General features: G+C 37.9%; 7 protein-coding genes, 1 long non-coding RNA gene, 1 other non-coding gene and 2 pseudogenes across 10 annotated transcripts; 4 read left to right on the top strand and 7 right to left on the bottom strand.

Annotated features, from left to right (window-relative positions):
• Window positions 1-13319: 13319 nt before the first annotated feature.
• On the bottom strand, window positions 13320-17074 carry LOC143542994 (cullin-1-like). The gene is made up of 18 exons (XM_077035432.1): window positions 16932-17074; window positions 16556-16841; window positions 16433-16480; window positions 16162-16365; window positions 16013-16090; window positions 15836-15922; window positions 15681-15761; window positions 15534-15596; window positions 15401-15436; window positions 15235-15319; window positions 14986-15137; window positions 14861-14916; window positions 14667-14787; window positions 14347-14508; window positions 14135-14278; window positions 13808-14026; window positions 13554-13721; window positions 13320-13466 (listed from the first exon to the last, which is right to left on the bottom strand). The coding sequence occupies exons 1-18, from the start codon at window positions 17069-17071 to the stop codon at window positions 13365-13367; spliced, it is 2232 nt and encodes a 743-aa protein (XP_076891547.1). The 5' UTR covers window positions 17072-17074; the 3' UTR covers window positions 13320-13364.
• Window positions 17075-48614: 31540 nt separating this feature from the next.
• On the bottom strand, window positions 48615-55073 carry LOC143542986 (cullin-1-like; annotated as a pseudogene).
• A 1979-nt stretch (window positions 55074-57052) lies between these two features.
• LOC143542985 (uncharacterized) lies at window positions 57053-58821 on the bottom strand. The gene is made up of 3 exons (XM_077035425.1): window positions 58617-58821; window positions 57761-57885; window positions 57053-57579 (listed from the first exon to the last, which is right to left on the bottom strand). Exons 1-3 carry the CDS (start codon window positions 58819-58821, stop codon window positions 57292-57294), a joined length of 618 nt encoding a protein of 205 aa, XP_076891540.1. The 3' UTR covers window positions 57053-57291.
• A 1894-nt stretch (window positions 58822-60715) lies between these two features.
• On the bottom strand, window positions 60716-64006 carry LOC143542973 (uncharacterized). The gene is made up of 2 exons (XM_077035417.1): window positions 63308-64006; window positions 60716-62258 (listed from the first exon to the last, which is right to left on the bottom strand). Exons 1-2 carry the CDS (start codon window positions 63887-63889, stop codon window positions 60768-60770), a joined length of 2073 nt encoding a protein of 690 aa, XP_076891532.1. The 5' UTR covers window positions 63890-64006; the 3' UTR covers window positions 60716-60767.
• Window positions 64007-67713: 3707 nt separating this feature from the next.
• LOC143542984 (uncharacterized) lies at window positions 67714-68340 on the bottom strand. Its single transcript, XM_077035424.1, has one exon. It carries the CDS (start codon window positions 68338-68340, stop codon window positions 67714-67716), a length of 627 nt encoding a protein of 208 aa, XP_076891539.1.
• A 15097-nt stretch (window positions 68341-83437) lies between these two features.
• Window positions 83438-85264, top strand: LOC143542993 (putative protein phosphatase 2C 21). Its single transcript, XM_077035431.1, has 10 exons — window positions 83438-83555; window positions 83627-83690; window positions 83775-83883; window positions 83953-84103; window positions 84180-84305; window positions 84391-84514; window positions 84595-84671; window positions 84744-84796; window positions 84895-84949; window positions 85019-85264. The coding sequence occupies exons 1-10, from the start codon at window positions 83439-83441 to the stop codon at window positions 85175-85177; spliced, it is 1035 nt and encodes a 344-aa protein (XP_076891546.1). The 5' UTR covers window position 83438; the 3' UTR covers window positions 85178-85264.
• Window positions 85265-87534: 2270 nt separating this feature from the next.
• LOC143542992 (putative serine/threonine-protein kinase At1g54610) lies at window positions 87535-90150 on the top strand. Its single transcript, XM_077035430.1, has 7 exons — window positions 87535-88004; window positions 88108-88392; window positions 88469-88783; window positions 88862-89089; window positions 89179-89279; window positions 89379-89496; window positions 89598-90150. Exons 1-7 carry the CDS (start codon window positions 87630-87632, stop codon window positions 89856-89858), a joined length of 1683 nt encoding a protein of 560 aa, XP_076891545.1. The 5' UTR covers window positions 87535-87629; the 3' UTR covers window positions 89859-90150.
• A 61-nt stretch (window positions 90151-90211) lies between these two features.
• LOC143542983 (inactive beta-amylase 9 pseudogene) lies at window positions 90212-92682 on the bottom strand (annotated as a pseudogene). The gene is made up of 3 exons (XR_013136994.1): window positions 92449-92682; window positions 91752-92234; window positions 90212-91148 (listed from the first exon to the last, which is right to left on the bottom strand). The product of XR_013136994.1 is annotated as an inactive beta-amylase 9 pseudogene (transcript).
• A 6303-nt stretch (window positions 92683-98985) lies between these two features.
• Window positions 98986-99481, bottom strand: LOC143542971 (uncharacterized). Its single transcript, XR_013136990.1, has 4 exons — window positions 99388-99481; window positions 99259-99305; window positions 99126-99183; window positions 98986-99061 (listed from the first exon to the last, which is right to left on the bottom strand). It is a non-coding gene; the product is annotated as an uncharacterized LOC143542971 (long non-coding RNA).
• Window positions 99482-105206: 5725 nt separating this feature from the next.
• Window positions 105207-108608, top strand: LOC143542982 (uncharacterized). Its single transcript, XM_077035423.1, has 3 exons — window positions 105207-105650; window positions 105732-106127; window positions 108603-108608. Exons 1-3 carry the CDS (start codon window positions 105207-105209, stop codon window positions 108606-108608), a joined length of 846 nt encoding a protein of 281 aa, XP_076891538.1.
• Window positions 108609-128998: 20390 nt separating this feature from the next.
• LOC143542998 (small nucleolar RNA R71) lies at window positions 128999-129105 on the top strand. The gene has a single exon (XR_013136995.1). It is a non-coding gene; the product is annotated as a small nucleolar RNA R71 (small nucleolar RNA).
• The last annotated feature ends 15074 nt before the right edge of the window (window positions 129106-144179 follow it).

The raw sequence follows: 144179 nt of genomic DNA, 5'->3' as shown, positions 1-144179 counted from the left end.
TTTAACGCGGGTAACCCTCCAAAGTTCACAGGTCTTGGAGGAGCCACCGTGATGCTCCAATGGCTCGAGAAGATAGAAAACACTTTCCTCCACACCCAATGCCCCTCAGACAGACGAACCCTATATGCTTCCAGTGTCCTGGAATCTAGAGCGCTTACATGGTGGAATGGAGTAGCTCATGCGCGTGGCGCAGAAGCTGCTTCCAGCATGCTCTGGGAGGAATTTAAGGAAATTCTGACGCGAGAATTCTGCCCTCCCAACGAAGTTAAGCGCCTGGAGGAAGAATTTTGGAATCTTAAGCAGTACAGTGGTGAAGCGCGCGAGTACGCGACGCGCTTCCATGAACTAAGTTTGCTGGTCCCTCACCTTGTTACCCCTTCCCGCCGAGCCATAGAGAAATTCCTTGGGGGTCTCCCCATGGAAATTCAAGATTCTGTATGGGCTAGAAACCCAGTTACCCTCTCTGACGCCATTGAGTTGGCCGCTGTGCTCAGCGACAACCATGTCAGAGCAGGAACCCTGTTCCTGCGGGGAACAGAAAAGACCAAACTCACCAAGACTGCCCCTGAACCAACAGAAACCAAACCTGAACCCTCAAACCATAACCAGAAACGTAGGCGCAGACAAGCTTACGCGCTTACCAACCCGCCCATTGCCCAGCAACCCATCTACCAACCCCCAGTTTACGCGCCTCAACCCCTGTCAGCCTACCCAACACCTCCTGTAGCCCACAACTATGCCTTAACCAATCCAGCACTCCCTGCCCCGCCACTTAAGAAACCTTACACAGGAAACCAACCCTTTTGCCCAACCTGTAGACTTCACCACCCAACCCAAACCCCGTGTCGACAATGTAACCGATGTGGCCGCGTTGGTCACTCTGCTGAGTACTGTAGAGTCCCTCCCGCCAATCCAATTGCGCCAATACCACCAGTCTACCCGCAGAATCCACAACCAACCTACCAAAACTCACGACCCAGATCGTGCTTTAACTGCGGTGATCCCAGTCATTTCCGGAACGCGTGCCCGAGACTACAAGTTCAGATTACACAAGCGAATCCGGTGAACCAGATTTCAAACCAAGTAACGCGTGGACGAGCTTTTAACATAACCGCGCACCAAGCGCAAGCGAATAATGACGTAGTTAATGGTACATTTTTGCTTAACGGATTTTATGCTTCTGTACTTTTTGATACTGGCGCCGATCGAAGTTTTATCTCTCGCGCCTTCGAGCAGAAGCTTGCGCGACCGCGCAACGATTTAAAAGAAGATTTTTCAGTTGAATTGGCTAATGGTGAAACTATTTTAATTAACTCTGTGATTAAAGATTGCACGCTTAACCTTAACGAAAACGATTTTCTGATTGATCTCATCCCCATGCCTCTTGGAAGCTTTGATGTTATCATTGGTATGGACTGGCTCTCGAATAATCGCGCCGAAGTTATTTGCGCCAAGAAGTTGATTCGCATTCCTCGAGAAAATGGTGATCTTCACATCTACGGCGAAAAACCCTCCAGTGGTCTTAAGCTTATGTCTTGCGCCGAAGCCCAAAGACTCATGCGGAAGAAGTGTGTTGCATTTTTAGCCCATGTGGTCAAACCTGCTGAAGAAAAGAAGCTTCGCGATATCCCTGTTGTGCGTGATTTCCCTGAAGTTTTTCCTGATGATCTTCCTGGTATCCCTCCCGCTCGTGAAGTCGAGTTCCGTATTGATCTTATCCCTGGTGCTTCCCCCGTAGCTAAATCTCCTTACCGTCTTGCGCCCGCTGAGATGCAAGAATTGGCAAGCCAACTTCAAGAGTTGACTGCTAAAGGATTCATTCGCCCTAGCTCTTCGCCCTGGGGTGCTCCGGTGTTGTTCGTTAAAAAGAAAGATGGTTCGTTTCGCATGTGTATTGATTACCGCGAGTTGAACAAACTCACCATTAAGAACCGGTATCCCTTACCGCGCATTGACGACCTCTTTGATCAACTCCAAGGTGCCTCTTGTTTCTCGAAGATTGATCTCCGCTCTGGCTATCACCAGTTGCGCATCCGCGATGAGGATGTTCCGAAGACTGCTTTTCGAACTCGTTATGGCCATTTTGAATTCTTGGTCATGTCCTTTGGTTTAACCAACGCACCCGCCGTTTTCATGGATCTAATGAATCGGGTGTGTAGGCCTTTCTTGGATAAATTCGTGATTGTGTTTATCGATGACGTTCTGATTTATTCTAAGACCAAGGCCGAGCATGAGCAACATCTCCGATTGGTATTGCAAAAGCTTAGAGCCGAGCAGCTCTATGCTAAGCTTTCCAAGTGTGAATTCTGGTCTGATGAAGTACAGTTTCTTGGCCATGTTGTAAACAAGATGGGTATCCATGTCGACCCATCCAAAATTGAAGCAATCAAGAACTGGATTACGCCGACCACTCCTTCTGAGATCCGTTCCTTTCTGGGCTTAGCTGGTTATTACCGGCGCTTCATTTCGAACTTCTCAAAGATCGCATTGCCTTTAACAGCTCTAACGCACAAGGGTAAACCATATATTTGGGGCTCGAAGCAAGAAGAAGCCTTTCTAACGCTCAAGCGTTTGTTGTGTGAAGCTCCTGTTCTTGCGCTACCTGAGGGTAATGATGATTTTGTCGTGTATTGCGATGCATCCAACCAAGGTCTCGGTTGTGTTCTTATGCAACGAGGCAAGGTTATCGCTTACGCATCAAGGCAACTTAAGGTTCATGAAAAGAATTATACAACTCACGACCTCGAACTTGGTGCAGTTGTTTTTGCCTTGAAGATCTGGAGACACTACCTTTATGGCACTAAGTGTATCCTCTACACTGACCATAAAAGCCTTCAACATATCTTTGATCAAAAGGAACTCAACATGAGGCAACGCCGATGGAACGAACTCATCAGCGATTACGATTGTGAGATCCGGTATCATCCTGGTAAGGCTAATGTGGTAGCCGATGCGCTCAGCCGAAAACCCTGCCATCTTAACTGTATCTTGCCGCGCACCCAGCTTCACTTTGCGCCGATCCAAAGTAACCTTGAATCGCGTATTCGTGACGCGCAGCGCGCATCCATCAGTAATGGTAACCTTCGCACCGAGTTAGCGTGTGGCGCGGAAGCGCATTTTGTCCCTAATCTGAGTGGAATTCTCTGCTATCTTAATCGCATCTGGATTCCCTTTGATGAGAATCTTCGCGCTGATATCCTGAGTGAAGCGCACAAATCTCGGTATTCTATTCATCCTGGCGCCGATAAGATGTACAAGGATTTGCGCATTTCTTATTGGTGGCCCGGTATGAAGAAGGATATTGCTGTGTTCGTAGCTAAATGTCTGACTTGTTCTAAAGTGAAAGCTGAACACCAACGCCCATCTGGTTTGCTCGAACAACCAGAAATTCCTACGTGGAAATGGGAATGTGTAGCGATGGACTTTATTACCAAGTTACCTTTGACAGCAAGCAAACATGATAGCATTTGGGTAATAGTGGATCGATTGACTAAGTCTGCTCACTTCCTGCCCATTCGTGAAAACTACCGTGTTGAGCAACTCGCGCAGCTTTATGTCAAGGAAATTGTCTGCCGCCATGGTACTCCTTTGAGCATCATATCCGATCGCGATGGCCGTTTTATATCTCGCTTTTGGAAATCTCTCCAATCTGCGCTAGGAACTCGCTTGGACATGAGTACGGCATATCATCCTCAGACTGACGGTCAGTCTGAGCGAACTATTCAAACTCTTGAGGATATTCTCCGATCTTGTGTTCTTGATTTTGGAGGTAATTGGGATTCGCACCTACCTTTGATCGAGTTCTCTTATAATAACAGCTATCATTCCAGTATTGGTATGGCCCCATTTGAAGCACTTTACGGTCGTAAGTGCCGCTCCCCGATTTGTTGGAGCGAGGTGGGAGAAGCTCAAATCACATGACCCGAACTTGTTCAAGAGACAACCGATAAAATCGCCAAGATCCGTGATCATCTGCTGACTGCTAGAAGCCGACAGAAGAGTTACGCAGATCGTAGGCGGAAGCCTCTCGAATTTCAAATTGGTGATCTTGTTCTCCTCAAAGTGTCGCCTTGGAAAGGTGTTGTCCGCTTTGGGAAGAAAGGTAAGCTTGCTCCTCGTTATGTTGGACCATTCAAGATTCTCGCGCGTGTGGGAAATGTTGCCTACAGACTTGACCTGCCGCCCGCGCTCTGTAATGTGCATCCAACGTTCCATGTATCCAATCTAAAGAAGTGTCTAGCTGACGAGAACCTTCACATTCCACTTGATGAAGTTCAAGTTGATGAATCTATGCATTTCGTTGAGAAGCCTGTTGAGATTATGGATCGCGAGGTTAAGCAAACCAAGCGCAGTCGTATCCCTATCGTGAAAGTTCGCTGGGAGTCCAAGCGCGGAGCCGAGTTTACATGGGAAAGGGAAGATCAAATGAAGATCAAGTACCCGCACCTGTTCTCTGCGCAACCTACTTCGAGATAAATTTCGGGACGAAATTTCTTAAAGTAGTGAGACTGTGACATCTGCCCCGATCCGACCCGACCCAGGTACCCGTTTCTCTGACCCGATCTCTTTCTTTTATGATTTAATATTTATTTATACTTATATTTTACTTTTAATAATAATAATGTTTTCCTTCCCGCCTCTTTCTCTCTCTTTCTTTCCGCCGTCCCGTCCCTCTCCTCCTCTCTTTCCGCCTTCTTTTCCCTCTTGTCGCCGTCCCGCCCTTACGCCTTGTTTCCCTCTTTTTCTTCTAACTCTTTGCTTGTCCTTTGTTCCTTCCCGCCTAAGGTTGTCTGCGCAGCTCCACGCGCCAGACTCCCTTACAAGGAATCCTGCGTGAAGACCACCTGTTTCAGCGATACGCGAGACGAACTCTTCTCGCAGCGCGCTAAGAATTGTAATTCTTCTCGCAGCGCGCGAAGGACGGTAGTTCTTCCCGCGACGCGCTAAGGATTTGTAGTTCTTCTCGCAGCACGCTAAGAATCGTAGTTCATCCCTCGACGCGCGCTAGGAATTTTAGTTCCTCCCGCGGCGCGCTAAGAAATGTGATTCTTCCCGCGACGAGTTAAGGTTGGTTCTGTCTGCCTTCGCGCTCGCGCTCTCTTGACCTTCTATGTCTGCCTTCGCGCTCGAGCTTTCTCGCGCTAAACCCTTTGAGTTTTCTTCTGTTTAATCTAGCCGTTTGCTTTTGTGTTGTCTTATCTTTTGAGCTGTTGACCTAATCTGCTTTATGTCTGAAAAGTTACTTTCGGCGCAGCATGCGCACCAACCCCATTGGTTGGCAGATAAAGTGACTGACATAATCTTTGGAGATCTGCTTTTTCCATGCCTGACCTGTACCTTTATCTGAACCGCCCATGCTTTTTTTACTGTTCCCTGACAGCTTTATCTTGCCCCCTGCAGCTGCCATATCTTTTGATATCTTTTGCTTTTGGAATCTTTTGCTTTTTGAGATCTTTTCCCCTTTTCTAGGGATTGTGTTCCCTAGGGTTTCTTTATAAATAATAATGTTATTTTTTCCTAACACTACACACACAAAGCACTTAAACTCTCCTATTCTCTGTTCCTCCTTGCTCCCTCTGCCGTCTTCCTCTCTGCCTCCGTCTTCCTCCCTGTTCTGCCCTGCTTTTCCGGTAATATATATTATATATAATAATTTACTTATTAATTATGCTAACTTATAATCAAGACTTAAAACAAATCATTAAAACAATAATCTTATTTATAGGTTAACTTGTGCTTGTTTAAAGTTGGTTCTTGCTTTATCTTACACCGCATCGTTTATCAAGTGAGTAATCTCGTACCTAATCCCTTTTTGCTTTTAATGTTTTGGGATGTTCATGTGTTCATACAAACTTAGAGTCTTAAACTTGTTTATGAGCTTTAGTCGCGCAGTATCCCATGTGTTGAGGACGTTTACTTGGCTGTTTATTTGTATGTGTGTATCATTAACCGCTTTGTTCGGCCTATTCCGAAGTTTTCATGGATCCATTAGATGAACACGGGAGACCTATCGTTTACGGTTTTCTTTGTTTACACTTGCACAGATGTTTTCTCGTTTTTGTGCTCAATTGGGAGCACGGATTGAACTATGAACTATGAGCTATGATCTATCTAGGCTTGATCACAATCTGATTGCACCCTTGTTAAACACCAGACATACACGTGTTGCGCGCAGATTTATTGTTATCTATGTATTGTATTAAACTTGATTTCTCACCAACACGCAAGTGTTTGACGTTTATTTTAACACATGTTCAGGTTTGCAGTAGCTGTTTTGGAGCTTGTGGACACGTAGGAAGTTTTCTTTATTTTGGACCTAGATTAAAATGTATCAAGACAAGTTATTGCTGTTCGAATATTATGATTTATAATATATTGATTTATGTTGGTTTATTTATATCTTGTGTTTACGTTGCGCGTGCGCGAATGAATGTATTTATTAAATATTGACACCCAATAGTGTCATGAGTAATGAAACAATATGTGGCGCCCCGATGCATAATCCGCCTTTGGTCGGGGTGTTACACGTAGCGTGAACCTGCTCCGTCTTGAATTGTGTGCTAGGCTACTTCGCGTCGTGCGAAGTGTGTTTTCTTAATTTCTTCGCGTCGCGCGAAGAATGAAGATTTTAGAAATTTTCATTTTAAATTCTTGCACTTTGATTATTGACATCTTTGGCAAAAACTTAAGTCGGAAATTTTCATGGTGTTACATCCTCCCCACCTCTTGAATAATCTTGTCCTCAAGATTTATTGAAATAATTACGGGTATTTTCTTTTCATTTTCGATTCAAGTTCCCATGTATATCCTAAATCTACCTATCACTTTCCTTGTTTTGTAATAAATTTTTTTCTTTTGATAAAAATATATTTTTTTTTCTAACTTTAATTTAATATATGTTTTATTCTTCTTTAATAACCATGTATTAATTAGTATTTATAACTAAGTTATATAAATTTATACTAAATCATGATAAGAAATAATTTTTATTAGATAGCGTTACAAGTTATTTGAATAATATCAAATTATATCTACTTATACTATTAAAAAAATACATCTTTCTATTAATAACATAAATTCTCATAATTTTTTACTAATAAAATAATTTAGAATTAAATTAAAGAGAAAATTACTTTTTGCGTCCATGTGGTTTTAAGGCGGAGGCATAATGAGTTCCTGAAAATTTTTTTGAACTAGTTGAGTCCCTGTGGTTTCAAAAATGAACCATTTTAGTCCATGCCGCTACTTAACTTTCAGGGTAAACTTTCATTTTACTGAAACCATAGGGACTCAAATTGTTCGTTTCTGAAACCACATGGATTCAAATTGTTCGCTTCTGAAACCCCAGGGACTCAACCAGTTCAAAAAATTTTTTGGGGACTCATTGTGTCTCCGCTCTAAAATCATAGGGACGCAAACAGTAATTTTCTCTATACTAAATTACATTCAACTTCTAACATTTCTATTTCTACTATACTATTAAAACAATACATTTTTCTATAAATAACATAAATTCTCATAATTTCTTGCAAATAAAATAATTCAAAATTAAATTAAATTACATTCAACTTCTAACATTTTCCTTAATATAATAAATCAAAATTGAATTAAAACAATCAACCTTATCGATTCGATCGGTTCCGCATATACTTCACACAAATTTGTTTATATCTTATTATTTGTGTTTTTAAACTGTTTTTATTAGTTGTAATATTTTTATCCCAACAGATTTATATAAAATAATCCGTTAAATTGGTGATTATAATATAAATCAATAAGGTATGTTAATAAATTATTATTATATTTATTATTTTTGTTGTATTTATTAACCACCCGTGTGATACACGGGTTCTAACCTAGTATTGAATAAAATAAAGAAATAAAACTTGTTATTTTGAATGTAACTTGGTTTACGGAATGATTCGTTATTAATTGCAAAAGAATATCATTTATTTCTTTTACTCTTTTAAACATTCTTTGTTTGGTTGAAAACATATACATTTTTTAAGAAAGCATTTATGTCCGGGTGATAATCTTCACGTAGTATGAGTAATAAATATATGTCATCCTCCTGGTTATAAAAACCCCGGATGGAATAGATTTTAATCCATAGAAGTCCATCAAATAACAAGGGACACAGAATTTGAACAATACAAAACTTTGTGCAAGTACTATGTTGTCTGGGTATCTAAGATGGAGGAGTTGGTCTGGCAGGCGTATGCAGCTGAAAGAAAAAGAAAACAGCGACGCCGATTGAAAATGTTGAAGAAGAAGTCTAGTTAAGCTTTAATCCCTCTAAAAGCTTACATGTTGATGAGACGTAAGATGTGTTACATGTAGGCTATTGTGTTATGTACATGATATTAAACTTGTAACATATGAAATCTTGATAACCATAATAATGTTTTATTATGTCGGGTTTCGGGAACTTGTTGTCGTAAAATGGATTAAAATGCAATTAACTAGAAAAAAAAAAGTAAATGTTTTACTTCATGTTATTTAATTAAATAGATATACAGCCAAAGTGTAAAAGTTGCACAAACTTGGCTGACCAAAGTGTAAATCGTCTTAAACATAGATTATCTAGAAAAATGCGTAGCAAAATAATTTGCAATGAGACTTATAGGTACGACCTAAATCTGTTGCAAAACGGGTATTTACTACTCGCACTTTGTGTGGAAAGGGGCTTAATAGATTTATGTAACTTCTTTCGTAATGTAATTATACGGTTCAATATAGTCATTTGATTTCAACTATACATCTTCTATCTTTCGTGTTTGTATGATTTCACTTCACATATCTGTCTCCGTCTAGAATGAAGAACGACTTGAGATTATTTGATCCTTACAACAAGTTTTTTAATAGTGTTTAGAAAGGTGTACGCAATGACACTTTGTATTCAAAATTTAAATGGCATATTTTACGTTCCCCAATAGAATAACGTAAAAAAATCTAAACAAAAACAAAAGATTGGCATTGCACAATCACGTTCCGCAAAGTGATCCAATAACATGATTGCGGCATCAAGCCATCACTATTTATCTATAGTACTAGGTTTGAAACCCGCCGCGTTGCGGCGGTGGTTTGACGCTAATTCAGTTGGTATCGGTTAAGTTCCTCACGACGCCTACACTAAATCAAAAAAATATATGTAAACGCTCAAAATAGTGTCAGCACACATAACATGTACAACTTATGACGAAAGCGCTACATATACAGTCGATATCTGATAGAAAAATAAATTAGTAAACATATAGCTTCTTAAACAAAAAATAATATAAGTAAAACGACGTTTATTCGGTTGGCAAATTACAAACGTTGTGACGAAATTCGATCGATATATATAGGTTCGCCACAACACTGGAGCTTAACCCAAAAAAATAATTTCAAAAAACTGACATATTTAAAACAAAAGAAAAAACAAAACAAACGCGGGCGTTGCAGCGTCGAGTCGACATACATTTGGTCGGTAACGATTAGGTTTGTTATCGTATCAGAAGTAAACATAAAAAATAATTTCGTTATTGGCTAGGTTTGCTACGGTACCGAAACTAAATAAACAATAACACGGGTGTTGCGGCGACGAGACGTTGCGTTTTTAGTTGGCTTCGCTTAAATTCCTTACAATACCGAAACTAAATCTAAAATTCAATTTCCTCAAATTATTATACTTAAAAAAAAACCTTTAAAAAGGAATCTAAATTGAAAGACCTTTAAAAAACGTGATCACAACCCACCAAATATAACACAATAAATCGGAAAAAAAACCAATGTTCCGAAAACCGGTTTTTTACTCATACCGGATTGGGTTACAAAATGGTACAACCGGTTGAACCGGGTTGTACATGAAGGTTCAACCGGGTTAAGTAGTTTACCTTGTAATTTGATATAACTGCAACTTCAACTCAAAAAAAAATCCAACAACATATGATTCCATAACAATATATAATCCAAAAATTAATCCATAATTAAAAAATAATACAACACTATTCGTTTTTTAAAAAATATTCCAAAAGTATACTCGTTTCAATGTAAACCGTTAGGTTAAAAGTAATTTTTAAAAAATGTAGGTCACAAAATATCAAAATTCTCTAACCGGTATTTTATAAAAAATATCGCAGGTTTGATGTTCTAGCAAACTGTCCAAAAATACCGGCCTCAAAATACCGACATGATATGCGAAACCAGGTGTTACCAGTTCAACCGGCCGATATGAACCAGTATTTAAAACACTGAAAATAAAACACCAGAATTAAAACAATAAATGGATAAAAAAAATATGTTAAACAAGAACAGCCAAGCCAAGGAATCGAACCCTGGCACTTAAAGACAAAGAAGTTATGCAAACACACTTTAGCCAACATGAAATCAACAACAAACTTGTCTTAATGCTGAAACTAAAAGCATAAATAATAAAACAGTAGGTTTCAAAAAAGTTGTTGCGGCACCAACATTTGATCTTTATCTATACTAGGTATAAACCTCGCCGTGTTGCGGCGGCGACGAGTCGACGTGAATCGGACGGTACCAGTTACGCTTATTACGGTACTGAAACTAAAATTCGTTAATGCCAAAATACATCAAATTAACATATTTAAAATCGAAAAAAAAACATGTCGAAAACAAAACCGTGGCTAACTAATTGATACACAAATACAATGAGAAAAACTAAGAAAAATTATGTGTAGCGTAATTGCGTAAACAAAATTGCTGGACTTGGTGGTCCATGTTGCCACACAAATATACAGAAAACTTAACTTAAAAATCGATAGAGCAAAGGTTCGAGCATGCGTTAAGAAAACCCAAAGCCTTTTAAATTATTATAACATCCATTGGACTATAATAGTCAAACTAGGTAAACAAACCGCCGCGTTGCGGCGATGCAACAACTCGAATTCGGTCGGTATCAGTTAATTTCGTAACGACATCGGCTGTAAATTAGAAAAAAAAACGTTAAAATTGTATTGGCACACGTACAACTTATGATCAAATCAAACGAACTTGATTACGATGTAGCTTACGATACAAATAACATATTTAAAATGATGTTTACTCGATCGTTAAAATCCGAGCGTGAGTCGATATGAGTTCGGCCGATATCGTATTTGTTTATTATGGTTCCGGAAATAAATCCAAATAATAAATTCTTCAAGTTAAAATATTTAAAACAAATAGAATAATAAAAAAATGCATAAGCAAACATACACAAAAAAATAAAATGAGAAAGTAGGGAGGAAAATAAAATAGCTGTTTACTGAAGGTCTCAAACCAACGACATAAATGCATATACAAAGCCTTAGCCAAAGACTAACCAAAAGTTCAAAAGCCACTAGGCTACTCAATCGTAGTTGTTTAACTAACAAAAATGATTTGAATAAATATCATAACTAAACTAATATAATATTCAAAAAAGAACTTGTGGCACCGACATTTCACTCTTTATCTATACTAGGTGATTACTCGTCGCATTGCGGCGATGCAGCAATGAATGGCCCGACACGAAACCCAAATAATAAATCTGTGAGTTTGGTCAGGTGTGGTTAAGCATTACGGCGATGCAGCAATGAATGGCCCGACACGAAACCCAAATAATAAATCTGTGAGTTTGGTCAGGTGTGGTTAAGCATGTTACGGTCCCGACACTAAACCCAAAAATAAATCTGTGAACGCCCAAAATCGTATCGGCACATGCACAACTTATGATCAAAGTGGCGCGAATTCAATCGGTTAGGTTCATTTCGATACCGACATTAACGTAAAAAAATATATTTAAAACAAAAGGATAACAAAAAAAGGCATCTTAAAAATAAAAATAGGTAAAACTCAGTCGTTGGTAAAAAGCGGCCGTTACTGTGGCAAGTCAACGCAAATTCGGTCGTTTTACATTTGTTTCGGTACCGTAGCTAAAAAAAAGTTCATATATTCAGAAGAAAATAAATAACACAAACAGTAAAACTCGGATGTTGCCGCCGAGAATTGACTCCTTGGTTTGCTTCGGACTGTTGAGATTTAAATTCCAACATATGTGAAACAAAAAAACATGCAAAAAGCAAAAACCTTCTAACACGTGTAAGAAATGGTTGCAAAAAACAAAAAAAAAAGGAAAAGAAACAATTCAACAAACAAACAGGACATAATGCAAGCCAAGCATTCAAAAGTTTCAAGAAACCCCAGACCAACCTTCCAAACATACCAATTCCCCGAAATTATTTCTTTAAAACAATCTGGCAAAGCAATATGTGGCACCAACATTTTCTTTTTATCTTAATTATAATATATATATAATTGTTTTACGGGTAAGTATCCTAAGAGAACCGTTGGCAAATTGAAAACTTTGAGAACCATTTTGGACCACTAAAAAAACCTCTAAAAAATATTTAAAAAATTATAAAACAAAAAAAAACGAAAATTTTAAAAGAGTAAAAAAAACAAAATTCTTATATTTCATTCCGGTTTCATTAAAAAAAACCGAATTTTTTTTTTCTTTTTAATTCGTATTATACCTATACACATATGTATACTTTCATTTAATCTCTAGTTACGTAATATACACATATGCACATTATCATTTACCTTAAATTATACATATGTGTAAAGGAAAAAAACATGTGTGTACATATTATACATATATGTATAATAAAAAAAACCGATTTTTTTTTCTTTTTAATTCGTATTATACCTATACACATATGTATACTTTCATTTAATCTCTAGTTACGTAATATACACATATGCACATTATCATTTACCTTAAATTATACATATGTGTAAAGGAAAAAAACATGTGGGTACATATATGTACATATTATACATATATGTATAATTTAGCTAAACCGAGAAAAATTTTTTTAACGTTTTTTTTTTAAAACTGGGATGATAAATAAAAATTTTGGTTTTTTTATTTTTGTGTTTTTTTTTTGTTTTATGATTTTTTTTTAGGTTTTTTTATGGTCCAAAATAGTTTTCATAGTTCTCAATTCCCAAAAAGTACTCATATGATCCTCATCCATTGTTTTACAACCCAAACATTTTAAATATAAACATAGACAATTAGCTTTCAATTTCTTTCGTTGACACCAACAAAGTGATTTTTATCTATAGTATAACATATAATATATAATTAGATAGTGTTGTGCTTTACATTCTTTCTTTTTCAACAGATTCGCATCTCAAATCTTTAGTACAAGCAATAAAAACAGGTCTAGTAAAACCGAGATGCAAGAAAACATGGATTTTACAATTTATGAAGTATAATGTAAATAGCATAACCGAGAATATATATTATAATATCCGCAATAAGGTAAGGATCATCAGCAATCCAAAACATTGGCAAGATCAATAGATTTCTAGCTAATTAACCAGAATCATGCCAAGTACCGGAACAAGTTCGGGTTCTCTTTGTCTCTTTCAAGATATTCACGAGTTATCAGATCTTCAATCCTCTTCTTTATTGCTTTTACCTCAGGCTGCATAATTAATATATTTATGCTTATCACTTAGATTAATGTATTTGTGAAAATTGATAAAAATGTTTAAGAAAGAATGTTTGTTACCTTAAACATGTGGCCTAGCTGTTCAACACACTCCATAACCAACTGCTGGTATCCCAGCGCTTTCCTGCTTTTCATGATTCGCACAATCGAAGCATCAATTGCATACCGCCTATCCTTATTAACATCCTCGATTACTTTCTTCTTCTCGTCCACAGGAGGTAGAGAAATCTATTTTTTTACAAAATTTAAGTAAATTATAGTTTAAACGTATAATCTTCATAAAATATTTTAAAAGTAACAACACACATAAATACCTTGATCCTTCTCATTTTATCTGTAAACTTTGAGTTGAATTCAAAGGTATCCGTTCGAGAGATTGTTTTAGTGTTTGGCTCCTTGATAAGAATTTTATACTTGGCACATGACAAAGAATGGAGCAGCCTAGCAACATCATCATCTGACAGGTTCAACTCACTCATAATTTCTTGGTAACTCAGTCGATCTGATGAGTTGAACAGTAGTAGGACGGAAGCCTGCATCAGTAAAATTCAATATCCAAGTCAAAGGGTTGGTCAGCTTTACACCAAAGTCAATTATTCATCAGCTTAAGTTAACAAAAATAACATTTTAATAGAAGAAACCTGGTAGGTTGTGACAATGAGCTCCACAGTTTTAGGATCAAATTTCCCGTTTATGTTGCAGGTACCCAACGAATATATCCATGTAAGTTTCCTGTGCTTTGTTTTTGTTTCATAAAATTCTCTGAAAACTTCAACACATTTCACCTAAACAAAAAATAAGAACAATATAAACACTAATATTTCATCTTTGTTTCTCACAAAAATGAAGTTACCATTTCGGCTGGTAGATTTAAGTCAAAAGATTTGTAACTTGGCCAAAAGCCTGTAGTCAACACAGTTACAATCAAGTCAATCCCGGGGCTGACATTCGAATTATTGGTCAAGTACTCCTCAAAGTGGGATTTGTTTTCTTTTGCCAATGCTAAATCCGTAACCTGAAACACATCCACAAAAGCTAGATTACAATTCTTTATTCAAACACTTTAAAAATATGAATTTTCTATGCATAAAAAGTTAAAACTTTGATCGAAAACCTGGTTATTTGCCACGTCAATAAAATACGAAAATGACTATTTTGTGCATACATGCATACCATTCCCTCTATCTTTGATGTGAACTGCCCACCAAATTGCTGCTTCAGCTTTGACACAATACTTCTCTCATGTTCATCACTCGCACTCTTGTCAAACAAAAGCCGCCAAGCAAGTTTTTTCCTGCTAGTATATAACATTATCATACCAGGAACCACACGAAGGTTAAAGCTCATGACAATCTAAACGCACTTACCTGTAAAAATTAGCAAATACATCTCTATCACTGATGTAGGCAAGCCGCTTCACAACCTGAAAATTAATTTTAAAACTTAAATGCCACTTTTATAAATAGGGTGGCATCCATAACATTAAAAATACCTTCTCAAATGTATCTTCAACGTCTTCATCACTCAATTTCTCACTTCCACCCTTCTTAAGAATATTATCACAAAGTGTAGCTAGTAACTCTGCACTTGAACTTCCGGAAACACCCTTATTGCAGAACATTTCAAATGCTTCTTCAAGTACCTACAGATGAATTTAGAAACAGTAAAAAAAATGAAAGAAAAAAAAACATAATGGTTTATCAATGAACTACTACTAAACAATATGCATAGTTACATATCATGTGAAAGATTTTATGGTTATTAAAACAATCATTTACATATGTCAAGTACTTATCATGGAGCTCAATCACTTTTCTAACAAAAACCTGAGCACACACACAAACACATAAGTTTCTGCTCATACACATGATTCCTAATTTATGAAAATTTCATATTATCATGAACACCTGTTCTTGCAAGCCAACCACGTCTCTCTTTCCAGCCTGCAAAGAACCACACAACATTGTACTTTATTAAATTAAATGCTTATAACAAGCATATGCTTTCAAAAGATTATAAATTAACATGTTAAGTACAAACCTTCTTGTTACTTGCAGCATCCTCTGCTTGCTTAGCCAATGTCGTAGTTTCAGCGATGACATGCTGTACAACATAGGGATACATACGAAACAAAAAGATTGAAAATTAACATAACATAGAAACAAATTTGTGTGCAGTTTTACAAACCTGCTTAAATATACTAGATAACTGATCTAGAGCCCGCGGTAACTTAGAAAAGAATCTGTACATCCTTGTCAAATCAGCAACCTAGACAAAAAGTTAATGGTCAAAACAACGATAAACATATAAATAGTATTCTGGAATCATTAATAAGTGCATACCTTGTCATCCCTGAGCAATGCAAGAAAACTTGAGTGTTCATCCTCAAGCAATTGAGTTGCATAAACAGACAACTCATGTTGAACTTTCTACACACAGCCAATTAGAGATATACACATTACAAAACCAACACAATTATATGAAGTAAAACTTAAAAAAGATTAAAAAAAAAATTAAACCTCAAGCAGCTTTGGCTCACTGCTGGCATGAAGATAAACTAAAGCTCTGTTCTTTTCCCTGTTTAAACACTCCTCTGCCTAAAATTCCAATTTAGAAAATAAGATCTTGAAATTATATGTTTCATTTTCAAAAAAAAAAAGACGTTTACTTTGAGCATATAATCGTAACAAGAATAATCTAAGATCCAGTTTGAAGCCTTGCGTGAATAATATGCGGATGTATCTTTCAACATAGATGATTCAAAATCATTCTCATAGTACTTCATTTGTCCCTTTCCTATCTCAACAAAAACATCTAGAACATTCTTAAGTAAAGCTCGATCAATCTGCTCGCCTTCACGCTCTTGATCAATCTGGTTACTTACAAAATCACCATTAAATAATATCCCCATCGGTAACTAACACAACCAGGATACATACCAGAGATATTACAGCATCCCTTACTTTCCCTTTCACCTCTTCGTACACCTGACACAAAAAAAAATTAGCGATTCGAATCACACAAATAATATTTTTTTTCTTGGAGAACTCTTGCTAGAATACCAGATCACGGAAACAAGCAATTCCAACTTCATTTAGTGGCAGAAGAGATTTGTGGGGGATAAAGTAGCGATCAAGGTAGTGGAAGAATCGTAAAAGCCAACGAACCATGACTTTATGATTTGACCACCTTCTCACAAACTCCCTAAGCATGAAAGCATCATGCTTCTCTCTTAAACAAGGTAACACCATCGAAGTAATATACTCTTCAAACGTCTCACGGTACTTAACGTACAACTGCTGTGAGTGATCATTTGGCGGTTTTTGTAAGCACATGTTGTAGATGGTACTAAAACAAAATTGAACAAATCATTATTATTATAACTTAAACAGGAAATCAAATGAAGAAAAAGAGGTAGCTATAGCTGTATGTATATACTTGTAGTGCATCATGTAGTCATCTGAGCTGAAGTGTGTGTCGGAATGGCCTTCTAGAATGTTCTTGAGCTTTGTTATGCCTTTTTGCATCAATTCCCATCCTTGTTCTAAGCTTATTATTGTTGGTGTTCTCACCTCCATACTCACTAGGCGTTAGTCGGGCGGTGACTAGCAATTAATTGGGATTAATCAGATTGGTGTGTGTGTGTATAATTTTTGAAATATGCATATCATATTTTATATAAAAAAAATTTCAATTTTGTTTGATTTGGAGCAAATAGGGGTTGATCGCTGAAGAAACACTAACCGGACCCCGGGCAAATTACGGGTAACCTGGGGGTTAGATAGATGTTTCCCACGAGGGGTTAGACCCGGAGAAGATGGTTCTTCTGATAACCTGCAAAACAGACACCGTGAGCTTGTCACTGAGAAGGGGGGGGGGGGTTCCTCCTTGTGACCACCCTCCGGCATGAGAATCAGACTAGATTGCTCTTTAAATATAAATGTATATTAAGAGATTGCTAGAGCAGATATCAGGTATAATATGATAAGATATGTTAAGATAAGATAATCATACCATTTGTGGTATTTATAGCCGGAGGTAGGTTTCCAAGGAGGTGTGGCCTGCTGAATAGTATTCCTGTTCAACCAACAGTGGCCTACGCACGTGCCCTGCTGGTAGTTGGTGAGTAGGCAGCGGCTGATAGTGACCAGGCCTGCTGTGTACTATTCCTTTTTCACCAACTACAGGCTAGGCACGTGGTATGTCAGGAGTTGGTGAGTAGGTAGCGGCTAATAGTGACATACAGTACAAGAGCATGCTGCTCGCCATACTGTTGTCAATGAGCTGTCGTATCTTTGGACAGATCTTTTGCCCATACCTCGTCAGGTACAGTAAAAGATCCTCAGTATCGTACGGACTGGCTCATTTGGGCGGGAGTATTCCCCCTCCCGCCTTTGTGCGGGAATGTTCCCGGCTTGCTCATTCCTTCTTCAGGTGACTGCTGAATTATTATGAGAGTTAAGCCTTGTGCGTGTAGCCATGCTGCGCGGGTGGCCTTCCCTGATGGCCGGTATCCGTAACTGCGGGAACATGCGGAGTACCTGAAAACCATTGGTAGGCGTTTCCTGCGGGGACAGCTTGCGTACCGCACGTGAGGACGTCACGTCTCTGAGCGTGGTGGGTCCTGCTGATCCAGTTGGTTTCTGCGCAGACGTTCCTTTAGTTTAGTCTTGCGGGTTCAACCGCGCAGACGTCCGTTAAGGAGTCTTGCGGGTTGAACTGCGCAGACGTCCCTTTTCAAGGTGAGTCTGTGGGTCCAACTGGGCTCTGCTGGGGCCTACCTCTTCAAGTCCCCCCAGTCCAATGTTCTTCTCATGAATGTTTAATAAAGTGAGGTGAACTTTTGGACTTAAGCAAAGGGTTTTTGAAAAGGGTTGTTTTAAGGTTTTCCATGGGGATTCTTCCCACGGAAATCCTAATGTCACGCAGAATTTCCCACTGTTCTGCTTGATCTTTGGGTATGATGCGGGTAGGTCTGTAACCTCCTCGCAAGTCAGGAGCGTTGAGTACCTCTTGTGTAGATTCTCCATGAGGTTTTGGTAGTTTTGAACATAGTGATCAATTATGTTAAAACCACCAATTCCATCTTGAAGTTTCAAACAATCTAGTTCTCGACGTTCCCGCTATGCGGGGATGTTATTCCCGTTTGCGCAAGCATGGCCCAGAAGATCCTTCTTGGTTTCATTTCCCTGCGGAGTGCTAGGTATGTGAAGGGTTTCGCCTTGACACTGTACCCGCACCCGTCTTATAGTTACTTTACTCCCAAGGTATTCCTGGCGTCAATTCCCTGCAGGTGCTAGGTATGTGAAGGGTTTTGCCTTAACACTGTACCCGCACCCGTCTTATAGTTACTTGGTTGCCGAGGTATTCCTGGCGTCAATTCCCTGCAGGTGCTAGGTATGTGAAGGGTTTTGCCTTAACACTGTACCCGCACCCGTCTTATAGTTACTTGGTTGCCGAGGTATTTTTGGCTTCAATTCCCTGCGGGTGCTAAGTATGTGAAGGGTTTTGCCTTGACACTGTACCCGCACCCGTCTTATAGTTACTTGGTTGCCAAGGTAAGGGGTATATTCCCGCTTACTTTTGAATCTTTGAGACTTGCGTTATAAACGTTATATGAATTGCGCATGCATATTTTAGTTTATTTTAGCAATTTTCCCAGTGTTTTGGATAAGTTAACCTTTGAACGTGACAGAATAGGTGTGAAGTTTTGCTTCCTTTCGTGATTGTGAGGGTAGGACCGTCACTTGAACTTAGTAGGATGGCTAAACTTTACCTATACCTGACCTGCGTGTAGGTTTTCCTCATCCTTTTTTGAAATTTCTAAGTGTTTAGGATAAGTTAACCTTTGAACGTGGTAGATAATAGGTGTGAAGTTTTTCTTCCTCTTTCGTGATTGTGCGGGTAGGACCGTCACTTGAACTTAGTAGGATGGCTAAACTTTACCTATACCTGACCTGCGTGTAGGTTTTCCTCATCCTTTTGTTGAGATTCTCTGTTTTGAATAATTTAACCGTTCGACGCGCGGTTGTCAATAGGTTAGTGTTCAGTTTCCTTTATCATGATTCATGCGGATAGACTGGCACTTTCATTTAGTGGGATGACTGAACTTTTCCCCTTCAACTGACCTGCGTGAAGGTTTGCCGTTTTTTGGGTTTATGCGGGTTTTGCCGCCTTCCCCACGCAACGACTTTCCTCGTAATTATGCGGTGAAGACCGGCATATCCGTGTGGAAAGTTTACAAGTATAAAATCATCAGCGTCAATGTTCTAAAGAGAATCATTTCCATTAAAAGTGGATCTGGGCCTTTTACAAATTTGGAATTGATCTACATGTAACACTTGCGTAATTGAGCTCCGTTCCATGTTCTTGGGACGGGAGTGCCATCGAGCCTTTCGAGCCGGTATGCGCCCTTTCCCAGCACTTGTTTGATAACGTACGGACCTTCCCAGACAGGAGTCAGCTTTCCTGGGCGATCTTGGTTCGAAGCCTCGTTGTTACGCAATATGTAGTCTCCTTCATTGAAGTTGCAGAGTTTTACCCGCGTGTTGTAGTACTTTTGCATTTGTCGTTTGTAGTTCTCTTCACGCATTGCGGCTAAGTCTCTGCGTTCCTCGGTTAGCATGAGGTCTAACCGTCTTTCCGCATTATTGTCCTCTGGTTGAATCATGACCCTTGGTGAGGGTAAACCAATTTCGACCGGGACCATGGCTTCAGTGCCATAAGTGAGGCTGAACGGGGTTTCTCCCGTACTTGCCTTTTTCATCGTTCTGTGTGCCCAAAGTACGTGTGGAACTTCGTCCACCCAGCCGGATCTGTGTTTCAATAGTCTTCTCTTTATGCCATCGACGATGCTCCTATTTGCTCTTTCCACCTCACCATTACCCTGCGGGTGCGCCACCGAGGTAAAGGTGTGGGTGATTTGAAGTTCTTTAAGCCACTGTTGTAGCTTCTTGTCAGCAAAGTTGGTGCCGTTATCGCTCACCAAATTCTGTGGGAGCCCGAAACGACAAATGATAAATTCCCAAATGAATTTCTTGATATGTTTTGCGGTCGTTTGGGCTAAGGGTTTTGCTTCTATCCACTTGGTGAAGTAGTCGATGGCGACCACTAGAAACTGGACGTTCCCTGCTGCTGTGGGAAATGGGCCAGTCACGTCGATGGCCCACTTCTGAAATGGCCATGCAGAGGTGACTGGAACAAGTTCATTCTTCGGGCGATGCGTGTTGGGTGCGTAGAGCTGACAAGACCTGCATTTTCTGATGTACGCCAGCGCATCCGTATGCATCCCCGGCCAAAAGTATCCCGCGTTGTTTAGCTTAGCTACAACTGCGCGTGGACCTGCATGTATCCCACAGATGCCTTCGTGTACTTCCCTTAGGAGGTAGTTGGCATCTTGGTCGTCAACGCATCTGAGGAGGGGGCCAAGAAAGTTACGTCTGTAAAGGACGTCATCAATGAGTTGATAGTTCAGTGCTTTACAGCGTAGTTTTCTTGCCTGTGTTTTTGACTCTGGTAGTATGCCCGCCGCAAGGTAATTTATTATTGGTGTCATCCACGTTTCTGTGCCGGTTTGTATGACACAGATTTCCTTGTGTGGGACTGATGGTGCTCCCAGGAGTTCAATGCGGATGTCCTTTCCCAAGTGAGTGAAAGCTAATGACGCAAGCTTGCTTAACGCATCCGCAGATTTGTTTTCGCTACGCTTGACGTGTATGACTTTACAATCATTAAAATCGCGCATGAGGGTTTTTGCTTGAGCGAGGTACAGGGCCATTGTGTCGTTCACGGCCGTGTACGTCCCGTTTATCTGATTGGCAACTAACATGGAATCCACATGGGCTTCCAAGTTCTTTACTCCCATTTTACGCGCAATCCTTAACCCGGCCAAGAATGCTTCATACTCAGCTTCGTTATTCGTACTTGGAAAGTCCAGTCGAATAGCGTAAGTGTATTCTTGGCCTGTTGGGTTGGTAAGTTTTAACCCTGTGCCTGAGCCCTCGCTGTTGGCCGCTCCATCGGTGTAAAGTCGCCAGACTTCATCGATGTCTAGTGCTGGAGAGGGCTGAGCCTCGTCCTGGCACTCTTTCTCCCGCGATGCGGGGACTTCGGCAATAAAGTCGGCCAAGACCTGGCCTTTTATAGTTGGCCTTGGCTTGTATTTTATCGCATATTCTCCCAATTCTATTGCCCATTTGGCTAGGCGTCCCGAAAGTTCGGGTTTGCCTAAAACGTTTGCGAGTTTGAAGTTGGTGAGAATAGTAATTGGGTGACCTTGGAAATATCGTCTTAGCCTGCGTGAAGCCTGTACAAGTGCTAAGACTAATTTTTCCAGGGTAGAGTACCGAGTTTCGACGTCTGTTAGGAGACGGCTAACATAGTAGATTGGCATCTGGATGCCTTTTCGCTCGACTAACAGGACGGCCCCGGTCGCTCTATCTGTGGCGGAGAGGTATAGGATTAATTCCTCTCCCGCTTCTGGTGCTGTGAGCGTTGGGAGTTCGATCAAACGTGATCGAATTTCCTGAAAAGCTGCTTCCGCTTCTGGTGTCCAGCGGAAGTGCGTTTTCTTTAGACAGTTTCTCAGCGTCGACACGAATGGGAACGACCTATCCGCATGATTTGCCAAGAAGCGGTTAAGTGCAACTAGGCGTCCGTTCAGTGTCTGAGCTTGTTTGATGGTGGTAGGTGATTCCATTTTAATAATGGCTTCGACCTTTTCAGGGTTCGCTCTGAAGCCATCTTTTGTAACGATGACTCCTAAGAACTTCCCTTCTTCCATCCCAAAGGAACACTTGCTCGGGTTGAGCTTCATGTTTATCCTTCTGAGTGTGTTGAATGTTTCTTCGATGTCTTTCAACATCGCTTCTGGGTTAAGGCTTTTAATGACCAGGTCATCCATGTATACTTCCAAGTTTCTCCCAATTTGGGCATGAAACTCTTTGTCCATCAGGCGCTGGTATGTGGACCCGGCATTCTTAAGTCCGAATGGCATCATTTGATAACAGAATGTGCCATCGGGCGTCCGAAATGCGGTTTTGTCCTGATCGTCAACGGCCATGTGGATTTGATGGTATCCTTTATACGCATCAAGGAAGCATTTAAGGCGAAACGGTGATAACGAATCTACCTTAAGATCAATTTCGGGTAACGGGTAACAATCTTTGGGGCATGCTTTGTTCAAGTCTTTGAAATCTATGCACATGCGCCATTGCTTGTTAGACTTTGGTACCATAACGGGATTTGCAACCCAAGTTTGATATCTGCTAACGCGTACGATGCCCGCGTCAAGGAGTTCCTTGACTTGGGTTCTACACGCGTTAGCTTGTTCCGCCCCCATTACTCTACGCTTTTGTATGACCGGCGTAAAAGCCTGGTCACACTTGAGCTTATGCTCTGCTTTACTTCGAGGTACACCAGTCATGTCTGCTGGTTTCCATGCGAAGATGTCAGCGTTTTTTTGTAATAAGCGTTTGAGTAATGTGCGCGTAGGATCAGTTATTGTTGGGCCAATGGTAACCGCCTGGTCGGGGTATTTTCCATTAAAAGCCCATTCTTCTGGTTCGGTGATGGTGGGTTTAGCCATCTTTGGTTTGGGTGTTGATGAGACAGATGCGATGCATACCTGGGGAATACCGGTGACCATCGCCACGCCCTCTGCTGTTGGCCATCCCATCATGCCGTGGACTGAAGATACTACGGCGTTGAATCTTGCCATCCCGTCTCTCCCGAAGAGAATGTCGTACGTGTGGTGTGGCTTCCTCATTACGACAAAGTCTACATCCTCTGTGCGGGAGAGTTTTCCGTCTGTGAGAGTGACGGGGAAAGATAGGATGCCCAGAGGGGTGTTTGTGCTGCCGTCGAACCCTTCCATCGAGGCGTAGACCGTTTCCAAGCGTTCCTTGTCTTCATCATCTAACTTGTCGAAGAACTGCCTGTACATAACTGTTGATGAGGCACCGTTGTCAACAAGAGTGCGGGAAGTGATGTAGTGTCCCAGCTGGCTTTTGATGACGATAGGGCCCTCTTTGCTGGGTCCTCCTGGCACTCGCGGGAAGCGCACCTCAGCTTCTTTCCATGCGCATGGTTCTGTCGTCTGTCTTTTTCTTCCTCTGATGTTACCACGAACCATGTGAATGCTGATGTCAACGGGCTTTCTTCCGTTGCTTTTGTATCGGTTGTCATTCTGCCCTCTATTCCTGATTGATGCCACCAGGTGTGTAAGTTTGCATATCATATTTTATATAAAAAAAATTTCAATTTTGTTTGATTTGGAGCAAATAGGGGTTGATCGCCTAGGCACGGTTTTTACAAGTATGGATGTGCCCGAAATGAAATGAAATTGACATCTTGGTTGCAATGATAAGAATTAGCAAATAAAGTATAAATGTAAATGGATACTTAATTAAATAAATATCCAATAGGCATAAACCCTAAAAACCCAAATCAAATGAAAAAACAAATAAGTAGTGAAATGAACCCAAAAGCAGCAGCAGCAGCAATGATTATTATTAGTTTTGGGATAAAGCCACCCAGATAGATAGATTGATTGATACCTGTATGAAGTATGCAATTGGAGATCAATCAATTTATTGCATTGGATCATCATTCATGACTGTCTCCCATCGTGGTTTGGCTTATCTTCCTTCCACTGCTGCTTTTGCTTTGGGGGGTTTTATTCTTTTTCTTTTCATTATAGTTTTCAATTATAGTTTTCAATTGCTTTTGCTTTTGCTTTGGGGGGCTTCTGCTTTTTCAATTATAGTTTCCACTGCTTTTGCTTTGGGGGGGCTTCTCTTCTCTTCTCTTCTCTACCAATAAGATTTCTTTTCATTATAGTTTTCAATTCTATTACTATACTTTCAAATAAAATGTTGACACGTGTTCTTAAATTCTTGGCATTATATATTTAACTAGAAGGATAAAGTTTAAACACAAATGAGATATATATATCATAGTCCCGAACAAAATATACAAAAGATACAATATATCGCAGAATATAACACAATGCCGAACAAAATATTACACAATGTTGATTAATATAACACAGTATCAAGAAAAAAAAGGCATAATGCCAAGGAGAAAAGACACGATCAATGATGAAAATAAGCACACAACACAATGATAAACAAAAAGATACAATATTTTTTTACTCAACATTGTGTGTTTTCTTTAGAACGAGAAAGACGGTAGAAACATTTTTGTGTTTTTAGTTTTTTAGTTTTTTTATTAAATTTTGAGTTATTATTTTTTTATTAATTTTTATTTAGGTTTTTTTGTGTGGCTAAAAATCCTTCTTATTTTTGTCCCCATTTGTAGAATAACATATATTTCGTTAATCAAACTTCTCACACGTTAGACCTTGCATATTGGGTGTGACATCTGACCCGATCCGACCCGACCCAGGTACCCGTTTCTCTGACCCGATCTCTTTCTTTTATGATTTAATATTTATTTATACTTATATTTTACTTTTAATAATAATATATATATTTTCCTTCCCGCCTCTTTCTCTCTCTTTCTTTCCGCCGTCCCGTCCCTCTCCTTCTCTCTTTCCGCCTTCTTTTCCCTCTTGTCGCCGTCCCGCCCTTACGCCTTGTTTCCCTCTTTCTTCTAACTCTTTGCTTGTCCTTTGTTCCTTCCCGCCTAAGGTTGTCTGCGCAGCTCCACGCGCCAGACCCCTTACAAGGAATCCTGCGTGAAGACCACCTGTTTCAGCGATACGCGAGACGAACTCTTCTCGCAGCGCGCTAAGAATTGTAATTCTTCTCGCAGCGCGCGAAGGACGGTAGTTCTTCCCGCGACGCGCTAAGGATTTGTAGTTCTTCTCGCAGCGCGCTAAGGATCGTAGTTCATCCCTCGACGCGCGAAGAATTATAGTTCTTCCCGCGGCGCGCTAGGAATTTTAGTTCCTCCCGCGGCGCGCTAAGAAATGTGATTCTTCCCGCGGCGCGCTTAGAAATGTAGTTCTTTCCGCGATGAGTTAAGGTTGGTTCTGTCTGCCTTCGCGCTCGCGCTCTCTTGACCTTCTGTGTCAGCCTTCTCGCGCTAAACCCTTTGAGTTTTCTTCTGTTTAATCTAGCCGTTTGCTTTTGTGTTGTCTTATCTTTTGTGCTGTTGACCTAATCTGCTTTATGTCTGAAAAGTTACTTTCGGCGCAGCATGCGCACCAACCCCATTGGTTGGCAGAAAAAGTGACTGACATTATCTTTGGAGATCTGCTTTTTCCATGCCTGACCTGTACCTTTATCTGAACCGCCCATGCCTTTTTTTTACTGTTCCCTGTCAGCTTTATCTTGCCTCTGCAGCTGCCATATCTTTCCATATCTTTTGCTTTTGGATTCTTATGCTTTTTGATATCTTTTGCTTGATCCTGTTAAAGATCTTTTCCCCTTTTCTAGGGATTATGTCTCCTAGGGTTTTCCTATAAATAATAATAATGTTTTAACACTACACACACAAAACACTTAATCTCTCATGTTCTCTTGCTCCTTGCTCTCTCTGCCGTCTTCCTCTCTGCCTCCGTCTTCCTCCCTGTTCTGCCCTGCTTTTCCGGTAATATATATATATATATTATATATAATAATTTACTTATTAATTATGCTAACTTATAATCATGACTTAAAACAAATCATTAAAACAATAATCTTAATTATAGGTTAACTTGTGCTTGTTTGGTTCTTGCTTTACCTATCTTCACATCGTTTATCAAGTGAGTAATCTCGTACCTAATCCCTTTTTATTTTTAATGTTTTGGGATGTTCATGTGTTCATACAAACTTAGAGTCTTAAACTGTTTATGAACTTTAGTCGCGCAGTATCCCATGTGTTGAGGACGTAGACTTGGCTGTTTATTTGTATGTGTGGATCATTAACCGTCTTGTCGGTCTATTCCGCAGTTCTCATGGTACCATTAGATGAACACGGGAGAACTATCGTTTATGATTTTCTCTTTTGTTTACACATGCACAGTTTGTCTTGTTTGTGAGCTCAATTGTGAGCACTGGCAGTCTTATGAATCTTAGAGTTGATCCCGATCAGATTACACCCTTGTTGAAAACCAGACATACACATGTTGCGCGCAGATTTATGGTTATCTATGTATTGTATTAAACTTGATTTCTCACCAACACGCAAGTGTTTGACGTTTTATTTTAACACATGTTCAGGTTTGCAGTAGCTGTTTTGGAGCTTGTGGACACATAGGAAGTTTTCTTTATTTTGGACCTAGATTAAAATGTATCAAGACAAGTTATTGCTGTTCGAATATTATGATTTATAATATATTGATTTATGATGATTTATGTTATCTTACTTTTACTCTGCGCGTGCGCGAATGAATGTATTTATTAAATATTGACACCCAATAGTGTCACGAGTAATGAAACAATATGTGGCGCCCCGATGTATAATCCGCCTTTGGTTGGGGTGTACCAGATTGGTATCAGAGCTCGTTGACTTTAGGATAGGTGGTTAGACGTAACGGCCTAGAATACCTAAGAGTCCCTTCTCGCGCATGAGAGAAATCTCATGTTTGCGCGCTTGTTGTTAATTACTCGTTATTTATGAATATGCTCGCGCTTGCGCAGTATATGATTTTATGTTTTATTTCGCGATATTTCGATTTTTGTTGAATTTCGATTTTTATTGATTTTTCTTACATATTCGTTTATTGGGTTTGAAAATCCGAAAATTCATGGTGATACATGAATAGTTGATTTTCAATTTCCATTTACGATTATGTTCTGAGGTTGGAGACTTGAAAAGTCATGGTGATACATGAATTGTCAACCTCCAATACTCATTTTCTTGTATATTTTATATTGAGGATTGAAAAGTCATGGTGATACATGAATCGTCAATCTCCAATACCCGTTTGCTCGTACATTTTAAATTGAGAATTTGGAAGGTCATGGTGATACATGAATTGTCGAGTCTCGATTCGGATTTGTTACCTTTATTAAGTCTGCATTAAAGTCATTTCTTTTACTTTAACTTTTGATAGTATCTAACTCTGCAAAACCAAGCTTTATAAAGTTATACTTTGCGATAAAACCAAGATATTAACTAAAATTAAAACTTTTATAGAATGCCTCCGCTATCTCGCCGATTTCAGAGAAGAGAAGCCTCGCGCATGCGTAGACAGCAACGTTCCCAGGAAATGGCCGCCGCAATAGCCCAAGCCTTGAGCCAAAACAATACCTCCAGTTATAACATTAAATCCTTTAACGCGGGTAACCCTCCAAAGTTCATAGGTCTTGAAGGAGCCACCGTGATGCTCCAGTGGCTTGAGAAAATAGAAAACACTTTCCTCCATACCCAATGCCCCTCAGACAGACGAACCCTGTATGCTTCCAGTGTCCTGGAATCTAGAGCGCTTACATGGTGGAATGGAGTAGCTCATGCGCGTGGCGCAGAAGCTGCTTCCAGCATGCTCTGGGAGGAATTTAAGGAAATTCTGACGCGAGAATTCTGCCCTCCCAACGAAGTTAAGCGCCTGGAGGAAGAATTCTGGAACTTGAAGCAATACAGCGGTGAAGCGCGCGAGTACGCGACGCGTTTCCATGAACTAAGTTTGCTTGTCCCTCACCTTGTTACCCCTTCCCGCCGAGCCATAGAGAAATTCCTTGGGGGTCTCCCCATGGAAATTCAAGATTTTGTATGGGCCAGAAACCCAGTTACCCTCTCTGACGCCATCGAGTTGGCCGCTGTGCTCAGCGACAACCATGTCAGAGCAGGAACCCTGTTCCTGCGGGGAACTGAGAAGACCAAACCCACCAAAACTGTCCATGAACCCGCAGAAACCAAACCTGAACCCTCAAACCATAACCAGAAACGTAGGCGCAGACAAGCTTACGCGCTTACCAACCCGCCCATAGTCCAGCAACCCGCTTACCAACCTCTAGCATACGCCCCTCAACCCCTGTCAGCCTACCCAACACCTCCTGTAGTCCACAACTATGCCTTAACCAATCCAGCACTCCCTGCCCCGCCAACTAAGAAACCTTACACAGGAAACCATCCCTTTTGCCCAACCTGTAGATTTCACCACCCAACCCAAACCCCGTGTCGACTTTGTAACCGATGTGGCCGTACCGGTCACACTGCTGAGAACTGTAGAGTCCTTCCCGCCAATCCAATTGCGCCAACACCACCAGTCTACCCGCAGAACCCACAACCAACCTACCAAAACCCACGACCCAGATCGTGCTTTAACTGCGGTGATCCCAGTCATTTCCGGAACGCGTGCCCAAGACTACAAGTTCAGATTACGCAAGCGAATCCGGTGAACCAGATTTCAAACCAAGTAACGCGCGGACGAGCTTTTAACATAACCGCGCACCAAGCGCAAGCGAATAATGACGTAGTTAATGGTACATTTTTGCTTAACGGATTTTATGCTTCTATACTTTTTGATACTGGCGCCGATCGAAGTTTTATCTCTCGTGCCTTCGAGCAGAAGCTTGCGCGACCGCGCAGCGATTTAAAAGAAGATTTTTCAGTTGAATTGGCTAATGGCGAAACTGTTTTAATTAACTCGGTGATTAAAGATTGCACACTTAACCTTAACGAAAACGATTTTCTGATCGACCTCATCCCCATGCCTCTTGGGAGCTTTGATGTTATCATTGGTATGGACTGGCTCTCGAAGAATCGCGCCGAAGTTATTTGCGCCAAGAAGTTGATTCGCATACCTCGAGAAAATGGTGATCTTCACATCTACGGCGAAAAACCCTCCCGCGGTCTTAAACTTATGTCTTGCGCCGAAGCCCGAAGACTCATGAGGAAAATGTGTATTGCATTCTTAGCTCATGTGGTTAAACCTGCTGAAGAGAAGAAGCTTCGCGATATCCCTGTTGTGCGTGATTTTCCTGAAGTTTTTCCTGATGATCTTCCTGGTATCCCTCCCGCTCGTGAAGTCGAGTTTCGTGTTGATCTTGTCCCTGGTGCTTCCCCCGTAGCTAAATCTCCTTATCGTCTTGCACCCGCTGAGATGCAAGAATTGGCAAGCCAACTTCAAGAGTTGACCGCTAAAGGATTCATTCGCCCTAGCTCTTCGCCCTGGGGTGCTCCGGTGTTGTTCGTTAAAAAGAAAGATGGATCGTTTCGCATGTGTATTGATTACCGCGAGTTGAACAAACTCACCATTAAGAACCGGTATCCCTTACCACGTATTGACGACCTCTTTGATCAACTCCAAGGTGCCTCTTGTTTTTCCAAGATCGATCTCCGCTCTGGCTATCACCAGTTGCGCATCCGCGATGAAGATGTTCCGAAGACTGCTTTTCGAACTCGTTATGGCCATTTTGAATTCTTGGTCATGTCCTTCGGTTTAACCAACGCACCCGCCGTTTTCATGGATCTAATGAATCGGGTGTGTAGGCCTTTCTTGGATAAATTCGTGATTGTGTTTATCGATGATGTTCTGGTGTATTCTAAGACCAAGGCCGAGCATGAGCAACATCTCCGATTGGTATTGCAAAAGCTTAGAGCCGAGCAGCTCTTTGCCAAGCTCTCCAAGTGTGAATTTTGGTCGGATGAAGTACAGTTTCTTGGTCATGTTGTAAACAAGATGGGTATTCATGTCGACCCATCCAAGATTGAAGCAATCAAGAACTGGATCACGCCATCCACTCCTACCGAAATCCGTTCCTTCTTGGGCTTAGCTGGTTATTACCGGCGCTTCATTTCGAACTTCTCGAAGATCGCTTTGCCTTTAACAGCTCTAACGCACAAAGGTAAACCGTATATTTGGGGCTCGAAGCAAGAAGAAGCCTTTCTAACGCTCAAGCGTTTGTTGTGTGAAGCTCCTGTCCTTGCGTTACCTGAGGGTAATGAAGATTTTGTCGTGTATTGCGATGCCTCCAACCAAGGTCTCGGTTGTGTTCTTATGCAACGAGGCAAGGTTATCGCTTACGCATCAAGGCAACTTAAGGTTCACGAAAAGAATTATACAACTCACGACCTCGAGCTAGGCGCAGTTGTTTTTGCCTTGAAGATCTGGAGACACTACCTTTATGGTACTAAGTGTATCCTTTACACTGACCATAAAAGCCTTCAGCATATCTTTGATCAAAAGGAACTCAACATGAGGCAACGCCGATGGAACGAACTCATCAGCGATTACGATTGTGAGATCCGGTATCATCCTGGTAAGGCTAATGTGGTAGCCGATGCGCTCAGCCGAAAACCCTGCCAACTTAACTGTATCTTGCCGCGCACCCAGCTTCACTTCGCGCCGATTCAAAGCAACCTTGAATCGCGTATTCGTGACGCGTAGCGCGCATCCATCAGTAATGGTAACCTTCGCGCCGAGTTAGCGTGTGGCGCGGAAGCGCACTTTGTCCCTAATCTGAGTGGAATTCTCTGCTATCTCAATCGCATCTGGATTCCCTTTGATGAGAATCTTCGCGCTGATATCCTGAGTGAAGCGCACAAATCTCGGTATTCTATTCATCCTGGCGCTGATAAGATGTACAAGGATTTGCGCATTACTTATTGGTGGCCCGGTATGAAAAAGGATATTGCTGTGTTCGTAGCTAAATGTCTGACTTGTTCTAAAGTGAAAGCTGAACACCAACGCCCATCTGGTTTGCTCGAACAACCAGAAATTCCTACGTGGAAATGGGAATGTGTAGCGATGGACTTTATTACCAAGTTACCTTTGACAGCAAGCAAACATGATAGCATTTGGGTAATAGTGGATCGTTTGACTAAGTCTGCTCACTTCCTGCCCATTCGTGAAAACTACCGTGTTGAGCAACTCGCGCAGCTTTATGTCAAGGAAATTGTCTGCCGCCATGGTACTCCTTTGAGCATCATATCCGATCGCGATGGCCGTTTTATATCTCGCTTTTGGAAATCTCTCCAATCTGCGCTAGGAACTCGCTTGGACATGAGTACGGCATATCATCCTCAGACTGACGGTCAGTCTGAGCGAACTATTCAAACTCTTGAGGATATGCTCCGATCTTGTGTTCTTGATTTTGGAGGTAATTGGGATTCACACCTGCCTTTGATTGAGTTCTCTTATAATAACAGCTATCATTCCAGTATCGGTATGGCCCCATTTGAAGCACTTTACGGTCGTAAGTGCCGCTCCCCGATTTGTTGGAGCGAAGTGGGAGAAGCTCAAATCACAGGACCCGAACTTGTTCAAGAGACAACCGATAAAATCGCCAAGATCCGTGATCATCTGCTGACTACTAGAAGCCGACAGAAGAGTTACGCAGATCGCAGACGAAAGCCTCTCGAATTTCAAGTTGGTGATCTTGTTCTCCTCAAAGTGTCGCCCTGGAAGGGTGTTGTCCGCTTTGGGAAGAAAGGTAAGCTTGCTCCTCGTTATGTTGGTCCATTCAAGATTCTCGCGCGTGTGGGAAAAGTTGCCTACAGACTTGACCTGCCGCCCGCGCTCAGTAATGTGCATCCAACGTTCCATGTATCCAATCTCAAGAAGTGTTTAGCTGACGAGAACCTTCACATTCCACTTGATGAAGTTCAAATTGATGAAACTATGCATTTCGTTGAGAAGCCTGTTGAGATTATGGATCGCGAGGTTAAGCAAACCAAGCGCAGTCGCATCCCTATCGTGAAAGTTCGCTGGGAATCCAAGCGCGGAGCCGAGTTTACATGGGAAAGGGAAGATCAAATGAAGATCAAGTACCCGCACCTGTTCTCTGCGCAACCTACTTCGAGATAAATTTCGGGACGAAATTTCTTAAAGTAGGGGAGACTGTGACATCTGACCCGATCCGACCCGACCCAGGTACCCGTTTCTCTGACCCGATCTCTTTCTTTTATGATTTAATATTTATTTATACTTATATTTTACTTTTAATAATAATATATATATTTTCCTTCCCGCCTCTTTCTCTCTCTTTCTTTCCGCCGTCCCGTCCCTCTCCTTCTCTCTTTCCGCCTTCTTTTCCCTCTTGTCGCCGTCCCGCCCTTACGCCTTGTTTCCCTCTTTCTTCTAACTCTTTGCTTGTCCTTTGTTCCTTCCCGCCTAAGGTTGTCTGCGCAGCTCCACGCGCCAGACCCCTTACAAGGAATCCTGCGTGAAGACCACCTGTTTCAGCGATACGCGAGACGAACTCTTCTCGCAGCGCGCTAAGAATTGTAATTCTTCTCGCAGCGCGCGAAGGACGGTAGTTCTTCCCGCGACGCGCTAAGGATTTGTAGTTCTTCTCGCAGCGCGCTAAGGATCGTAGTTCATCCCTCGACGCGCGAAGAATTATAGTTCTTCCCGCGGCGCGCTAGGAATTTTAGTTCCTCCCGCGGCGCGCTAAGAAATGTGATTCTTCCCGCGGCGCGCTTAGAAATGTAGTTCTTTCCGCGACGAGTTAAGGTTGGTTCTGTCTGCCTTCGCGCTCGCGCTCTCTTGACCTTCTGTGTCAGCCTTCACGCGCTAAACCCTTTGAGTTTTCTTCTGTTTAATCTAGCCGTTTGCTTTTGTGTTGTCTTATCTTTTGTGCTGTTGACCTAATCTGCTTTATGTCTGAAAAGTTACTTTCGGCGCAGCATGCGCACCAACCCCATTGGTTGTCAGAAAAAGTGACTGACATTATCTTTGGAGATCTGCTTTTTCCATGCCTGACCTGTACCTTTATCTGAACCGCCCATGCCTTTTTTTTACTGTTCCCTGTCAGCTTTATCTTGCCTCTGCAGCTGCCATATCTTTCCATATCTTTTGCTTTTGGATTCTTATGCTTTTTGATATCTTTTGCTTGATCCTGTTAAAGATCTTTTCCCCTTTTCTAGGGATTATGTCTCCTAGGGTTTTCCTATAAATAATAATAATGTTTTAACACTACACACACAAAACACTTAATCTCTCCTGTTCTCTTGCTCCTTGCTCTCTCTGCCGTCTTCCTCTCTGCCTCCGTCTTCCTCCCTGTTCTGCCCTGCTTTTCCGGTAATATATATATATATATTATATATAATAATTTACTTATTAATTATGCTAACTTATAATCATGACTTAAAACAAATCATTAAAACAATAATCTTAATTATAGGTTAACTTGTGCTTGTTTGGTTCTTGCTTTACCTATCTTCACATCGTTTATCAAGTGAGTAATCTCGTACCTAATCCCTTTTTATTTTTAATGTTTTGGGATGTTCATGTGTTCATACAAACTTAGAGTCTTAAACTGTTTATGAACTTTAGTCGCGCAGTATCCCATGTGTTGAGGACGTAGACTTGGCTGTTTATTTGTATGTGTGGATCATTAACCGTCTTGTCGGTCTATTCCGCAGTTCTCATGGTACCATTAGATGAACACGGGAGAACTATCGTTTATGATTTTCTCTTTTGTTTACACATGCACAGTTTGTCTTGTTTGTGAGCTCAATTGTGAGCACTGGCAGTCTTATGAATCTTAGAGTTGGTCCCGATCAGATTACACCCTTGTTGAAAACCAGACATACACATGTTGCGCGCAGATTTATGGTTATCTATGTATTGTATTAAACTTGATTTCTCACCAACACGCAAGTGTTTGACGTTTTATTTTAACACATGTTCAGGTTTGCAGTAGCTGTTTTGGAGCTTGTGGACACATAGGAAGTTTTCTTTATTTTGGACCTAGATTAAAATGTATCAAGACAAGTTATTGCTGTTCGAATATTATGATTTATAATATATTGATTTATGATGATTTATGTTATCTTGTTTACTTTGCGCGTGCGCGAATGAATGTATTTATTAAATATTGACACCCAATAGTGTCACGAGTAATGAAACAATATGTGGCGCCCCGATGTATAATCCGCCTTTGGTCGGGGTGTTACATTGGGCGCCTTCCCTCCCTGAAAGCATCGGGGAAAACCGTCCCCCTTGGTTGCTTTGGGCCTTTTTTTGTGACGCTTTCTACAAAACGCGGGGTGAAAGTGTGATTTGGTCAAACTAGTCGTTTGACAACAACTATATTTTGAAAAAAATAATAATAATTAATTAAATCTATACCCTATAAAACATGACTAATCAAAATGTTTTAAACACAAGTACACAACTCCTCTTTCTCTCATTCTCTACCAAAAATATTTACCAAACACAACAAATTTCTCTAATTCTCTACCCAATCGATTCAACCATTCGATGTTCAGTTTTGGACAATTTGCAACCAATCAACACACGAACACCACCCAAGCGAGTCAAGTAACCCCAACTTCCCAGTCGTGTTAATTTCGACCCGCACATGACAGCGTACATGCAATATTTAGGAATGCGCAACTTACAAGCCAGTGTTATGGGTGTTGGCTCGTCTATGAACATGCCGGTTACACAAGACGAGACGGTGCCAAAGATGCAACCAAATCCGGTGATACAACTGAGCCGGTGGCACAGCCCGGTTCAAGCAAAGCCAAAAAAGTCAGTTTGAGCAAAGCCAGAAAAGCCGGACGAGGACGTTCACGCAAAAAGAAAGATGTGAGTGAACCTCAAACTATAAACAACTTTGGCGTGGACACAAGACGAGTATTACACGCTTGCACGGTCATGTACTGCGATCTCGGAAGATCCCGAATGTGGTAAGTGTTCAATATTATTATTTTTTTTAATTTATTGATTTTTCCTTTAAAAATAATATTAAATGTTACTAATATGATTTCTAACTTTTTTATAGCCAACTATCAAGAATTAGGCATATGTTGGAACAAAGTTCATAACTTTTTTCCAACTAATGGGCAAAAAGCATGAATACTGAAAGAAAGATTTTATATCAGGAAAATGGTCCGATATAAACGTCGAATGCCAACTCTTTCAGGGGGTTTACTAACGAGTTTTGAACGGGTGGGCTAGTGGTGCAAACGATGTGGACATCATTTCGATGGTGTTGGTAGAGAACCAAAATACTCCCGGGCGGGGGGGGGGGGGGGGGTTAATTACATGAAGTGTTGGTATCATATTTGTGATCATCCTAAGTGAGGCGTCGTATCCCTCATCGGGTCCGGAAGCAGGTGACGACCAAAAGGGTTTAAACCCCATGCTCGGTTGATCCAGAAACACCATAGTCCAATGCTTGAAACGTCGCAGTCTGGTGAACGAGGATGAGTATGTGAAGATACCTCGACCAAGCGGTCGAAGTAGTCTTGGTAAGGGGCAGGGTCGTCGTCGATGGGTGTGAATGCCCAAATGAAAGAAGAATTCAACGAAATGAATCGTCAACTCGCCGATATACACAACCTTGGGAATCAACGTTTTCAACTAATGCAACAAAATTCTCAATCCAATAAGGACTTCACCGACATATTGAAAGAGAGACAAATGGACAAAGATCTTGCTTTTTTGCAAAAACCGATCGACTACCTCACCAAACATACTCGGGCTCTAGCCAAAATAAAAGAGATAAATTTATTAAAAAATATAGGCTAGATAAGTAATGTTTGTTTTAAGTACTAGTTATGTGTTTTTTTTAATGTATAATTTTAATTTAATGTATTGTTTTAATTTTAATGTATTTTTTTTTATTTAATGAAATGTTATTTGCTTTAATTTTATTTAAAAAAATTAATACTGAGGTAATGATTGAAAGTGCTCTATCTATTACATCCTTTTTACCCATATATGCCGCCATAACGTCCTCATATAAACTCCATCCACCACACATGGATCTTACATGAGCTTTTTACTCGTTCCCATGTGTATATCTTACCTCAAAGTTGCCATCCAAATTTTCTCACATTTTGTTTATTATTTCCACGTCACCATTAGTTTTACGTTTTAATTTAATTAAACAGCGAAATAATTAAAAGATAACCGGTAAGTAATTAAAATTAGTACGTGTTTATAAACGTTTGAAATTACATAATTTCTCAAAATACAAGTTTTTAATGCAAAATGTATAATGCTCTTTAAGCATGGTTTTAGGATGATACACTCTCAAATATCATTGGTTCAATTTATTTTTTTTTCATTTTTCTTTCTACCAATTAGTTTTACTTATAATTTCATTTATGGTGTGAACTTCTGAAATTTATTTTTTCTAAAAATAATATAATTATACAGTTTTGCTTTAAAAAAAATTTCGAATGTTTTCATGTGAATTTTATTAAAAGCTAAATTGTTTTAAAAATATATATCCTTTTAATATGGGTTCATAAGATTTTTTTTAAACCCACTCCCACTTCTCTATTTCTAATCTTTCGATTCCGTTAGTTTTTATTGTGGATCATACGTATCTAAACTGATATTTTAACTTTTCTTATAAATTTAATAACATAAACAAATTACAAATTATACTATTTAATTAACTAGAACATGGTCATATTATAAGGCTTTTTAAATAATCTATATTTTTCTAATTTGTTCTATTTTTTATATTTTAATAATCATCAGCTTATATAATAAAAAAGTTGGTTTAAGTTGAGTTGTGATTTGTGAATATTGTGAGTGAAGCATTGGATTGAGTTGGGTTGTATTATATTAGGTGAAGGATGTAACATCCCGAAATTTCAAGATAATATTAATTATATTACTTAATAATAGAGGGAAAGTTTACTCGGGTTATCAGGAAATAAATAAAAGAGTAGGAGTTGGTATGAGTCGGGCTAGTGTCGGGTAATGGACGTTAGTTATGGATTTGGATTAATTGAGATGGGTTAAATGAGAATGGGATTTCAGGGATATAAATACCCCCAAAATCCCAACCATTTTCATTTTCACCAAACTTCCTAAACACACTCAAAACACACACATTCTAACCGATCAAGATTCGAAGCCGAGACCCGAGATTTTGTTGATAGATCTGAGTTGGTAAGGTAAGAACAAATCCAACAAAGCTAATATTACTGAAAATGGTTAGGATTGGATGGGTTAACCGGACCCGAAACCCAAACTGCCCAAATCGGACCCCTAAAACGTCCATTTTAGGCCGATTTGATGGTTGGGATTTGTAGGCGCCGATCATACGATTCCGTGGGTACCAAAATCGAGTTATTTGGCTAAGAAACGAAGGATTTATGGGCAAACAGATCTGCAGCGCGATAACTTCGCCTGCAAGATTAAGTTCGCCTGATGAACTTCGCCTTCAAGCGTAACTTCGCCTTCAAGCGTAACTTCGCCTAAGGATAACTTCGCCTGAAGCCAAGTTCGCCTAAGGTTTAACTTCGCCTGAAGCCAAGTTCGCCTGAGGTTTAACTTCGCCTGAAGCCAAGTTCGCCTGAGGTTTAACTTCGCCTGAAGCCAAGTTCGCCTAAGGTTTAACTTCGCCTGAAGCTAAGTTCGCCCGAGGGTTAACTTCGCCTAAAGCCAAGTTTGATTAGAAAATAAATTATAAAGCGATAAGTTAAAGTAAGCTAATACTAGGCCACCAGATTAGATCAGACGAGTATTGATACGTGTAACTTGTACAGTCAGCCGAGCTCAAATAGAGAAGGGATTTACAGCTATCAGAAAAAGAAGCAGAGTTCAGGTGAGTTTCTAGCCCCATTCCTTGTTATGTTTTCGGGGCTGTGTGCATACTTGATGTGTTGTTAATACATTTATCCTAAGTGATAAGTGTATGCCATATGTGATATATGTGATATGTATGAATGATTGCTTGATGGTACGTGAACGATCTTCGGATATTGCACGTACTGTCAGGTTGTAACGTTATAAATATGGTAAGTATGATATGTATGTTTATGTGTATGAACGTAATAAAGTTAACAAAAGAAGGAAATGACGGTTGTATGGTTGTATGGTTACGAAAAGGGTACCGAGCCCTAATAATACTCGAGGTATGATGTATGGTTGTATGGTAACGAAGAGGGAATCGAACCCTACTAATATTCGAAAACAAGGGACCAGACCCTTATAATATCTGTGATGTTAGGGACCAGACTCTTATAATATCTGTGATGTTAGGGACCAGACCCTTATAATATCTGTGATGTTAGGGACCAGACCCTTACAATATCTGTGAGGATAGGGACCAGACCCTTATAATATTTGTGATGTTAGGGACCAGACCCTCATAATATCTGTGATGTTAGGGACCAGACCCTTATAATATCTGTGATGTTAGGGACCAGACCCTTATAATATCTGTGAGGTTATAGGGCGAAAGGCTCTTTAAAACGTATGATTATGAATGTAAAGAAAGTATGTAAGTAAGAAAGAAAGTATGTAAGTAAGAATGAAGGTATGAGTACTTATGTGTGTATGAAAGAAAGTTATGAGGTTAAGTACGTATGTATGTAAGAAGGTATTGTATGATATTGTATGATTAACTAGAACTCACTCAGCGTAGCTGACTTTTAGTATGCACGCAGGTGAGCTGATTATAGAGTTAGCATGAGGTTGACACACGGCATGGATTGAACGGCTGGCATCTGAAGAAAGAAGTAAAGATGTTTTAAATATAAAGTTTTATGTTATGGTATCAAAGAAAAGATTTAATGTTTTGTAACAAATGATTGATGTTTTATATTCCGCGAAAAGTTTTAATAAACTCTGATTTGAAGGACTGTGTTTATGAGTAAATCCGACGCTAAAGTAGGGCTACCGGGTTCGGGGCCTTACAAGTTGGTATCAGAGCAAAGTTCGAGAGATTTAAGCATCCTACATGCTTAGACTCGAACAGAGTATGGGATATAAGTAAGAAAGGAAAGAAGATGCCAGTTCAAGAATGCCATGTGTTGCTCAAGCAAGAACAGTAAAGGTAAAGTGTATGATTAAATGATATATGTTAATGAGAAAGGAAAGATATGTGAACGGCAGGGATAGGAATAATTGATTGTTTACTTTGACAAACTGCTTAAGTAGAACCAGCACAAATAGACTCATAAAGGGAAGTGTATAGGACACGGAAAGTTACGTGATCAGCTAGTCACAACTGGTCACTGTTATTACCTGTTAGCCTTACTATCCTTGTACTAGACAGTTCCTTGAGTGAGGATGTTTGTGTTTTCCCTTTTAGAATACTAATGGCTGGAGCAAAAAGGTTTGTTGGTAAGGGAGGTCACACTGGACGTCCTCTTGGAATACGCGTTGTCCGAGAACCTTCTGAAGAACTAGTTACTACCACGAAAAAGGATAAAAGTGGAACTTTGCAAGGACCAAGCAGCAATGAAGGGTATCAGCTGGATCCTGTTACTCAATTTGCCATTTCTTACGCTGTAGCTGCTGCAGAGAAGAAATTTCGTACTGACAAGTCTGCCGAAAACCATGCGAGGGCCACTGAGAAGGCAGGAGGAGACGGGAAGAAGGGTGATGATGATAAGGGAGAAGCGAAAGGAACCAAAGGATCTGTAGATGTCGTGGAGTATGCGGGGAAGAAGATACCAAAGGTCGCGGGAAGGGAAACATGCAAAGTGTGCGGGAAGATGCACCTAGGAGAATGCAAGGCTGGTCCAAATCAGTGCTACCGATGTGGGAAGAAGGGACACATAACTCGTGATTGCACCGAGGACCAGAAATGTTATAAGTGTGGTAAGTCGAGTCACTTAGCTAGGGATTGTGGGGGAGCAAGAACGGTGGGGGAAAAGAAGAAAAAGAACCCAACCCCAGAACCAGGGGAAGCCAATGAGGTGGATCCACGCAAAAAGAAGGCAAGGCAAGAGGGGTTCACTGCTTGTGAAAAATGTGGGAAGAGACACCCCGGAGAGTGCAGAAAGGGATTAGGTGTTTGCTACAGGTGTGGAAGAGCAGGAAATTCCTCTTGGGAATGTGACGATTGCCATAGGTGTCACAACTGTGGAGGACGTGGGCACCTAGCAAGGGATTGCAAGAAACCAAAGGGAGGACATGAAGGATAAAATGAGGAGAAGAAATGGGCTACCTCTGCTAAGCGGTCTGGCGAGATGGTGACAACAACTGATGAGAGGAAGGCCAAGGTTGGGAACAAGGATGCGTGTAAGAAATGTGGGCGAGTGCACCAGGGAGAATGTAAGACTGGGACAGACAGGTGCTATCGGTGTGGAAAGAGTGGGCATTATTCTCGAGAATGCCCTGATCGTCCAAAGTGCTTCAAATGCGGAAAAGCTGACCACATGGCTAGGGATTGCAAGGAATCAGGGGCGGAAGGTGCGAAAGGATGACGACTTGAGGAAACTGCAGAGAGGAACGCTTGATGAAGGAATAATTGCTCATGCAATGGTTTTATTAAGTTACTTTTGCTAAGGACTTGTTTTGTGTTAAGATTTAAAACTTATGCTTATCAGTGAATGATTATTATGTTGTGATGAAAGGTTGTTTTAGACAATAGTGTTAAAAGTACTAATCGGAGCCCTTGGAGGTATGAGATGAGTTGTGGTACATCGAGGGTCTCATGGACGAGCTACCTTAAATAGCTAAAACACATGACCACCATTCGATGACTGCAAAGTCGGGAGTAAGAGGGGTAACTCAGAAAGCGAAGGCGATTCAATAAAGCGTGTAAATATAAGAAGTTTTCCTTTTATAGGGAATAAGTTAGGTTTCGGGGACGAAACCTCTTTAAGGAGGGAAGACTTGTAACATCCCGAAATTTCAAGATAATATTAATTATATTACTTAATAATAGAGGGAAAGTTTACTCGGGTTATCAGGACATAAATAAAAGAGTAGGAGTTGGTATGGGTCGGGCTAGTGTCGGGTAATGGACGTTGGTTATGGATTTGGATTAATTGAGATGGGTTAAATGAGAATGGGATTTCAGGGATATAAATACCCCCAAAATCCCAACCATTTTCATTTTCACCAAACTTCCTAAACACACTCAAAACACACACATTCTAACCGATCAAGATTCGAAGCCGAGACCCGAGATTTTGTTGATAGATCTGAGTTGGTAAGGTAAGAACAAATCCAACAAAGCTAATATTACTGAAAATGGTTAGGATTGGATGGGTTAACCGGACCCGAAACCCAAACTGCCCAAATCGGACCCCTAAAACGTCGATTTTAGGCCGATTTGATGGTTGGGATTTGTAGGCGCCGATCATACGATTCCGTGGGTACCAAAATCGAGTTATTTGGCTAAGAAACGAAGGATTTATGGGCAAACAGATCTGCAGCGCGATAACTTCGCCTGCAAGATTAAGTTCGCCTGATGAACTTCGCCTTCAAGCGTAACTTCGCCTTCAAGCGTAACTTCGCCTAAGGATAACTTCGCCTGAAGCCAAGTTCGCCTAAGGTTTAACTTCGCCTGAAGCCAAGTTCGCCTAAGGTTTAACTTCGCCTGAAGCCAAGTTCGCCTGAGGTTTAACTTCGCCTGAAGCCAAGTTCGCCTAAGGTTTAACTTCGCCTGAAGCTAAGTTCGCCCGAGGGTTAACTTCGCCTAAAGCCAAGTTTGATTAGAAAATAAATTATAAAGCGATAAGTTAAAGTAAGCTAATACTAGGCCACCAGATTAGATCAGACGAGTATTGATACGTGTAACTTGTACAGTCAGCCGAGCTCAAATAGAGAAGGGATTTACAGCTATCAGAAAAAGAAGCAGAGTTCAGGTGAGTTTCTAGCCCCATTCCTTGTTATGTTTTCGGGGCTGTGTGCATACTTGATGTGTTGTTAATACATTTATCCTAAGTGATAAGTGTATGCCATATGTGATATATGTGATATGTATGAATGATTGCTTGATGGTACGTGAACGATCTTCGGATATTGCACGTACTGTCAGGTTGTAACGTTATAAATATGGTAAGTATGATATGTATGTTTATGTGTATGAACGTAATAAAGTTAACAAAAGAAGGAAATGACGGTTGTATGGTTGTATGGTTACGAAAAGGGTACCGAGCCCTAATAATACTCGAGGTATGATGTATGGTTGTATGGTAACGAAGAGGGAATCGAACCCTACTAATATTCGAAAACAAGGGACCAGACCCTTATAATATCTGTGATGTTAGGGACCAGACTCTTATAATATCTGTGATGTTAGGGACCAGACCCTTATAATATCTGTGATGTTAGGGACCAGACCCTTACAATATCTGTGAGGATAGGGACCAGACCCTTATAATATTTGTGATGTTAGGGACCAGACCCTCATAATATCTGTGATGTTAGGGACCAGACCCTTATAATATCTGTGATGTTAGGGACCAGACCCTTATAATATCTGTGAGGTTATAGGGCGAAAGGCTCTTTAAAACGTATGATTATGAATGTAAAGAAAGTATGTAAGTAAGAAAGAAAGTATGTAAGTAAGAATGAAGGTATGAGTACTTATGTGTGTATGAAAGAAAGTTATGAGGTTAAGTACGTATGTATGTAAGAAGGTATTGTATGATATTGTATGATTAACTAGAACTCACTCAGCGTAGCTGACTTTTAGTATGCACGCAGGTGAGCTGATTATAGAGTTAGCATGAGGTTGACACACGGCATGGATTGAACGGCTGGCATCTGAAGAAAGAAGTAAAGATGTTTTAAATATAAAGTTTTATGTTATGGTATCAAAGAAAAGATTTAATGTTTTGTAACAAATGATTGATGTTTTATATTCCGCGAAAAGTTTTAATAAACTCTGATTTGAAGGACTGTGTTTATGAGTAAATCCGACGCTAAAGTAGGGCTACCGGGTTCGGGGCCTTACAAGTTGGTATCAGAGCAAAGTTCGAGAGATTTAAGCATCCTACATGCTTAGACTCGAACAGAGTATGGGATATAAGTAAGAAAGGAAAGAAGATGCCAGTTCAAGAATGCCATGTGTTGCTCAAGCAAGAACAGTAAAGGTAAAGTGTATGATTAAATGATATATGTTAATGAGAAAGGAAAGATATGTGAACGGCAGGGATAGGAATAATTGATTGTTTACTTTGACAAACTGCTTAAGTAGAACCAGCACAAATAGACTCATAAAGGGAAGTGTATAGGACACGGAAAGTTACGTGATCAGCTAGTCACAACTGGTCACTGTTATTACCTGTTAGCCTTACTATCCTTGTACTAGACAGTTCCTTGAGTGAGGATGTTTGTGTTTTCCCTTTTAGAATACTAATGGCTGGAGCAAAAAGGTTTGTTGGTAAGGGAGGTCACACTGGACGTCCTCTTGGAATACGCGTTGTCCGAGAACCTTCTGAAGAACTAGTTACTACCACGAAAAAGGATAAAAGTGGAACTTTGCAAGGACCAAGCAGCAATGAAGGGTATCAGCTGGATCCTGTTACTCAATTTGCCATTTCTTACGCTGTAGCTGCTGCAGAGAAGAAATTTCGTACTGACAAGTCTGCCGAAAACCATGCGAGGGCCACTGAGAAGGCAGGAGGAGACGGGAAGAAGGGTGATGATGATAAGGGAGAAGCGAAAGGAACCAAAGGATCTGTAGATGTCGTGGAGTATGCGGGGAAGAAGATACCAAAGGTCGCGGGAAGGGAAACATGCAAAGTGTGCGGGAAGATGCACCTAGGAGAATGCAAGGCTGGTCCAAATCAGTGCTACCGATGTGGGAAGAAGGGACACATAACTCGTGATTGCACCGAGGACCAGAAATGTTATAAGTGTGGTAAGTCGAGTCACTTAGCTAGGGATTGTGGGGGAGCAAGAACGGTGGGGGAAAAGAAGAAAAAGAACCCAACCCCAGAACCAGGGGAAGCCAATGAGGTGGATCCACGCAAAAAGAAGGCAAGGCAAGAGGGGTTCACTGCTTGTGAAAAATGTGGGAAGAGACACCCCGGAGAGTGCAGAAAGGGATTAGGTGTTTGCTACAGGTGTGGAAGAGCAGGAAATTCCTCTTGGGAATGTGACGATTGCCATAGGTGTCACAACTGTGGAGGACGTGGGCACCTAGCAAGGGATTGCAAGAAACCAAAGGGAGGACATGAAGGATAAAATGAGGAGAAGAAATGGGCTACCTCTGCTAAGCGGTCTGGCGAGATGGTGACAACAACTGATGAGAGGAAGGCCAAGGTTGGGAACAAGGATGCGTGTAAGAAATGTGGGCGAGTGCACCAGGGAGAATGTAAGACTGGGACAGACAGGTGCTATCGGTGTGGAAAGAGTGGGCATTATTCTCGAGAATGCCCTGATCGTCCAAAGTGCTTCAAATGCGGAAAAGCTGACCACATGGCTAGGGATTGCAAGGAATCAGGGGCGGAAGGTGCGAAAGGATGACGACTTGAGGAAACTGCAGAGAGGAACGCTTGATGAAGGAATAATTGCTCATGCAATGGTTTTATTAAGTTACTTTTGCTAAGGACTTGTTTTGTGTTAAGATTTAAAACTTATGCTTATCAGTGAATGATTATTATGTTGTGATGAAAGGTTGTTTTAGACAATAGTGTTAAAAGTACTAATCGGAGCCCTTGGAGGTATGAGATGAGTTGTGGTACATCGAGGGTCTCATGGACGAGCTACCTTAAATAGCTAAAACACATGACCACCATTCGATGACTGCAAAGTCGGGAGTAAGAGGGGTAACTCAGAAAGCGAAGGCGATTCAATAAAGCGTGTAAATATAAGAAGTTTTCCTTTTATAGGGAATAAGTTAGGTTTCGGGGACGAAACCTCTTTAAGGAGGGAAGACTTGTAACATCCCGAAATTTCAAGATAATATTAATTATATTACTTAATAATAGAGGGAAAGTTTACTCGGGTTATCAGGACATAAATAAAAGAGTAGGAGTTGGTATGGGTCGGGCTAGTGTCGGGTAATGGACGTTGGTTATGGATTTGGATTAATTGAGATGGGTTAAATGAGAATGGGATTTCAGGGATATAAATACCCCCAAAATCCCAACCATTTTCATTTTCACCAAACTTCCTAAACACACTCAAAACACACACATTCTAACCGATCAAGATTCGAAGCCGAGACCCGAGATTTTGTTGATAGATCTGAGTTGGTAAGGTAAGAACAAATCCAACAAAGCTAATATTACTGAAAATGGTTAGGATTGGATGGGTTAACCGGACCCGAAACCCAAACTGCCCAAATCGGACCCCTAAAACGTCGATTTTAGGCCGATTTGATGGTTGGGATTTGTAGGCGCCGATCATACGATTCCGTGGGTACCAAAATCGAGTTATTTGGCTAAGAAACGAAGGATTTATGGGCAAACAGATCTGCAGCGCGATAACTTCGCCTGCAAGATTAAGTTCGCCTGATGAACTTCGCCTTCAAGCGTAACTTCGCCTTCAAGCGTAACTTCGCCTAAGGATAACTTCGCCTGAAGCCAAGTTCGCCTAAGGTTTAACTTCGCCTGAAGCCAAGTTCGCCTAAGGTTTAACTTCGCCTGAAGCCAAGTTCGCCTGAGGTTTAACTTCGCCTGAAGCCAAGTTCGCCTAAGGTTTAACTTCGCCTGAAGCTAAGTTCGCCCGAGGGTTAACTTCGCCTAAAGCCAAGTTTGATTAGAAAATAAATTATAAAGCGATAAGTTAAAGTAAGCTAATACTAGGCCACCAGATTAGATCAGACGAGTATTGATACGTGTAACTTGTACAGTCAGCCGAGCTCAAATAGAGAAGGGATTTACAGCTATCAGAAAAAGAAGCAGAGTTCAGGTGAGTTTCTAGCCCCATTCCTTGTTATGTTTTCGGGGCTGTGTGCATACTTGATGTGTTGTTAATACATTTATCCTAAGTGATAAGTGTATGCCATATGTGATATATGTGATATGTATGAATGATTGCTTGATGGTACGTGAACGATCTTCGGATATTGCACGTACTGTCAGGTTGTAACGTTATAAATATGGTAAGTATGATATGTATGTTTATGTGTATGAACGTAATAAAGTTAACAAAAGAAGGAAATGACGGTTGTATGGTTGTATGGTTACGAAAAGGGTACCGAGCCCTAATAATACTCGAGGTATGATGTATGGTTGTATGGTAACGAAGAGGGAATCGAACCCTACTAATATTCAAAAACAAGGGACCAGACCCTTATAATATCTGTGATGTTAGGGACCAGACCCTTATAATATCTGTGATGTTAGGGACCACACCCTTACAATATCTGTGAGGATAGGGACCAGACCCTTATAATATCTGTGATGTTAGGGACCAGACCCTCATAATATCTGTGATGTTAGGGACCAGACCCTTATAATATCTGTGATGTTAGGGACCAGACCCTTATAATATCTGTGAGGTTATAGGGCAAAAGGCTCTTTAAAACGTATGATTATGAATGTAAAGAAAGTATGTAAGTAAGAAAGAAAGTATGTAAGTAAGAATGAAGGTATGAGTACTTATGTGTGTATGAAAGAAAGTTATGAGGTTAAGTACGTATGTATGTAAGAAGGTATTGTATGATATTGTATGATTAACTAGAACTCACTCAGCGTAGCTGACTTTTAGTATGCACGCAGGTGAGCTGATTATAGAGTTAGCATGAGGTTGACACACGGCATGGATTGAACGGCTGGCATCTGAAGAAAGAAGTAAAGATGTTTTAAATATAAAGTTTTATGTTATGGTATCAAAGAAAAGATTTAATGTTTTGTAACAAATGATTGATGTTTTATATTCCGCGAAAAGTTTTAATAAACTCTGATTTGAAGGACTGTGTTTATGAGTAAATCCGACGCTAAAGTAGGGCTACCGGGTTCGGGGCCTTACAAAGGAACGAGAAAATATTTTATTATTGAAAAGTTGGGTTGTGAATGTTGATAGTTTATAACCTTATAAAAAACCCTAAGTGTTTTTACTTGTCCACCTTCACATGCAAAACTCATGACGAAACAACATCCAATGTCACATTCATGTTTAAGTACATGGAGAACAACCAAACCATCCTTTTAGTATTGTAGAATTGTGAGGTGACATGAGATTCTAAAATTTTATATACGCGTTAACTATATATATCGTTTATAAAAATTGTTTGGGGCGCAAGAGAGACCGGTAATGATGATTTGGTATGCATAAAGCAGTCTTATGGTTAGACACCCAATTTCCATAACCAACTTTGAGATCAAACTCTGATAAAATTCTTTGCATTTGCCAAGGATTGGTATAATGCTTTTTATTTGAAACGACTTCTGAATGGTTACACGTTTACACACTATTTTGTGGTTCCCAATGAACTCACCTCTATATACACAATTTATATAACATTTCAAATACGCCAAAGATTTTGACCAAATATGACCGATTTTGACCAAAATTTGATCAACTTTGGACATGATTTTTTAGGGATTTTTACAAGATGAAAATTTGAATACTTAAGTTATACAGTAGCAGCAACTAAACAAGACACTCATATTGCATTACCAAATTGAACACCAATTAAACATTGCACAAACCCTAAAACCCCCAAATCCAAAAATGAAAACATAACATTTCGTATTCGTCGATATCATTAAAACCACCATGAATGAATGAATCGTGAGCTTTTAGGAGACAAATAGTTAATACAAGGGTATATTGATCAACTGGCAGCAAGTTTTAACCAGAGAATTTAACAAGGTGGAGTTAATTGCTACCAAAGTGAAACTATGAGGATGGAAAAGATACATAATTTTTTAAAGAAACCACATAGACGGAAATCAGCACTTTACTCATTTTTTTAATAGTATTTTATTTATTAAATAACAGATTATATAAAGCATAAATTGAAAGAATATAGACATGTCACGTAATTTCTGATAGATGAACTATAACATAAATCACATAACTATTTTCACAATAAGGTAAAGGGCACCACTAGGTCTCATGTTGTCTTTCAAGCATCTATCACTGTACCAAACATTAGCAAGATCTATAGCAGTTTCTAGCCGATCAAACTCCAAACACCAGTTAATTACTCTACTCCATATTTCATGTTATTTTGACTTTAATTAGTCGCGATCAAAACAAATCATGCCAAATAGCGGAACACGTTGCAGTTCTCTTTGTCTCTTTCAAGATGATCTTGAGTTATCAAATTTTTAATCCTCTCCTTTACTGCTTTTGCATCAGGCTGCATATATTCAAAGTTCATCAATCATAATACTAACACATTGTCTACTTGTAATGGACATAAGTGTTGGAATATAAACATTGACATCACTGGCTGGAATTAAATTTAGCTGAAGATTAATATTAGTATTACGTCACAAACAATATTATTGTTTTTATCCTAAATGATCCTGATCCATATATATATATATATATCAGTATTCAACCTATATCATCCATACAATTTAAAGATATGGAATGCGAAGTGAATGATTTAAGAGGGAAAAGAATGTTACCATGAAAATGTGGCCTAACTGTTCAGCACACTCCATAACCAACTGCTGGCATCCTAACACTTTCCTTCTTTTCATGATTCTCACAATCGAAGCATCAATCACATACCATCATCCTTATCAACATCCTCAATCACCTTCTTCCTCTCATCCAAGTCAATCCCGGGGCTAACATTTGAATTATTGGCCAAGTACTCCTCAAAGTGAGATCGGTTTTCTTTTGCTAATGCTAAATCAGTAACCTTAAAAACAGACACATTAAAGGTTAAAATCTCGAACAAAAACTCGCTTATTTGTCACCTCAATATAATATTAATATGAATTAAGTACTCCTATGACTAGACTACTTACTTAGTACTTATGCATACTTACCATTCCCTCCATCTTTGATGTGTACCGATCGCCACATTGTTGCTTCAACTTTGTTAGCATACTTCTCTCATGCTCGTCATTGGCACTCATGTCAAATAAAATCCGTTGAGCAAGTTTTTCCCTGTTATCCGAATGAATTGTCAGTACAGCTGCCAATTTCAAATCATATATATACTTCTCTGTGTGTTGGCTAAGTCCATCACAATCTAAATGGTTTTACCGAATACCTATAAAATGCAGTGTCGAAGCACGAAATGAATCTGACCTGATCCATGACGATGTTTCCACGGATTTTCGAGATGAACGAACCACGTCTTGATCTTCTTCTCCAGCTGCGCCTGAGACCTGCAATGGTTTTCGGGGGTGTGGAGGTGACTGCTAAGATATCCTGAGGATTTCTTGTTTACAGACACAAAAAAGTGGTGGTGGCTCTTATTGAGCATGACCTCTAATAAGGAGGTGGAGACCTCCTTATATAGAGAGTCTCATGGCCACCATCATGGTACCCTAATGGGCCTAGCCCAATTAGGGTTACCTCCACAAAACCCCCTCAGCCCAATAACATTGTATTAGTCCATATAATAAAATAAGCCAAACATAATAAATTTAGGATCGTAAAACCGGGTTTAGTACCATACCCCTACAAGCCCCCCCAAGTCCAGTGTTGCTCCTGGACGCGCAAGCGTCTAGGTGGAGCGCTGGACTTTATGAGGTGTGTTAGGCTATGAGGTGTGAGGCGGTTTTTTTCCTTTTCTTTGGCCTTGTCTTTATTGTCTGAGTTTTGGGAGGTTTTCCCCATGATGGTGACAAGCTGTAAAAATAATGAAGCTTGCGCGTGAGGCGGCTTACGAGCTATAATAATAGAGCCTGCGCGAGTTGCGGCTTACGAGCTATAAGAATAATAACAGCTTGCGCGCGAGGCGTCTTACGAGCTAAAAGAATAATAACAGCTTGCGCGCGAGGTGTCTTATGAGCTGTGTGAATAATAAAAAGCTTGTGCGCGAGGCGTCTTACGAGCTATAAGAATAATAACAGCTTGCGCGCGAGGCGTCTTATGAGCCGTATGAATAATAAAGCCTGCGCGTGAGGCGACTTACGGGCTGTAAGAATAATAACAGCTTGCACGCGAGGCGTCTTATGAGCTGTGTGAATAATAAAAAGCTTGCGCGCGAGGCGTCTTACGAGCTATAAGAATAGTAAAGCCTGCGCGTGAGAGGCGTCTTATGAGCTTTGAGAATAATAATTAAGCTGGCGCGCGGGGCGACTTACGAGCTGAGAATAATAAAGCCTGCGCGCGAGGGGCGTCTTACGAGCTGTAGCATAATAAAGCCTGCGCGTGAGGCGTCTTACGAGCTAAGAATAATAAAGCCTGCGCGCGAGGGGCGTCTTACGAGCTAAGAATAATAAAGCCTGCGCGCGAGGGGCGTCTTACGAGCTAAGAATAATAAAGCTTGCGCGCGAGAGGCGTCTTATGAGCTTTGAGAATAATAATTGAGCTGGCGCGTGAGGCGGCTTACGAGCTGTGAGAGTAATAAAGCTTGCGCGCGAGATGCGTCTTATGAGCTTTGAGAATAATAATTGAGCTGGCGCGTGAGGCGGCTTACGAGCTGTGAGTAATAAAGCTTGCGCGCGAGAGGCGTCTTATGAGCTTTGAGAATAATAATTGAGCTGGCGCGTGAGGCGGCTTACGAGCTGTGAGTAATAAAGCTTGCGCGCGAGAGGCGTCTTATGAGCTTTGAGAATAATAATTGAGCTGGCGCGTGAGGCGGCTTACGAGCTGTGAGTAATAAAGCTTGCGCGCGAGAGGCGTCTTATGAGCTTTGAGAATAATAATTGAGCTGGCGCGTGAGGCGGCTTACGAGCTGTGAGTAATAATAACAGCTTGCGCGCGAGGCGTCTTATGAGCTGTATGAATAATAAAGCCTGCGCGCGAGGCGACTTACGAGCTACTTTATGTCCCGCGCCACGCGCAGATGTTGCATGCGCGTGCGCGTAGACTTTGGTTTTGTGTTATGCGCCACGCGCAGATGTTGCATGCGCGTGCGTGTAGACTGTGATATGTGTGAGCATGTGATGCGTGAGCATATGTGGTGCATGAGCATGTGGTATGAGGATTCCCAACCTTGAAGTTTGGCGCGTAGCCATATGGGACATTATGAGGATTCCCAACCTTGGCGCGTAGCCATATGGGATATTATGAGGATTCCCAACCTTTTGGCGCGTAGCCGTATGGGATATTATGAGGATTCCCAACCTTGAAGTTTGGCGCGTAGCCATATGGGATATTATGAGGATTCCCAACCTTTTGGCGCGTAGCCATATGGGATATTATGAGGATTTCCAACCTTTTGGCGCGTAGCCATATGGGATATTATGAGGATTCCCAACCTTTTGGCGCGTAGCCATATGGGATATTATGAGGATTCCCAACCTTGAAGTTTTGCGTGTAGCCATATGGGACATTATGAGGATTCCCAACCTTTTGGCGCGTAGCCATATGGGATATTATGAGGATTCCCAACCTTTTGGCGCGTAGCCATATGGGATATTATGAGGATTCCCAACCTTGAAGTTTGGCGTGTAGCCATATGGGATATTATGAGGATTCCCAACCTTTTGGCGCGTAGCCATATGGGATATTATGAGGATTCCCAACCTTGAAGTTTGGCGTGTAGCCATATGGGACATTATGAGGATTCCCAACCTTTTGGCGCGTAGCCATATGGGATATTATGAGGATTCCCAACCTTGAAGTTTGGCGTGTAGCCATATGGGACATTATGAGGATTCCCAACCTTGGCGCGTAGCCATATGGGATATTATGAGGATTCCCAACCTTTTGGCGCGTAGCCATATGGGATATTATGAGGATTCCCAACCTTGAAGTTTGGCGTGTAGCCATATGGGACATTATGAGGATTCCCAACCTTGGCGCGTAGCCATATGGGATATTATGAGGATTCCCAACCTTTTGGCGCGTAGCCATATGGGATATTATGAGGATTCCCAACCTTGAAGTTTGGCGCGTAGCCATATGGGACATTATAAGGATTCCCAACCTTGGCGCGTAGCCATATGGGATATTATGAGGATTCCCAACCTTTTGGCGCGTAGCCATATGGGATATTATGAGGATTCCCAACCTTGAAGTTTGGCGCGTAGCCATGTGAGATATTATGAGGATTCCCAACCTTGAAGTTTGGCGCGTAGCCATATGGGATATTATGAGGATTCCCAACCTTGAAGTTTGGCGCGTAGCCATATGGGATATTATGAGGATTCCCAACCTTGAAGTTTGGCGCGAGGCCTGATGCGCACATGCACGGCGATGGAGTGATGACTCGTGTGTGCGCGTGCATGGCGGAGGTCTCTTGCGCAAAGCCCAGATGGTGGTTTCCGCGGCGGCACATGCACGGCTGCGGAGTGAGAATCCGCGGGCGCGCGTACATGGCGACGGAAGTCTGGTAATTTCTGGATCTGCAATTTTAGAGTCAGATCTGCAACTTTAGACCTAAAATCCAGGTGGAGACCAATTATTATTCCCACGGATGACGCCAATGTCGAAGCACGAAATGAATCTGACCTGATCCATGACGATGTTTCCACGGATTTTCGAGATGAACGAACCACGTCTTGATCTTCTTCTCCAGCTGCGCCTGAGACCTGCAATGGTTTTCGGGGGTGTGGAGGTGACTGCTAAGATATCCTGAGGATTTCTTGTTTACAGACACAAAAAAGTGGTGGTGGCTCTTATTGAGCATGACCTCTAATAAGGAGGTGGAGACCTCCTTATATAGAGAGTCTCATGGCCACCATCATGGTACCCTAATGGGCCTAGCCCAATTAGGGTTACCTCCACAAAACCCCCTCAGCCCAATAACATTGTATTAGTCCATATAATAAAATAAGCCAAACATAATAAATTTAGGATCGTAAAACCGGGTTTAGTACCATACCCCTACATGCAGCAAATAGATCTTTATCACTTATGTAGGCAAGCAGCTTCACAACCTGCATATTGATTTAAAAAATCAAAACTCATCCCATGGTACCACTTTTATTAACATCTAAAACAACAAAAATACCTTCTCTAGTGTATTTTCAACGGTTTCATTACTCGACATCTCACTTCCATCCTTCTTAAGAATATTATCACAAAATGTAGCTCTGCAACTGAGATTCCGGCAACACCCTTGTTGCAGAATATTTCAAATGTGTTTTTAAGTGCCTACACATTGATTGTTTTTAAAAAAATAGTAAGTATAAAAAATGATATTAATGCTTTATCAAGGAAACTATTAGCTACTATACCTACCTTGTGAAAGAGGGTATGGTTATTAAACCGAACATTTATATACGCCAAGTACTAATCATGAAGCTCAATCACTTTTCCAACAAAAACCTGAATAAACAAACACTCACATAAGTTTTGCTTCAAAGAACCACCAGACGGCTTAATAAAAATATGATTTGAAAAGATTGTGAATTAACATGTTTAGCATGTAACTATGTACAAACTACAAAGTGCAAACCTCTTTATTACTTGCAGCATCTTCAGCTTGTTTAACCAATGTTGTACCTTCAGCGGTGACATGCTGTACAACATAGGGATACATATGAAACACAAAGACAGAAAAAGAAGATAAAAAAGATACAGATTTGTGTCCAATATTACAAACCTGCTTAAACATACTAGAAATTACCGCATCTAGCCCCCGAGGTATCATTGAAAAATGGGCAGCCTAGAACATATGTCAACGGTCATGTCAAACACTTGTTTTTTTAAATAAAAATATCATTAATAAGTGCATACCTTGTCATCCTTGAACAATGTATGACAGTGTTCCTTCTCAAGCACTTGAGTTGCATAAACAGATAACAACTCATGTTGAACTTTCTACACATAACCATAGAGATATACACATTATATAACCATTATATTAAATACAACTTACAAATCTTAATAAAGAAAATAACCTCAAGCAGCTTTGGCTCACTGCCGCCACGAAGATAATTTAAAGCCCGGTCCTTTTCCCTTTTCAAACACTCCTCTGCCTGAAATAACAATTTAGAAAATAAGATCTTGAAATTATAAGGTCGTATTCAAGATTTAAAAAAAAGACGGTTACTTTGAGCATATAATCCGGCCAAGAATCATCTAAGATCCAGTTTGCAGCCTTGCGTGAATAATATGCGGATGTCTCTTTCAACATGTATGATTCAAAATCATTCTCATAATACTCCATTTCTCCTTTCCGTATCTCCACAAACATATCCACAGCATTCTTCAGTAAAGTGCGATCGATCTGCTCGCCTTCACGTTCTTGATCAATCTAGTTACAAAATCATCATTAAATAATATCCCAAATATCAGAAACTAACACAGCCAATGGACTAATACATAATACATACCAAAGATATGACTGCATCTCTCACTTTCCCTTTCATCTCCGAGTACACCTAACAACGTATCCAACAGTGAATCAAAACAAATAATATTTCTGATTCTTAAAGAATTATTTTTTTTAATATTCTTTCATATTATAATACCATATCATGGAAACAAGCAAATCCAACTTCCTTTAGCTGAGGAAGAGATTTGTAGACAGGATAGTAGCGATCAAGGTAATCGAAGAAACGCGAAAGCAACCGAACCATGCGTTTATGATTTGACCATCTTTTCACAAACTCACTCAGCAGCATGAAATCATCATCATCATGTTTCTCTCTTAATGAAGGTAACACCTGCAAACATATCATATGCATGTAATATAATTTGCAGGCTTAGACTTACAGTAGCAAAATATGCAGTTTACCATTGAAGTAATGTACTCTTCAAACGTCTCGCGATACTTGTCATACAACTGCTGAGAGTAATCATGTGGCGGTTTTTGCGAGCACATGTTGTAGATGGTTCTGAACAAAATTCAATAAATTACACATATAACTTAACTTAATAATGTAAGACAAGTGAGGGTAGATAATATACGTGTAGAGCATCACGTATTGCTCGCAGGTGAAGCGCGGCTCGGGATAACCTTCTAGAATGTGCTTCAACTTGGTTATACCTTTCTGCATGAAGTCCCATCCTTCTTCTAAACTTATTATTCTAATCTCTGTCATCTTGGTTAATGGTTTACTTATACCCCTACTAACAGCAGGAAAATAAAGAATCAGTTTTGAACCGTAGTGGTGAATTGATATAAACGTATTTGAGTAAAAACCATTAACTTTGAAATAAACTCTATGATTCTATTAACCAAGAAAATAACTCAAAACTTGACTACAGTTGTTATGATGATTGATGTATATAGCTAAACATAAACTAGCTTAGACTATAAGTATGACTCTAATAGAATAATAAAAACAATCAATTTAAATTTGATAATTATATAGAACTCTTTAATTAACTTTTATTTGCACCCGAAGACTTCTTCCTTGCACCGCAAGCCACGTATAATTTCATAACACAAATTTATATAACTTAACGTGTAAAAAAAAAGAAAAACTCATCAAATTGCATTACCAATTAGAACAGCATTTAGCAAGATTCTTTGGCCCACTTCTTTTATTTCTCGAGGATTTTGTTTCTTAATTTTTAAAGAAAAAAAGATAATTGAAAAAAGCAACGATTATCAGTAATATCTCATCTTAAAATAAGGTTTTATAATTTCAAATTTTAAATTATTAATTACTTAATAATTTTTTTATGCTTTTTATTTCTGTAGCATTTTATTTCTTAATTAAAAAAGGCAATGATAATCAATAATATCTTCTTATATATATACGGTTTTATAATTTCTCAATTTTCATTATTACTTATTTAATATTTTATTCTTTTATATCTCTAAAATTACCTGTATGTATATAACCCTTCATGTATTTTCAACCATACTCTCATAATTCTCTAATTATCTCATATTTTATAAGAAGATGGATCAAGTACCCAACGATTTATCTTCTTGAGAGGTGGATGAGACGGTGATAATTAACGAAGTTGCTTGAGTGGGGATAAAACTTTTAGTCGAGCACGGCCAAAAATAACGACCGGAACCATTTTGATCAGCAAACCCATTGGGAATTAGTTAAGTGAAGCCTATAATTTACGTCATGAAATTAGAACAATCTGAACCGGCATTAGCATTTAACACAAGTGATCATCGTTGAAAATAACCTAATAGTAAAATATGAAGTTCACATGTAAACCAAACAAATATAAGCCAGCAACAATTTGAGCTCAAAATCTGCCTCCAAATGACTCATCAGCATGTCAAAATAAGTAAAAAATATATGTATACTTATTATAAGATATTTTATATTTTTTTATATTCATATGCAACCTTAATAAACGAGTTCGGTTATTTCTCCCATCAGTATTCTATTTCTCAAATTAAAATGGTTAATTAAAATAGCAATAATAATTAATCATATTTTAAAATTCAAAATACATTTTTATAATTTTTAATTTTTTTATTTAACACATGTAATACATGAGTGATGTGGGAGCATTGAGTGCTAAACGGACCCGAGCCCGCACCTAAAGCATGACTAATTGCTATCTATTCCCATCAGTTGAGAAAAAGAGTTTTGTTTGAGACAATCAAGATCATGTCTTTTATTTTTATTTGAATTTGAATTTTCTATTTTTATTTTATTTGGTTTTTAAATTAACTATGATTTTCATCTTTTTGAATTTGAATTTTCTATTTTATTTTATTTTATTTGGTTTGGTTTCTTAATTAACTATGATTTTCATGTTGAAACCGAGGGTTTATTGTTTAGTTAGTTTTTTTATTAATGAATACTACAGGGTAAACCCGCGCATTACGTATGTAATTTTCAAACTACTTTACTAATAAATTAATATACTAAAATTCACAACAACACTTACAATGAATATGGCCCATCAAGTTAAAGTTTACTAATAGACTTTATGTGCACTTAATGGGAACAAGAATAGATAATGATCTGTAGATATGTTTTGTACATATGAATATAGCTTCAATCAAAGAACCAAGAAATCATCAACCAAATTAGGTTCAAATTTGGACCAAAAGCCATAAATCCAATAAGAAACAACATTTTATCAGATCAACCATACAACACATGAACTAATGTGTTATCTATCTCTAAATATCACATCATACTCAAAATGATCAACATAACCCAAACTGATGCAGGTATGCCATGTTTTTCCAAAGTTTTTATTTGAAATATGAAGATGCGAACAAGTATAACGCTACATTTTCGGGTCAACCATCTAGAAAAGTTTGTCATCCCTGTAATCACACTCAATGCCGCTGCTATAACAAATAACTGATATAAGCTCAAGTGTAAGCCATTATCTTGGATCTTTTTTCTGTTTATTGAAATATTCAGGAGGCATAGAGAGAAACTGCACGGCCCGTTGCACCTGAGCAACATCAACTCTGAACTTTTCTGCTATTTGGTTAACGTCCATGGGCCCATTATGATCATCAGCCTTACCTTGGTACAAAAGGATGACGTGGCGAAGCTGGGCCACATTCAGGGTTCCAGGTGGAGCTGGTCTTTGTTCATATCTGCCCGTTTCTGCAGTTGTGTTTCTCAATTTTGGCATAGGTCTTTTGTTTTTGTCCACCACAAAAGCCTGTACAAATAATAATCAGGAAGTGAAACAAATATTCCAATTTAATAATACATGTTTGTGTTGAAGTTATTAAGAACAAGTGTTAAATTTAGATACCAGCAAAAGTCCGGTTATATAAAAGAATAATATATATACAAAGATCTTTTACATGAATATATACGAAACAAATTGGTGAACTCACCTCACCCATCTCCAATTTGCCTCCAGGTTTTGTTTGAATTCTGCCTACCATCTTGCTAAGCATTGCATCGTATTCCGAATCACGCTCTTCATAAACATCATCAGCAAAGTTTCTTGGTTGACCATCTGTCAAAATAATGCAAGAGAACATATCAAGTAAAGAAACAATGTCAGCAATAAGCTTTGTTAACTCCCAAAAAATTTGCAGGCTTGGTGTGAAACCCGAAGTTAGATGATGAAGTTGCATCACTAATCAAGAATTTCGAACAAAACACTAAAATCGCTCTCTGCAGTAGAGGTGCACAAACCGGTTCCAAAATAAAACCCGATTCAGGTTGGTAAAAAAAAGTCAAAAACTTTGGGTCGGTTTAAAACAGGATTGCTTTGAAACTAGTTTCTTGGTCGAGCCATGATTGGTTTCTTGACCGGTTTGTTTGGTGAGAATTAAAAAACCGGTCCTGAAGCTACGGTTTCCATCGGTTCCAACCCAGTTCCTATATATCGATTCCAAACCGGTTCAGTTCCTCGGGTCGGGTCGATTAACCGGTTCTACTTTGCAAGGGTGCAGCTTTAACATGAGGACTTCTAGGGTGTACAGATCAGCAACTAAATTTGATCATAAAGAGCTATCTTAGTATAACTTTGTTACAAAGAACCCTAATTAGTTCTTAAAACCCTACCCAACAAAACCAAATTGCCTGTTCTCTATAATTAATTTTATAAAATATAAGTAACACATTCATATTGGTACAGTTCAATATCAGACGGTCAATGCATTGAGGTCAAAATTGATTGCAGCCGCTAAATTGGTGTTTATTTGATTCGAACAGAAATCAAGTAAGAATTGAGTTGGTTACCGGATCTAGCGTCAACAGTAACATCGGCGGGAAGCTTGTGGTCGACGGAGACTGGCGGTTGGGTACGATCAAGTGGTTTATTAAGGTGAGACGATGAAGAAGACGGAGGTGGAGGTGGAGGTGGAGGTGGAGGTGGAGGTGGAGGTGGAGGTGCAGGTGCAGGGGTACGGAGCCTGCCAGATGCTCGACGAAATGCCTGACCCATTTTTATTTAATTTGTGCGGTGTTGTTGAATGATCGATCAAGTGGTATGTGTTATGTTGCCTACACACGCCAAGGTTAGTGAATAGTGAGTACACGTAACTGCGTGTCTAGTGATCCACGTTTGAAGTTTGAACCACAACGATACACCATCTTTTTCAGCCTGGGGGTGTTATTTGGGTTCTTTTCTTCGGTTTTAGATTTTTCAAGTTTTTCTCAGGAAAAAGTGACCCGGTAACGAATTTGGGTTGGTTGGAATCGGGTTGGTTTTGATTCAAGTCAAGTTTCGAGTAAAAACATCATCCCTATTTTGGCCATGTTTCTTTTAAATAACGTGTTAATTAATTTTGTTGATTTTAGTGTTATTAGATATTTTTATTTTTATTAGTTATAATTTACTTGAGATAAATGAGAAATTTAAATACAGATTGTTACAAACAGAGGCATAAACTGTAAAGCATATGCTCGTCCAACAATAACATCTAGGAACCTTTAGGTTATCTAGGATGGGGTTCCAATGACGGGGTTCGGGGAAGCGCCCATGTGGGATACAAGGGGCAAATTTGATGAAAATATGCATGAAAATAATAATCAGTGGGAACTGATTATTAGTGTCAACTTATAGTTAGTGATAAGATACTATTGATCAGGCATTTACGAATTACTAACTAGTAGTTATCACATTAGATTAACATAATTTGTTTTTGATAAAAGTACGCCTTAATGAATATTTATGTTTAAATATGAAAAACATTTTATCTTTTTGCCCGTAGTAAAAAGTGTATCACCCTTCGGTTTACGTAGCATCAGAATTTATCTCACCAATGGCAACTTACCAACACATACACACGTAATCATGACTTACATATCGTCCATTCTAACTATGCTAGCAATGACAAAAAATCATTCTTTTTTCATACATAAAGGCATGAATCAAATAATAACATTGTCAATTAAACATGTATGTAGAGAGATGCCATGTTTAAGATGTTAGATTTGTATCATAAGATCGTTGCATGTGAATGTGATTGATTTATCATGTCTTGATAAATAGTTTACAAAGCATCACATGATCAAAGTAGAAAACGTTGATGGTGTTATTTCAAATAAATAGTTTACAAAGCATCGCATATCCTTCCATCGAGAGGTGAACACTTAGCAAATTCAATAGTTGTGGTTGAACAATATATTATAAAATTTTAGAAAATAGATGTAAGGTCGATACTTGGGATTCTAATAATACGCATCTCTAGTCAAGTATAAGGAACATATGCACTATTGGGTATACACTATGGCACGTCCTTAAATGCAATTCGTGACACGTTGTCACCTACATCAAACGCAGGAAATGATCTCATCATTTTATATCTATTTCACTTTGATTTGATGGTTAAATCAGTTGTAATGACCATCTTATATACAAACTAAATTTTATCACCTAAGTTCAGCATGATTCTACCATAACCATGCTTAGGACCGGGCTAAGGGTCCTAGCCCGGTCCAAGAACTTCGCTTCAACACTAGTTCTGTTTATGCGTCTCTACTCTTCAGCCGTCAATACCTAATATAACACAACCCAATATATTTAAATAACTTCAACTAGTATTTACTTTTTGTTCCTACTTCTAATGTTCAACTAGTCCATTATGGCTAGACTCGCTAAAAGATTTTTGTTCACAAAGTTCACTTTTCATGCAATATTCAAGGCCAAATCTCCTCCCCACATGATCATCAGTTCATAACCATCCCAATCATGCATCCAAATAGTTACAAATGAACAACACAAGAAACTTCACCTACATATACCTGATTCTCACCAAATCTTAACAAGTCAAAGATTAAAAAAAAAAGTCAACGGTATAACCAAGTCTAATCCAACCTGAAACAGGGTCAAAGCAAATCTTGATAATGTACCCCAACTCTGCAGCATATACAAATTGTTGTTTTCAACTAGTTCTCAATTTCACCATTTTCGTCATCTCCGTTTACACCAGAAGAAGCATCACCTGTACTACACTCACTTATAACCCCGACTTCACCAAGGGCATATTTGGAATTTATTGATGTTGATTCTTGTTTCTTCTTTTTCCGGCTATTAATGGTCAAGAACCCATTAGCAAATGCTTCTAACGCTCTAGCTGTCAGTGGCCTGTTTCTTGTGCTCTGCCTCCTTGAACCACCATTCTCTTGCTCCTTGGGACCCACAGTATTTTCAGACCGCTTCGGTGGGTCCGGCTCGTTTTTCTCATCTTTGACTTCAGTCACAAGTTCATCATTTCCAAATTCAGGGCTAACATGAGGATAATTCAAATCGATTAAATTCATCCTTTGAGGCTGGTTTTGTTCCTCAACGGTATCGACTGAGCTGCATCTTGACGTAAAACTTAAATTGAATGACAATTTATGATTATTATGGTTGTTATTATTGTTAGCCTGAGATGACGAGCCCATGTGAGAATCCAAGCTAGATCCAGTTTTTGAATCTACGCGACTGCAAGCGGTTAATCTCCGTCTTTTAGCATGATTCCCTGCATTTTCTTGGTTTGATTTCCTGCCGAATTTGGCATTCACATGTCCTTTTTCAAGATTCTTACTTTCACCAGAAGTTTTCTGTTTCTTAACCTTTGGACCATTGGCATTCGTTTCTCGATCCACAAGAAACAAGTTTTCACCATCTGAATTGTCACTAGAAACCAACTCACTATGAGATTCATAAGAATAAGATCTTGGAGTCAACTTCATGGCGTCCAATTCTCTAACCCTTAAGATCTTTCCACCTCTTAAACTCGTATCAACCACAGTAAACTTCATTAAAACATTTCCAAGATTCAAGCTTGGAGCTCGAGGTTGAAGATAACGGCTTTTTCGTTTCCCAAAAAACTCATTTTCTTCCTCTTCATCTTCATCTTCGTCAGCTTTCATTTCACTCGCACCGTTTTGTTCATTAAGTTCAAGAAGTTTAGGGTCGGATGCAACCTTACTCAAAACATCAGTCACAGAATCCAAATAAGCATCACCTTTGACTAGTTTTCTTGAAAACTTTTTGACACCTGGCATCAAGAACACCAAAGAATTCTTCCCGTTTGCAGCATAATTGTGCCCGTTTGGTTGTTCCGAGTGCCACCCTCTTGCGAGTAATAAGGGCCAAACGGCTTCCCAGAATAGATCATTGGATCGGGCTTTGCTTAACCGATAATCACCAGTAAGAAAGTTAATGATTTCTGTTGAAGTAAGTGCAGAACAATCTTTTCCAGTTGGGACTTCGGGGCGAATGTGGATCGCCTGGTTTTGTTTTGTGGATTCGATGACATTAGCAGTTAAATCTTGCTTACGTTTTCCAATTGCCACTGCTTCAATGAACAGTTTCATCCCGATCAAAGTTTTTATGGAGGAAACGTATTGTTCTAGTGATATCTTTGAATCTCCAAATGTCCTGGAAACCTGAAAAATTATTGCAAAACGAAAATAAGAACTTTGGTTTCAATAATAAAAGAGACCAGACTTTTAAAAATATTATTATATACACACACAAAATGTTATATTCGCCCGTTTAGCCCGTTCTTGATTAGCCAGATATGTTTGCAAGTGCCCCGTTTTGTGATTAGGCAGACCCAAATGAATCACGTAAGCAGCGGGAGGTGTAAAACCGTGTATTTACACATTCACTCCACTCGAAAGCATGAAGTTACCACCACCACCGCCACCGCCATCGATCACCATCCCCTCACCCGCGGCCAGTCACTTTCGTTAACCATAAAAAAACCGAACAAAAGCAGACGTAAAAACGTTGAACCACACACGCTTGTTGTGTCATGTTAACATAAAAAAATTAGACCGAAACGGAAAATATAGGAAAAAAATATAACTAAGTCAACTTAACATCTACATGTTGCCTGAAAACTCTAAATCAAATTAGAAACCCTAGCCAGCATCACAATCATTAAGCTGAAATTGCAGCTCCATCGCAAGTCATCTGTCATCATCACCAGGCCAAACTATATACCTAAATTTTCAACTCAAGTTGTCAAGGTCAAAAGTCTAAAATAATTGGTCATTTGAAAGTTTTCTTGTTGAATAACAGTATTATAAAGATATTATTGAGATTCATTATCTGTTACAATCTACCAGTATTATAAGTAGACAAAATACAAACCCCAAATCCTAATGGTCTAAACCTAATATATTCTAACAAGTATCAAACTTTGGTGATATCCAAATTAACTAATCTATACAAAAATACTAGCATTCAAATCATGAATCATCATTTAATGAACTAACAATAATATAAAGTAACTAATCCTGTAACACATGTATGAATTAACTAGTCATATCCAATCAACATTAACATTACAAAAGCAATACAGCATCAACAACAAAATCCCCATTTAAGTTGAGCCCATATAACATAAACATCAAAAAAAAAAAAAAGATGAAACGAGAAATGTATAAAACGAATATCATAAATTCATTATAAGTTTTGATTAGCGTACCTCCAAAAGGGAATTCTGGCATTCTTGAGACACATGAGGAACCAACCGACAAAGAAACTCCTGTTGTCGTACTCCACTAAATAATCTTTGTCCCAATACACGCCTTTTACCTCTACGTTTTCCACATTCCGACCATCGTTTATACTCATTAGACCGATAGAAATCACCATAATAGTACGCCACTACATCTCCTACTTTCTTACTCTCAATAAACCTCTTCAACTGAACAAAATCCTTTGCGAAAATATACAACCCGAGGACAAAACTACCCTTCTCCATCTCACTCCACGGTTCCAAAACACACCCTGGAACAAGAACATTAGTATTATCTCCCATCTTTACTTGATTGATCCGAACAACCGGTATATCTAACCCTACCAAGAAATCAAATGGTCCTGTTTTCCTTTCTTCTTTCTCAAGAAATCGGTTCTTGGTGGACTCAAGATACTCGGAAATTGGTATCAATGTTGGGATTTTGGTTTGGTATTCATCACCAACATGAAAAAGGTTTAGTCGAGGTCCATACACACCATGTGCATACGTTTTTGAAGGATCACTTCTGCAATCATCATTGTCATCCATTTGGATTCAACTTATCTGCACAAGATATCAAAACAAACAAAAAGTTAATCCAACATATCACATAATAATATTACACAAAACAATAAACTGCATCTGTCACAATTAACTACATTAATTTGCATTAAAACATAAAAGACAGATAATATGCATTCATGTACAATTTTCATTCCTAATAATATTTCCCAAAATACCCTTCACTTTTTTCTAACTATTATAAACATTAACGAAGATATAATTTTGGATAGAAATATACAAATGAAACAGAAGGTTCAAACACACAAAATAGCAACAATCTAAAAATATCAAATTTCTCCTAACAAACAAAAGGTTAATCCATCATATCACAGTGATCTTCATTTAACAGTAAACTGCAAAATGTCACAATAAACTCCAATAATTTGCATTAGAACATAAAACACAATGTAAACTCATATACAATTTTCATTCCAAATAATATTTCCCAAAGTACCCTTCACTTTTTTTCTAACTATTATAAACTTTAATTAAGATATAACTTTGGATATAAAGATCCATCCCCAAATGAAACACAAGGTTTAATAAACTCCAATAACTTACACTTAACAATAAACTGCAAAATGTCATAATAAACTCCAATAATATGCATTAAAACATAAAACACAAACAATGTGAAGTCATACACTATTTTCATTCCAAGTATTAATTCCCAAAGTACCCTTCACTTTTTTTTTATCATTATCATAAACATTAATGAATACACAATTTTGCATAAAAAGATCCAGCCCTAAATGAAACAAAAGGTTTAACATACAAAATAGCAACAGTCTAAAAACACCAAATTTCTCCTACCAAACAAAATGTTAATCCAACATATCACAATAACATAAAGTTAGACAATATGAAGTCATATACAAATCAAACTACCCCACTCACATTTGTATTAAAAAAAGACTATATTATATATATTTTGTGTTTTTAGTTAAACCATTAAATTTTTTCAGTAAAAACTTACTGGAAGCCCCACGCCTACATGGCAATGATGTGACTTTTTAGTTAAACCACTGTTTAACACATAGTCTCAACTTATATACAAATTTCATGTCAAACCTACTACTTTCATAGCATTTCCAGAATACCCTTCACTTTTTTTGTTTTTTAATTATTATAAATATAAAGTTCAATCAAGATACAGTATTGGATAAAAAGATCCAGACCCAAATGAAGCACAAGGCTTAAACTTTAAAGACACAAGCAAATAATCCATAGAGCAACAAGCAGAAGCGAAAAGCACCCAATTTTCACAAGACCTAAGGCTTAAGCAAACCCGTAGGTACGTACGTACGCAACAGCAGCAGAAATCAATAATCTAAAATGTGAAGAAAGACAGTCGGTTAACATGAAGAGTTAAAGAACATGCAAAACGTGAAGGAGGATTGATTACCTGGCTGGCTGAATCGCTCGCCTGCTGGAGGAAAAATATTAATATTATTAATAATTTTGGAAGAAAAAAAAATGGTGAAGAAATTAATATGAAAGGGAGATCGGGTCTGGTCTGGTCCGTTTATAAGACGAATGTGAGAATATGTTCACGCGCGGTGGAAGCGCGTGGAAGGTACCACTTGCATGTAATGCTGATATAAAGGTACCACTTTACATGACTTTTTAATAAAACGTGATCCATACAAACACATCACTCAATGATGTTTTTTTATTTCTTACTGCTCCTACTTCTCTTTTAACTTATCTAAACTTGATAATGGATTAAATTTAAGATTCTCTTATATCAAAGGTAGATTCGTTTCATAGAATTCGTAATAATTTAAAGGAATTGAAATTAAAATCTCATGACATGACGTGCTCGTTTTGTTGGAATTAGAATCTTAATTCCATATGGTGTGTTCGGTTGTTAAGGAATTGAAATTGGAATTAAATTCCTTCAAATACTAAACGCATGAGTTGAGCCCGTTTTTAATACTAACGCATCGTCTACCCTACGTTAGCACCAAAAACGCATCTTCAACCCTGCGTTAGCACCAGAAATTCATCGTCAACCCTATGTTTTGTCAACAAGTCGTCGGCCATGATCCGGTAAGCCGTCGCAGGCGATGTGAACACGGGTGTCAGGTATGGCAGCCCGGCGTTGACGTCATGAACAAGAACATGTATAACAAATCGCCTGCGATGAAATGGCATGGAGAAAACATCATATACGACCTATTCCGGCCACGCGTCGTTCTCCGGTTCATTTAGTAATACGTCGTCAGTATTCCCTAACACGTCGACGGCGATGAGATACCTATGGGACAAAACTGGTAACTTGAATTTGAAGGGACAAATTTGGAATCTCATTTTGTAAATGGGCCATTTTGAGGATTTTCCCTTAAATTTAAGACTCTTACACTAATGTGTTTGTTTTTTTAGAAGTAAAATGTTTGTATTATGTGGACCACATCTGTAAATATCTACTAGCTATATGTTCGTGCGATGCAGCGGAGTATGTACGGAAACATGATATCGAACTCGTAACCAGTGTTACTGTTTTAGTAAGTGCGTAACTTCACAACAATATGCGCGTAACCTGGCGATAGTATGCTCATAATGCGGCACTGGAAGCTTAACCGGTGTTAGTAAGCATGTCACAACACGACTGCACGCGCGTAATCAAGCTAGTGTCGGTGCACACGTAACGCTACATTAACCTTTTTTGTATCGACACGCACCTTAACCTTTTAGACCCATGACCCGAACGGCCGAACCCACCCGACCCGTTTGCGGCCCTTAATGGTAATCACGTAACACATTAAGCTTTTTAAATGAAAAAATATAGCAATATCATACTCAATTTAAAGATAATAAAATACTCATTTTTATGATATGATGTTTTTTTATAAAATATTAACACGTGAAAAAGTTATAAGCGTTTAAACGCCGTGGGGTAGTTCTTTTAAAATAAGGGGTATATATAACAATTTTATAAATTAACAAAATGTGATTAAAGTTAAAAGATCAAATTTGTAATTATTTTTGAATAAATTAAATTAATCGTGCATGATTTTGCTAAAAGACAAAATTATCAAAAGACAAAAGTGCTTCTAAAATGTCTTGATCCTATGCATGTTTGTACTTAAAGCAACAAGTTTGATACATTTTAAAAATTAAGAGGTCTTTCACGCATGCTTTATATATAGTATAGATAGGAAAAGCGATGAATCAAACATTTGTAGTTTGTAAGAAGAAGACTATTTATTTTTTAACGTCCGTAGATTGTTAAAATAAACTAACGATGGTGTAGGAACGATGGTAGTGGGTGCTGGTGATGGTGGTTGTGGACAGTGGGTGTTGGTATGCGGTGGTGTTTAACCACCTCCAGACCTTAGAAAATCTTAGAAGTTGATGGACAGGTCTGCACCAAGGAGAGTTTGCGCAAACATTTTTTTTAATGAAACGATTTTAGAAAAAAAACAAATAGTCTGTAGATGACAATGTTTGCGTGTGGTCTGCGCGGCGTAGACAAAAGAGCATACACAAGCATTCATTAGAAAAACAAACACATCCTACTTATGTTATATTTTACCGCTAACTATAATAGGATCTAAGGCAGAGAAACTATAAGGACGAAAACCGATAGTTTTATCATATTAGTCATTTCTCTTTTCAAAATGCACACGCAAGTTTTATATAAAACATATGTTATACTTCTGTATCTGGTTTTTGTTTGGTTCATATTTATATCATGATTAACATTTGTGGCTATTTAATACTAATTAATGCTATAATTTTTTTTTTGACAAGAAAATTTCTATTAACACAGCCCAAAAAAAGGCAAAACCACCCACAAACACCAATTACATAAACGTAAACCGACACCACGAATCCCAAGACAGGGAATACTTATCAAACCTATTAGAAAACCAGAAAAAACTTAGGGATTTAATCTCACTAATTAAATCACCCACCCTAACAATTTTACGGTCAAAAACACAATCATTCCTAGCTTTCCATATTCGCCAACAGCTGACAATCACAATACCTTGAAAAGCAGATTTAGCATATCCTTTAAGCCCAACATAATTATGCACCTCCATCAGATCCTCCATGGAGAAGGCAAAAAAATTATTAATACCACACCATGACGCAATAGCTTGCCAAATAATCGAAGCCACATAACAAGACGTGTCAACAGTCGGAATTTTACCCAAAACAGCTCTCCAAGCGAAAATATTACATCTAACCGGAACCCATCTACACCACCGAAACGACCCCGAGCCACAGAAACCACTCTGGGCCCGAATAAGATTTTTAACTGTTCCGACAGAAAAACCACTAGACCCACCACCGACCCACCTCCAATAATCCTCTCCATCCGGAAACACCATCGGTGTAATAGAAGCTTCCATACTGCCAATTTCATCCAACACTATCGAATTCCTCTCACCATCTATCCAACTCCAATCAAACACCAAACCATTCATCCAACACTATCGAATTTCATCCAACACTATCGAATGCTATAATTGTTATACTCTTGTTAGAGGGTAAATAGGGTACTTTGAATATTTTCGAATATGTATAAAAGAAATGTTGACGTAAATAGCTTACGAAAGTCATGTGAAATTAATAATTTGAAAGGGTTGGTTAAATGTACCTCAAGTATGTTAAAAGTACCCTAGTGAGTAAAATCAGCAAATGACTGACGTTACCATAAAAGTTAGTAAGTATAAATAATAGGGAGATGCCAGTTTAGCATAACCTGTCTTTTGTTTACATAACTCAACCTATTCATACTCTACGTATTTAATAAGGTATTATACATGCGATATAAATGAATCTCGTATTTTGTAATAGCCTTTATGTTTTTTAGTGTTATTGTAATAATATTACGTTTCTAACCAAATTAACTTCTTATATTTTACTTTAGGAAAAATATATAAATTACTATAAGAAAAAAAAAGAGAATATTATAAGTTAAAATATCTTAGATTAGCACATTCGCTGAAATTTAACTACGTATGTTTTGTATTTGGAATTCTACTCAAGTAGATTAATCATGTTAAATTTGTGTGTTGATGTATTTTCTTTTACATTCGATCAATTTTAAAAAATATTTTTGGTATACTTTGAAGCCAATAGTCAATTACATATAACAGAACGAACCGCACATAACAAGAAACCATCTAGACAGATCTACCAACACAATAGAAAAAGTCATAGGTCGATCACTGTTAACAGTGGGACGTATAAGGCTGCATGAAGATCTCCATGGTAGTGATATGAAGTGGCCCATTAGCGTAATATCATATATGCTTGCATATATGTAATCAGTCCATTATAAAACCACATTCATAGCATATGAGAAAACCATTAACTTTACATTTGCTTTCTCAGAAACTCCAATCATGATAAAGTAGGTATTATGGAAGCCATACTATCTTGTAATATTTGCTCAAACATATTCAGAGTAACGAGTTGGCGACCACCTTTATTGTCAAACGTGGTCGAATACTTCTACTTATATATTTAAAAATGAAACATAATTTCTACATAAAATAATAAGATTCCCTTTGAGTTAGCATAAGAGAAATAATTTAGATATACAAATCCAAGCTTGAACTTATATTGTCTTCATTTTCCACAAAATAAAATATCTAGTTATGGTTGACAAGTTTGTATCTTTATCATGAAATAAAAAAAAGCTTTCGAATCCAATCCATTGCTAGAACTCAAGAGCAACAAATCATACAAGCTCGAGTCAACACATAAGATTACTCCCCGACCTTTGTTTCATCTTGGGCTAGCGTGAAAGTAAACACTAACGATTATCAACTGTTAATGTCTACGTAGAATGTAGATTACCATAGCGTTGACCATTGGTGTTACTCGTTTGCAAAACTTTGAACTAATTAAACACGTAAATTTCAATACTAAAATATATCAAATCCGTAATGTATAGATTGTACAGGAAAGAGGAACAGTATAACTAATTATAATTTATATTTGTCATGTTTTTATTTAAAAAAAAACTGATAAAACCAATTAAAGAAACGACATTTGTTAAAGAAATCATATACGGACCACACAAATAACAATGGTTTTTAAATACAGAAAAGGAATATAGAATCACCTTATCTCATTTAATTCCAGCTCAGCCTCAAAATATTAAAATGCATTTTTTATTAAGTTAGAATTTAAAATTGATAGTCACCTCCAATGCTCATTTGCTCTTTCCACCGGTATCTCCGCCCATAAATTAGAGGCTTCCGACCTCCGTCAACAGCTCGCCGACGAATACGTCATGACCACCGACTTCAACTCTCAATCTTGAACATAAACTCGTGATAACAATTTTGAACAAATTCATGGAATATGATTCTATTGTATTTTTTTTCAGCTAAAATTTCATTATAAAAAACTGCCCAGAACTAGCAAGATGCGAGAGATGCTCAATATACAATACAAAAAGATCCGATTTTCAATATTTTAAAACTACACCAACTAATATCATTAAATAGTAGTTTGTAGATCGCTGCAAAATGCAGACGGGCAAACACCGATTTACACACTCTAATGATATCACAATATTGGTATACATAGTCATTAAATGAATATCACAATATTGGTATACACGTTATACACATCAACATAATTATCGCCAGAATATCATATAAAAGTTATCATCATAGCATAGGTAGCATCAAAGCCAAAATGTTAAAGATGTTTAGCCCATAAGACTTAAAAGAAATTAAAGTATAAATATGCTTAAAAAGCTAACAAAATTCATGGTAAGAATGGGAAACTCAAACAAGGATTGTAGGTAGATGGCTTGAATCAAGCTTGGTGTTACATGCCTTCAAAATTTGTTATAATCATTTGAGAAAATCAAATAAGGATTGTAGCTAGGTGACATGAACCAAAGACTCAACGATCGAAATTTGTTCTAATGAGTATTTATACTAATTGAGAAGAAGAAGCACAATCGTGCTTGGTTCAACATGACTATGTTGAACCCAACAACCTATTTTATGTCTTGCGATGTATCTATTCTTGTTGTCGTTTTTGTCTTGGCTCAGGAGTTGTCGTAGAGGTACTAGTCGCATTCATCTTAAGTATTGTGGGCATGTCCATGCTTAATTGAATTTCTTCGACACGATCCCGGAAGGCAAAATGAGGGCCACGACCATGTGGGTGCGCACTGATGACGACGCTGGCTCAATCACAACTTGCGCATCATTTGGGAGCATGGTTGTATTTAGGTGAGGTGCGTATATGCTTCACTCCAATTTTCATAAAACCTTCAATCATTATTCTTCAACACGCCAATATGAATTGCAAATTTAAATAGAAGCTAAATAAGTGTCAAATCAAGTAAGTTTGCCAATAAAGCACTAATAAATAGGGCTTAATATGTATTGTAAACTTGTATAAATTGTGACATATCAGTGTGAATTAATTGAGGATTATAATTGCTTGCAACAGTGTAAACTTGGTAGAAATGTACAACAATTAAGTACTAATCAAGTGTTTTCAGTTCTCATAGATAATATGGAACATCGTTAGCACTAAACGTATCTAATACCAAGCATAGCAAGTAATGAACTTAGTTATAACTAAGTTAAGTTACTATTGCTCAGCAGTAACTTACCACTAATCGTTGTGAATAGGAATGAGCTCGGGATAGTACCTGTGATTTTCGGTTTATTTGTACATATATTAGTATGTTAACTTAGTCGTTTTACTCGTTTAGTTTAGGAACTTTGGTACTTCATACATGTTTATTGTGTTTTAGGTCAAGGGTACTTAACGCGCTTAATTTGGACCTGTACGAGCATGGAATGAAGACCCGGGATGTCCAGCACGCGAATCGAGACAATTTTATGGACTTGCTGACTGAAGACACCCATCGCGTAGCGCGATGGGTGTGGAAGACAGGGCATCGCGCTACGCGATGCCCTTCATTATTGACTGCGTTAACTTTGGTCCATCGCGTAGCGCGATGGACCAGGAGAGGAGACCATCGCGCTACGCGATGGTCCCCAGAATCGTGAAAGTTAGGGTTTGAGTTTATATTACGTTTTGACGACCCTAGACGCCATTCTTCACCTTCCAGTCGATTTTCAGAGCAATAAGGAGAGCTACCATCACTTCCAATCATCTCCAAGCATCATACATGTCATACCAGATCATAACTGAAGCCCGAGAGATGCCGATGGGCGGCTAGTTCCTTCGAGTCATGCCCGGGATGTAGAGTATTGTATCTTTCAGTTTTTCTCATGTATTAAGAACGAATTGATTGTAACTATCGTTGATGTTAATCTATGAGTATTGATGTCTAGTATGATAGTGCACAACATCAGTTTAGGTTTATTTCGATCAGAACGATTAGTGTGCCAGTTGCTATGATAATTACTTGTAGCATGGTTTTGACCTGTTAATTGCAAGAAAGCATACGTTTGCCCTTAGTTGAGTCACACTGGCAGGGACCGTTTGATAACCAGTGCCGTGTGTTAGCGAGCGTGGATGCCAAGGTTTAACCGGTTAGTCAGTCTGTAGTTGACACATGATGGTTTATCTGTTAAGTTGCATGAGTTTGCTGTTAGGTTACATACTTAGATTCCCGGGTGTGATTTGTCTTTGTTAATTGTTTGAAAGTTGTTTAATTGCTTGATCAGTATTAAAACCCAACTGTTTGCTAGTGTGATCAGCACTTTAATTGAATTACTTCATAATGTTAGGAATCGTTTACACTTTACACTGACCACATACTCCTCGTGGCTCGACACCCTACTTATCCTGACTAGCTTAGGTGATTAGGACCTTGATTTAATTGCTTTTGACTAGATAGCGACAGTCTAGCATCAACCTGTACTGTACCGATCCTGAAAATCTCAAATATTTGGTGCCAATACCGAAATGTTCGGTTCGGTACCGGTATTTCGTGTAAAATTCGGGAAATAAGAATACCAAAAACTCAAAACTTTGTACCGAATCAGTACCTACCGTAAACGCCTCATCCCTAGTTGTGAACTGTTAAACCTTAGACAAGTGAATTAATAACACCAAAGACGATATTGCATAAAACGTTTATGCGACTCTTTTCATTAATAAGAAACAAGAACAAAATACTTTCTACCACACTAAAAATAAACCTTTTGATGGGTTTATATAACACCCACAATTCTAATCCTACTTAAACTAAGAAACATAATTATACTAGACTTCTAACTTATTTAATAATAAATAAAAGATAACTATGACACCAGGTTATTCAACTTGGTCCATGAACTTTTGATCTCCACCAAACCGCCCCTTGAGATCTTCTGTACCACTCTTATACTTTTCCTATTAACCATTCGGGTCCTTCAAGTTGGTATTGCACCAAGTTTGACACTCCCTATCAATACCAACTTCGATTGTTCCTCCAAGATCGTTCACACCTTCACCTCTTTGAGCTTGATTCTTGGATTCGACTTTTTCAATCTACCATCAGGTTTCTTATTCCTGTTGACTACTGAGCTAGTTTCGAGATTACCACTTTTTAGAACTGCATCACCCGGTTTCAGATAGGAAACAACTTTTGCTTTCTCAACTTCATGACCAACTATCATGGTACTCAAAGCAATTCTCCCATCTTCACTTGATGCATGCTCCCTCTCGAACTTAACTCCTTCATTCGATTGTTCATTCGGATAGCCCGAACTATGCATGAACCTCATGCAAACTCCAACGTCAACTTTGTTGGTTTGTTGATCTTCAACGTTTTCTATTCCACCATGACAATCCGTAACATGAGACGGAACTATTTCCTCGTGCTCTTCATTCAACACGGTTTCTTTCTCGTCTTCTTCGGTTACTGTCACGATTACGTCTTGATCAACCATATTTTCTTCCTCAACTACAATTTCCTCATCATCTAAATTCAAAATAACAATAGATGATTCCAAGGTTGCCTTCAACGGATTTGACTCTGGCACTACTTCCTGATTTGTCCACCAACAAGAGCCTACTTCAAACCATTCATCTACCAAGTTCGGCTTGAGTTCGGCGTCAACCGCGTACTTTTTCTGAACCTCGGCCATATTAACCACCACATCCCATGGTTCTTCTTCTTTAACAACAGCTACATTACCTTCCTCCTTAGGTTCTCGACAGTATTTTGCCATATGCTATTTTTGTCCACAGTTATGGCACCGAAAAGGAAACTGCTTTGGTTGGTACCTTGATTCCTTGTCTCGGTTCTCTTCATCCGATGAATCTTCTTCAGAGTTTTCAACTCGACTCTTTCTGTTCCATTCTTTCTTATTCGGTCGTTCACGTTTCTCATTTTCCCAGCACTTACTCTTGCCTTTATCGCCATCAAGGTTTTTATTTTTGTTGAACCGATACTTCTCCTTCCTTCCGACATACAAGGCTTCACTCTTGCTTTTAACTGACACACCGGCTAGCTGTTTTGCTAAGGCTTCTTGACCAGCAAGAATATTCTCGAACTCGGTTATACTCGGTTGGGTCACCCACCCTTGGATAGCGGTAACGAAGCTACGATACTCCGGCCTTAAACCGTGGATGAGTATCCGCTTCATACGAGCATCGCTAACCCGAGACTGTGGATCGAGTTCTCCTATCTCGCGACATAGATTCTTCACCTTACGAAAATACTGTGCGATCGGAAGATCACCTTGGGAAATCCTCATCAACTCACCTTCGACTAGTTGCAATCAAGCATCGTTCTTCTTCATGAATAAGGTCTCTAGCATATCCCACGCTTGCTTTGGGTATTCGAGATCTTGAATGTGATCAAGAACATTATCATCCACCGTTGTCTTGACGATAAACATTGCTCGACCCGCTTTCACCTGCCACTTCCCGATACTACCATTAATATCGTCCGCGGGTTGTCTCGTCTCGGTACCGTACATTACCTGCCAAAGATCTTGACCTTGAAGATACGATTTGATGCACGTCGACCATTGTTTGTAGTTGCTCTGGTTCAACTTCTTGATTCCTCCTACGACTTGGAATTCAGCCATTGCTTTGGTTACGGGATTATGGATAAATTTTTATGTTAGGAGCGGGTTTTTTTTTTCTTCCTGCGATCAGAAACTCACTACAATCAGATACACCAGAAATTTTACTTTGTTACGTTTGTCTTGCAATTACTGACCGCAGTTTTAATCCCCAAAAATTAAACACACGAGTTTGTATAGGATAAATGGTGGCGGCAATTATTATCTCACAAGAAGACAAAAGTAACCAAAATAATAAAACCTATTGCCTCTTTGTTGGTGACGCACCAATGAACAAAATTCCCAAACTCACAAAAGACCACTATAATATATATTCCAATGGATGGCAGCAGTATTACTTCTCACCAACTATCGAACAAGCAAACCAAGGGTACTCGCTTCTAGATACGTACCTTCGGATGGCTTCAGTCGATCTTTAAGTAGCCTATGATTTACTCCTTGTAGTGATCTTGAACCGTATCTTTCCGCCGATCGAAAACGCGAGCCTGGATCGTTAGGCTCTGATACCACTTGTTAAACCTTTGACATGTGAATCAATAACACCAAAGATGATATTGTATAAAACGTTTATGCGACTCTTTTCATTACTAAGAAACAAGAACAAAATACTTTCTACCACACTAAAAATAAACCTTTTGATGGGTTTAGATAACACCCACAATTCTAATCCTACTCAAATTAAGAAACATAATTATACTAGACTTCTAACTTATTTAATAATAAATAAAAGATAACTATGACACCAGGTTATTCAACTTGGTCTATGAACTTTTGATCTCCACCAAACCGTCCCTTAAAATCTTCCGTACCACCCTTATACTTTTCGTATTAACTATTCGGGTCCTTCAAGCTGGTATTGCACCAAGTTTTACATGAACCTCAATAATAACTTACTACTGAGCTTTCTTGACACCAATGATATAAGATAACGCCCCCTTTGGAACCCAAAGTTATAAAAGGCTTCATCCTTATGAACTATAGATATTTTTTAATTTTTAGTGGCGGACACTTAGAATGGTCTTGAACGAATGTGAACTCCACACCTCTCAAGTTGTGTTAATGTTTATTTTAGTCTTTCATTAGATCAAATTCAATCCAACTATACCAAAGTGATATTATTGATTCTAAAATCACCAACATCATGAACATAACCTTAAAACTTGTTTTTTTTTTCATATCGTGAACCAAACCGTATAAAAAAAATACTGAGGCTATATTACAAGTTAAGAGATAGTAAAGGATATCTTTTGTAATTTTACCCAACACTATAGGTGCAAGCGAGTCGAGCTACTCGAGCTCGAATCGATAAAAAGTTCGAAACAAGCTGAGCTTTTTAAAGTAGCTGAGCCCAAGCCTCAAATAAAATTCTTTCAGTCTTCAAGTCCAAACTTGAGCCTTACACGGTAAGCTTGTTTTGACTCGTCAAGGCTTGTGTATTTTTAAGTCTTACCTCTTTTGAATTTTTATGCAAGTATGCACTAAATTCACATTACATAACCAAACTCGAGTCGAGTTTTGGCTCGCTTAAGGTACTACAAGAGCTCGAGCCAAGGTTAGACCCGCTTAAGATTTTTATTAAAACATATAAAAATAATTAAACGTATAGAAATAAATTAATGAATAAGTCAACCCCAAGCTTGACTCACTAGCCAAACTCCGCTAAAACTCTTGTAAGTCAAACGGAGCCGACCCAACTGTCACACCCCCCGGCCGAAGGCGGAAACGCCGGGGCGTGCGTAGATTGAAATCATGCACATGGTATTAAATGTAAAAACTCCTATTAAAAGAAACCAACGAATTATTCAAATATAATCCAAATAGAAAATATGACATAGCACTTTATTCATTCAACTTCTAAGTTTGACTCATGCCCTATATGAAACTTCAAGAATCTTCATAACTTAATTTCCATCACCTGAAAAACATGCGAGAGTGTCAACTAAAAATAGTTGGTGAGAACATAGGTTTTGAAAAAAATAAATTTTATGTTGAAAACATTCCATATGTGTTAAGTTACTTTGTATACTTTAGTGATTACAACCAAACCTCTGACACGTTTAGCGAGTCGTCTAATCCACGATTAGACTATTATGTTTAATGTTTAACGATCGTCGGATTCTGAACACACAAGCCTCTACCCGAGGCCTGAGTGGGCGGGTCGGGCCAATAGATCTATCATCATACTACCACGGGCTTAACAAGTTAATGGTTGTACATGCGATTAAGTATACCCTTGTAATGATTACACATAACGAATATAATGAAATAAAGCTTGAATCAAATAGCATGTATAAAACGTAGAATAAATAAGTTGCATGTTTCCACCCCGAAGTATAAAACGTTTAAAAGCATGAAAAGGGGCTATGAACTCACCTTGCTTGACGGATGAACACGAACACGAGCAAGAGTTTGTTGAACCGATTACGGGATGCCCTAGATTAAGTTTGATTTTTAAATTAGTTAGAGTGTCGCATACTAGAATGTTCTAAACCAAGAGCATGACCTCCAGCAAGTTGATTCCCAGGTAAGAGTCACGGGTTCAATGGGATTATTTACGCCACTCTTGCCTTAGACAGAACCGTTTGCTTGTCAGATACATACATATTCGGTTTATACTCTATTTGTATACTAACTCAAAATGTTTTAGAATGGTTTTCATAAATAATAAAGTACGAGGTTAAAAGTGTAATATCATATAGTTTAGGTGTTTATTGGCATTTAAGAAAGTGTAGGATTCAAAGTGTAAATATTATAGTTTAGGATATTTATTAACATTTATGAAAGTATATGGTTTAAAGTGTAAATATTATAATTTAGGATATTTATTGACATTTATTAAAGTATAAGGACCAATTATGTAAATATAATTTTTAGTTATGATAACTTTATGAGTTTTTTTTTTGAAGATCATAAGAATATTCATAGTTGTTCATGGAAAAATTATAATTTAATCCAAGATTATGAGAAAACAATTATGATTTCTTGGAATAACATGATCATCATAATCTTTTAGAGCAAAAGTTAGGGTTTATTAACAATTTATGATGATCATGGTGAGAGTATATGAACAATTATGAAGATTCAAAAAAAAACTCAAGAACATAGGAACAAACTAAAGGAAATTCAAAAGAACAAGATCAAAATCAAAGATATATGAAGAACAACTAAGAAAACATATAAAACTTACTTGATTATGCTTAGAGAGAATGAGATTTGGTGTGAAAAAAAAATATGAGAAGGAGGGGCTCTATTTATAGGCCAAAAGTTAAGGTTTGAATATGATTGCGATAGAGATAAAACTTATTTAAAGATCAAGAGATAACTTAATGATAATTATAATTATAATAATTATAAACAAAATGATAATGATAATAATAATAAAAAAAGATATGTGTGCATGTGAGAAAGTGCACGGCACTTTTTTTTTAATTTAACTTTTTTTTTTCTTTTTTTTTTCAAATTAAATAAATTAGATAATGTAAAATTTAAGAAACAGGTTTAAGATAGAAGTTTCTAGAATGTTCTCTTTTTAAATCAAATGATTAATTTAAATACTTAGGATAAAAATAATAATAACAAAATATTTTGTTACATGTTATAAAATATTAATCTAGGCATTCCGGTTCAACGTGTTATATTAATGATTAAGCACGGTTATGATGAAATGAACATAGGATCATATAATTACGCATATAAAGAAAATGTTATTCAATAAATGACACATAATTCAACACTAATAAATGTAGACGATGAAATTAATACGAGCACAAAAGACTAGCGTTTTTGCAAGAAAAATCCATAGATGTTACACCAACACACACCCATTGTTCGTTTTTGGTCGCCACAACTGCCATGTTGTTATTCACTATGTATTATCACTGACATGTGCCTCGATAAAGGAAGACAAAGTCACTCGGTGTGTATTATCACCGTATGCATGCTTCACTCCGAGTCATGCCAAATGAGCAAATACATATCCACACTTCATATCTGATTATCTGTCTTCTAATCTTTGTCACACTACTTTATCTTAAAGTAGTTATGTCACAATATTTGATTGCATTCATGGATGGGACACGGTAACTAGCTAAGTGAAAAAATTATTAGCTTGGTTATTGAAATTTAGTTTCTTAGTTTATCTATCTTAAAAGTTTTCAAGAAATCAGTAGAAAACTCTAAAACAACTCGGTTCTCATGCAGGTTGAAAGATCTCCGTCAAAAGTGCACAAAAGAGATGGATGCTTATGCCGGTTGCATGTACTACAATACCGATGAATTTGAACTATGTTACAAAGACAGCAGTAGTTTGAGAAAGCTTGCCCATTAAACTGACGGGAATAGCCATGTATTTCACCCCGCTCATAATAATATTTCTGGCCAGTTTTCTTGGCATAATGCTTATTCGAGTCTGTCTTTTTAAGCAAAGTCAAGAGATGCTAATTTCAATCAATATTTTTTGTATAAGATCTCATTTTGTTGACAAGTTTTCAATTAAGTTGAATTTCATACTCTTGATTCTTGGCTGTAGTTTTAATTTGCGCACGTTGTCATCATTCTGCTTGAGTTTAGCTTTCAAGTAAGCTACCAGGCGAAAACAGTTGCAATATTTTCAGATGGTAATTTTACAACCGAATGGTTAGTTTGGAAGCTAGAGTCAAGTAAGGTGTCGGATAACATATGAAAATAGGGTTAGGGTCGGTTTCTAGTACGGGTTGAAACGGGCTACGCGTTCTTTTTTGTTTATTTATTAGCAAAATAATCTTACCCCAATAATATTTCAAGTGTGTGAATAAGAAACAACAGGATTGAATGAAAACACCTTTCTTTTCAGCATATAAAACATCACTCAAGAAAATAAAATATGGGTGTTAGAGATAATCTACATTGTCATTTATTCCGGTATCAAATATTATTGGATTACATTATTATCATTATCATTAGCTTATTATATTCAAGATATATTATTTTATGTAAACACAATTGATTAATGAATATTGCTGTTTACCTTATGATCTTAGAGTTCTTCCATGAGCAGCGTATAAATATGTAAGATTGTAAGTGTTTTGGGTAAAAATTAACAAAAGTTATTTCGTAACCAAATTAGTAAGTGAGGTTTAAGTGCTTGATAAAAATGAACGTAAATGTAATGACACAAGGATTTGTTGCGAGGAAAAAACCCGTTATCCTGAGGATAACAAGAAAAAAACTCCAAGCGGTGAAAACTATCATCACCAGTTTATTAATAATCAAAAAGGGTTACAAGTGTTTGGAGCTTTCTTCTTTAGATCGTGTTTACAAAGTAATGCTATAGCTAGAGTGTAAGTTGTGTGTCTTATATGATCTAAATAGCTTCTATTTATAGTTACAAGAAGGATCACTAGATAATAACTAGCAATAAAGAGTATTAATTGTCCTAATTATGATCTTGGAGCGGTTATGGCTTGCATATCATTGTTATAAACGAGTTGTAACTCCCTCCAACTTCTACAATCTTTAATGCTTTATTAATTGCTGACCATTTCTTGTCGTTTGGAAGATACTGTATCCTGAAGTTATCCTGAATATACCGCATTTCAGGATACCAAAAATCCAATGTATAGCAGTTGCTTAGTGGTCTGAACCTTTAGGAGATCATGTGAAGTTGTATGACCTGGTAAACATCAAAGAAAGGCGATTGAATTGTTAGTATAACGATATACTAAAGATACTTGTTGCTTGGCAGGATACTGTATCTTGAAGTTATCCTGAACATATCCGAGCCGAAAATCCGAGCCCTAACAGTAAGTACATAGGATTTTGTTGTTTTTTATGAGGTGTTTTTAAAACCAATAATATGTGATCATATGAAAGTAATTTCGCATAGCATGTTGAAGATGAAGAAGTTGTTTATTGAAAGGAGAATCAAAAGAAGAAATGACCTTGATCTCTCATATACAAGTACAACAGACATTCGACACTTAACCTTGGCTGGTCTTAACATCTTTTGAGAACGGACTCAATGCTGAAAGCAAACAATAAAAAAGATGGTCTAATATAGACCAACATGTATCAAACTGCAAACATATGGTGGTTTAGACAATACACAATGCATGAACACTCCTAATTATTAGAGACCCCTATCATATCATCATACCTTCATCTCACACTTTCTCCACCCAACTCATTCATCTCAAAACCTCGTAACCTTTTTACATATTATCACCATCATAATATCTTTTATGGTTATTTTTCATAACTTTATTTTTCTTATAACACCACCATTTCATTTATAAAAACTACTGTTTAGATTGTAATCAAAGGCAAACGGGCAAAAAACTGTGTTGTTAGCCCTTTTCAAATAGCAAAACCAAGTCTTTTAAAAATGAACATTCATAGATCCTGGGGTAATAATATTACTATTCATGACTAGTTAGGCACGACTAAGTAGCTTCATGGGCTAAGCCGTTAAGGAAACCAAAAGTATCAAATCCAAATAATACAAACATATGCTGGTTGTCAAGACACCACTTTCTTGTGTTTAATTACTTTGCATGAAGCAACTTTTAACGCGACCTAACCCATATGTAAACATTCATCCCGAAGCACTCAAGAGAGATAAACCCTATCAGATCCAAACACGTGTGTTTTCTTTAATCCATCCATCCAAATACCAAATTTCAATTGAATTTTAACCTTTCCATCCAACGTGTTAGTCAAAATCTTTACGAAGTTTATAAACCCCAAGTAAAAAAGGTAATAGTCTTCAATGTTTTAAAAAACGGTATTTTATTCGTACCGGTTCGACTAAAATGGTACAACCGGTTGAACCGGGTGATACCGGGAGGTTCAAGCGGGTTGTATGGTTTGCCTTATAGTTTCATATTAATGCTAACTTTAGCTAAAAAAAATACATGATCCTATACAAAATATCATTCAAAAGTTAATCCATATTCAAAACACAATACCAAAACACTTGATTTTCTTCCTTCATAATCCTAATCAAAATACTGATGGCTTTATAAATAGCCTTATATCGACCCATGGAAATAATAAACTAACTGACCCACTAACCTACTTAATATGACCCACTACTAGAATGTGAAATACTTAAAAACAAACAACTACTAATGCATGTGATGATGTGAACGTGGAGCACGATTGGAACGATATAAAAGGCACATATTGATTCAATAGCATATTAGAAACCAACCTTTAGATTGAAGCTTCAATAGCAATTCTTAATTCTTATATATAATCGATTATGCCACTTGCTTGTTCAATCCTTCTTGCATAATCAGTTAGGGTAAAGAGAAACAATGGTGAGTGAAACACCGTTCTATAAATATTATGCTAGGTTAATGGTAATTGTAAATAAAAAAATTGGGCTTGAAGCATAAAAATATGGTGGGCTTTAAACCGGTTTAACGGTTTGAACCGGTTTTTTATAAAAACCGGCCGGTTTGATGTTCCCTAAAACCGCTCGAATAAACCGGGTATTAAATACTGGGTTGGTGATCGAAATCCGGTTCAACCGGTTGAACCGGCCGATTCAAACCGGTTTTTAAAACATTGATAGTCTTGATAATCTGAACCGACACGTGTTGAACCCAAGTCCGGGTGTCCCGACCCATGGTTCACTTTTAACGCACACCATGGCTCGTGGTTTGACCCCAAGTCAACCGGAACAGCCATAATAACAATAATAATAAACTGCAACCATGTCACCCCCATCACCTCACAATTCAACACACTTGTTCCTTCACCGTCAGCACCATCATTACCCTAATAGCTTCATCTTATACTTCAGTCCAATTACCTTTAATTACGCGAATTCATCAGTAAGTTTACATCTCAACCTGTCACTAATGTTCAATTGATCGATCGGTTGACTTCCAATTCGAATTTTGTTTGATCCGAAATTTGGGGGTTTTTGTTTATCATGATCGATCCGCTAATTTGATTGAAATTATTTCATATATTAATTCGTTTGACCGTGTTTGACTTTGAGTTGCTTGCTTGTTGCTATCAGCTGTGTATTCTTTGTTTTAATGCTTCTTTAGGTTTTATGGATCTTTAACCGATTACTGCTTCAGTTTTGGTAATTATATATTAGTTAAGTTAAAGTTAGGGGCCTGCACGGTTCGATTCGGTTATTAGCCTAAACCGAAGCCATCAGTTAACTATTAACCAATCGGTTTTTGGTTGGGTTCGGTGCGGATAATCACCAAAATCTTAGAAAAAATAGATGAAATGGAGGTATAAATATATCAAATTGAGGTTTAAAACATGAAATACGTGAAATGGAGGTTTAAAAGCTAAAAATATATGAAAATATGAATGGTTCGGTTTGGTTAATTTCGGTTAACTGAAGATACAAAAAAAAAAAAAAAAAACGATAACTGATATTCGGTTACTGGCTTCGGTTAAGTTGGTTTTCTGTTAGGTTACATTGATTAATGGTTTGGTTATGGCTCACCCGTAGTTAACATGTGGTTCATTACTCGTAAAAGTTTTACCTGATTAGGTTGGTAGTTTTTTTTACCATTTGGTTTTATTGTGATATCAGCTAAAAGATGGGTACATATCTCAGTACTCCTAAAACGGACAAGCTCTCTGAAGATGGTGAGAACGAACGTGTCAGATACGGTTTGTCATCAATGCAAGGATGGCGTGCAACAATGGAAGATTCTGTGAGTGTATAACAATTTCAGCATTTAACATTTGTTCTTATATTCAATATGTTTCTGGTTGTGTGTTGTAGCATGCTGCAGTTCCTGATCTTGACCTCACTACATCTTTCTTTGGTGTATATGATGGCCATGGAGGTGTGTACTAAATATTAATTCACATTTTCAAATTCTATGTTAGACCATAAATTTTATTATTACTTTTTATTATTTTCACCTTAGGCAAAGTTGTTGCAAAATTTTGTGCAAAGTATCTTCACCGACAAGTGGTCAAACATGAAGCATATTCTGCTGGTGATATTGAAACTTCTGTACAAAAGGCGTTTATCAGGTTCTTTTAATATATTGTAAACAAATTATAAGTTTGTAACTTAAAATTTAATCTTTTTGTGTGACGCAGAATGGATGAAATGATGCGTGGACAAAGGGGATGGAGGGAATTATCAATATTAGGAGATAAGTTAAACAAATTTACGGGTGTGATTGAAAGTCTCATTTGGTCTCCAAGAGGTGAAGCAAGTAATAAAGTTGATGATTGGGCTTTTGAGGAGGTACTAATATTGTTATTTTTGTATTTATTTATTTTTCTTTTACTTCTGTTTTACTGGTTTTAGTGTGAATTTGCAGGGGCCTCATTCTGATTTCGCGGGGCCCACATCGGGATGCACAGCATGTGTTGCTATCATGAGGGGCGATCAACTTATTGTTGCTAATGCCGGTGATTCTCGTTGTGTAATTTCTAGAAAAGGAGAGGTAATATAATAATATTAATCAAAGGAATTATTCTTACTTTTGAATTATAGAATAATGTTACTTATTGTTGTTTATATTTTCACAGGCATACAATCTTTCTAGAGATCACAAGCCCGGGCTTGAAGTCGAGAGAGATAGGATATTGAAAGCGGGTGGGTTTATTCATGCGGGACGCGTTAATGGCAGCCTCAATCTTACAAGAGCTATAGGTATTCTATTTATTTTAACCATGCTATTATTAATTTTGTGAGACTGCATTTTTTTTAATATAATGGCGATGGTTGTGCAGGTGACATGGAATTTAAACAAAACAAGTTTTTGTCAGCTGAAAATCAGATGGTAACCGCAAATCCAGATGTCAACACTGTAAGTGTCTCTACACACTACATATTTATTTTGTTTGAATTATTTTTATGTGACATGCTTTTTTTTTCTTAGCTTGAGCTATGTGATGATGATGAGTTTATTGTGCTGGCATGTGATGGTATCTGGTAAGGGAAGGGTTTATATAATTATATGTGGTGCCATTATTAATATTCTTTTATGATCTTTAATCATTGCTACATTGTTTTACTTTTCATATGCTTAGGGATTGCCTGTCAAGTCAAGAGTTGGTGGATTTTATTCATGAACAATTGAAATCGGTAAGTCTCGTGTTTTGATATCATTACAGTTATAAACTGCAAAGTGTTAAAACTGTAAAACATTTGCAGGAAAATAAACTGTCAACAATATGTGAACGAGTGTTTGATAAATGTTTGGCGCCATCAACATCTACAGGAGAAGGATGTGACAACATGACCATGATCTTGGTGCAGTTTAAGAAGCCAATACAGTCACTTGCTTCTACACAAGAAGTAGATGATAACTAAAAACTGCTGTTAACGAATCAAGCTAAATCTGTGTTAAAAAATCAAACGAAACATAGTGTTTTGTGTGCGTGATACATAGTGCATACTGTTTGTTTCAATTTTTCTTTATCAGATTCAGATTTTGGTTTTGAATGTAAAGAAAACTGTTTGTTTCAGTTTTGCATGTTTTATTTCTAGAAAATGATCAAATTGCTGGCAAAGTAAAACTGTGTGATGGTTTGGTTTAGTGGGTTGACCCGAGAAAGTGTGTAAATGGTTTGGGCTAGTGGTTGATTTTTGACCCTTTTGCTTTGAAAAGTCCGGCTTGTTGGTCCACTTGTTTCATTGTCTTGTTTTCTTTCTATTCTAGTATGTGAATTCTAAACATGATTTAACATGTCTTTTCTGCTGCATTCAGTTCTATAACTTCGTTTTTAAGAAATAGAAAGCGGGTCGGATTAAAGGGTTGTCTAACATGTCAATATGGTTACCTTTCGTTGGCATAATTAAGATCAAAGAAGTGGAAAGCCTCGATGTTCCTATTGCACATAAAAAGCTTTTTGGACAAAAGTCACATTATTAACCAAACCTCATAAACGATTTTGACACTTTGCTCCGCTTAGACTCAAACCTGTGCCTCTTGGAACCAAATCAAGCGACTTACCATTGTTCATGAACGCTAAACCCCTCTCCCAAAAGTTGGCAAATTGTTATACAATACAAATAATGAATTAATTAATAACAAATGATCCAAACTCCAACCTTGAAAATTACTCATGAGTTGTGCCCCAAGCTTTTAAAATAGAACTTTAAACAAGCTTGAGCTTAAGCTCTTATAAGCTTAAACAAGTTGAGCTCGAGCATAGACAAGTTGGGGCTCGCATTGTTTACATCCCTAAAAATGCCCTCTCCTATTTCTCATGGGAACAACCTTAAATGTGATCTATCGGAGATTGTTGGCGATTTTACTGTCATCAACCAACTTTAGGTAATTGAGATTTGCATGTAGACCAAATGAAAAGTCGTTATAAAGACCGACAAAATTGAGAGGTGGTAATGGTGGGGGTGGGTACAGTCGTTCAGCATTATTAAGATTTTGGTACTAAGGAATTTATGTGTCTTCAATACAATGTGGCGAGTACCGGGGTAACGCCCCTGGCAGACTTGTGGAGTCCAAGGGGCGACACTGACGGTTGGGTTTCACTGATCGACACTAATAGTTAAAGATTGCATGGAAAATGCTATTTGAGAGTTGAAGAATAGCAAATTACTATTAATGGATAGCAAATTGGTTCTTTGCCTAGCGCGATGGACTTCATCTTTGCCATTGCGTAGCGCGACGAGTTCGATAACTCATATTTTTATTTTTGGTCTTTCAACTTTTATAAGTTTATAGATGAACAAAATTGGCTCGAAAGTTTCGAGATGTTACACAACTACCGCACCTTTTCACAAAATGTCGCGCTATTTCACCCCAACTATTGTAATCATTCGACATATATAAAGATATCGTTTGATATGATTTATAACATCAAATTCATTTAAACTTCACACAAAATAACTTCTAATGTCCAAATATTTTTTAATATGAAAATAAACTACCCATGATTAACAAAGCTATGGATGACAATTTAAGAATAAGAAACCTACATTAGATGCACTTGTCAATAATTTCTAAACTAATGATTGTCATTTGTAAAATATATATTAGTTATAATAATATAATATTAAAAAAAAACAATGACAAAAGAGGCTAAGTACATCGTGAAAGTCAAAGACTTGTTGGCGGCTAACAGGTCGTGAAAGACGTGTTTGATGACCAAACAGATTGTGAAAGACGCGTTAAGATCAAACATGTCGTCAAAAACGTGTATATAGATGCTATTTTTGAAAACTTTTATTTATTGGGATAAATTTGGAATCCTTTTCTTATTATATATTTAAGATATATATTCTTGAACCAAAAGTAGACTTAAAAATCCTACATTCCAATTTTTTATTTTTTACAGAGTAGGTGAAAGGCATATACCAATTAGTGTAATTGACCAGCAGCAGATCCACCATCAACCAAATCTCAGTCATCACCATCACAGTAAGTCACAAACACCCTTCTTTTAGATCTTATTATTCAATCAAACCAACTCATTTATTTCAAAAGCACTCAAATTAAAGCTTCTTGTTTTGTTTTATTATTTATATATATTTACCCTTTAGTTTTTGTTCATGTTTGACCCTCCGAATCATTACTGCCCCTGCTTTCTTGGGCATAAAAGTAAATTAAAGCAGCTAGGGTTCTTCAATTCAATCTTTATCAAATACCCATTATTTCCCTCCACTTATTATCCCACCAATTCCAATTCTTTACCCAATTCATTCATAAAGTTTTGTTTTTTAGGGTTTCTGTGGACTCTAACTTACTGGCCATGAAGTGACTAATGAGGGTTAGGATTAGGGTTTATAAAGATTAGGATTGATGGGTTGTGTGTTTGGTAAAGAGATTTCGGCTTCCCGTCCGCCAAGTTCCGAGCTTGCAGCCGATAAAAGAAGAGAGAGAACTAATGATTCAAATGTTGAATCTGGGAGGAGAGAGAGGGGTGTAACAGCAGGCCTTGATGCCGGAAACAATGGCTGGCACAATGCGGGAAACGGGGTCGGTGATAAGGGGGAAAAAGATGGGAGCTTGAGACAGAGAAGGCGGAAACCGAACCCTAGACATGGTAATCCAACCAAGAATATTCATGGTGAACAGGTGGCTGCGGGCTGGCCCGCTTGGTTGTCGGCTGTTGCTGGCGAGGCGATCAATGGCTGGATCCCGAGACGAGCCGATACTTTTGAGAAGATTAATAAGGTAAGTGTTTAATACTCATCACTGTTAATATTAGGTCAATTGTTTGATAGTATAAATTACATAATGTTATTGCATAATAATTGAATAAAAATTTGATGTTTAGATTGGGCAAGGAACATATAGCAATGTGTACAAAGCTCGAGACACGATGACGGGAAAAATAGTTGCGTTAAAAAAGGTTCGGTTTGACAATTTAGAGCCCGAAAGTGTAAAGTTTATGGCCCGAGAGATTTTAATATTACGCCGTTTAGACCATCCAAATGTTGTTAAATTGGAAGGATTGGTGACATCACGAATGTCTTGTAGTTTATATCTGGTTTTTGAATATATGGAACATGATTTAGCTGGGCTTGCAGCTAGTCCCACAATCAAGTTCACCGAACCTCAGGTCAGTTCATGATATTTTTCTCAAAATAGTATAATTAACTTATTATTAATCTATTTTTTATTTATGAATGTTTTAGGTTAAGTGTTATATGCATCAGTTGTTGTCGGGGCTTGAACATTGCCACAATCGTTACGTGTTGCATCGGGATATAAAGGGATCAAATTTATTACTTAATGGTGGGAATTTGAAAATTGCCGATTTTGGTTTGGCCTCGTTTTTTGATCCGAACCATAAGCAGCCGATGACTAGCCGAGTAGTTACATTATGGTACCGACCACCCGAGCTGCTTCTTGGAGCCACTGATTATGGTGTAGGTGTTGATTTATGGAGTGCAGGGTGCATTTTAGCAGAGTTATTGGCGGGAAAGCCGATAATGCCCGGTCGCACAGAGGTAGTTTGATTTTTTAAATCATTTTATATTTTAAATTGTGTGACATTATGAGTTTTAAGTATCTTTTTTGAATTTCAGGTGGAGCAGCTTCACAAGATTTTTAAGTTATGTGGTTCACCATCAGAAGAATATTGGAAAAAGTCAAAACTGCCACACGCGACAATTTTTAAGCCGCAACAGTCATATAAACGATGCATTGCGGAAACATTTAAAAATTTCCCGCCTTCATCGCTACCACTTATTGATACTCTTCTCGCAATCGATCCTGCGGATCGTCTAACTGCAACAGTTGCTTTGAGTAGTGAAGTGAGAACTGTAGATATATTATCATTTATTATCGATTTGAATTTGTGGAAATTTATAAAGTAAACGTAACATGATTTATTGTTATGCAGTTTTTTACAACAAAACCTTATGCGTGTGATCCTTCGAGTCTTCCTAAATATCCACCTACCAAGGAGATGGATGCCAAGTTACGCGATGAAGAAGCTAGAAGGTAATGTAAAACCATCCAACAAGCCGTATTGAATTAATGAATAAATAAAAATAGTTAATTAGGGTTTTCATAAATTTAACGAGAATATTATTTTGGTAGATTGAGAGCTGCGGGTAAAAGTAATGCTGATGGCGTTAAAAAGACCCGCACCCGTGAAAGACATGCACGGGCTATGCCTGCTCCTGAAGCCAATGCTGAGCTCCAAGTGAACATTGATGTATGCCGGTTAACAAATCACTTCAACTGTTTTTTCTTTTTATTTAAGTTTATTTGTTTCATTTGCATAGAAATTATATATTATATTGTGTTACTTTGCAGAGACGGCGGTTAATTACACATGCAAATGCAAAGAGCAAAAGTGAGAAATTTCCTCCACCTCACCAAGATGGCACACTGGGTTACCCATTGGGCTCATCACATCATATGGATCCAACTTTTGACCCGCCTGATGTCCCGTTTAGTTCCAATTTTACATACGCCAAACAACCTGTTCAGACATGGTCTGGTCCATTAGCTGAGCCCGCTCCTACAGGTCGGTCACGCAGAAAGAAACACCGTGATTCATCAAGGAATAACTAAGACTTGTGGTTTGGTCAAAACAACTTGATATACAAAAAGGCTGCAAATATTGGTGGATGAATGAGATGACTGGATACCCTTTTTTTACATGTAGAATGCAGAGGTAAAGTATTTTGTTACTTGTGTTTCTTGTTTGATTATTATTATCTTATGGGTACTGTAAATGTTTAATCTTTTTTCGCCTTTTTGTGTCGAAGAACTCTGGTTAGGTCAAATAAACATACAACTATTGAACAAACGATCACACGCTCGACTATATTAATTGCAATGTACTATTATCAACCTATTGTCAACTCATTCGCGTACTATAAGATTTTACATTGTTGAATTCTCAATTTGGTTATATAGACAAGAATACTGAATAATGATTTGCATACTAATGTACAAGTTTTAAACAAAAGATGATCACAAACTCTATACCGCTTGCAACTTTCTGGTCTTACTAGGTACAAGTAAAGCACCTTCTCTATCATTTACAACCAAATCATCCGAAGCAACTTCCGGTTGATTCAAACTCCTAACAAACGCGGTAAACAACGGAAAGCTTTCAGGCGAAAAGAACTCACTACCCATTCTTTGATAAACAAACAGCTCGATCCCATTCTCGCCTGCCAAATTCTTCTTAATTTGGTCAAAATTCTTAACCGTGCCTGCAACATTTAAGTTTTGACCACAAACCTCAACATTATGGTTTCTGCAAGCGTCTTTAATGTCTGCAAGAAGCAGCTCGGGGCTTGAAAACGACTTGCTGGGCTGTTGTTCATCCAACAAATCCATTCCCGGCAAGATCACTCTACACGAGTTTTTACAAAAGATCTTTGCAATCTCTTCGTATCCGTTTCGGTTAACTGTGTTAAAAAACCCTGCGGTTACCTCTGCAGGGTGGGACCGGCTTCTGTACCATGACGGAACTAGTGGCAGTTTACCCGATACCTTAACTGCAGTGTCGTTAAAAGACGATGCTGCTAACGATAGCATACGGTCTGCGTGAGACATCAGTTGGTTTGAATACCAAGAAAGGAAGAAATCACCATAAGCAGTCTCCCATGATCCACATTCTTTAAAGAAGGTGTTATTAATAGGCTGCTGGTTGTAACTTGGTGCATCATGTGGCCCACCAAGTCCCCAAAGAGGGTTTCCAATATTTGCAGCATGTTCTTTCAGACTTGCCATCATGTTTTCATCATAACATTGAAACTCACCTGCACCATGACCAACACTGTTGTTGATTTGATCATGGTTTGATGGATATCTGAGCTCACCATTTGGTCCCAAACCAATTGTCACACCCTGCAAAATTCATCAATCAGTACACAAGAATACAAAGTAATGAATTTATGCCAAATTTTTTTAGTAAGTAATGATTAACTTATTATTTCACATGGAACTTGATCATTACAGAACCTTTAAATATTTTTAAAAATTTTAACAACCAATTATTTTATTTATTTAATATTATTTGATGGTAGTTTTGTCATTTATTACATGTAATTTTATGATTGCATATATGTAAATTGGTTATTACACATATGTAAACTTAATGTAAACTTGTGATTACATATATGTAATCACAAAACTATCCTCAAATAATATTAAATATATAATATAAATAAAGAAAAAAATTGGTGGTTAGAAGTTTTTAATTTTTTTGAGTTCTGATTTCTAAAAAGATCCAAACCCTATTAATTTCTAAATAAATTACCTTCGACTCGGTTTTTTAGGTTTTTGTTGACAGCAAAACCAAAACTGAACCAGAAAGTCAGTTTTTGAAAAAACATAAAACCAAAATGTTGGGTTTTTATGGGTTCAGATGTGTCAGTTATTTTCATTTCATGCACACCCGTACAATTCACCAATATGTTATAAAAAAAGAGAGCTTGTTGAATTCCTTACAGTGATTATGGAGCCCATGAACGGTGCGAAAGCCCCCTTAAAGCTCTCGATGAACCCTTGATAAACTTCAATGGCGGTTTTGCCATCGAAAACAGGAAGACTGTCAACACCGAACGACAAACAGTCTTTATACCGCTTCCCTGCCCGATCCGCAAAGAAGATATCCGGTTTCAGTTCACCAATGTCAGCAACCCATTTAGGCAACTGAATATTATCTTCTTTGGATGCATGAAAACAGAGTGAAACATGGAGTTTAAGACCAGATTTCTGAACCATGTCTGCAAGAACAAGGTATCCTGACCATTCATATTTACCCATGGCTTCTTTCTCAGTTACTCCCCACCACATTGGCAGCTCTACACCTTCAACTCCTAATAATTTCAAAGCCCGGAGTCCTGCTGCGATTGCTCGCGAATGGTTTATCGCGTTGCATTCGGAAACCGAGTTCACCGGTAATCCAACGTATAGCTTCACGCTATCTTTCTGCACAAAATTCGGTTAGGGTCACGAAACAGGATCAAATTAAGCAATGATAAGCACTCGGGATGAGATTTTTTACCGAATACCCGGCATTCGTTTTTTCATGTTTTCGGTAGCGGTACCATTCAGTTTCGGTATTTTCAATGGTACCGGTACTGATTGTTACCAAACCTAAAAACAGATACGGTATAGAACCTATCTTTTAATAACTACTTACATGATCGGAATCAGTGAGATCCCGAGAAGCCATGGTGGATACAGCAGCAGATTGAGAATAAGAATTAACTCTAAGTGGAATATTAATATTAAGATTAGAGAATCTAATTATCGGACCGAAACCAGCTTTGTGCAACTTGGATGAAGAGATGATCATCATCGGAGAACCATTATTGTTTTCCGGTTGCCGGTGACTGGTCGGAAGCATCGCCGGAGAGATTCTGATCAACGACATCTTGGTTTGGTTTTGGATAAGGTGATTTCAGGGTTTAAGGTTATTTGATTTGTGAGAGAAAGAAAATGGATATATAGGAAAGAAATAAACAACCCTTGTGTGCCACGTGGCGTCTTCTCATAGAAGCTAACGTTTGAACCGCAAACTCAGTTCATGTCAGTTTGGTCATCAACTAATCATAAAATGCTTTTTTTTTTTTAATTTTAAAGCTAATATAAAATTTCGTTGGCTGGATTTATTTGAATAATAATATAATAATATTCTTCAATTTTTGTTGGACAATATATGATATTTTAATATGATTTACGTGAAACCATTTTTTGGAAAATATTATTTTTAACTATACAAATTGTGACTTATTAGTTGATGATAGTTGACACTGAAATTAAATGATAAGACTCTTAAATTTTAATTTTGTTTTCAAGAACAATCAAACTTGCATAGTCATTATATATTTATACTTGGTTTTGCTCACATGGATAATTATGAATGAAATAACGGAATACACCATGAAATCAAGTGCATACACATGATAATTATGTGAGTGGAATTGTACAAAATAAAAATAAAAGTTGTGTCACCACCGGTTAAATTTTCAGTATGCCTAATTATTGGCTGATATATCACAACTGAATTATTAAAATTCAACTTGTGTTTTCCTTTACAAATTACATTTATGTATCTAATTTTGGTTATATACAAACTCGGTTAAAAATGTTTTCATAGTTGTATACTAGTACCTGTAAAATATAACATGACCATCGTTTGATTAACTTAAAATTTTTAATATCCATATTGGTAGTTACAAGTTTTTCAGAATGACTTGATGACGAATTATTTTGTTTTTAGTTGGTAATTAAATACCTTATCTGATTATCTTTTCCTTTTTACGTTATAACTATCAAAATAAGCCAGTCAAAAAGTTATAACCGACAAAATGCATCTAATAAAAATAAAATTAGTAAAACAAATATATACATTGGTCACGTTTTAAAACAAGGAGAATAATATAATAAATAAAAAGAAAAGAGATCCATGTCAGAATATTGTGGAGCAATAGAGAGCAGGAAAGTTTACATGGTGGTGTGTGAAGTTGAATGACGTGGAAGCACCGGTAGCCCATTAATTGTCAATGGAAGCTGGAAAGTGGTGTGAGCCACCAGTTTCTCCTTTCTTTGTGGTCCGTCCTTGTGGATATCCACGAATCATTTTTTTTTTTTAACTTTACATGCCACCCTAAATGTCTTTGAAAAACTTTACTTCTTATTTAGTATATCCTTGGTATGGTACATTGGTGCATACTTGTATGTCCAATCTATACTATATATAATGTATAACTTAAGAATTTCTTAAATTTTAAGAGGTATATTTATTATTGCTCAATATACAAGGTATAATGCATAAAGTATTGAGATTATAGAGGCAATGCTGTCTTTTAATCACCTCACTTAGGTCACTTACTTAAAGTACTTCAACTTTAATCAAATTTTGTTAATCTATAAAATAGTTACACATTTAACTCTTACACTAAACAACCAACTTCCACGAACTTTAACGTTCATGATTTTTTCACACACTATTTTTTTTTTTAAATTACACAAAAAACATGCATTTTATTATCTTTAATTTGAGTATAGTATTGCCATACTTTGTACATTTTAAAAAATTAACATATTACGTGATTGTCAATCAAGACGGACAACGGGTCGGGTTGGGTAGGCTCGGGTCATGGATAAGACCGGATTAGGGTCGGAACAGGTCGATTCAAAAAATGGTTAATTTGGTTCGTGTCAGGTCAGAACGGGTTCGGGTCAAAACCCGACTAGAACTGATTTCGGGTTAGATTGATGACGGGCTTCAGGTTAATTTGTTACGTAGTTGCTAGGTCTTAAACCCCGCTGCATCGCGTGAGCACAAAACTAGTCATATATTATATGCAGGTGTATTCAGGGGCAGATCTATAGTAGAAGTGGGTGGTTCCGCGGAACCACTCGAGTTTCGAAATAATAGTCTAATTATATATAGAAAATATAAAAGGAACCACCTTATAAATAGGAAAAGAACCACTACATAAAAGTTTGAAGTGCTGGTTCAGCCGGTATGGTGTTTGTTTGGTTACCTTAAGGTCGCAGGTTCCATTCTTGTTGAATGATAGATTTATTTTTATTTTTTTTACCAACTTACCTTATGGGTTTTATTAAAACACTAAGACCACAACAACAAATTTGGCGCCTCTTCAGTTTTCCCTTGCCTCTCTTCAAACACAGACAACCTATCTCCCCTGACCCCTCGTCCCCGTTCAGCCGTTCTCTTCTTCCGACTTTGAAGGTATGTTCGATCTTCCATGTTCTTTCCCAATTCCCATCGATATGTTGAAATAATTTTTGGGATTTTTGCTTTCTTCTATTGTCTTATATGGTCTAGGTTGTGTTAATAAGTGGTTTGGTTGTTTAACTCTCACATTCAGCTCTCAAATCTTTCTAATTTGGTGGTAGAATGAGATGAATAAATGTTTTTTTATTGTAACAATTATGCTTACAAGGTGTTCGATGAAATGCTTCTTAGAAAGTTTTCTATAAAATGATCATCCATTTGTTAAATTGTTGCTTTAGTTTTAATTGTTCTTGACTTCTTGTTAATTGTTTTTGATTGTTACTTTAGTTTTAATTAGTTAGATTGTTGGTTTTAATTTCTTAGTTTGTTAGAATTTGTTAGTTTCTTATAGTTTTTAATTTATTAGTTTGTAATTGTTGATTTGTATGTATTTTGAATATTAAGAGATATTTACAAAGTGAACCATCGAACCTTGGATCATCAATTTCAAGTAGTAAACCGTCAAAAATAATTTTTGATGATCTTTCATGGGATCCTTTCGAAAGGCAAACCATTTCATTTTATCAGCGAAGTCAAAAAGATGAAATTAGACGGGCATATCTACTTAGAGGTACGTGTCAACAAACCGGGCATGATTTACCTCTAACCAATTTAGTTGGTAAATTAAGACACTTTAATGACGGTATCTTTTTTATTATTTTATCGTATTTTTATTATGTAATGAGCTTTGGCCGAATCATCGAACCGACCCGGAATTTTTTATACCCGACCGACTCTATGAAATTTAAGCATATAAAAGTAGTGCACCACCTAAAAAAAATTCCTAGATCCGCCACTGGGTGTATTCAACATGACCAAGATAAATATATTCAACCAATCATGCATTTATGTGGTTGTGGTTATTTATGTGGTTTCCTGAGTTTCCGACCATGAAATTGTGGCTTAGAACAGTTTCAAATGGACCCATCTTGGCTCCCTCGTTGTGGATAACACATTCAGAAATCATAATACGTACCAAAATCTGGATATTACCAAAAGAAAAAAGATACTGGTTTATTTTTTAAAGCATTAAATAATCATATACGATAAACAATTTTTGTTGATATATATATATATATATATATATACTTCCTCCAAAAAGGCACAAATAATGGAAAATGGTGGGGTTGTTTTTCCACGTAATGTTTTACAACAAGACCGGTGGGTAGCGTGTCTTACATACGCTCTTTTTGTAATTCATAATTCAATCATTAAAATATTTACAAAATAACATTTGCAATTCTAAGCTACATGAGCAAAATAAGCTTCGGTAGCTGGTCGACAAACAATCTCCGACAATAACATCTCATTAAAAGAGGAAATTATGGATCAAAAACTTTGCTGTTCGTGTAATAGTACGGTGAAAACTAAGTTCGTGATACAATACATCACGAGAGGGTTGATAAACTAACATAAACAAGTGTCGTGCTGTAAATTGTCGCAAAAGCAGCATCCAACGGGTTCTCTAATAGTAGAGGTGCACAAACCGGGTATTCTCAGGAACCGGAACAAGGTATAGTCAACAAAAGTCAAAACCGGGTCCGGGTAGGAACTGGTTCCGGGTATAGTCGGGTATTTGACCGAGTTTTGACTGGTTCCATCAGGTTTTTTCAGGTTTCGGGTAGGGTAGGGCCGGGTTTTGACCGGGTATTGGTGAAACCGGTTTCACTGGGTCCGGGTCGGTTCCGGTTATAGTTTTAGAGGGAAACTCAAAACCCGGTCCATACCCGGGGGTAAGGTAGGGTCGGGTCCGGTTCCGGGTAGGAACCGCCGGGTCGGGTCCGGAACCGGTTGTTTTGTGCACCTCTATCTAAAATTGTTTATGAGAGAGAGAGAGAGAGAGAGAGAGACTAACTATATGGTTGATTTTATTTCAAGAATTGCATACATATGGATCCTACACATAGGGTTTGTATCTTAAGGTTTTAAAATTAACATGCTTATAAAACTGATTCTGCTGCTAAATACTTTTATAAAATGCATGTTAAAAACCCAATAGTATCAATGCGTAATATTCTATGATTTCCCATATGCACACAATTCTTATACAACAAGAACTTAATCAATCTTTCACCAATATCTAAAACATACTAAATCGTAAAATACTAAACTGCATAAAGAAACAAAAAATTGTATAACTTAAACAACCAACAAATTAGAAACACAAGCTATTGTTCAACACACTAGAAACAAAAAGAAATTTCCCACACACATAGTCATAAAAAGAAACAAAGGAAAGATATAAGAAGAGCACTAGGCAGCACTCCTCCAATACTTCGTCTAATAAGCTTCTCTCCATTGTGCATTAACGCGTCTTGCTGCTCTCTCCATCTCCCACTGCTCTTCTCTTGGTCATTCATCCACTTATGCATCTGTTCAATTTCTGGTGCTGACCATGTGTCGTAAATGGCTGGTCTCACAAGTTGCTCGCCTACTGGCGGTAATGTTGGTGCTACATTTTCTTAAATGATAAGGCTCTTTCTGAAGAAATTGCAAAGATTTTCAGTAAATATGTTTAGAATAATGATACTTCCCGGGAATGGATATGTCGGATGAACAGCCTAGCAAATCATTATCAAACCCTGAACTACTTGCAGACATTCGAGATGCATGCAGTTGCAGAAGCCATGATGTTGAGGTTTGTGATCAAAACTTGAATGTTGCAGGCAAATTAAGAAGGCACGTTTCTAAGCAAATCATGATTCAGCGTTTGTGCCAGTATATGGACAACCAAATTGCCAATTTATGTAAAAGCTTGATTCAGTACATGATAATATATTAATATTCTTTAAGGTTTATGCACACAGTATTGCAACAAAAAGGCACCCTACTATTCAACTGGAACTAGATTCTCATTCGGAATTTTAACAAATGACCAAAAAACAATACTATGCAATGATTTATACAATAACAAACCCTAGTTTGAATCGGTCCCAATGCCATCCTAGATATGAAACTTTGTTTCCGTGATTTGCACGTGAAGATTAGAAATATAATAACTAACTCGACTACCAAAAATTTCTTCAGTGGCTGTACAACAGGAACATCACTGCTGCATTGTCCTAATGACCATCCTACAATGACATATGATAGAATCACATATTAAACTGTCACATACAAACAATATATACTTTTTTTTAAATAAAATGATTTACATTTGGATAAGTTCAACCGGTTTCATGATTAGCTAACTTATTAAAATTTGACCTGTGGTTATGAATACTACCTTTTCACAGTGGTCATTAATTTCTGAAAATTGCATATTGATTAACTCATGACCGTGATCTGTAGATGATGAACTGTAATACATATCGCGTATCGCGGATCTGAGTCGTTGAGTTCTTTGAGAATAGTAAATCTTGGTTGCAAGTGGAGCTGGTGCATACACAGTTCCTGCTTATTTTTTAACCATTAACCATGATTTTATCATAAACACTAATTCAATTCATTAAATTCAAGTAAAAATATTTACAACAGTGCAGACTGAATTAATTTACCTTTGGTCTGTAAATGGTGATCATTATGCTTTGTAGGTGTTTGATGGCTGTTGGCATCATCAAAGCTCTTCAAGTTTCTTGCCTGTGATTCATTTAGTAACTCTTTGCCTAAATAATGAGTTTTGATAAACTCTTAGTAAAATTTGATATTTGACAAACAAAAAAGATAAAAAGATGGTGCACAAAAGAATATATTTACCTTTCGGTTGTGTAGGAAATGAAGTTTCTTTAATGGTTTGCTCATCCACATAAGAATTCGAAGCAACAGTGTTAGCAGTTGCACATTTTTCAGGCTTACCAACTGTTGCAACTCGTTCTACATTCGAGTTAAACTCAACAAATACAACTTAAAGAAACACATGACACAAATGTTACCCGTGAAAATAGAATTATAAGGATACTAGAAATACTGATTTGTAACTTCTCCTCCTTTCTTGGAGGTTTCTTTTTGCCTGCAACTTCAGTCTCGGTTGTACTGTCTACTACTAAACTTAATGACTTGCAAATTTCTGAAATTAAGTTGCAAATTCATTTAGTTTACTCTTTTTATAGAGAATTAAATAACAATATTACCTGCATGATTTGCATATTGGCTAGCCTTCACTGGTTTCTTGCAATTATTGCAAGAAACCTGCAATTGAGAAGACGAAGAAAAATATCAAAATAATTCTCAACATGAACATAAAAGCAAGATTTGAAAATTCACCAAGATTAAAGGATCCATTATAGGCCTCAAACCAAATACATCCATATCTGCATTCCAATAAATAAACATATTGAAATTTGATACAATACTTCAAAGATTAGATTATTATATTATGAAAAGATAACTTACCTTCTTCATCAAGCAAATTTAGTTCATCCGCCTCTTTAAGGTCTCTCTGAATGTACTGAGCTGCTAACTTCCAACAGTTTACATCCTCTGTCATAGGATTAAACAGGAAATAAACAATGGCACGTGTCCACATAATCTATGTATATATATACTATCTAAGACCATGCATAGTGGGGCACCATGGCGCCCCCAACCCCCCCCCCCCCCCCAAATGGGGCGTTATGGGCCAATTTGGGGTCCCCGGGGCTATGGTGATGGCGCCCCCTTGGTTGTGGTTTTCAAAAAAGCAACATATATGATTTTTTTTTTTTTGGGGGGGGGGCTTATGGGGCTTCATACCATCACACACTATTTTTTGTCATAACGCCCCCCTTGTTAACGTGGCCAACACGTGTGGCATAACACCCCACAAGGGGGGTTATGACTACACATGGTCTAATGAAGAATGATCCCTCATGCCATGTGTCATTGTATATTCCTTATTAGATATGGTGAGTCAGTGACACGTGTCCGCATCTCTGCATCTCTCTCTTTTTAGTAATGATATTTTTTTTAAAAAATAAATAGTAATAATATTAATAAAATACATTTACTTTACCATCATCATCATCATCGTACTCAGTATATCCCACCAATAGCAAAGCTATGGTAGGGTCTGAGGAGGGTAAGATGTAGACAGCCTTACCTCTACCCCGTAGGAATAGAGAGACTGCTTCCGGTGAGACCCCCGGCTCAATAGTAGTTTTGCATCAAGCCTTGGACTAAGGCACATAAGACCATTCTCATTCACAACCCAACCCAACCCAACCCAACCCAACCCAACCCAATCTTTATTATAAAATTGATTTCTCTCTCTTCCACCAACCCGATCCAACCAAGCCAAACTTTCCACACACATTAGCAACCCAAACTTTACTATTTTTTATTAAATAAATATAATTTGTAATTGTTTAGATAATGTTAGATTGTTTAGATAATAAGTTTTATCCAAAAATCTTATAAACCAATACAGAGTTGACAAGTGTCAGATAATGTAATCAGTAATAATTAATATTTATTTTATTATAAAAATATATTTTTTTGCAATCTTATGTTTTTTAAAAATTCATACCGGTGTGTTAAAAAAAAACTAAACAAGACAATGATTTTAGATTTTTTAAAAAATTTATTTATTAAAAGTTATTAAGGAAAAGCATTTTTAGTGTTAAAATGAATTAGTATGAAAAGAAAAAATAAATAAATTAAAAGGTGAACCAATAATTTAGTGACATGTGGCCATGATGGTGGTAGTGGGCAAACTAGGTTGTGGTGGAAAACTAGTTTGCCCAAGTAAAGTTTGGTATTTGTCAAAATTGTGAATTAACAATGGCATTTGTCAAACACATTGTAATACATCAATGATCAATGTGTATCTAAAGTAATATTATAACTACATCGTCATCATCATCATCATCATCATCATCATCATCAGCCATTAAGCCCTAATTATAATTATAATAACAATAATGAGGATAATAACAATAACGAAGAAAGAATAATAATAATAATAATAATAATAATAATAATAATAATAATAATAATAATGTGTATCTATGTACCTGCCATTAATATTATTTGCGATGCGTTGAGTCATTATAGAAGCATTGTCCATTCGCAGTCAAATGAGCTTAAAATGTGAGATTACGAAGACGCATTAGCAATCGAGAAGATCAAAAGCAATGGACACGAATACGAAGAATGTGAACTTACAGTGGTAGGTTTATGGACGACAATGGCGTAACTTGGAGCATCCATTCGTCCAAAAAGCTAAGCTTTGCTTTTCTTTGGTAATTGAAATTGATGATGATTGGGATTTGTCTGTGGCTGACGGGTTATTTCTCTGCAGGTCCCTCAGCTTATAAACATTTGCATTCCACCTCAAATTTCATCCCCACACAACTAGAGCACTTGGCCTTTACATGACCATGCTTTTGGTGTTCTACATAAGATATATTCATTTCTTATGTCATTTTGGATCAAATTTATCCAAAATCGTCTTTTACAATCCGACATTATAATTATCATCTAACTTTCTTTTTGCGGTGGTTATAAAACTTGTAATTAGTTTCTATCAGCCAGTGATGGTTACAAAATCTCACTCTTTATCATAAAACTTATAATTAGTTTCATCACATAGATGCTCTCTTCCTTTAGATGTCGGTGATTCAAATCCTGTAGTAAAACAGGTTAGGTAGATTAAGAGCATAATACTAGTCTTTAAAAAACTATAATTGAACTTTAGACACACTAGTCCAATATATACAAATGGAACACTTGGTTTAACACTCTTTTGACATGTTGGCCCAAATTCAAATATTAAATTAAACTCATACCAACAATAACAAATGGGAACTTACCATTATTTTATAATAATATATGGGAAACTCAGGATGTCACACGTATGAACGTGATTGACAATATAGCATGGAGTGCAGTGGCGAACCCAGAAAATTTTTTTAAGGGGTTGAAAATTTTTCGGGTTGGTATTTAGTTTGACTATCGGTATTTAACTTTTTTTCAAACCGGTTCAATCATTCGGGTTGGGTTAAATCCATATATAATTTTTTTTTCAGTTCGATCCATTCGTTCCGGATGAGTCAAATCAGGTGGGGTAATATAAAAGAAAAGGATAATCACACAAAATATCATATAACAAAAAAAAACGGGAAACATAATTAAAAGTGCATAACTAAAATATAAATTGTTCTCTCCGGATTTTCATTTTTTGAAATATAACCATAACATCACCTAACTTGACATCCTAAGCAAATCTTTCTTAATGAAACATATACAACTACTATTTAAATTCGCATAACCCATTTAATTACGCAAATCGGATTGCACGTGCTTCATCACCGAAATTTTTTTAGAGTTAGATGTATATAGCCAAATATTAAACAAATACGACTATTGTTTCTTTTTCACTTTGTTAAATTTCATGGCCAAATTATTTTTCATTTAGGTCAGAAATTTACAATTGTAGTAACGCTAATTTTTTGGTTTGAGATGGTTCACATAATCATCTAGCATAAAAGTAAACATTAAAATAAATTAATTAAGATTAAAATAATAAATCATCAGTGCATCACTAGAAAAACAAATAAATAATAAGGAAATAAACCTTGGAAAACTAGAAGCTTGTGCAATATATATTAATTGATATAGATAAAATAAATGTACCTGACACAATTAATTATCACTTTTTAATCTTCTTCTACCTCTTGAGTTTCACTCTTACCGGTCACCTCCGGTGTCCCCGGAAAATTTCCAAAAGTTCAAGTTCAATCTTTTCTTTTCATCTTATATTCTCATCAGTTTCATAGGGGTCGGAGTCAAAATTTCACAGAGTTAATAGAGATTTTAACACCTATATAACACCAAATAAAATTTTCTCACTGGGGTCAGCCGACCCCTGTACAACCATAGTAGGTCCGCCCCTGATGGTGTGATGATCGCTTCTACATATAACATCATTAGTAGGTCCATGTAACAAATCATTACTCCTGCCATTTTTTCTAAGACGACTCCTAACTTGTTATGAAAGATTAATAAATTCTTATTTAATTATTTAGGAGTTTGATTTCAACTTTTATTGGGTCACTCTTGATTCTGTTGATCTTGTTAATTAGTAATTACTCATGATTATCTTTTTGTTTGTGAATTTGGAGTGATAAGCAAGGATATGTCCTTTTTTTTTTCTTTTATGTTTTTGCAATCTTTATGTGAATAGATCTTGTGTTTGACACGATATCCGCCGGTATATTTTAAATATTTATTTTTTGGTGTAATTATTTAAATAGGCTTCCGTCACATTATCCATACATAATACTTCGATAGTTTGATGGATTTCGTTGTATTGTAGGCCGATAAGAAATTTGAGCTAAATCAATGCAATTAAGCTTAAACAACATACCTACAAATATACAAAATGTAAATTAAGTATATAGGTAATGTTTAAAACAGTCAAAGCTCTCGAGGTTGCATAAGAGCATTCATAACTAAATATTATATTTTATTGTTTAAATAAATCAATTTCGTAGTAAAAATTATTTGGGCTGGACTCTTTGCAACATCAAATACAAGAAAGAAAAATGACTATAACTGGTATGACTTATTGTGCTCATGGGCTGGACAGCACATGAAAGGAAAACAGATTGAAGGCCACGAAGTGATATGTTACCGGAATTGGTGATTAAACCCAATCACTAATATATAATTTCATAAAAACATACAATTAAAATAGACATGCAGGCAAGCTGACAACAAGTTGCGCCGTAACCCCCTTTTTGAATGGAAAATCCAATCTGCTGAAAACAAAGTTACAGCTTTTTGGTGCCGATATGTTACTCTGCACGACTCGTTGAACTCTTTTCACAAGCGTAACATCATCTGCAGCAAGGGACCTGAGTGTATCAAAACCGAAAGCAATGAAGGCATGTTGATTCTCGGCACAAGTTTTCTCGTGCTTAGCAATTTTACCAGATTCTGGCTTTAATACAACATGCCTAGTAACAAACCCGATGTCCCTAAACTCGATAAGGAGGGACACTCCTGTAAGGTCCACACAAACATGCTTTCCCCCACCTATCCAAACACAAGAACGTCCGCTATCCGTAGAGTAGGCCTCCCTTCACGTGATTAAAGTAATATTTAATCATATGATTTTGAAGTAACGTTGACAGTACGAACTAAATATAAATTGTGTTACATTTTATTTGTCTGATTACGTAGTCATTGAGATAACAAATTATCTTTGAATCGAGTCTTATACTCTTTTATATTTTACTATAAAATCATTGGATCTACTGCATTTGTGCTTTACCAAATCATGCCACTTTGCTATTAGTTAGCTTACCTAGATACAAGATTGATTGTGTAAAGAGGAATAAACCGTGCCTAGAGTTGATTACTTCACGCTACTGGATGAAGAATAATCTTGAATTATCAATAAGGTTGAGAGTTTGTTTTGTAAGTTTATTTTAATATGGATTATTCTAGAATAAGTTTGCCTTATTTCCCAAGTTAAGTTTGTCTTGAAGAGCATGTTTAGTAGGTCTATAAATAAGGTCTAAATTATTAGTTTTATTTGTGCAAGAGAAGTATCTCCTCCATTTAAGTTTGTTAAGTTCGTTTCATAAGATTATATGAAAAGAGTCGCGGGTTGTCACCCAAAATATCTTGTGTTCGTTTGCTCGTTTGTTTATTTATTTGTTTGATCCGTCTTGGCCAACAATTGGTATCAAAGCTTAGGCTCGTTTCTTTATCCCGATTCAAAGATTGAAATTGCGTTTTTAGAGTTTTGGTTATCCCCACTGTGTGATGATTGAATAGTGAGAGGTTCGTGGAAGCATCGACATAATTTTATGCTCTTTGGTGTTTGTGTTCGATCGAACAGAAGTGTAAAGAAAGATTGGATGCGATTGTTCAAAAAGAACAAGCACGCAAGAAAGAAGTGCATGAAGCTCCAGATATAGAAAAAGCTTTGCAAGCTGTTTTAGATTGTGAAGAAAAAGAAAGGTTGAATGAAGAAAAAGAAAGAATTTCTTCGGAAGGAGAAGAGAAGATGGTGAATCTTTAAGGTTGTTTGAGTCAGAAAAACATACCTGAAGATTAGTTGGTTTGCAATTGATATTGTGTGAATTAATTAACCAATTATTTTTCTCGTACTACACACAAAGTTGAAGCAACTTATTTATTTTTATTGGGGAGCTATTTGAAACGGGTTTTTTGCGAGCAACCAGAACTGTTTGAATCGCCACCGACCGCGTTAGCATTGTGATATGGCTAGTGATAAAGAAGGGAGCTCGAGAACAATGAAAGAATCAATGGGTGGTTTTGTGTTGCAAGCACCGAAGTTAACGTCGACCAACTACGCATCATGGTCAGTTATGGTGAAAATTATCTTTGGTGCGAATGGTTTGCATGATGCGATTGATAAAGAAAAGGGTGTAGGAATTGAAGAAAGAAAGAAGTTTATGGCGTTAGATGTTATCTTCCAAACCCTACCTAAAGACGTGATGCTTCAGATGGCCAAGTATTCAGAACCGAAAGATGTTCGGGAAGCGTTAAGAGTTCGTTATCTTGGTGCAGAAAGAACTCAGAAAGCTCGTGTTCAAATGCTAAGAACCGAGTTAGATGGATTGAAGACGGGGGAGACAAAAAGTATTGATGATTATGCAACGAAGTTGGGTGGAGTACAATCAAAGTACAAGAGCTTGGAAGCGGTACTTTAAGAAGAGGTTTTGGTAAGAAAATTCTTGAACTCTATGCCGAATAAATATTTACCTGTTGTTTCTTCGATGAAGCTACTTGCAGACATTGAAACAATGGCGTTTGAAGATGTGGTTGGACATTTAAAAGCATATGAAGAAAGATACAAGTTCAAGAATGTGAATGAAAGTTCATCCCAAAGTCAGCTCATGTTCACCCAAACCGAAAAGAAAGTTGAAAACTACCGAGGACGTGGTAGAAGCCGTGGAAGATATAATGGACGAGGAAGAGGGAATCCAAGATGGAATGATGAACGGGTTGAATACCGGAAAAGGAACCCGGGAGAATGGCAAGATGGAAGGAAGTACGTAGCGTGCTACAACTGTGATAAGATTGGGCACTACTCGAATGAATGCAAAGAACCAAGCAAAGGGAAGGAAGAAGTGAATTTGACAAAGAAAGAAGATGATGTTGATCCTTCTTTGTGTAACGTTCGTTACTTTTCAAACCCGAAAACCTGACCCATTTTAAATTTTTCGGCTTTGTTTATAAAGATATATGTTAATATATATCTCAAGGTTCGTTTAATATATTTTATATTCGTTGATTTTTATGGGATTCGTTAAATTTGACATAACTTATCGTTACGCGTTCATTAATCATCGTTTATATTATATTCACGATAATTTACGTTATTCATTCGTTCGTTTTCTCCTCATTTTATTCAATAAGTGTAACTCCGGGATTTTAAGTTTAAAGTCTTAAAGATTTAAATAGGTTGCAAACCACTCGAGTATATTACGAACATTATCAAAGTTCGGGATTCAATGTGTATATTACTTATAATTACTAGTCTTAAAATATTAAAAAGTTCAAGGGTTTAATTTGAAAACTTAGTTTAATTCTGGTTTAAATAGAACCTGAAACTTGAGGGGCTACTTTTGTAAAATTGCATTTAAAATAATCTATTAAAATAACAAGTAGCCCAATCCCCTCCCCTTGACCCGTTTTTTCCGGCAGCTTCACCGCCGGCGACGCCGACGGCGTCCGGCTGCCTCAATTAACCAAACAAACGCACATATTAATCCCATTAAAGCTCGTAATCATCATTGACCATAACGGAAACTCATGATATTCGAATAATAACGAGTAACAACGACTAATCCGGGTATAATCAACCCGCGAAATCACCAGATTTTTTATGAAATTGCAATTAACAACATTTAATCGTTTTCATTTCAATTATCAATATATATAGGATCTCAACCTACAACTAAACGTGCCTCAATCATCAATTCTCACGGATAACCTTCAGTAACCTCCGATTAAGCCACTACAATTCGTTTTCTGGCCGTCCGTGGTTCACCGTCTTCCCGAAGCCTTTACAGGTAATAATTATGTGTTTTTGTTCGTTTTTCCACCGTAGAACAAAAGCCCCATCACAAATTAAACAAACTTAGAATGGTTTTCATCAAATCAAAAAACTAGGGTTTGAGGTTGAAGATGATGAACATGAAGTTTATATATTTTTGTTTCTGCACATGTAACAAATAAACAAGGTAGCTCATTTGGTTGTTCGTGTATGTGTGGAATGGGAACCGGGTCTGTCCCATTTTGTTTTTGGTTTATTTCTCCTATTTCATATCTCCATTATTATTATTAGTATTATTTTTTTAAAACCAAGATTAAATAATTAAAAACCTTTATAAATTAAATGATATTATTTTAAACTAAATAAAATTGATTATAAATTAAACTTCTCTTTTTCCGTCCAAAAACCCAACCTTTCATATTCGTTAAGATTTGTAAAACCTCGTTAAAACTATAGTAGTAATTATTCATTTCGTTAACCTTATAATGCAACCATTTCCAAGATGAAATTCCCGATTAAAATACATGTTCTATAAATGTTATAATCCTCATATTAATAATAAATTATTTGTTGAAATAACATATTTCGTTAAACCGTTCGTTAATTTTAACCTCGTTAATATACTATTATATTATTATTGCATTCGTTAATCTTTATAATACACCAGCATAATCGTTGTTGATAAAACTTGTACCCTTAAAATCCGTATCCCATAAATATTAAAGTTCACTTATTAATAATAAATTATTAATTAAATAATATGTAAATAGGATAGTTTGTTAATTAGTTTATATCACGATTCGTTAACGTTAACTCGTCAACTTTAATTTATTAATTTTAATTCGTTCATTGAACTTTAATGCGTCAACTTTTAAACCATTAAACCTTGATTCGGTACTATTAATTCATAATTTGTTAAACTTTATTTCGTTAGCTTTAAATTCGTTAAGGCCATTAAGATTTAGACTAATATTAAGATAACCCATGCCTTAAAATAATACAATAACACATGTTCCCAACAAATAATAAACTTTAATAATCTCGTTGTATTAGTCTTTAAATTCCGTATTTATTTTATAGTTTGTGACGTTTGACCGCTTCGGTTTCGTTATTGTGATTTCGGCTTTTATTACAAATTTGTCTTCGATTTCGAGGTGAGTTTCTCACATCCCCTTTTTAACGTTTTTATTACTTTTGGGGGTAGCATATGTATCCTATAAAACTTCAAGTATTTACAATATTGCTTACAAACTACAATTCAGTACATGTAATTGTGTGTTTACTTGATTACTTGCTCAGAATTACTTGCACGTGGTAGCCTCAATAAGTATGATCATACGCCCCCCTTTGCACTCAGGTCCATTTGTATCGAGTGGAAAAGGGCCTCATTATCCGAGTACGTTGGTTGTTACCAACTGGAAAGGACCTTACTTGCGCGATTACCCGAGTACGTTGGTTGATACCAACCGGAAAGGACTTTACTTGCTCGTTTATCACTTGTCCATGAATTGTATAATTTTTATGTATTATATCAAACTGTGGGAATCTCACCGGCTATGTTCATAGCTGACTTTATTTTATACATATGTTATAGGTGTAAAGAGACGAGGATGAAAGTTAAAAGACATATAGCATGCCTATAGGATATTCAAAGAACAACTTATCATTTGCTTATTTATTTGTTACAACTTGTATTATTTGATAAATTTGTGTTACATGAAGATTTAAATGAGATAATGTTATTATGGTCACCTAATAGTGTCACGTGTGTTTGAGCAATCTGTACGTCACACTCAGGTGTTTCCGCTTTAGCCGGGGTGTTACAGATTGGTATCAGAGCCGTGGCTATAAGATAGGACATTAGACGTAGTGTTCTAGGTAGCTATAGCTTATTTGTTTATTTGTTAGGGTTGCATGATAGAATTATGTGAGCCTTTACTTGATTGTTTAAACGCACTTACTATTACTGGATTACTGTACTCCTGATTTCATTAATGCCTCATGAACACAAGCACACACACACAAGTCCAAGGCTTAGGCCTAAAACAAGTTTTCTCAAAAGCAATTTCAAACAATTTTCAAATTCGGTGTTCCGATATTTCATCTTCTTAAAGACCATGTCCCCTTTGTGATAAGGATATGGTTTCACTCCTAAGGATGTCACACAACTCGCTCTCGCGCAATCTTTATTCTAGCATGCAAAGGTAATGAGACGACCCTACTTCTTATCACCTCTCGGTCTCAAAGAAGGTGTCTAACCGCTGTACTTAATCCAATAAATCACGCAACAAAACCCTACGGTGGTACCTACCGCAAACAAACCCTAAACACAAAGTCTAGAATCAAACAATGCACCGATCAATCAATACAAAACTAATCAACCGACACACGGGGTTTATGCAATAATTCACCAAAATTTCCAGCCCTTAAACACAACCTATTTCATGTCTAAATCAAACTTTACAATAACAATTTAAGTCCATCAATCAAACAATCCATAAAACTCGTCAAACACTAACAATTAACATCATCCCTAGGTAGAACTCACAAGTTTAGCCGAGAATCATAATTGGACAGCAGCTAACACTCAATAAAATCATCATAAAACTCATACCAACCATCTTAACAATCGTCCAACAATCAATTCTAATCATAAACAATTCAATCTCTCAAGTAATTGCAAAACAATTCAATCTGTCAAGTAATTGCAAAACAATTCAACAATTAAGCAAGAAACTAAAAGTGTATGAAAAATGAAAAAGAGGTAAGGACATGATATGTTCCGGGGCTGCTCTCGGCTGTAAAAAACAGTGGTGAATGATCCCGAGGCTTGGTTCTTGTATCTTCTTCCTTCCCTAGTCGCCACAACCTTCAAACCCTAGCCGAAAAAAAGATTTCTTCTTGGTTCCCCCTTGCTGTCTAGCCGATCGCTGAAGCTGCCACCCTCTAGGGTTTTTTTTTCTTTTTTATTTTATGATATAATATGAGGCTTGGGCTTTTTCATATCGTAGACGGGCCGGGCTTTGAGTTTTACTTGAAAACGTATGCGTAAAAGGCTCGTAAACTGCTCCAAAAGTCCGGTTTCTCTTCCTTGTAACCCAAAACCTATATGATTATTAAATATATGTAAAACCTATCTAAAACAAGTAAAAACACATAAAATGTAATACAAAAACATAGATAAAAGGTGCGGAAAATATGAGTGTTTTACAACACATCACACACTTAAGTCATGGGGTGGAGATCAACAACCTCCAAAACTGTCTCAACCGGCTCACCCAAATAGTGTTTCAAACGGTGGCCGTTCGCCTTGAAGATGCGTCCATCCTCATGGCCAATCTCAACGGTACCGTAGTCAAATACCTGTCTCACACTAAAGGGGCCGGACCATCAGGATTTCAACTTCTCGGGGAATAAACGAAGGCCAGAATTATAAAGCAAAACACGATCGACAGCTTAGAATTGTTTGTGGTCCTTCAACCGGGCGTCATGAAGCTTTTTGATCCTCTCCTTGTAAATCCGTGAATTCTCATAAGCTTAGCCTCTCAACTCCTCAAGCTCATGCAACTGACCCATCCTGTTTTTACCCGCGCATGCAAGATCAAGATTCACACTTTTCAATGCCCAATATGCCTTATGCTCGAGTTTAACAGGGAGATGACACGCTTTCCCGTACATCAATTTAAAAGGTGTCGTACCAATCGGTGTCTTGTAGGCTGTACGGAAAGCCCACAGTGCGTCATCTAATTTCTCGGACCAATCCTTACGATTCTGACTAACCGTTTTCTCCAAGATCCTCTTGATGCCCCGATTCATGATCTCGACCTGCCCGCTCGTCTGCGGGTGATATGGTGTAGAGAAGCGATGATGGACACCATACCGGGACAATGCCTTCTCCAACTGGGCATTACAGAAATGTGAAAGAGCATGGTTAGGATTAACAGGATCTAGATCTTATGATTACAACGATACATGATGTTTTTGTATTCGGTTAGAGTAGATATACGTTATGATTGATTCGAATGATATAAGAGAGAATTGGCAGAGTAACGAGATAGAATACTTCAAAGGACTTTTTTTTAATGAATAATTTACAGCATATATATAGGGGATGACCACATTCGTTAACTTAACAGTTAACGAATGTGTCATTCGTTACATTAAACCACACGAATGAACTCTTCATTTGTTAATACATTTAACATATAACGAGTAGCCCTCATTCGTTATCTCATTCGTTAATCTGGGTTAACGAATGAGCTTACAGATTAGACGAATGTGTTACATTCGTTACGGGGTAACGAATGTAACTTACATTAGAGCGAATGGCTCATTTAGCCATATTTACATTAAGACCCCTATACTTTAGACTAATTACATTAATGCCCTGATAAAGACTGAGACGTACAAAATGTGTATCAACAAACTCCCCCTCGTCCTGAGCTCTTTATCATACTTTAGCGTTGAAACATCTTTGTCATCCAATCAACGCAGCTATGAATCTTGTATGCGTAGCAGACACGAACAACCCTCTCAAACTGCATTGCAAGATCATAATCCTTTATATTAGAGAATCTGATCTGATTTGCGAATAACACGTCGTTGTCAGACTCAGATAGATTGACCAACCACATCGGATCAATTACACGCAACGTCTTCGTGCTTGAACCCTGGCCATAAACAATAACCGCTTCACCTGTATAATTAAATGCAGTGAAGAAACTCTGAGGGAATATCTTCATCGGAACCCTCTTCATAGTCTTCGGCGGCTTCACTTTTATAATTAACTTCCTCCATCCCGTGTGTGTATCTATCTCATCAATATATTTGTGAGTCGGCACCTGAGGCTGGAAGAATTTGAAACCAAAGCGGGTTTTATGCAATAACTGTCGGTAGAACCAGCTAGCCCATTTATCGTTTCCACGATTAACAAACGGACGATTAGCTAAGGTTCGTAAATCCCATCGAGTCATAGATAAAATATCGTGTGGGCGCTTGAAATAATAAATACCGTGCTCCCACTTAACGATATATACCTTAAGATCCGAATCGTACTGCCAGGCCACCATATCACCTTTAACGTCTTTAGCAGGCTTGTACTTCTTCATCTGGTATGCAGATTCCCGAGCTTTCTCAACTTTCACATTTTCTCGGTCATGATATCTGAAAGTCTCGATCATCTTATTCATCTTCTCAACGTTATACTCAAACATACCATCAAAAGCACGTTTCCGCTTCTTCTCTGTAGTGGACACATAGCTCGATTCAGCAGTTTTTAACTTATCTTTCTCCTCCTGTAATCGACGTTCTGCCGCATTGAAATGCTCAGTTGTAAAGAACGGAATACCCAAGTCGTTGTTATTATCTGTGTAAAACTCCGAATATTCTTCAGCAGTAACATCTTCCATTTCAACTTCTTCAAAATCAGGTACATTCCCGTGAGGAATACCTGTATCAGTACTATCTTCCATCTCCACATTCACGTTTTTACCCAATTCCTCAATCTCATCATCATTTAGATCCAGAAGCAAGGCAATTTTTTCTTTCGTTAAAGAATGATCAACAAATTCACCTTCTTCGATCTCATCAACATTCACCATACTTGAAACAATCCCATCCATTCCTACAAACAGAAGCATGTTAGCCGGAATAACATCTATTGGCTTGGCTCTCGTGCAATCTTTATATGGAACAATCTGTAGATTACTCGCTTCTGACCCACCACCAACACTCGCATCAGTCTTATTACCCGCCGACGGTGTAGAACTTCCGCCGGTTGCTGATCTACCCCACCCCCTGCATCATCCTAATCGTCTTCATTATTCTTCAACTTCTTTGCAAGTTAGTTGAAGAATAATCTCCTCCTGCTTGTTTAACCTCCCCCCCTGAGCAGTAACTAGGGCTCGAAGTTCCTTATTATCACGCTGAGCTGATAGAAGATGCCGAAGCAAATTTCGTTGTGCCATCTCGTTTGCAGCTTGATCTACTTGCATTTGAGTGTGTTGTAAATGCAACAGACTCATCATGTGAAACCATTGAGCTTGAGGAGCCATGTGATAGAAATTTGGATGTACTGGTTGCATAGGACCTTGAGGACGACTGAATGTCATAAAAGAGTGCTCAGGCCTTGGCAACGGTGTGGGAGTAACTGGAGTAACAGACGTCGTTGGCTGTGGTGAAGGCATCTGTGCCAATACAACATGTAAAATATCTCCAAAATGAGGATCAGGCCTCACAGTAGTAGCCAAAGTCATAGTTGGAGGCATAGGAGACGTAGGCATCTGCACAGGTGTTGGAGAACGAGGAAAATCTATCATAACAATAGGAGTAGGAGATCCTGGAATCTGTGGAACTTGAACTGGAGAAGCAGTAGATGAAATAATAGGAGTAGAAGCAGCAGTAGAAGGCACAAATGGTTGACTTGGTATCTCAATACCGGGACCCCTTCTAACTCGTTGTTTCTTGATTTTCTTCCCCTTTTCAATCATAGGTTCTTTACCTTTACGCTTATGCTTCTGTTCATAAGTTAACTCGGCTTGTGGTCCTGGACCACCATCACCACCATCATCTCCACCATCATTACCGTCACCACCTTCACTTTCTGAATAAGAATCGTCATGAGCCCAATGATCATTAGATGGCGCAACATAATCAATATTCGCTAGATGACCAGTCAATCGTTTAAATTTTGGTCGATCTGCCAAACTCTGACCTCTATAAGATCTCAACCGTCTCATAGTTTCTTCGTTCATGTGTTCAAGCTTCATAACATCAGCTTGATCTTTCTCCAAGTCCGGCACCAAATCATTGATCATCATTTGCAAAAATCGAGGATACATTAAAAATTTGTGTCTGCTGGTGATGTTTTCCTTCAAATGATAGTTAACCAATTCAGAGAAATTGAACGGCTTATTCAGCACTAGAGCCACGAATGCAGATTGTAGCATCACCCTGCACTCGTCGAAACCTACTTTCCGACCACCCAGTCAATGAATAAGAACATGAAGCAGATACTTGTATTGTTCACACAAGTTTGCTTTGTTGTACATTGATTTGCCCAAATCACCATTATACTTTACACGGCCGAATAATCCTCTGATCAACGCTCGATCGAACTCACACCTATCATCAATATCATGAAAACCCAGTGAGTCTCTGATCACGCCAATATCAATCACTACCCGTTTGTCCTGAATAACTGCTTCGATATGATTATCTTCTTCATTGAACGTAGCAGTATTCCAAAACTCTTGTATTATCTTCTGATAAACAACTGTACGGGTAGAAATGGCCTTGTAAATTCTTGAACGGATGAGAAAACTAATCATACCCCCAAAGATAGGAGTATCTTCAAAGTTCGGCTCTAAAAACGCACATATGTTGTGGCTTTTATTCCAAGAAAGTGCCATATCTGTTTAGAACAAACATACATTAGTCAATATCTGAATATAAACAAACTGGTTAACTCATGACAATCACATTCGTTAAAACTGGAAACGAATGGGACATTCGTTAAACATGAATCAAATTTAATAAATCACTCTGATTCGTTATACTTTAACGAATCCAATCTGATTCGTTATGAATTTAAACAATCCACTCGTTATTTTAACGAATCATATAGTCATTCGTTAACTGTCTTAACGAATCAAAGTACATTCGTTATAAAGATAACGAATCATGCTTCATTCGTTATAAAAATAACGAATCAGACTCAATCATCATCAATTTGACTAGACCAGGAGTCAAATGATAATCAATTTTGACTAATCAAAGTCAAAACCGACGATGTTCATCGATTAAACTTCTTAATTTCCAAACATTTTGACAATTAACCATATCAATCATGTTTTGGAAAGCAATTTCGTGTACGTAAAACAATGACTTTTTAGTCTAATGTTGATTCAGTTAAGAATTTTATCAATCGTTAATTCATCGATTAATTTCAGAGTTTTACTGAATCAATTAACACTCAAACACCGATGAAGTTCCACGAGAATCATATGGTTATGATCGCCATTACCTGCTGAATACAAATAGATCAATCAATGAGGCAAAAATGCAAGTAATGAATTCTGTAGAAATTTTGGCAGAGTTTCGTTTAGAGAAGATGATGTAATAGGAATTAGGCGAATGAACCGTCATTCATCTAACCTTGGGATTATATTCAATAATTTCACGCGAGTCGAGGTCATTCGTTCAAAATTCGTTTAAAATTTGAACTAACGAATGGCCTCATTCGTTAACTATTGAATCTCTTTCGTTAAAAAAATTTTAACGAATCTTCTCTCATTTGTTAAATTGTTAACGAATAACTAAGTCATTCGTTAGGCTTTAACGAATCAATAAGTCATCCGTTAATCTTTAATGAATAATACATTAATCATTCTTATTCGTTAAGTGTTTAAACGAATGTCTTCCATTCGTTATGCACAACGGAAGCGAATGTCTTTATAACGAATGAGAAACTCATTCGTTATGTTTAAATAACGAAAGGCTTTACATTCGTTAAACTTTTTAACGAATCACCATATTCCCTAGAGAATGAGACAAAATTCTCATTTTAAGGAATTAAATAATCAATTAAATCCAAGTTAGGTTTTAATTGCATACATTAAAATACCCGATCACCGTGGATCGGTAATACTTAACTTAAACGGATTTTTTACGTTAAATCATCAATTGTTACCAATTGAAAATACGTTAAGCACGATTAACTTAAACTTTTTCCGAGGTTTAACTATTTTTCCTTTTCTCAATGATTTAATTCGTAAGCTTAGCAAATCGAAACTAAAGCAGAAAAAAAAATAAAAATACAAAATCTTTACGATAAATTTTAAGGTTCATTTAAGCACAAATCTTATGTGAAACCCACCTGTCAGACACAGTTTCATATTTCTTATACATTGAATTTCACATGTACGTTTTTCTTCTTTGAATTGATTAGCTGTGACTCATTTAAAATAACAAAAAGAAAATAAAGCAGAAAGTTAAAATTTTCCCTTAAGATCGGTATTACTACACGCAGATAAGGTTTCATTTTACAAATAAAAAGATAAAATAAGTTGAAGTTGCATAAAATCTTAACTCTCAATTCAGATAATCCCGTATTATCACGCGGAGAAAGTCCAAGATTTTATACGAAACACCAAGAAAATAAAGCAGAATATCCAAATCTTAACCCTCAGGTCGGATAATCTTATCGCGCAGGAGAGGATCCAAGATTTGAATAAAAATAAAGAAAAAATGAAGTTGAATTTCTTTGCAAAATTAAAGATAAACCAAAACAGAATTTTCTTCAAAAACGAATGTATGCACACACAGCAATCTTTAAAGCTTTTTGATATTTAATACAGATATTAACTATGCATCAAGATGTAACACCACTAGATTTGGCAAGCATTTAGGTTTATATCTTTTTAGCACTTATACGATCTGTTAAGCATATCATACACATCATACAATTGATCTTACGGCACTTTTTAGTCTACTTTATTCATTTGTTAGGTCTGCTAAGTTAATGTACTATCATTTTCCCTTTTTGCTTCAAAACTCATTATTTTTTAGGAGCATTTTTCAATGTTTTTGTATTTTTCAATATTTGAATGTTTTTGGAGTTTATAGAATATTGTGTTTTCGTTTGTATAGAAAAAAAAGTCCTTTGAAGTATTCTCTCTCGTTACTCTGCCAATTCTCTCTTATATCATTCGAATCAATCATAACGTATATCGACTCTAACCGTATACAAAAACATCATGTATCGTTGTAATCATAAGATCTAGACACCCAGCTAACAAACTGTTGCAGCTCCTCCTGCATAGCTTCAACCCATGATAGTTCCTTGAGTGCCATTGCGACACTTGTCGGTTCTATCTGTGATAGAAAGCAGGTGTATTGTGCGATACTAAGGATACCCGAAGAGTGCAAATCCGCATAAGCACAAACAATCGAATCCTCAGTAAGAGATACATTATGATCAGATTGATCATCACATATGTTAGCCAATTGGTGCCTTGTGCGAACCCCGTCGTTCACATCACCAATTATTTGATCCTGTGGATGTTGCGAATGAATCTGTAAAGTAGGATTCGCAGGAACAAATACATTATCACCCAAATTGGTGATATTCTCCTCCATAGTGTCTAAAGAGACAAATGATGAATCATCACTTATTAGAATAGGCTCGGTAGTTTCTGGAGCTTCATCTAACATTACAGATGATGAATCAACAAACTCAGTATTATCGGAGAATTCAGAAACATCGTTTGACGTTTCAGATACATTAGGAGAGTCACTTGCATCAACCGAAGAAAACCTTGGACTTGGAAGACATAGGTCCTCCAAATACGATCTAACGAGATCTTCAGGTATGTCATTAACTGTTGATGTAAATGAATTAAATAATCGATCGTAGTCGAACATCCAATCGGGACCTGTACCAGTTGGTGGAGTCGTATAAATTTGACAATCAACGTGATACCATTCCTCCACGCAACCAGAAGAAAGATTGAAAATCCGCTTCTTCGGAGAGTTATAACCCAAGAAATAACCCTCAAAAGCTTTCTCATCGAACTTTCCAACGTCTTTCTTCAACATAGTACATGGACACCCAAATGGTTCCAAATACTTTAAGTTCGGCTTACAATTATGTAGAAGCTCGTAACAAGTCTTCTTGAGCTTCTTTACCGTTAGTACGCGATTCAAGGTGTAGCAGGCGGTATTCACAGCTTCGTTCCAGAATTGAATAGGTAGCTTTGAATCAGCCAGCATGGTACGTGCAGCTTCAATCAGCGTACGGTTCTTTCATTCAGACACCCCATTCTGTTGAGGAACATAAGGTGCACTGAATTCCCGATGAATTCCTTTCTGAATACAGAAGAAATCCAATACATTATTCCTAAACTCAGTTCCATTATCACTACGATTTCGTCTCACTTTCAGTTTGTAAAATGATTCGATCTTTGTAATAAGGTTCTGAATTAGCACAGGAGTTTGATCTTTCGATCCCATAAATAATACCCACGAGTAACGAGAGAAATCATCCGTCACAACCAAACAATACAAATCTCCAGCAATGCTAGCACGGTTCACTGGACCAAAGAGATCCATATGAAGTCGTTCAAGAGAAGTAACGATATCGTTTAGTGATTTGGTCGGATGAGATTTCTTCTATTGTTTCCCCTTCTTGCATGCGACGCAATGATCATTAAATTTGAAGTTCTTGAGGGACACACCATTCACTAAATCATTTGTCATCAAAAATTTCATTTTCCTTAAGTGAATGTGTCCCATGCGTCTATGCCAAAGAATAGAATCTTTCTCTGTTGCATTAGACACGAAGCAAGTAGATGAGGGCGAAACTTTGACATCGTAACTCATGTCAAGTACATAAATATCATTTGATCGAGGTGACCACATTACAACCATGTCTTCTGGAATTGTGTATCCCGATTGAAGAATAACACATTCCTTATCGGTGAATATGGTGGTGAACTTCTTATCGCAGATCTGTGAAACACTCAACAGATTGTGATCCACCTTTTCACAATAATTAACTTTTTCAAATGTGATTCTACCGTTTGAAACTTCCCCTTCTTTTGTAATCATTCCTCCTTGATTACCAGCAAACGCCACATAACCCCCTTGAATATCTTTAATGTTATTCAAAAGGTCTATGTTGCTGGTTATATGCCGAGAACATCCGCTATCCAATATCCATTTTTGACTTGATACGGACCTAGATGTACCCTGCACAAGCAAGTAAAATGATTAGTCCAAAAAGGCAGCCCAAGCCTCAGTCTTGGGCTCTCCCTTTGAAACTTTTGGAGAACTTAATAAATTAACACACGTATTCGGTACTTGAGAATAAGTAGCAGTTTTCTTAGTTTTCTTCTTAAGATAACCATCACGGATTCTTTCCGAATTTGTGTTTAAACAGATGGGTTGAGCACGATCAACACATGTGTTTAATACTTTAAGAGTATCAACCAGAATTACTTTCCTCGGATTGATGTTTGAATACATTATCATAGAATCATCAACATGATTTTCTTTTGAGTTTGAAAAGGATTTAGTTTTGCAAGTTGAATAATATTTGATATTGTTGATCTTTGCTTTGCATCGTCTTGAAACATGACCCGGTTCACCACACTTGAAACATAGACGAGAGTCATTTAACTTTTGTTGTGATGATGTACCGGTTGTTTGTGATATCAAAGTTTTAAGATCAATAGATTTAGGTGTCTCAAATATGGCCTTCTTTGATGACTCATGTTTTAAACCCTTCTTTGTTTTGTAAAATTCAAGATTTGTCAAATTTGATGAATTTTCCAAACCTGACGATTTTATGAATTTTATAGGTTTGAAAACATTTGTTTTTTGGTTTTGAACATTACTAGTTTTTGATTGAAAGAATTTCTTCTCAACTTCAGTCATTTCAGTAGTTTCATCTTGAAATACACTTTCAATCAATTCTGGTTTAAGAAGATTCAATGGAACTTTTTTATCTGAAAACACTTTTGAGAGACCTTTTAATTTAAAAACTTTTCCAGTTGAAGTTTTCAGATGAGGATTAATGAATCGCATTAATTCCTCATCGGACACTGAAAGCTTGTCTGTGGAAGTTACATTAACATGTTCCATTGGAATTACTTTAGGAATATCCTTAGGAACACGTGAATTGTTTGAAGAAACACTTGAGGATTTTGCACTGTAAACAGCTTTTTCAAAATCTTTAGGTTCACACAGAATGTGATTGTCAATTGGAATGTCCTTATTTTTAACAATCACATCTGTTTCAGTTAGCTCCTCGATTGAACCGTCCATTTCATTTTTGGTAAACACCCTTTTGCTTTCAATATTAACTGGTTCACGAATCGGTTCAAATGAATCAACATTTTCAGGTTTATCAGTAGGCATATTTAAAGAATTTTCTGCCTTAGGAATGCTACTGTAATCCTGATTAAATGGAGGAGGAATTTCGACATATCCCAAACCTGCTTTTCCGTTCTTTTTATGTGAATGATTAACCTCGATTATTTCATTCAACAAGAAAGAGGAATCTCTGAATTTACTAAGTTTATGATTTAATTCCATTTTTTCTTGTTCGAGATTTGAAATGCAAGTTTGGAGACGAAGAATCTCCTTTAAATGTTGATCCACTTCAATAATTTTACAATGAACCTTAGCTTTAAGATCATGATTACTATCTGATAATTTCTGAATTTTCAGATTAGCTTGCTCAAGAAATTTTGTCTTTTGCTTATAGCATTCCTTGATAGTAAAGTAATCATTAGTAAATGTATTGTTTTGAGTTAATGCTGTTTCAAGTTTGGCGTTTAACACAGCACACTCAGAACAATCCACCATTATTGATGCATGATCATTTACATTAATTTGAGGTGTAGGAGATACCTCATCAATCTTAGCCATTCAGGCATAAGATTCAGTGTTCTCAGGAGTTGATTCTGGTTGAGATAACAGAGATTGATCACTGTCAGTTTCCGAGTCAGATGAATCACTACTCTCCAACAAATTATCGCTACTGGCATCCTCAAAATTCTCCACAGGCTCAACAATAGCAACGTTTGCCTGGTTTCCCAATAAGCGCTGAGACCAATCAACTCCATCATTTACCAATAAAGCTTGAGTAATGGGAGATTTGTCTTGATCACCAGAGCCAACAGTGTTACTTTTACCTCCTCCAGATGAAGACTTTGTAGAAATACAGTCAGAATTGTGTGAACTAGAATAATCTTTCTTCGGCTTGTCACACTCTTTGGCAAAATGGCCAAATTCACTGCAATTATAACACTTGACTTTTAACTTATCAAACCCAACCCTTTTGTTTAACGTGGGAAGATCTTTTCCCGTTTGTTGCATGAATCTTTTAACCTTTCGAACAATCATGGCCATGTTCCAGTTCAAATCCATAAGCACAAAATCATCTGGGTCGATTTGATCGTAGTCCTTATCTGTGAGATCACTCGTAGCAATCTTACTTCCCACCAGTTTTTCATATGAAGTCATGAACGCACACACAAAAGCGAACTGTTGTTCAGCTTCTTGTAGATTAACCTTGGGTAAGCTTGATGCATAAGTATTTGAGTTGCCAGTTGCACCACTCGCCATGAAACATACATTATGAGGAGTGTTTATGTTAGGATCCTCTTGGGATTGAGCAAAGAATGCATTAATAGGCACTGAGCTTGTCACATTATTTGCTGGTAATGCACCACCATAAAGTAACGGATTTTGAGTTGATAACTGCTAATGTTGATTTTCTTTCAAAGTAGATTGACATTTAAGATCGAATTCCCTTTCTTCAATCTTATTAATGAATTGTACAGCAGTCAATTCAGGCTTCTGAAAGAATCCGTTCTCTTTAAGCACAAACAGGAACGTTGAATAGTCTGTAGGTAAAGCATTCTTCAAGGTATCAATCTTGTCCTGTTCTGTTAGCTCAAGATCAACAGAAGACATTTCAACAATCAAGTGGCTGAAACGATTGATCATTTCTTCTACAGTTTCATTTTTCATCAGAATAAAGTTTCTGAATTGGAATTTCACCAAAGTCTTCTTGCTTTTGAGAGTATGCCCAAACTTCAGGTTTTCAAGGTAGTAAACAGTGAAGCACAGACTTTGATCGTACTATATTGATGAAAAATATGTTCCGGTAAAGCCATAGTGAGAGTAGAATAAGCTTTCGTCTCACTTTCAAAGTCCTTCAACTCATGTGTCTCGTACTCTTTAAATGGTTTCGGAGTCCAACTCGTGTTATCATTACCGATCAGTGGTGCTGCATAAACATCATCAAGAAAACGAACACTGCTAGGATGCACAGATCCCAGATGTGCACGAAATCTTGGTTCCCAACGGGCAAAGTCCGATAGTTTCAACAGCTTGGGACATTTATTATGACTACCTATCTCGTTATCCATCGTCAGCATTTGTTGCAATAAGACGTTCTGTGATGCTAACGCGTAATAAGATGAATTCTGAGCAGCCATCATAAACCAACTAATAAAATTCAGAGATTTAACAAGGTTTACTGTTCACACGAATGAGTCAGTAGCGAATGAACAAGTAACGAATGGGTTTTAATGAATCTCTACACATTCGTTAACAGATTAATGAATGAACGAATAGGTTTTAACGAATGGAATATTCGTTAAAACTGAGATACTTTAACGAATGGGATATTCGTTAAAAGTTGATTACTTTAGCGAATGTCTAAAATATTTGTTAACGAATGAAAGTTAACGAATATGGATTAACGAATCAGGCTTTAACGAATAAGGTTTAACGAATAAGGTTTGATCTTATCGTGACGAATGAGTGTAACGAATCAGTCTTCATCCTAACGAATAAGTCTTCATCATAACGAATCAGTCTTCAACGATTCAAACTTCCAATTTCAAGTTCAAACTCGTCCGAATCTTACTGAAACTAATTAAAACTTATACCAAAACCATCCAACACCAAATCCGAACCTATCTCGACATGTCCGAATTCACAAACATTCTTCAATCAAGTTCAATTTAACGAATAACCAGACTTTGATTTTGAACTTCAATTTAAATCACAAAATCAATCAATTCATGTTCGAAATTGATCAATTGATTACGGTTAAAACTCGATTATGTATCGTAGATCAGATCCAAAGCTCTGATACCACTTGAAAGAGCATGGTTAGGATTAACAGGATCTAGATCTTATGATTACAACGATACATGATGTTTTTGTATACGGTTAGAGTAGATATACGTTATGATTGATTCGAATGATATAAGAGAGAATTGGCAGAGTAACGAGAGAGAATACTTCAAAGGACTTTTTTTTAATGAATAATTTACAGCATATATATAGGGGATGACCACATTCGTTAACTTAACAGTTAACGAATGTGTCATTCGTTACATTAAACCACACGAATGAACTCTTCATTTTTTAATACATTTAACATATAACGAGTAGCCCTCATTCGTTATCTCATTCGTTAATCTGGGTTAACGAATGAGCTTACAGATTAGACGAATGTGTTACATTCGTTACGGGGTAACGAATGTAACTTACATTAGAGCGAATGGCTCATTTAGCCATATTTACATTAAGACCCCTATACTTTAGACTAATTACATTAATGCCCTGATAAAGACTGAGACGTACAAAATGTGTATCAACAAAATGTGTCCCTCGGTCACTAATCAGTGCTTTGGGGGCACCAAAGCGGGAAAACAACTTCTTCAAGAATTTCACCACCGACCTAGCATCATTTGTGGGCAAGGCTTGCGCCTCGGCCCATTTTGAAACATAATCAACGGCCACTAGGATGTAACGGTAGCTGAAAAAAGTCAGGAAAGGTCCCATGAAGTCGATGCCCCACACATCAAAAACCTCGCAGACCTAAATCGGTCGCTGGGCATCTCGTCTCGTTATGAGATGTTGCTCGCCCTCTGGCAAGCATCACAAGACTGCACCATATCATGAGCATCACGGAAGATGGTTGGCCAGAAGAAACTGGCATCAAAGACCTTCTTCGCCGTGGATGTGGCTCCATGGTGTCCTCCGGTCAGGCCCTCGTGGCAGTGTTTCAAGATCTTTCGAGCCTCCTCACCATACACACACCTACGCACGAACTGATCGGCACCAACACGGAACAAGTAAGGATCCTCCCAAAAATAATGCTTGACATCAGAAAAGAATTTCTTCTTTTTCTGGTGAGTCAAACCCTTAAGCACGATCCCACTAGCAAGAAAATTCGCAATGTCAGCGAACCAAGGATGATCTTCATCACGCGTCTCGATATGCAAGAGGAACTCGTGGGGGAAATTGTCATTTATGTGGACCCCCACTTGTTCCGATGAAGCTGAGCACTCAAGACGGGATAGATGGTCGGTCGCGACATTCTCAGCACTCTTTTTGTCACGGATCTCAATGTCAAACTCCTGCAGCAAAAAAATCCATCGAATAAGTCTCGGCTTCGAATCTTGTTTACTGAACAGATAATGAAGGGCTGCATGATCCGTGAACACAGTGGTCTTAGAAAGGACAAGATAAGACCGAAATTTATCGAATGCCAAGACAACAGCAAGGAGCTCCTTTTCAGTGGTCGTGTAATGCTCCTGCGCATCGTTCAGCGTCCTACTCGCATAATAAATCGGATGAAAATGCTTATCCCGCCTTTGACCTAAGACAGCCCCGACTGCAAAGTCACTAGCATCACACATCAACTCGAAAGGTAAGGACCAGTCGGGGGCAACCATGATAGGGGCATTCACCAATTTCTCCTTCAACAGTTCGAACGCCTGAAGACATTCGAAGGAGAAAACGAGCGGGGAATCTTTCTCGAGGAGTTTCGTCATCGGGCGGGCGATTTGGGAAAAGTACTTTATGAATCGCCGATAAAATCCCGCGTGACCGAGAAAACTCCTAATAGACTTCAACGAATTCGGTGGCAGGAGCTTCGAAATGGTGGTAACTTTGGCTCGATCAACCTCAAGCTCCGCCTGTGAAATCTTATACCCTAACACAATGCCCTCCTTCACCATGAAGTGACATTTCTCCCAATTAAGAACAAGGTTGGCCTCCTCACAACGAGCCAACATTCTCTCCAAATTTCTCAAACAATGATCAAAAGAATTCCCGAAAACAGAAAAATCATCCATGAAAACCTCCATGGAGTCCTCGATCATATCATGAAAAATTGCCACCATGCATCTCTAAAACGTGGCTGGGGCATTACACAGTCCAAAGGGCATCCGCCGGTAGGCGAATGTGCCATAGGGATGATGTGTTGTAAAACACTCGTATTTTCCGCACGTTTTATCTACGTATTATATTATATTTTATATGTTTTAACTCGTTTTATATATGTTTTACATATATTTATTAATCTTGTAGGTTTTGGGTGAAAGAAAGAAGAAAACCGGGACTTTTCGAGCATTCTACGAGCCTTTTTACGCATACAAGTTCAAGACAAAGCTCAAGGCCCGACCCGTACGCATCATGGAGGCCCAAGACCATATTATATTATAACATAAAAAAAATAAAAAACCCTAGGCCAGCAGGAGGCTGCGATCGCAGGAACAGCAGCAAGGGGAAGGAGAAAAATCTTTTTTCGGCTTAGGGTTGGAGCTTGTGGCGGCTAAGGAAGGAAGAACAAGCAAGAACCAAGCCTCGGGATCGATTATCATCAGATTTTACAGCAAGGAGCAGCCCCGGAAACATCCATATCCTTACATCTTTTTCATTGTTCATACACTTTTAGTTTCTTACTTAATTGTTAATTTGTTTTGTAATTGTGTTAGAGATTGACTTGTTTATGATTGTTATTGATTGTTGGATGATTGTTAAGATGTTTGGTATGAGTTTAATGATGTGTTTATTAATTGTTCATGGCTGTCCAAATAATATGAGAGGCTAATCTTGCTAGTTCTACCTAGGAAAGATGAAAATTGTTAGTGTTTGATAGGTTTTATGGATTGTTTGATTGATAGACTTGTATTGTTATTGTAAAGTTTGATTTAGACATGAAATAGGTTGTGCTTAGTGGCTGGAAATTTTGGTGATTCATTGCATAAACCCCGTGTGTCGGTTGATTAGTTTTGTATTGATTGATCGGTGCATTGTTTGATTCTAGACTTTGTGTTTAGGGTTTGTTTGCGGTAGGTACCACCATAGGGTTTTGTTGCGTGATTAATTGGATTAAGTACAGCGGTTAGACACCTTCCTTGAGACCGAGAGGTGATAGGAAGTTAGGGTTGTCTCATTGCCTTTGCATGCTAGAATAAGGATTGCGTGAGAGCGAGTTCGTTTCTTGTCAGGTTTAGGTGTTTTGAGCAACTAGTTGATCTATTTTGGTTTAAGTTGAGTTGTTACTCTATCCTTGGTTGTGTATTATTCATTGCCATTAGGGTCGAGTGTTGGTGAGACCGAGCGGTGATCCTTCATTAGAACACGTTAGCAATTGTTTCCCCGGTTTGGTCGTTTTAGGCGATTTTGAGTAGCTTAGGCTTGTTGAGTGAGACCGAGAGGTGATCCAGTGAGCCCGAGTGATCCTTAGTCGTGTCATCTTTAGGGACCGGTGTCTTGAAATCATTCAATCCATTAGCTTGTTAGGCCTACAATTTGATTCAGGCCTAGGTAGACGTTTTTCTCCATCCTAAGTTAACACAGTTAGTTTGTCGTTAAGTTTTCTATTTTTGGTAAGTTTTGTTAGTTAATCCAGTTAGTTCAGTTAATTTAAAATAAATCAAAAATCAATATAATATTATTTTAAGGTAGGTCTTGTCTAGGGTTAGTGATCTTTAACGTTCTAACATGTCCACGTGTTCGATACTCGGACTTCCTAGGTCTATACTACTTGCGATCGGTACACTTGCCGGTTGTGTGTGGTTTTAGGATTTTCGTTTTAATATTAAAGCTTAGTTGTGAGGGTCATTATTATAGGGTTATTAGACACACATCAAGGGACATGTGAATGTCGTCTTCTCCTGATCCTCAGGAGAGATGGGGATCTGAAAGTATCCCGAAAAGCCGTCGAGAAAGCAATAGAACATCTTTCCCGACAGTCGCTCCAACATCTGGTCAATGAAGGGGAGTGGAAAATGGTCTTTCCTCGTGGCATCGTTGAGTTTGCGGTAGTCAATGCAAACTCTCCATCCCGTGACGGTACGCGTAGGAATCAACTCGTTCTTCTCATTCACAACAACCGTCATACCGCCCTTTTTCGGGACGACCTGCACCGGGCTCACCCATGGGGAATCAGAGATCGGATAAATCAATCCAGCATCGAGAAGCTTGATGACCTCTTTCTTCACAACGTCTTGCATATTAGGGTTGAAGCGCCGTTGGTGCTGCACCACGGGTTTGTACTCCTCCTCCATCAAGATCTTATGGGTACAAAAGGATGGACTGATCCCTTTTATATCCATGATCTTCCAGGCGATCGCGTACTTATGCCTCTTCAGAACCGCGAGCAACTTCACCTTCTCCTCACTCGACAAACTAGCAGAAATGATAACAGGAAGGCGGGACCCATCCTCTAAGAAGGCATACTCCAAATGGGATGGGAGCTCCTTAAGCTCAATAGATGGTGGGTCCACAACAGAAGGTTTTGCCTTAGGCTTGGCAACGCGATCAACATCCTCAATCCTCTCTAAACACTCAGGAGGCTCGTGGTCCACACCACAGACCAACTCCTCAAATAGAGGTCCACTGACCAAGTCAGAAATCCCTCCAACACACAACTGAGTATCCAAAGAGTACTCCTCACACGTGTCTTGTATGTGCTCACAAACGCAAGAATCGACAGTATCAATGTATAGCACGTCATCATGATCATGTGGGTGGCACATGGATCTCCCAATATCAAAGGTCACCTCCTCGTCTCCAACTCTAAGAGTGAGTCTGTCGGTGCAGACATCAATGAAAGCTCTAGCAGTGGCTAGGAAAGGTCGACCAAGGATGAGTGCTACATTTTTATCCTCATCCATGTCTAAGATCACAAAGTCAACAGGAAACACAAATTTGTCAATTTTCACAAGCATATTCTCAACTATACCCCTCGGGTATTTCACCGAGCGGTCGGCAAGCTGAATGCTCATGCGAGTAGGCTTAGGCTCACCTAGGTCTAACTTTTCAAAAACAGAATAAGGCATCAAGTTTATGCTAGCACCTGGGTCGGCTAAAGCATTACTAACCGACAAACTACCGATCAAACATGGAATGGTAAAACTGCCCGGATCGGTCATTTTTTTCGGCAGTTTATTCTGAAGGACCGCTGAACACTCCTCATTCAAAGTCACACAAGAAAGCTCCTCTAATTTCTTCTTATTCGAGAGGACCTCTTTCAGAAACTTAGCATACTTAGGCATTTCTTTCAACGCATCGAGAAACGGAAGATTAATGTGAAGCTGCTTAAAAAGTTCTAAGAATTTCCCGTACTGCTCTTCCATCTTCTGCTTCTTCAAATGGCCTGGGTATGGAATGGGAGGAACATAAGTCCTGACTGGCTCACTGGTTTGTGCGGTACTTTCTGGGATTAACCTCGGTTGCACCTCACCAGGAGTCTCAGTCTCGATCTCATCGGCAATTGGTTTTGGAGTGGAAACCGATGCATCAACAGGAATGGTGGATCTACCACTCCTCAGGGTAATCGCCTTAGCCTCGGCATTCGGATTAATCTCAGTGTTACTCAGAAGGCTACCCTGTGGTCTCGTAGAGAGGAGCTGAGCAATCTGTCCAACCTGATTCTCAATGGTCTGAATGGACGCTTTCTGATTCCTCAACTCGAGATCGTGTCTCTGGAGAGTCTCATCAATCTTCAGGTTCCTTTGTTCAGCCAGTTTGTTTGAGGTCTCAGTTTTAGCCAAAAGCTGAGTCAAAAGATTTTCAACACTAGACCCACCACTAGATTGACCACTACTGCAGGAACCCTGAAACTGAGGCTTTTGCTGGTAAGATTGGTTCTGGGGTTGATTCTGGTAATTTGGATTTCGGTCAAATCCCGGTGGCTTTTGATTTTGACTCTGATTTTGAGAGCCACCATTATATTTCCAGCTGAAATTTGGGTGGTTTCTCCATCCTGGGTTATAGGAGTTGTTGTAGGCATTGTTTTGGCGGCCCACAAAGTCAACATCCTCCACCACTATGGCCTGCTGGCACTGACTGGTCTGGTGTTTCCCGTCACACACCCCACAACGAGAGCTAGACTTAGCCAGATCGGATTGCATCTGGTCAAATCTTTTGGTCAAGGCTTCTAACTTAGCGGAAACAAGGGTATTAGAATCGACATGAAGAACGCCCTTAGTGGAAGGAATACTACGAGGCGGATTATATGCAAAACTCTTCTTAGCAGCTCGCTCCAAGACATCCAACGCCTCGTTGGGAGTACACCTACCGAAATCTCCTCCCGCAACCTGATCAACGGCCTGCTTCTGTGCTCCGGATAAAGCATCAAAGAACGTACGACACTGAAGACCGCGACTCAAACCATGATGAGGGCATTTTCTCAACAAGCCCTTGAACCTCTCCCATGCAGCATGAAGTGACTCATCATCATCAACACGAAAACCAGTGATTTTTGCCCGGTATCTTGTAGTTTTATCGGGTGGGAAGTACTGAAGAAGAAACTGCTCAACCAATTGGTTCCAAGTGGTGATGGAACCGGAAGGGAGTGCCTCTAACCACTCCAAGGCAGCCCCTCGAAGTGAGAACGGAAAAAGTCGGAGTCTCACGGCTTCGTCCGTTACACCCCTGGATCTTGAATGTCGCACATAATCGAAGGAAATGTGCAACATGAGAGTGAGAGTCCTCGTTCGAGAGGCCATGGAAAGAAACGGAATTTTCGACCATATGAATAATACTCTACTTGATCTCGAAAATCACGGTAATATCGATCTCCCTAACACCGCTGCCATAGCCATCTAGGGACGGCGTGGTGAAGTCATCCATGCGACCTTGATTGTTCGGATCCGCCATCTCTTCAACCTCGGGGTTCGCGTCGTCCTCCACAACTTCGTTTTCAATGACCTCGAAAATCTCGCGTGCTCTCCTCCTCAAACCTTCTCGAAGATGTCGCTCGGGTTCAGAAAAGGGGGAAACAAGATCAAGACCGGGTGTGGTGGACATGCATCACTTGAAAGAAACGCGGAATGGAAACATACAAGACACGAAAAACTATCTAAAAATATAACTAAAATAAAATAAAACAAGATGAATAAAAATGAAATAGACTAAAATAACATAGAGCAAAAATATCAACAAGGCAAATCAATTACTCGTATCGTTTTCAAAAGTAAAACACCGTGTCCCCGGCAACGGCGCCAAAAACTTGACGTGTGCGAATATATATATAAAAATTTAAATAAAGGTTTCACACAAATCGGGTTTTAAAAATGGTTTTCACCAACAACCAAACCACACACGAAAGGCAAGTGTACCTATCGTTTGTAGCGAAGTATCGATAAGAACCGAGTGTCAATCCATGGACACGGCTAACCTTTGATACTAAATCTTTGTAATTAATTTAACCAAACAAACAATCCAAGTAATTTTTCAAGTAACTAAACTAGCATTCAACAATAACAAAGCAAGTAAAATACAACTAACAATCAATCCAAACAAGGCTACTTAGACTATGCATCCAATCAAACTTAGTGATAAAATGACAATGATTATGGCAAACATCATGAATTAAGCATTAATATCAAATTCCAATCAAGGTAACCTAATACTAACAACAAGCATCATGATGGGTGTTTTTCAAGATAATAACCATAGATTAGTAAGTTTGTCAAAACTACCTAATCTCATAATTAAAGGAAAGCTAGCATGAAAACAACAAACTAACCACCTAAAATCATGTAAAATAGACAAGATCAAACATGAAAGTTGAGTTACTTAATTTAAACACTTTTTAAAGTTGAGTGACCTAATTAAAACATTTTTAAAAGTTTGTTACTATTCTATAAAGTTGCTTCTTTCTTTTATATAGACTATCAAGAAAGTAAGGAAAAAAAAGAGAGGAAAAGTCATAAGAGCATCTTCACCCATTGGTTTTTGGTGATATGGCATGGGGTTTAGATTGGTTTATGGGTGGAGACAAACGTTTGTGTTAGGTTTGGTTTGTATTCTCAAACGTTTGGGAGCTGGGTTTGTAGTGGCTTTACCATAACCACTACACACAAATCATATAGATATATATACATATTTATATAGTATCCACGCCCATAAACAATTCAAACCTCCACCTCATCGCCACATCATACTCTAACCATTTTTTTAAAAAACTCCACTTTTTACTCCACCCATAAACCAATAAAAACTTCAACCTCATCTTACATATCATTACCTACTTTTATTACTATATAATATATATGTATATGTATATATGATTTGTGTGTAGTGGTTGTGGTGGGGCCACTACAAACCCACATTTCAAACATTTGAGAATACAAACAAAAACCTTCACAAATGTTTGTCTTCACCCGTAAACTTTGTTTGCATCATTCCATGTCAACAAAAGCCTCCACAAACACACTAGTGGAGATGCTCTAATGGGGTTTAGATTGGTTTATGGGTGGAGGAAAAGTGAGATTTTTTAATGCAAAGTTTTGAATATGATGTGACGATAAGGTGGATGTTTGAATTGTTTTACGGGTGGGGATGCTCAACTTCAAGCACATAACCATATTTTATTTTGTCATTTTAACTTGCTATATGTATTTTAAGGGGTGCTTGAAAGAGTATCTCTCTACTAATAAATTTGTCGAAGCACATGCAAGAAGATGGACATAACATATTTCTTGAAAACTCGTTTTATAAGCATAATAGATAAAAATAATATTTGTTAGAAATGAGATATTTTGAGTTCATAGAAAATATCAGACCCCAAATATCATTAACGGCTTTAGAGGCAATGACTATGGATGAGAGGTGTGAACTTCACAAATAAAAAAGCTAACGTCAGTGTACTACCAGGATTGATGATCTCATAAAAAGTGTTCACATGAAAAAGAAATTGTGAACTTCTATTGAAAAATGACTATATTTACAGTACCGGAGGCCCGATGGTGTTCCAAATGGTATCAATCAATCTTGTGTCTTTAAAGATTGCAAGGAAACCCTCACCAATGACGATTCCTTGAGAGCGCTTTAGGGGACAACTTAGACAAATCCAAATATTTTAATAGAATGGTGGGACAAACATCATTAGGGATACGTATGTATGTAGTAGCCAGTGCCATTTTCGAGAATCATTAAGAATCCTTCGGCCATAAGCAAGTAAAAAAGGGGAGAGCGACCAAATCACAACACGCAGGATTTTAGGGGTTTCGTTTATATATATTATAGATGTGTTAAGAAACTTGTTTTGGCTCGATGGTTAAGTGTAAGCATGTTAGGAATCAGGCCATGAGTTTTTGAGTCCTATCCAAATGTGTCCGGTGTCCCCTACAACTTTTGGTGTTATTATCTATACCATATATAATATAAGAGCAAGAGACCTCTTAAATTTTAAGAGGTATTACTCTTGTTGCATATTATACAAGTAATAATGCATAAAATTTTAACAATGTATGGGTAAAATAGTCTTTGCTCATTCAATTTCAAACAAGTTTTGTTAATTTATTAAATAGTTACACATTTCCCTCTCATTCTAAACCAACTACCCCACGACATTTTAACGACCATAAGTTTTTCACAGGTTAATATTCTTTCTAAAAAATTACACCATAAAAACGAGCATTTTATTTTCTTTAATTTGAGTATGGTATTGTTATAGTATATTAGTTTTTAAAAAACTAACATGTTACGTGATTACCAGTTATTACCGGCAACGGATCAGGCAGGTTCGGCTAATGGTGTCGAAACAGGTTAGGGTTGGAACAGTTTAATACAAAAAGGGTTAATTTAGTTCATGTTGGAATGGGTTTAGATCGAAAGGTTTCATGTCAAAACGGACTTCGGGCTAAAACGTTTTCGGGTCGGAACAGGTCCGTCAAAATGGATTGGGTTAAAAAGTAGTTTATTTGAAATTACTGTACATTTCATCTTAGCTTCTTGATTGTCGCCACAAGTTACGCGCGTTCAAACATCAGTTATGCGAATGACATTGTTTATAGATACCAGGTTGATCGCGTATAGGCGTTGTGTGGCGCGCTTACTGGCACCAGTTACACGCCCGATGCCAGGTTAAATGCATACCACCGTCGGGTTACGCACATACCGTTGTGCGGTTACAAACATACTAACACCGGTTGCGTTTGCGCGTACACCGTTGCATCGCGCGGACATCTGGCTAGTATTCTCTAGTGGAAGGAGTACGATTTGTTCGTTTTATATCGAGTTGTTTTATGCTTATGTTTATAATTATGATGTACATGTTCACGTTTTAAAAAGCAAATTTCTAAAAATTCGATACAGGGTTTATGCATTAGGATAGAAGTTATTGTTAAAGGTTCTTAATCTATTTCTTGGGTTAATATTGCAGTTAGTTTTTTGTGACCACCTTTGTTTTAGTTTTATATACTTTTGTGTGTTTTTTGCCGTCCTATAAAGTATGAAAGATAAACAGCCCTCAACGTCTAGAAAGAGATCAATTAGAGATAGCTATGCCTGCATCTCCTTTTGTTTTACATTATCAGATAAGTCATCGTAATCGGTGATTGTGCAGATGCACAGTTTTGGTATGATGATAGTCTCAAGTCATCTTCCACTTCGGGCCGAAACAAATATAACCAATGCTGTAAAAGTGGTGGAGTGTAGTTTGACTATGTAGCAAATATTATTGTCAACTATTGTAATCTAAATTTAAATGCAAAGCTAAATAAACCGAACACAAAATACACCGCCACAACACGCGGGTAACAATGCTAGTTTTTATAGTAGTTATGTAAAAAGAAAGGACTAGTTATAATGTAGTAATGTGATGTGTCTGAGGTGAAGGTAAAGTTGAAAGAGTTATGGGTAAAGTGGATAGGAATAGAGTCGATTGGATGCATGGATTTTGCCAATATGGGTAGTGAGGATAACTTCGTAACTATTAGCATTTGAAACGATAAAGGGATTAAGGTTGTTGCGTATTAAAACTTGGTTTTCTTCGACTCTTAGTTACTTTTTTTGTTTTGTTTTTTTATTCTGAACTACAAGTTTATTATTTTGTACCTTTTCATTGTTTTATATATTTAGCATTATTAAGATGACTAAAAACACATTACATATGAGATTACGATGCAAAGAATTTAGGTACGACAAGGTTTTGAAGTATTGAGTTCAAGTTTCACAGAAGATAAAATTAAAGAAATCGCCGATCCAAAAAAAAGGAAGAAAATACGATGCATCGGAATATAATAAATGAAAATTAATAGATTTAATATAGTAGACATGTATAAAAACATTAAAAGTCTAAAGTAATGGATTTTATTTTATTTTTTAAATGTGTACTCTTAACTATCTCTAGTTCTCTAAACACCATAAAACTTATAATGTTTCTTCTGCTTTTAATTAGCATGCTTAAATTTAAACACCTTTGTCAAGTGTATTGGATCGCTTAGTCAAACATATTTTAAATGTAAGTATATTATCGGTGTTATAAATTAAAATATTTATTATTATAACTTACAATTAAGTTTACACGTTTTTAACAAATTTAAATAAGAAAACCTTTTGTGGTAGCTAAAGAGTGTGACCTACCATTTTCTCCACAATGGATTATGCTCGCTAACGTGACGTATTGTTCCACGAGCCACGTTCATTATTCTTGAAAAAACAAAATATGATTACATACTTTAGTTTAAAGTTTAAGCCAACAAGCATATTGTCAAAGACCTATCATGTGAGGCCACGTACAAACACCTTGAGCTCCGTAATCAAGGGTGAGCGTATCGGTTTTGTTTGTAGTTCAATGACTAGTAACTACTAGTCATCGATTTTGATGCAGAATTATTTCATAACTTGAATTGATTTTAATATCTTTTATTAGTTTAAGTTTATCTTGTTTCTAATTTTATCTCTTTTTATTTTAGTATAAGTTAGGTTGAGAGTTATGTAATTTTCAGTTTTTGATTTAAGTTTATTATTATAAGAACTTTGTTCTTGGAACCTTCGGTTCAAATTATCGTCTTTGATTATCATGAATCTCTCGAGTTATTAATCGCTTCCGAAACTGCATCAGTTGGTATCAACTACGGAATATAGTAAAATTTCAAGGTGAACCACAAACTTCGGGATCTCCGAATATGGTATTTCAAATAAAATATGAGGATAATGATTTATTTGAGAAGAAGCTTCACCTTTTCAAGGATTATCATACGGAGAGTGTGGGCCCCATGAATGTCAATCATGGGTCGGTTGCAAGAATTAATGATAATTATGTTGCACTATCTAAGAAGGTTTATGATATTGGGCCACCTCCTACTTTGGGTGGTACAATTCTTGGAGATGTCTGAGATGCCAAGTTGAATAATTTGTCAGCTTTTAATGTTAGTGGATCACCAACAAATATGGAAATAAACAAGCTTCAAAGGTTACGTCTATTAGTGGCCCACAAGTTGTGTTGCTTAATGTTAGAGAACCAAATCCAAAATCAACTGGCTTGGAAGACAAAGGTGCCGATCATTTATCTTGGGTTGCCAATGATTTTTTTTGATGTTCTCAAGACTCGAGGACGAGTCTTTTTCAAAGACGGGGAGAAGGAGGTGGAGAGACCCGACAACCCAATAAACCCAGGCGGTACAAGTTTAGAGTCAGGTGAGGCGGCTCGTGAAGTTCAATTAGTTGAGCGGGTAAAGTCGAGAGCAAACATGAACAGTTCTAATGCTACATTCGACCGGGGTGGTATACGTTCAGAGTCGCGCAAGGCGTTTTGCAAAGTTGAATTGTTGGGGCATGTCATGAAGCTAATAAATAAGGAGCGCGTTGATGTTCCTTTCGATCCAGGTGACTGTGTGATCTTGAGACAAAACTCGATGATAAGTTTTTTCGAAGATGGGGAGTATGATATAGAATTATCTCCATATTTGAATTTTGATTTTAATATCTTTTATTATTTTATGTGTATCTCGTTTCCTTGTTTATCTTTTCCTTGTTTAGCATAAGTAGGGATCCTGGTTGTTTAGTTTCTTAGTTTTTGATTGAATTTTAATTATAAGAACTTTGTTCTTGAACCATTGGTTCGATTTTATCGTCTTTGTTAATCATGAGTCTCTCAAGCCATTGATTGCTTCCGAAACTGCATCAGATTTCATCATGATAAAAGCTTTAAGAAAGTGTTGATGATTTTAGGTCAAATATTTTAGTTTTGTTGAATTTACTTAAAATCGAAGGGAACTAGAATGAACATATTTCAAGTTCGAAGGTGTCGACTACACCCCTGTACAAGTCTACTTTTTTAAATGTGTATACATATCTATTTTTCTCCTGACATTTTCAAACCTAGTTTAAGTTTCATGGGCCCACACCTTTCAAGGGGTCCAAGACTTTGCGAAACTATTAGAATTTGCTTTGAATTTGCATGTTTGATGGAGAGTTGCATGAGATTCAAGCATCAATAATAACTAAGATTAAGAACATAGTTAAAGATTTTAAAAGCGTCATTAAAGTATTTTATATTGAAAGTGAACATATACGACTTAGAGAGATATGCAGGGCTATAAACAGCCATGTATTGTAAGTGATCCGAACTTGCCCGGAGCGAGCCCCCCATAGAGGCACCCTTAATGTACATGGAGTGGTCCGAACCTTGACAATTGGACTTGCGAAATACAATATTTTTTGTGTGCGTAAGCTCCTAATTAATTGTTTATGCACCCTTTAAAGATATGCAACCAGAAGGCTATGTGACTCAAAAAATACATACACCTTTTAGGGTGCATTACTAAGAACCCGTTGATCAGGGCCGGTCCATGGGTATGGTTGGGTGGTCGACGGCCATAGGCCTGACACCCTGCTATGCCCGAAATTTTTTTTTCAAAAAATTATACATATTTTTATTAAAAACAATATGTATATTTAATGTTTAAATACAATTGCATAACCACTAGCTAGGTATAGAGGCAAATGGGTATTGCTCACAATCAAAAGGTTGTGGGTTCTACCCTCACTTGAGACATGCTTAATCCATTTTTTATATAAAATTTTTTTACACAATCCAAATTATAACCAAGTAAGCCCATATAAAAATTAGACTGTTTAAACCCAACAAAATACTCCTTTTACCTAAGCCTTTAAAAAAATTTTCGCCTTCGCCCCAAATTTGTTTTTGCTTTCTTGGAGCCGGCCCTACCGTTGATGCACTCCTTAGAGATACGCAAGAGTAGTCATGAACCAACATGACTATACACAACTAAATAGATGAAACTATAAAATATTTCAAAACGTTTATCCCGTGTCACAATTGTAATAAACAGAGAAACGACATAAAAATTGTTGTAAAACACCTATATGTTTATAAATAAAATGATTATAGAATTATAAACTTAGTGAGTTGTTTGATACAAGAACCAACTTTAATCGGATAACTTCAAATTCCACATAATTACCTATGGTTTCGAAAATAAGTGAGTTATTTGATACAAAATCCAACTTTAACCGGACAACTTCAAATACTACATGATTGCTTGTAGTTACGAAAATATAAATCAAACACGTGTTGAAGAAACACTAATTGACCCCGGCAGACTACGGATAATCTGGGGGTTAAATAGATGTTTCCCATGAGGGTTAGGTCCGGCAAGATGGTTATTCTTCTGATGACCTGCAAAACAGACACCGTGAGCTCGTCACTGAGAAGGGGGGGGGGGTACCTCCTTGTGACCACCCTCCGGCGTGAGAATCAGACTAGATTGCTCTTGAATATAAGTGTATATTAAGAGAAATAGCTAGAGAGAAGATGATGATACCGTTCCAAGGTGTTGGAGTATTTATAGCCGAAGGTAGGTGTCCAAGAAGGTACAGCCGGCTGTATAATATTCCTTTTCTACCAACTGTGGGCTACGCACGTGCCGTGCTGGTGGTTGGTGGGTAGGCAGCGGCTGATAGTGACATGGCCGGCTGTGTACTGTTCCTTTTCCACCAACTGCAGGCTATGTACATGCCACAACAAGGGTTGGTGAGTAGGCAGCGGCTGATAGTGACATTAAGTACTAGAGCGTGCTGCTCGTCGTACTGTTGTCAGTGAGCTGTCACAGCTTTGGTCAGATCTTTTGTCCATACCTTGGCAGGTATAGTACAAAAGATCCTCCAGTAGCGTACGGACTGGCTCATTTGGGCGGGAGTTTTCCCGGCTTTGGGCGGGAGTATTCCCGGCTTGCTCATTCCTTCTTCAGGTGACATTACTGAATTATTTGAGAGTTAGTGCCTTGTGCGTGTAGCCTTGCTGTGCGGGTAGCCTTCCCTGATGGCTAGTATCCGTAGCTGCTGGAACAGGCGGAGTACGTCACCATTGGGAGGCTTTTCCTGCGGGAACAGCTTGCGTACTGCGCGTAAGGACGTCGCGTCTCTGAGCATGGTGGGTCCTGCGGATCCAGTTGGTCTTTGCGCAGACGTCCCTCTTCAAGGTGAGTCTTGCGAGTTTGGTCTTTGCGCAGACGTCCCTCTTGAAGGTGAGTCTTGCGGGTCCAACTGCGCAGACGTCCCTCTTTGAGGTGAGTCTTGCGGGTCCAACTGGGCTCTGCTGGGACCTACCTCTTCAAGTCCCCCCAGTCCAATGTTCTTCTCATGAATTGTTAATAAGTGAGGTGAACTTTTGGACTTAAGCAAGGGGTTTTAAAAAGGGTTTAGTTTTAAGGTTCTCCGCGGGGATTCTTCCCGCGGGTTTCCTAATGTCACGTGCAGAATTTCCCACTGTTCTGCTTGATCTTTGGGTATGATGCAGGTAGGTGTGTTACCTCCTCGCAAGTCAGGAGCGTTGAGTTTCACTTGTATAGATTCTCCACGAGGTTTTGGTAGTTTAGACATAGTGATCAATTATGTTTAAACAACCAATTCCATCTTGGAGCTTCAAACAATCTAGTTCCCAACGTTCCCGCTATGCGGGGATGTTATTTCCGTTTCCGCAAGCATGGCCCAGAAGATCCTTCTTGGTTTCAATTCCCTGCGAGTGCTAAGTATGTGAAGGGTTTTGTCTTGACACTGTACCCGCACTCGTCTTATAGTTACTTTACTTCCAATGTATTCTTGGCTTCAATTCCCTGCGGGTGCTAAGTATGTGAAGGGTTTTGCCTTGACACTGTACCCGCACCTGTCTTATAGTTACTTGGTTGCCAAGGTAAGGGGGTGTAGTCCCGCTTACTTTTGAATCCTTTTGACTTGCGTTATAAACGTTATATGACTTGCTCATGCATATTATAGCTTAATTTGGCACTTGCTTTGCCGCATAAACAATATATGATTCGCTCGTGCATACTTTAGTTTAATTTAGCAATTTTCCAAGTGTTTTGAATAAGTTAACCGTTCGACGCGCGGTTGTCAACAGGTTAGTGTTTAGTTTCCTCTATCATGATTGTACGGGTAGGACCGTCACTTTCATTTAGTGGGATGACCAATCTTCACCTATAACTGACCTGCGTGAAGGTTTGCCGTTTTTTGTGTTTATGCGGGTTTTTCCGCCGTCCACACGCAACGACTTCCCCACTTATTTATGCGGCGAATACCGGCATATCAGTGTTTTGAATAAGTTAAACCTTTCAACGCGCGGTTGTCAATAGGTTAATGTTCAGTTTCCTCTATCATGATTGTGCGGGTAGGACCGTCACTTTCATTTAGTGGGATGACCAAACTTTACCTATAACTGACCTGCGTGAAGGTTGTCCTCATTTCTTATAAATTTTTGCCGTTTTTTGTGTTTATGCGGGTTTTGCCGCCGTCCACACGCAACGACTTCCTTTCGCACTTATTTATGCGGTGAATACCGGCATATCAGTGTGGAAAGCTCATAAGTATAAATGTAAGACCATCAGCGTCAATGTGATAAGGAGAATCATTTCTAGTAGAAGTGGCTCTGGGTCTTTTCTTTACAAGTTTGGAATTGATCTGCATGCAACCTGTGTAATTGAACTCCCTTCCATGTTCTTGGGATGGGGGTGTCATCGAGACTTCCGAGCCGATATTCACCTGGTTCGGAATCTCGTTGTTTACGCAGTATGTAGTCTCCAACATTGAAGCTGCAGTTTCATTCGTGTTTTCCCCAACTGGGGTTCTACACGCATTAGCCTGCTCAGCGTTCATTACGCCACGAGGTGCGTGAGTTTCCCATCTCTGACAAATGCTTCGACGACGTCCTTTAAGTCTAAGCATTCCTCGGTGGTGTGGCCTTTTGTCCTGTGGAAGTCACAGGATTTGCTTTGATCAGCGTTTGGACGCTGTCGGATAATTGGAGCCTTTGGCCATGGAAGCCTCTCGGTGGCGAATATCTCGGTGACGCTTTTGGTGAGTGGCGTCCATCTGGAGTTCCGGTTCGCCGACTGCATGTTATCCTTTCCACCTAACCGAGGGTGCGAGCCGGATGAGGTGTCAAAGTTTACCCTTGACTGCCAAATGCCTAGCTTCCTCTTTTTGTTTAGTCGGGCAGTAAGGACGTTGTTTTCTCTTGTTTTCTGAGTGTAGAGGTTTGTGCTCTGGGGAAGAACTCTACCCAGTTGCTTTTCCGTTTCCGCGAAACGTTTAGCTGCTGTCATGATGGCATCCCATGTGGATGGCATGCCGTCTTTACCCGTCAATGTGCGGATAAGCTCTGGGTATTCGGCGCCTTGGATGAAAGCTGCGCGAACAAGATCTTCGCTAATAGTGCCCAGACTTGGCTTCTTTGAATTGAAGCGTGTGATGAAGTCTAGTAAAGACTCATCTTCCTCTCGGATGCAGTTGAGGATTGTCCACTGCTCTTCAGTATATTTCCTCTGTTGACTGAAGTGTTGGCTGAACTTGTGTTGAAAGTCCGCCCAATCATAGATGTGGTGGACCGGTAAACGATCAAACCACGCCCTGGCCGCTCCAACCAGCGTCATCTGAAACATATAACACCACGTGGGTTCCGTCCAGTTGCTGACGGTTGCCCCCGCTATGAATCTGTTCAAGTGATCGTCTGGGTCGGATATACCGTCGTAAGTGCCTATGTTGGACATTTGTTTGGCACTCTTCGGGGCGATTGCTTCCGCAATGTCCCTTGCAAACTTGGACGTTCCCGCATTTGCAACAGTTGGTCTAAAGGTTTTGGAGAAGTCACGTGGGTTTCCCCCCGCGTTCCCTGGTTTGAAGGTTTCTCCAAAATTCCTTCTCGGTTGGAAGTCCGTTTCCTTGCGCTTCCCTTTCGCCCTATGGCGAGGGTTTGCGTCACTATCGGATTCCTCTCAGTCATCGTCCAAGTATTCGCACTCATTGCTCATGTTGAGCTGTTGTCGAGTGCTTCCGAATTCGTCAGCCTGTTGGAGTGAACGTAAGCGTCATCCAACTCAGCTTGGAATTCCTTCTGACGTGCTTCCGCCCACGCTTTAACTTGATCAAGTGTTTGGCGGGGGAGCCTCGTCTGTTGTCTTTCCACCTGGGTATTAATGAATCCCAGGGGAGGATTGTTTACTGCACTTGCCCCGGCTTGGGTAACCGGGGTAGTGTTCGTAAAATTTGTGTACTCGCCGGTGTTCCCCCCAGTAGCTGGGGTTGCGGTTACCGGGGTGTCTTGGTCACTTGCTGGCCTTGGCACCGGAGTAACCTGAACCATTTTTCCAGAAGTTTTGGAAAAAACTAAAAAAGAAATAGTTCTAGCTTTTATGCACGGATGGCGCCAATGAAGAAACACTAAGCGACCCCGAGCAGATTACGGATAATCTGGGGGTTAAATAGATGTTTCCCACGAGGGTTAGGTCCGGCAAAATGATTATTCTTCTGATGACCTGCAAAACAGACACAGTGAGCTCGTCACTGAGAAGGGGGGGTACCTCCTTGTGACCACCCTCCGGCGTGAGAATCAGACTAGATTGCTCTTGAATATAAGTGTATATTAAGATAAATAGCTAGAGAGAAGATGATGATACCGTTCCAAGGTGTTGGAGTATTTATAGCCGAAGGTAGGTGTCCAAGAAGGTACAGCCGGCTGTATAATATTCCTTTTCTACCAACTGTGGGCTACGCACGTGCCGTGCTGGTGGTTGGTGGGTAGGCATTTGCTGATAATGACATGGCCGGCTGTGTACTTTTCCTTTTTCACCAACTGCAGGCTATGTACATGCCACGACAAGGGTTGGTGAGTAGGCAGCGGCTGATAGTGACATTAAGTACTAGAGCGTGCTGCTCGTCGTACTGTTGTCAGTGAGCTGTCGCAGCTTTGGTCAGATCTTTTGTCCATACCTTGGCAGGTATAGTACAAAAGATCCTCCAGTAGCGTACGGACTGGCTCATTTGGGCGGGAGTTTTCCCGGCTTTGGGCGGGAGTATTCCCGGCTTGCTCATTCCTTCTTCAGGTGACATTACTGAATTATTTGAGAGTTAGTGCCTTGTGCGTGTAGCCTTGCTGTGCGGGTAGCCTTCCCTGATGGCTAGTATCCGTAGCTGCGGGAACAGGCGGAGTACGTCACCATTGGGAGGCTTTTCCTGCGGGAACAGCTTGCGTACTGCGCGTAAGGACGTCGCGTCTCTGAGCATGGTGGGTCCTGCGGATCCAGTTGGTCTTTGCGCAGACGTCCCTCTTCAAGGTGAGTCTTGCGAGTTTGGTCTTTGCGCAGACGTCCCTCTTGAAGGTGAGTCTTGCGGGTCCAACTGCACAGACGTCCCTCTTTGAGGTGAGTTTTGCGGGTCCAACTGGGCTCTGCTGGGACCTACCTCTTCACGTGTTAAAGCAAAATTCACATATTTACTAGAACTGGTATGACTATACAGCTACAAAATATAAATAACAAATATTAGCTTAAAAATATATGATTATTATTATTAAAATAAAAAAAGAAAGAAAAACATTGCATGTAACCAACTGATACACGTGGCCCGGGCGCAAAACTAGCACCCAATATAATTTCTTTTTTTAAAGATAGTACGCATTCATACTTAGAATATAGATAAGATATTATTACATATCTTTTATACTATCGTAATATATATATTTGAAATACAATATTTGTCTTATGATATTTCTATTTTCTTATTTTTTCTTGGAAAAGAACTTTTATTAAAATATCTAATTTATTTTGAACGGCATTCAAATATCTAATCTATACTATATAATATAAAATAAAAGTTTTTCTTTTACCACATGTCATTTACTTAAGAATTCTTACTTTTTTTTTCCGCATCTCTCTCATATTAATTACTAGAATTTATCCCCCGTATTACGGGGGTTGTTTTACATTATTCGTTTTTAATATTTATATATGTATATTTGGATTTAATTTTATTTATTGTAAGAAAGTTAATAATTAATATACTTGAGGTTTGATGATAAAATGGCTTCACAAATAAATGATATGTTATAATTCGATTTAAAAACTATCTGGGTTTGGTGATACCCATTACCCGTTTATTTTCTTTATTATAAAATTGTTTCTTAATTATAAATAATATTTTGTTTTAAAATAAAATAAGATATTAATTTTTAGTATATTCAAATCAAATATTTGATGAGATTATTTTTTAATATAATGAGATGTTATAACCCGTTTAAGAGTTATCTGGGTTTGGTGAGATCTTTACCCGTGAATTCGAGTCAAATGCGTGAGAAACCTTCATTTACAAATAAAGTAATCTGATGGTCTGAGAGAATGGTTGTTTTACATTTTTCGTTTTTTAATATTTATTTTTTGGATTTTAATTTTTTTATTGTAAGAAAGTTAATAATATACTTATTGTTTGATGATGAAAGAGTTTCATAAATAAATGATATGTTATAACCTGTTTAAAAGCTATCTGGATTTGGTGACCCATGACCCGCCTATGTTTTTTACTATAAAATTGTTTATTAATAATAAATAATATCTTTTTTAAATGGATATTAAATTTTAGTATATTCCTATTTTGTAGGATTTTCATATCAAATAATTGGTAAGATTAATTTTTAATTTAGTGAGATGTTATAACCCGTTTAAGAGCTATCTGGTTTTGGTAAGACTCATACCCATGAATTTGGGTTAAATCAATGAGAGATCTCCATTTAAAAATCAAGAAATCTGATGGCTTCCATAAAAAGGGGAAGCGACCACATTGCGGCACATAGGATTTTTGGGTTTTCGTTTATATATATTATAGATAGATACATTAATTCATTTTTTAAAGTTTTTTATATATATTTTTGTTTAATGATTTCTCTAATTGCTTTTACAAAACGTATTTTATTTTTAAAAAACGTTAGGTTTGTTTATAAAACAATTTTATAAACTAAACAATTTCATTATTTAATTTGTCTAATAGAAATTATATCATATATATATATATATAAAGATCCACACGTTTTGGATAATGAGCCCGTTAAGTAAGATTTAGGAGCAAAAATTTTCCATCTATATGTAAATGTTTACATATATATATATATATATATATATATATATATATATATATATATATATATATATGTAAACATTTACATATAGATGGAAAATTTTTGCTCCTAAAACTTACTTAACGGGCTCATTATCCAAAACGTGTGGATCTTTAACTGAACCTAACCCGCATTCTTTTCCTTTGTAACTGTAAT

Source organism: Bidens hawaiensis, unplaced genomic scaffold (assembly GCF_021521415.1).
Source record: "Bidens hawaiensis isolate Kalapana, Puna unplaced genomic scaffold, B.hawaiensis_p1.1 tig00013007_1, whole genome shotgun sequence".
NCBI classification, from domain to species: domain Eukaryota; kingdom Viridiplantae; phylum Streptophyta; class Magnoliopsida; order Asterales; family Asteraceae; genus Bidens; species Bidens hawaiensis.
The sequence above is the reverse complement of the archived record's forward strand: the minus strand, read 5'-3'. Positions and strand labels throughout refer to the sequence as shown.

Excerpts from the sequence above, each read along its gene's own strand:
- LOC143542994 (XM_077035432.1), bottom strand. The coding sequence starts at position 17,071 with ATGGAGGTGAGAACACCAACAATAATAAGCTTAGAACAAGGATGGGAA. Across the intron at positions 14,279-14,346 it reads TAAATCTACCAGCCGAAATG|GTGAAATGTGTTGAAGTTTT; the intron begins GTAACTTCATTT and ends TTTTTTGTTTAG. Across the intron at positions 13,722-13,807 it reads ATAAAATGAGAAGGATCAAG|ATTTCTCTACCTCCTGTGGA; the intron begins GTATTTATGTGT and ends GTAAAAAAATAG.
- LOC143542985 (XM_077035425.1), bottom strand. The coding sequence starts at position 58,821 with ATGGGTCAGGCATTTCGTCGAGCATCTGGCAGGCTCCGTACCCCTGCA. Across the intron at positions 57,886-58,616 it reads TACTGTTGACGCTAGATCCG|ATGGTCAACCAAGAAACTTT; the intron begins GTAACCAACTCA and ends TTATTTTGACAG. Across the intron at positions 57,580-57,760 it reads GCAAATTGGAGATGGGTGAG|GCTTTTGTGGTGGACAAAAA; the intron begins GTGAGTTCACCA and ends TTATTTGTACAG.
- LOC143542973 (XM_077035417.1), bottom strand. The coding sequence starts at position 63,889 with ATGGATGACAATGATGATTGCAGAAGTGATCCTTCAAAAACGTATGCA. Across the intron at positions 62,259-63,307 it reads GCCAGAATTCCCTTTTGGAG|GTTTCCAGGACATTTGGAGA; the intron begins GTACGCTAATCA and ends ATAATTTTTCAG.
- LOC143542984 (XM_077035424.1), bottom strand. The coding sequence starts at position 68,340 with ATGAATGGTTTGGTGTTTGATTGGAGTTGGATAGATGGTGAGAGGAAT.
- LOC143542993 (XM_077035431.1), top strand. The coding sequence starts at position 83,439 with ATGGGTACATATCTCAGTACTCCTAAAACGGACAAGCTCTCTGAAGAT. Across the intron at positions 84,515-84,594 it reads CAATCTTACAAGAGCTATAG|GTGACATGGAATTTAAACAA; the intron begins GTATTCTATTTA and ends ATGGTTGTGCAG. Across the intron at positions 84,950-85,018 it reads TTCATGAACAATTGAAATCG|GAAAATAAACTGTCAACAAT; the intron begins GTAAGTCTCGTG and ends AAACATTTGCAG.
- LOC143542992 (XM_077035430.1), top strand. The coding sequence starts at position 87,630 with ATGGGTTGTGTGTTTGGTAAAGAGATTTCGGCTTCCCGTCCGCCAAGT. Across the intron at positions 88,005-88,107 it reads CTTTTGAGAAGATTAATAAG|ATTGGGCAAGGAACATATAG; the intron begins GTAAGTGTTTAA and ends TTTGATGTTTAG. Across the intron at positions 89,497-89,597 it reads AGCTCCAAGTGAACATTGAT|AGACGGCGGTTAATTACACA; the intron begins GTATGCCGGTTA and ends GTTACTTTGCAG.
- LOC143542982 (XM_077035423.1), top strand. The coding sequence starts at position 105,207 with ATGGCTAGTGATAAAGAAGGGAGCTCGAGAACAATGAAAGAATCAATG. Across the intron at positions 105,651-105,731 it reads AGTACAAGAGCTTGGAAGCG|CTACTTGCAGACATTGAAAC; the intron begins GTACTTTAAGAA and ends TCTTCGATGAAG.